The sequence below is a fragment of the Sparus aurata genome, chromosome 8 (genome assembly GCF_900880675.1).
Source record: "Sparus aurata chromosome 8, fSpaAur1.1, whole genome shotgun sequence".
NCBI lineage: Eukaryota > Metazoa > Chordata > Actinopteri > Spariformes > Sparidae > Sparus > Sparus aurata.
The window spans coordinates 36,334,939-36,479,117 of NC_044194.1; the positions used below are offsets into that span (position 1 = coordinate 36,334,939).

General features: G+C 41.2%; 1 protein-coding gene and 1 non-coding gene across 2 annotated transcripts; one reads left to right on the forward strand and one right to left on the reverse strand.

Moving 5' to 3' along the window:
* The first annotated feature begins 16,675 nt into the window (after nucleotides 1-16,675).
* Nucleotides 16,676-120,859, forward strand: lrp5 (low density lipoprotein receptor-related protein 5). The gene is made up of 29 exons (XM_030425773.1): nucleotides 16,676-16,985; nucleotides 43,196-43,396; nucleotides 43,518-43,734; nucleotides 47,088-47,156; nucleotides 47,327-47,455; nucleotides 53,475-53,671; nucleotides 54,005-54,136; nucleotides 59,259-59,347; nucleotides 59,429-59,647; nucleotides 60,440-60,528; nucleotides 61,029-61,200; nucleotides 95,822-96,038; nucleotides 96,149-96,302; nucleotides 97,814-97,949; nucleotides 98,191-98,435; nucleotides 99,346-99,530; nucleotides 101,953-102,101; nucleotides 102,282-102,459; nucleotides 103,644-103,840; nucleotides 105,676-105,881; nucleotides 106,090-106,280; nucleotides 109,638-109,847; nucleotides 109,946-110,071; nucleotides 111,317-111,553; nucleotides 114,946-115,056; nucleotides 115,158-115,397; nucleotides 115,489-115,631; nucleotides 115,722-115,819; nucleotides 117,269-120,859. The coding sequence occupies exons 1-29, from the start codon at nucleotides 16,901-16,903 to the stop codon at nucleotides 117,591-117,593; spliced, it is 4,947 nt and encodes a 1,648-aa protein (XP_030281633.1). The 5' UTR covers nucleotides 16,676-16,900; the 3' UTR covers nucleotides 117,594-120,859.
* Nucleotides 120,860-123,409: 2,550 nt separating this feature from the next.
* Nucleotides 123,410-123,481, reverse strand: trnap-ugg (transfer RNA proline (anticodon UGG)). Its single transcript has one exon. It is a non-coding gene; the product is annotated as a tRNA-Pro (tRNA).
* Between the last annotated feature and the right edge of the window lie 20,698 nt (nucleotides 123,482-144,179).

Consider the following 144,179-nt stretch of genomic DNA (forward strand, 5'->3'; position numbering starts at 1 on the left):
TTTAAGATTTTGATGTTATGTTGGTGGACCTGAGTGGCTGCATTGTACATCACATCCCACAAAGAGATAGAAGTGAACAACATTCTGAGGATTGAGATATTATCTTCTCTTGGAGCAGACAACAGGGTCATTAAAAGCTTTGGGTAAAGTTTAGGTAAACCCGAAGACTTGTTCTGAGTAACATGCACTTTTTATGGTGACCTCATGCCCCACAGGTTGACATTAAAAACAGCTCTAACAAATAACACAATACTTTTCAGCCCTTTTATATCAAATTACTCTCTTAACTGATTTATTATGCTATACTGAGGATCTGTTTTAACAGGAAGTTAATTTTGTATGCATATGACACAATACTATACATTTTCCTTGAACACCTGACTCCCTTCTGGGATGGCCCACCATTTGACTACTGTGATGATTTTTCTTTTTCGCTTACATTCACTTTACTGACTTCAGACTGCTTTATATGTAGAGAAAACCTGTCAGTGTTCATTGTGAAAATGACCAGGTTGATTTAAACAAGTAATTCTATCCATATATTAAAGACACTGTATGGAATTTCTGTGCTGTGGTGGATGCCAGTCATTAGTTTATGTTAGCAGATTCCATTTGTAAACTAACTTAAACTACTGTTGTTCTCTTTTGCTTAGCAGAGAGATGAGCACTGAAGAGAGTGCATAAAGTCACATCCTTTGGACTGTCTAACCCAAGTCCTTCACATTGAGATCCACAGTCCAGCAGCATTAAACAACTATAACAAAATGTCCACAGGCGTACAGACAACTGAGCAAGATGGGGACAGTCTCATTTTTCATGTCATGTTATGAAAAAGGGACAAATATGTGTAAATTTCTACAAATTGTTACTATACATAAAGCCCCTTTAATATACCTATCCATAAATTCATTTGTTACAAAGTACTTGAAGGTTCCCCATTATGTTAACACCCCGTGTCAGGTTAGGAATCCTGACTGGTAAAAGGTTAGGTCTTTTATTTGATGGGTTTACCTGAATAATTGCTTGACTTTCAGCTAACTTTAGAGAAAACACAAGTGTTGTTTATGAATTGATAGAATGGATTGCTCTGTTAAGTCCAAATGTATGGCTCATATTTATGAGCAGGCAATGATTCACATCTGTTTGTTGCTGTGTTTGTTTTTGTCCGCACTATGGCTTAACTCCATCATAAGAACCCTTTTTCTTAAAACTAAGAGGGATACGAGGATATGATATTTCATGCTTTCTATGGTTGCTGCCAAAAGCAGCAACTATTGTTGTAACTATATTTTAACCTGCCTCAACAGGAAATCCCTGGTTCATTCTCAAGTGGTACAGTGCTGCTCTGCAAATTATACAGCTGGACCTGATCAATATTTTTCACGTTCTTTATGGATCAAATGAAGGTGTGTAATGTGAAAGGTGTCTTTCGTAGTGTCCCACAGAGAATGATCATCAGCTCTGCAGTACCCCTCAGCTTTAAGCCTTTTTCTGCTCATTGTTCTGGGTCTCCGGCTTGCAAACTCAGCTCTCATGAATCTCATTTCCAGCAAAAGCTGGCAGCTGATTAAAAACATTGTACACTGCCTGTCCAGCACCAAATACATTTAGCATAGCTGCTGAACATAGTCAAGAGATTTCTTTCAGGAGTTGGTGGAGACCAAAACAGAGTCAAAAAGAGAGTTAACACTGGACTAACATTCATCTGGTGGACAAAATTCAAAATGAGGCTTCTGCTGCTGTTTGACGTGTGACTATGCAAATATTTGCGAACATGTTCATCATATTTCAGTATAAAGTGTTATCACAACTCAAAAAAGACGAGGTACTGAGAAAAATGTTTAAAAACAGAATACAATAATTTTTGAACTATCTGTGTTTTTATTGACAGCAGTTTCACAAAGTCTTTCTGAGCCATGTAGTAATCTCCTTTATACAGTTATGTGTTCCACAAAGTGTTGAACCTAGCTCCATCTTTGCTTCCATCCAGGATGCTCCTTTCATACCCAATTATGATACTACCACCTGTTACCAATGAACCTGTTTACCTGTGGAAAGTCCCAAACAGGTGTTTTTGGAGCGTTCCAAACTTTCCCTGTGTTTTGCTGTTCCTGTCCCAATAAAGTTGATGAGGTAGAATGGGCAATGTTTCGTCCTTGTACTGTTTTCAATTGAGTATATGTCAAAAAAGGATTAGCAAATGACCACATTCTTTTTTATTTATAACTTACACATCATCCCAACATTTTTTAAATCAGGATTGGCAATGTTGTGTGTTGAGCTTTTCCCACTGCCTAACCATTGCACCTTCAAGCTCACAGGCATGGTGAATTAACTTGTCTGACTTAAAATAATAATAATAATAATAATGATAATGATAATAATAATACTAATACTACTACAACTACTACTACTACTACTAATAATAATAATAATAATAATGATAACAATGATAATAATAATAATAATAATACTACTAATAATGATAATAATAATAATAATAATAATAAAAACAACAACACTTTATTCATTATTTTATAGTTTTTTATTTTATTATTATATATATCCTTTTTTGTTATATTCTATTCTGTTTTGACAGCTTTAGCTTTGTCATCCTGTCTTATGCATGAGTCGGGGTGTGTGTGTGGATCTGTGGACAGTTTTTTGTCAGCGCAGTCAACTTCACAACATTGCAAGATACAGTGTGTTGCTGCAATCAAAATCAAGTCCAAGTCTGAAGATGGGTGTCGTCTCCTTAATCGCAGCGTGTGATCCCATCGCAAGATGGTCTCTGGTTTTAATTTGCAAAATATCTGATTAATGGTTAAAGAACTTGAGAACCTTAGCTCACACCATGAAAAACACTCAGTCTGCCAGGCTACACGTTATGCATGCCAGCCTACGGCATGCATAACGTGTAGCCTACGTTATATACAACAGGCCATGGCAATGATGGCACCTACTGTACTGCACTCTGAGTTGTGCTTACAGATGATAAGAAAAGTTGTAGTCTTTTATTTAACAGTTCTTAAAAAGATGACAACTGGACTGAAATCTACATACCCAAATATCATATTCAGTGCCAAGCATGTCTGATTAAAACCTCCCACATGAAACAGTGGCCTCACTTTGGCCTCAGACACTTGGGAGCCTCACCTGTTCCTTGTTACGCATGGAGAAAGAGAGAGGTATTTGTTACACACAGCTTTATTATTCCAAATCCTCAGTCTTTATCGAGCGAAGAATGCAAGACCAATGCAGAGACCATTTTGATATTTGTCGAGAGCAGTGTGTGGATCAAAGCTAGGCTGTGGGTTGCAGGTGACTAAGGAGAGAAAAAATGTTTCATTACAGCATTCCAGAGCCAGGCTGGGAGCATAGAAGCAGAATGAATAGAAGGGATATGGTATGGCCTGTTAAGGTAGATCAAAAAAGTAATCCAACTGAAACATGAATTTAATGATAAAAATCAAATGGGTATGTAGCAGCAGGCAGCAGCAGAGCATATCATAAAGAAATGACTGAAAATTATGAACTAAATAGGAAGAACATTACAATATTGATTCAAATGCAAACATAAAGATAGACATAAACAATAAACTTAAACATACAGTCATGTGCAAAGGTTTAAAGACACTTATAAAGAACATGTACTATGTGTTTCAATTACACAATATGTAGTGAAAACTTAAATAAGAAAATTGATATTAATTTACAGAAAAATACATCCTGTCCTTTAACTGTGTTGACTATATGATTTTTCAAGCTGAAGTCAGTGAAACTTTGATCAAAACAGTGATTTACTTAACAAACATCTGTGAACTGAAGAAACTGAGCCCAAACTACATTGGTTTATTGCAGACATGGTTACTCTTTCTAAGAAAATGGAAATACATTAACATTCAATATCGATAGGAAAATAGTCTCAAAGAATGTGATACCAAATCTGTGCTTTAAATATATACACTTCGTTGCTTTGAGAAAATACTTGTATTATATCATTCTTTTGTACAAAAAAAAAATCTGTTAAATGTGCCATCATTTGTATCCAAAAACCAACATGGATCTTTTTTTTTGTTACTACAAATATCCTATTTTATTGTTGTATTTTCATACAGTTTGTTACCTTTCGCCCAGAAGGTCATGTTTTCACAGTCCGTTTGTCTGTTAGTTGGTTGGTTGGTTTGTCAGCAGGTTAACACAAAAGCTTCTGAACATGTTTTCATTAAGCTTGGATGGAGAAAGGGTCTCGGCTGAGAATAGACCCAATAAACTTTTGGTCTGGATCAAGACAAAGGGTCTGACCCAGGTATTTTTGGCTTTCTTTTTATATCGCAAGATAGAGACTTTTTCAACATTTATGTTTATTTCTTGGTAATAATGCACGGATCTTCATGAAAACAATTAGAAAAATTTGATCCTCATAAATATCTAGATCCAGCAGATTTTATTTGATATTTGATCAAGCTTGTGTGAATTTAAAGGTACTGTTGGGCTTTGACCAAGGTTTGTGTTCCACTGAATGCTATTTTAATTACTGCTGTGTTACACACAGTCTGTCAGCCGACCTCTGTCAGATCGCTGATGCAAGATTTTAAAAGCAAGAGAACAATATGTGTGTAGAACATTGACTGTGGATTTTGACGCCTATCTCTTACGAAGGGTCTCTTAATGACCAGTATGAACAGGAGAAACGATATCTGCAAGCATCTGCTTCAGTGTACATATGTAGAAGAATATTCAGTATCACAACCTGACTATTTTTAGTAAGGGAGACTTGAACATTTTTGATCCATCTGTGACGGTGTAAATGTCATAAATGTCAGGAGGCATCTCTTCATGATGTGTACTTATACTTTTGATATCTGCACAAGCTACTGATAACACCTCTAAATATTAGAGGCAGGACTTAATTCTAGGAGGACTTGCTTACATAGAAGTTTTTACACTGTGTTTTTTTTTACTTCCAACAATGAAAAGTGCTGCTACTACTACCACTGTTCTGTTGCCAAACTGTGACCTGTAATACCAGCTCTGTGCTACATATTCTATGGTTTGGAATTGTTGTACTGCATTTCTCACATGTAGATGGAGAGGCAGAGGAGGTGAACATGTGCTTTGAGTTTACAGAGCCTTTAGAGTGGAAGCCAGTTGGAGCAGAGAAAGAAGGCATCCAGAAAGGAGAGGAGTAATGCCAGGATTGGCTTGCATTTAGGTGTGTGTGAAGGCAGAGATCTGGGACGTTTCATCTCTGTTTCCATCCGTGTGCTGGCAGTGGTGTGTGAGTCCATCTTTTGTCTTCAAGACATAAAGTCCTTCCAATCATCTAACCACTGCAGAGTCCAGTGTAAAACATAGACCAATTAATTAATCCTCATTATTCAAGACATTCTGCTGTGGCATTGTCAATTCATGGAAGATGTATACTTGTTGTTGCTATTGTTATGTACTGCTGGAAAGAACATTGCAGCCCACATGTGCAGTCAAGCAATCAAGATGTTTTTATGGCCAATGTGAACAAATGACAAAACAATACATGAAGCTCAGGCTCTTTCTGTTACAAAACATAAATCAAAACTGTTTCCTTCACAAACGGGGCACACACAAACAGTTGGGATGTTGTGTTAATGTAAATGAAATAGAATGCAACAAGAGACAATCTCGCAATGGGATCACATCATTTGCAACACCCATCAACATTTTAATGTTCTGACCTGTACCCATTTTCAAACCTGGCCTTGATTTTCTTTATCTTAGCTACACACCTGTAAAGTTTAAACATCTGGCAAAGTACTATCAACTGCTTTGTGATTGTATCTACTACAACATATATGTCCAGGACCACAAATTCTCTGCCCCTACTTTGGACCCCCTTGCTAGGACCAAACCCTTCAAACTCCACCTTCATTTTGATCTCAACTACACTGAACAAAAATATAAACACAACACTTTTGTCTTTGCTCCCATTTTTCATGAGCTGAACATTTTCTATATACCCAAAAGAACCATTTCTCTCAAATATTGTTCACAAATCTGTCTAAATCTGTGTTAGGGAGCACTTCTCCTTTGCTGAGATAATCCATCCCACCTCACAGGTGTGGCATATCAAGGTGATTAGACAGCATGATTATTGCACAGGTGTACCTTAGGCTGGCCACAATAAAAGGCCACCTGAAATGTGCAGTTTTGCTTTATTGGGGGGGGGGGGGGGGGGGTCAGAAAACCAGTCAGTATCTGGTGTGACCACCATTTGCCTCACATCTCCTTCTCATAGAGTTGATCAGGTTGTTGATTGTGGCCTGTGGAATGTTGGTCTACTACTCTTCAATGGCTGTGCCAAGTTGCTGGATATTGGCAGGATATGTCACTCATTGAGCATGTTTGAGATGCTCTGGATACGACACGTATATGATATGAAATTCACATTAAACACATATTTACAAAAATCTATGAAGGTGATGAGGTCAGACATTAAATATATTGTCTTTGTGCTGTTTTGAGTAAATGTCAAAAAGTTATATATGTCTGTTGTATCTGTTTACAGATAACCCAAAATTTTGGGGAATCAGGGTTATTTTAAATTTACACTACATGACCAAAAGTATGAGGACACCTTAACAGTATCTCAATTCTTAGCCATTATTGTGCTGATGTAACTGCCTCCACTCTGCTGGTTTTAGGATTTCCACCAGATGTTGGACACTGCATGGGGGATTGTTATCCCCAACCCAAACTGGAACAACATAAAGTTGGAAGAACACTATCTCTAAAATATCACTCAGTACTAAGAATCATCAAGTGGAAGGGAATGACATGCAACAAAGGTTGAGCACCTTAACTCTGCTGAACTATTCCTTTAATGGAACTTGGGGCCTAAACCAGAGGCCTGAAACACAGTCCCATTCATATATTAATGAATTTGCAAATGCATTTTAAAGGGACATAGTGTTTACTTGTTTTTTATGAATTTTAATGCTTTTAATTAAGTGTTCACTTTTTCCAGAAAATATCCTCTCTTACAACAACTCAATTGCCAGGATAAATGTTGGTTATATTCAGTTTTTTTGCAAACCACAGATTTGTCAAAACTTTAATTTTCTTTATGTGTAAGTTTACGTTTCTTTAGGTTAATTTTTAAATTTTATGTTGTGACAATGTGCTAATACTCTATATAGATTTAGGTACAAAAACATTTGGTTGGGATTTGGAAAAGATTGTGTTTGGCTTAAAATACTTGTTTTGGTAACCACAAACATGGCTGGAGTTGTCCAAACTTTCCATCAAAAAGATGTTTTTTTTCTCTTCCCAAGAATGACCTGAAATTATACCAAGGTCTTATTGAAAATATTAGGTGGTGTCACGTTTACAAATGTGGCTGTGACAGACTTGGCAGCCTTCTTGCTTAACTAATATTTTATGTTATTATTAGTAGTATTTAATAACATAGTAGTAGTATTTAGTAGTGCCTCCATCACTGGATAAACATTGATACTGAATGTAATACTGGGACAAGGAAGTTTCTTGCAAAAACATCTACATTATATTGAATGTTACAGCAATTTCTAGAAGATGATGTTGCCACATAACAACACCAAAAGACACCATAGCACTCTTTTATCTGGTAATTTATAAAGAGGACAAAATATTAACACATTTGCAAACCTGGTTTGAGGATTTTCACCAACTTTACCCAAAAAGAAAAGCAACCAAATAATTTGAGCTGGTTGATAGGTCGTGCCAGTAAATACTAAATGCATACAAAACAATACAAAGTTCCAATACCTACAGGTGGTTCAAATAAAGACAAGATGGAGAATCAAAGCCTTGATCTTTTCTCTGGAATCGTCTGACAGACTGACACTGATAATGTTTGGCAGTGTGTGTTATAACATCTGAACTCTCTAAAATAAATATGTCCAAAAATTTGAAATATAATGCATCACATGTAGGAAGGGCGGCTGTTTCCACTGAGGAGCAACAATAGTTTTGGCAGCAGTTATGCGAGCTGAAGTTGCAGTATGATGGTACATTGTGAGAATGTCTGTATGTCATTTGGAGACTGTCTATCCTTGTTTTGATAGTTGTGGTCCAATAGTGTCATACGTCTCAGTAAGGAGCATTTATTCTGCTTCATTTCACTGATAAAAAAACAACACACTTGAGATGACAGCCCACAATTTACATTGAAGTAGTTACAGTGTAATCTTTTGTACTAAAGGTGTACCTGTACAGTACATACCAATACATGTATGTAGGTACTAGGGAACAAGATGTGAAAATAAGGGTTTCATACAGAATTTAGACTGTTGTTGTTTTTTAACTACTGGGTACCTGTCTACTGAGCACTAATCTGGACATTTAGGAATGATTTACAGAAAATGAACTGGGTACCTGTTCCATTATCTGGATGTTTCAGGGAAGATGAAGTGAGGACTTCTGCATCATTTAATAACCCAAATCGTATGTGGTTTTATGTCAAATGAGCAAAGTAGATTTAAAAAATTAGGGTGCTTAAATGAACATACGGATCTGTGTATTTACTTTTCAATAAATGTCCAGGGAGCACTGTATTGTCATGGATACTGTCAGCATCTTAAGACTGTCTCACCTCAGCAGACTTTAGACCTGGATACCCCTTTATGGAGATGATGATGACAGAGGCCGCCATATAGGAGGTGAATATCCACCTGCTCATCAGGAGCAATTTAGGGTTCAGTATCTTGCTCAAGAATGCTTCGGCATGGAACCAGGGAATCAAACCAGTGACCTTCGATTACTAGGTGAACCACCCTCTCTCTTGAGCCACAATCGACCCATGTTGACAGTTTTGAAGTCATGTGAAAGTCTTCTACCTGGCAGTCGTGTTCGTCCATGGAATAGCTCCTCAAAGTAAAAGCTTACCTTGTTTCAGTTCTGTGCACAACCTCTGTTTATCCCAGGAAGTGAATAGATATGTAGCACAAAACAAAACACTAGATACGAACACAACTCTTATGTGGTTAATATACTCTCCTGACAGTAAACTGTGCAGTTATTAATTAAGTTTCTTCTCCATGTGTTGAGGCAAGTCAAATCAAAACAAGCTGTTCTCATATTATTCTCTGTCGAGTACGAGCAGGCAAGTCCCACCAATTACTATTAGTTACATGGTAAATTCAGGATATGCATGCCTTAATATAAAGTACAGTTTGGTCATTTGTGTTATGAACATTCTGTACACTGCAATATTATTGTAGGAACGGTTCATAACACTTGACAATACACCGTGTGCAGTGTTGGGGAGTAACGAATTACATGTAACGACGTTACGTAATTTAATTACAAAATGTACGTAATTGTAATCCGTTACATTACTGGGAGAAAATATGTAATTAAATTACAGTTGCTTTTGGAAATTTCAATGATTACGACTTAAGTTACATTTGAAAAATCGCCGCAAAAGCTCGGATTTATGAAATAGTTTTTCGCCCCCCTGGATTCATGTTTGTTTTTAGTTATTTTCATATCAACATCCTCCTTCCAAAACTGACGCTTGTGATTGGCTCTCTCTGGTCATGTGCCATTCGACTCAACCGACAAACCGTACGGCGGCAGTCAGACTCAGCAGCAACCGTGTCGGCGGCACACAAGATGTTCCTGGGCTGGAAATACAAAAAACACTTAATACAGACAGAAGCCAGGCTTCCCTGTATACAAAGGTGGCTCGCTTTTAACCCGGCTAGATCACCATGGTAACTTATGGTTACCTCATAACCTGGCCCCGACCAGGTTCTGTTCTGTTCAGAGTTTAATAATAAAATCGGCTATAAAAACGCCGCTGTTTCACTATTTAACTCATTTACAGCTAGCGTCACCTTTACTTTGAAAGTCCAGTGGAGCTGGATCAGAACAGAACATTTGTACGGAGGGAGAGATCGCGCTGATCCGCTGCTGTTTACTTTCTCTCTGAGCGTCTCCGCCTACAGATGTTCAGCTGAGGGGATACGCTGCTCAGCTGTTGATCCGACTCGCGTCAGAAGGTCATTTATTAGGCTATAGCCTATTTACTTATACAGCCACTCACCACTGAAAGAAGTTGTGCGCTCGCAGCAGAACAGATAATTTAACTTAATGTGGCCATGAATAAATTAATTGTTTCGCCTGTTATGTGTTGCCCAAACGCAAATCTTGTGTTTTCTCACATTTAAAAAGGTCTTTGTACAGAGACAACATGAGATTTGCTTGTAGCTACAGCACCTAAAAAACCCACTGTAACCTATTTTCATACGCACACCCAGCCTCGCTTTCAATAAAACACACACTGGCATTTTATAATTGCGATCAGTGAAATATATGAAAACAATATTTAACACAGTTTAAAACAACAGTTGTTGTTGCTCTAAAGCTTCATATTTAAAAGCAGCTCAATGTAGAGCTGTCAGAAATTAAAATCAGCCTCCTCTTGTCATATTTGGAGCAACACTGTTGCTTCAGGCTGTGATCAGGCTTTTTTGTATCGCTCATACTCTCTCCATTAAAACAACCTGCACCTCTTGGCTGAAATCAGCCCGTTGTCGCTCCACTTAGTGAGGAAGTGAGCCTCCTTCAGTGCAGGCCGAAGGTCAGACTCATAATATATGGTTAAACCTTTGAACTGAAAGGTTTATCACACTATAGGTCTTAAAATGTGAAAATGGTTAGCAGTTGAGAGATTTCATTCAAAATTAAGAAAAGTAATCAAAATGTAATCAAATGTAATTAGTTACATTACTTTGAGAAAGTAATTGAAATAGTTACACTACTATTACATTTTCAACAGGGTAACTTGTAATTGTAACCAACTACATTTCCAAAGTAATCTTCCCAACACTGACCGTGTGTGATGTGAGGGGACAGGTGCGGCCAACAAACGGGTTTGTTTGGTCTAACATGCTGGTGCTGAAGTGCCACAGCAGTGATATGGGTTAGAGTTATGGGGCGGTTAATACAATTATCAACAAAATGTGAAGAAACATTAAAGACATATGTGTTCTGTGTTGCAGATATGTCTACTGAAGTTAGCATTCTAACCAGATACCCCTGACTTGTCCTGTCTAGTAATACCATTTTGTACCTCAATAGTTGATAGCCTCTGTAGTTTCAGCTGGGAGATGTATGCTCTACATGCCATTTTCACCCACTGCTGATGTCTGACAGAGGCTGTGTTCAGTCCCAGTCTGGTGTCTAGCTGTGCTCACTAGGAGATGACTAAGCCGTTTTGACCTAAGCCCAGTTTGCCATCATCTGAGGTCGTAGTCCAGACAGACTGTAGTCTGGGCCACTTAGCTCCATGGCTAAATGAGTTACTTGCAAACAGCAGCTAAAGAAAGCTATAGCAAAGAGTATAGTGAGCTGAGTTATTTTTTTATTTGGGTTATATTTGTAACATAGAAGAATATTTACAAACTATTATTAGCTTAGGTCTTAGTATGTCACATTCTAGCACGGATGTAAACATACTACCTCTTTAAAATTACACAACTGTATGTTGTTCTTGAACTCTTTTATGTTTTGACAACTCGAGCTAAAGTACAGCTGAAGTGATTAATGCAATTGCAATTTCCCTTGGTAACACATAACTCTTCACACAGTTCTCTTTGCCAACACTTCAACAAACTGTTGTACTTTCTACATTAACACTACAGCAACTTCTTATGCCTTAATTTTACAAAGTTTGGCTGTATATCGCAATGCATCATGGGTACAAAATAATTACAGTAGCTGACAGCATTTTTCTACAGTAACATATTAATAAATAACTGGCAAGCTGTGTTCTGAGTGTAGATAATGTGAACTACGGTTATATACTTTAATTTGCCATCGGATCACCTGACACATGGCAGTTGGAAAAAGGTGCTTGAAGCAGAGGAGGAACATCTGTGTCCTTCCACTTCATAATAGGTAAGTTGAACATAATGGCTTACAAATGTGCTGACCTAATTTGACCTTACTGTATCAATATGTATCCCCCAGAATAATGGTGATAATTTTAATAATTTTGGCCGTATTTGAGTGAGTAACTTACTATACTTAATTATTTTAGCCATGTTTTGAATAAGATATATTTGAATCTCTGCACAACCTCAGTTTGCACAATTATTTAGAAAGCATTAGCTAACTTAAGACAGCTAATTGCTTAATGCATTAGCCGCATGGCCTGGAGAGAAGGGGGCTGTGCATTGTCCAGAAGCCCATTATTAAGACCTATTGGAACAAAGGTACACATTGGATGGCACATTATTTCAAAAACAAAAGCCCACTGCTCTTTGGGTCTTCGTTCCAATAATACAAACTCAAGAGTCAGAGTTTAGTGACCTACAACCCAACTGCTTTTCCAAATTTTAACAGATGATGTTACAGAAACATAATGTAAATCTCAACATATGTATTTTGATGACTCAAAAAGAAAAACAAATTCACTTTGGCTGATACTTAACAATAAGCTAAAGTAAGTATAATTGTCTTAGGTATTGTATCCATCACATGTCTCGGTTTTGCTTTACATCAGATTTTAAATATTATACACATGTAGACTATTAGGTTAGTTTAACATATGGATTAGGTCTGTGTGGAAGGGTCATGTGGTAATTGCAGCATTACTTTCAACCGATTACAACTTTAATTTAGCCTACCAGGAGCAAGCATTTTGCATGCTGGAATTCATTCAAATGTAATTCTGTAATTCTGGTGAGTCATTTATCTTTTAATTTGTTTTAACTTAAAGTCCCATTCCAGCCGGTGTTTCTTGCTGTAAATGTTCTCTCTCAAACAAAGAATCGGGGTGTGGTTAATAGTCATATGTAATCCATTACCATTGCAACCAGACTGCAGTTTTAACAAGGTCAAACATTTTTTTTTCTTGTGTATTATTGAGGAACAGCAGTGTTTATTCATGGTCAAAATGTAACCTGCACTGTACATTTACTACACTAGACAACTTCACAGCTAACCTTTCCCTCTGATCTGTTAGCTAACACTCATCTGCTCTGAGCCCACTGTTGCTCCCTCGCTCTCTCAACTACACAGACACGCTAGTACACACTGCTGTATTCCTTAAAGGAGCTACACAACTGTTTTAACCCACAGAACAGCTTAGAGGATTACTTGTGACCCTGAGATTCTACATTATCATTGTTCTATTTTGGCAACAGTTTTTGACTTTGAGCACCAAATTCTGTTACTTAGCAAACAATATTCAGTAAACATTGTTGTTCGTTAACATTGTCAAGAAAACGACCCCCTGAAAACGCTTTACTTTAAAGAACTAGCAAATGATTTGGCTTGACCTTTAACCATCATTAATTTTAGGACACTAATTAGACTTGGACAATCCTCAATGAGTGGCTGACATCAGGGAATATATGACGCAGTTTGACTATTGTGAAATATTCAGGGTAAAGTCATCTTTCCTTTTAGTAAGTTCCTCAAAAGGTTTTAATACATTTTATTTTGCTGCCACTCTGACAGTTTTATTTTATTTTATTGTATATATATATTATATGTGATATATATTATATATTATATTATATTTTTGTGAACAGGTGAATGCATTCTAATGGGATGATGATTCATTTATTATTAATAGCAAACATATTCTCATTCAAGACACTCAACAATTATTAACAAAGTGTAAAAAACTAAAATTTACTGTTAAAAACATTTTGCAACAACTTGTTGTATTTTGAAGTATTAACAGCTATTTATTGGCAATCCTATTTGCAAAGAATACAAGATAATGTTGTAAACTAGATTACAATTATTTTTTTGTTTTTCTATAAACAAGAACAACAACAATAAATAACTGTAAATCATATATAACAAAAACCTGTAAAAGTTATCCTGTAATATATTGTAATTGTATTTATAGTAATTACCTATAATTTGACAACACTTTATTGGCAACTTTTTTTTGCATCTACTGTAAATTCTACAGTAATTTCTTTACAGTGAACGTGCAGCTCCGCACAACAGTTAATCTCACATCTAAAATAAAAGATTGGAACCAAAACACCATATACATATCAGGATCAATGCTGACAACATTTACTTTTCTAACACTTTGTCATGAAATGAGCAGAAAAATCACAAGCAACGGTTAGTACTGCACTTAGTATTCCTGTTTCTTTGTGGTATCTTTTATTTTATTTATTTAGCATAAACCAAGATTCCTTCACGACAAAATAAGGTAATCTCTTCATTGCATGGATCTTGCCGTCTTACAATATATACCACATAAATTTATCAGAAGTTGAAACATACTTCAGTGTGCTTCTTTTTGTCCCATATTTTCACAGAGAAAGTATACAAGATTAAATATCGTAATTTCAGTAATGCAACAGAAAACTATACACATTCACAATACACACTTGAATAGGATAGCGAACGATAATGAAATCGTTAAAACACCTTTAATGGGAATGTGTGCAGTATGATATACAATATAGTTGATTTAAATAGACGTGGAACAAATTATGAACCTAATCAGGCAATAAGCCATACCTTCAGTGATTCTTCTCCTTTAAATATGCTAGTTTGATTAAAGCTATTGTTATGTGTTCTTTGGTGGGATATTGCTGCTGACAGATAGATCTAACTCCCTGGTCAAACACCCCATGTAAGCAAAAATATAACCTGAGGTGATTAAACTCGTTCTTCTAGTCAGGACCCCTCTACAAGAAAGAGCTTAGTTTCTTATTACCCAATAATACCTGCATTATTAGGTAACATTGCAGGTATTGCTTTAAATGAAGGTCCCTCTCATTTCTGTTTATCTTTGGTGGTGAATATTTCATTAGCAAACAAGTGTGCTATGAATTCAATTACCACAGACTAATTGCCAAACAAAGAACAACTGCACTGGGGCTTTGCCCTTTTTGTCCTTTGTCTTAAACAGGAACTAACTGGTCTATATAAAGTAGTTATAGCTGAGAAATATAAAATATGGTGTTTTTTGTATCTGTAATATTCAAGACATTTATTTTTATTTTCTCTTATTTCTTTTGTTTTCTTTTTTTTTTTTAAATAACAGTCCAGAGAGAAAGCAAATTCGATAGACAGCATCAGAAACTTTCACATATGCAAATGATAAACTTGGAAAATGTAAACCAACTGAAAATTGAAATGCTCATAATGTTACGGTGGGGGTGTATTTCCAGGACCCAAATGCAGAGACCGGAGACAGGAAGTAGTGAGCAAATGATTTATTGTTCCAACAGTGATCTCAGGAGGGTACAGTGGAGGAGAAGACCTGGTTAGCAGGTAACCAGGCAGGCAGGTGATGGGTTGACTCAGGTGTGCTCTGCTGCTGCTGCCACACCCATAGATACACACACACACACACACACACACACACACACACACACACACACACACAGAGGGAAGGAGCAGGTAAGGGAGAAAGGAGGAGGGAAAGGCAAAACACAGATGTGACACATAATCCATTAAGGATTAAATCAGGGATTTCAATCCATCACTTCAGTTTAATTTTAAATTTCAGTTGCAATGAAGTGCTTGTAAGCTTTTGGCAGTTAGATCAACCTACTTATTATGTATCCTGTATTAAATCATTGCATATTGTGTTACTAAAGTTTATAAACATCATAGATACATTTAAATACATCACTAAGTGGAGAAGACATCAGACAAATAATTGTTTCTCTTTCAGCAACTCTGGTTGTCAACTGATGCTTATATAGACATATAGACTTATACACAAGTCATCATTGATTTCTTCAGGCTACGTCAGCTATAAAGGCACCTTCACTATGCAGACAGGATTTTAGAGATAGCCTACTGCATGCAGTCACTGCACCATGATGTCTCTGCTCATGGAACTGCTCCAACAGCTCCTTTAACAAAGTCTATTTTCTGGGCCTACATGTTAAGAACATGTCCATACCAGCACAAGTAAGTAAGTGAGTAAGTCAAATGCTACTGCTGTTTTCTCTGTGCAAATATACATGTCTGATTTTGTCATCTATGCAGGAAATGTGTCTCTGGTGTAACTCTGGTGATGGATTACATAGAAAGATAATTTTACTTACAGTGTAAGTGTTCTTATTGTTTATTCTGTCTGGCAGGGGCTTTGTATAGCCAACTGTAGCCTTTAGTTGTGAACAGTTCAGACTGAATTGATGTGTAAGTTGTTTTAGGTTTAGTGCATTCATAAAAAGCAGCAAGTTATTGGAAACAGGATTTCTAATTCTTTTTGTGAAGTGTACTTATAATAGAGGCACAATTATCCGTTTCTTCGTGAACTGTTTGCTAGTGATTTAAAATGTAAGCTAGTTTTCCAGTATTTATTTCGGGTTTCTAAACAATCTGACTCCATTATTGTGTCTCTTCATTTCTGAGACCGAATCTACGCGCTAAACAAACAATAACTCAAGTATGTTAATTGCGATTCACTTTCCTGAATTGCCTGCAGGTTCATTTAAATAGGAGGTAGCCTTTTGAAAGCTTGCCTCAGAATTACGCTGTAAACGACAGAAAACAAGAGCCCATCGTTTAGCCTGCTCTCTGAGACTACATCAGAACATTAACGCAAACGACTCATATAAAAAATGCTGCCTCGTGTCGGATGTCGTCACTCCACGTCCGCCTACCCTTTCTTTCCGTGCGCGAGCTCGACAGTCCAAAGTATAAAGTAGCGCGAGCGCCTTATCTGGGGGGGAAGTATAGTCCAAAGAGAGGGACACGCACACACACACACACACACACTCACTCACTCACTCACACACACACACAGGCGCACACACACTCGTGCATATACATTTTGGGCAGCAGAACGGAACACAGGCCCAGTTGTGTACATGTATACGCGGAGAGGTGGACATCTTTATAACTAATTAAGGAGTAAATACCCGAAAATGGAGTTGGAGTTATGGATTTAAAGCGTAGAAGACTTGAAATGGGCTGTCTGCTGCTGCTTTTTCTGCTGCGGAGTTCCCTGCTGTCGGCGGTTGACGGTACGTTGACTTTTTGTTCACAACCTGGATTCTTAGGGAAGAAGGAGTTAGGAACGTCTGGAACGCAAATTGATAAGAAGGTGGTAGTTAATATTCTGTGGTCCAGTGGTGTCTGAGCACTTCTCTCACCCACATTCAGACGAACTAGAAGGCTAGCTGTGATTCCTTGTCTTAAAGTTTGGGTTTTCATGTCTCAAGGGCACAACAACACTACTGTTGGAATGAAAGTGTCGAAACTTTGCATTGGTACGTGCGACACACTGGAAGGTAAAGCCAGAGGAACTAAGCTCCCTATGTTTTCCTCAGCCGGTGTAGTTTAGGAGTTTGTGTCGGAGCTGGAATGAAGTTTGATGGCAGCCTGGGCTATTTTCTCGGGCCTCGGTAGCTCCAGCCATTCCTGCTCGGTGTCGGGTGTCAAGCAGACTTTATGCTTTCTTAGTGAAAAAGAAGCCGGGATGTGTATGTGGGAAAGGGAACGCTGCTGGTCACGTTTAAGATTTTGCTCTGAGTCAGGATCAATGCCTTTGTAAGCCTTACTTTCTCCGCTGGCTGATTTGCGGTCTTACTATTTCATGTGAAGCTGCCCAGTCAGAGGCGGAGCTTAGCGTTCTCTCATATGGATGTAAGGCATTAACTTACACCAGGTCTTATGGCCAGCCTGTTTTTGTCTCCTCGCATGTTGAAATTAAAGCTTCATATTTTAGAGTCCAATACCCCATGCAGCTATAACCCACTGCACACGACATCTACAACTCTCTCTCTCAGTGCTCCATTAATGTCCATTTCAGATCTGCAGTTGAGAAGCCTAACATTTTCATAAAAGACAATGTTTGCTTTGCTTTGCCCCTTCAAAGCTATTTCGTAACGTTACTTTCAATATCAGTCAGACACTAGTTATCTAAGTGGTGCACTCATCCTAGGAAAACGATGGGGAACATTATGAGGCATTTACCCTCCACAGACCTGCCCTGTCCACTCTTGATATATTTTATAGAAAAGATTTTGCTGATTCTGCATCCTAATTATGTCTTTACCAAACCTGTTAAAAATGACTGTATGTAGAGTCCTATGGGACTCAGCACTCAAATCATTAGTAACTAAATTGTTGTAATGTGTACTTGTGACATTCATCAAGTTATCTGATGACTGGAGTGATTAAAAGTGAGAAATGATAATAAATGACAAAAAAAGCTGGACTATGGGGTCGAGTTTCTATCTATCTATCTATCTATCTATCTATCTATCTAAACTTTACTTGGATTTTCACTGGATTTTCATTGAGACAAAGCTGGTAGACAAAGTGTTCATAGGGATTAGAATATTATACCAAGATGGGACAAAAGATAAGGTAGGATAGATAGGTAGGTAGCAAGACTAAGTTTAGGGGTGATGTGGGAAAAATTAATTATCTATGTAATCCATGATCTAAATGTCGTCTTTTCCTAATTTTGAAATGCCCAGTAGACTAGAAACAGCTAAAACTATACATTTCTCCATTTGCATTATTAAAACAAAAAAAAAAGTGTCATAGATAAAAATGTATTATTAAAACATAATATTTTATAAAAGATAAGCACAGTTTTGATTTTGCTTGGCCATACTCTGATCTCATATTTTGAGTATTGAACAACTAAGGCAGTGTTTCCTCTAGGATTTTTTTCAGCAGTGGGGGCAGGCTCTCCGGGGAGCCGTGGTGGCGTCAACAAATGACACTTGACTGCAGATTTGACTTTTATGCCCAGCATAATCCCCCTTTTTACTGAATGGCTGGCATGGAAAATGGCTTTTTAAAGGCTGAATGTAAAAAAAAAATAAATAATAACAAAAATACAACCATAAAAATGAATAAATAAATAAAACAATAAATAATAATTTCTTGATGGGGCTGTAGAATCAGTGGAACCGGCTATTTTTTTCAACCCATTTAGGGTCCCAGCCTGATAGCCTGTGCTTCCCTTTAGGTTTTTCTCCTCTACTCTCATCTCTCTCTCCTGCACCATCACTTTGCTCTCCTGCTCCTTCACTCGGCTCTCCCCCTGCTGTACTCTGCTCTCCTTCACTTTGTTCCACTGCTCCTCCCTGTCTAATGTTACTTGTCTTATACGATTACATAAAACATTAACGTTAGATAATTTACACTCACATCACATCTGATTACAAGTGTGAAGACAATTTGTTACCTACCCATCATCATTTGAGTCAGTAAAAGGCTACTGATACCTGACTAGCATCATCTTCATCAGGTGTCTTTCTCTTCTTTGAGAAATATTTGAACAAGCTCATCTGAAAATGCAGTCAGCAGTGACATCATGGCGTGTATATATTCGCTTAATGCTATCAGTTAGTTTACTCACGTTAGCGACACTGAGTTGAGTTGGCACCGGGCCCAATTAATTAAGCTACCGATATGTTACGTAACCTTAGCTGGCCATCAATATTTTGCGAATGTCTATTGAACTTATAAAATCTATTATAAGTTTTCTTAAGCTAATAAGTCCACCTTTTCTCCGGTGAGACGTTGCCCTATTTTCAAGATGACACTCCTCTGACTCTCTGACCTGGTGCCTGGGTGCTTGACGTGATGTCGCGAGTAATTAACGTCGATGGCACCAGTAAGTAATGTAATATATTATATTATATTATAGTATAATATACTATATTACCTAATAATATGGTATAGTATTGTGTAATACATAATAAGTATAATATATAACAACATATATAAATGTAAATACATCAGCCAACAGTCCAACAGTCAATGGAGAGGGGAAGGAGTATGTGAGTCACTGTGGAAATTTTGTGCCTTTGTGTCAGAGTAATGCCAGTCTACGGTTTCAATTGTTGTTGTACAGTCTGATAGCAGTGGGTACAGATTAGCACCTAGATGGGATGATCTAGTTGGCTACCACAGATCATCATGGAGAGGGTTAGACAGGTGTGACCGGCTCTTTTTGGTCCTGAGACAAGATTAATGATATCCTAAGTTTGGCACTAAGGTGACCACATGTACACACACTTCACACCTGCTAGCCAAAATAACCAAAGTAGTGTCAGCACACTGCCTGGCAAACATCACAGTTTTCTGTGTTTGTGTCTCTGTGTTATAGACTCTAAGATCACTCAATAAATGGAAGTGTTTTTCATTTTATACAAAATTACAGATAAATACAGGTTGATAATAACAGCTGCGCTGTGTCATTGGCTGTATTGACATTTAAAATGAGTGATGATTAGAAAAAAAGTAGAACAGCCTATCACCATGATCACAATCATTCAATCATAATTTTTTCTGACCATATTTCGTCCTCAAAGATGATGGTTCAGCACTATCCTTCTGGTTTTAATGATGCGTTGGACAGTTCTAAACTCGATTTTAGTAGTTTCAGCAAACTCCTTAGATGTTTTCTTTGCTTGATGCAGGCCAAGAATTTCACTCTTCTGAAATACAGTAACATATCCACACGATATATATTCCTGCATGGTTGTTGAGAAATGAGAAGTTACCAACTGCATCAGTTAGAGTTAAATAACTTGTTGCCAGCTGAAACAGATTAATCACTGCAGTAATTATCCAATGGTAGGCTCTGACCTATTTTCTTAGTTAAACCAAGATGACTTTTTTTTTGGCCAGGCAGTTCCGAAGCTAAATTACAAATTAATCCAACTGATGACTGTGAACTGTTCAGGAAGTGATCTCATAATGGATCTGTAGCCTATAAGCTGTGTATGTAAAATCATTTCATGTTATACATGCCCTTCAGTGTGCAAATTTCGATGATTAATGGGTGAAAATCTGTTAAAACTGTTCCAATTTCATGTACTTTGTCATTAATTAGGTCCCATAATTAAAAGCACAGAATTTTCCCTCTTATTTTCCTGTGAAGGGACGTAACCCAGGAGGAACCTTTAAATCCAACCTGAATTATCAACAAACATTTTAAAACTTGTCACTTATATTTCAACAATTTGGAATTGTTTTGCATTGGAATCGTTGACATCTGAATTGTTATCGAATTGTGAGGCCAGTGAAGAGTCACACCTCATTTACACAAATCGACGTATTAACATAATCGATTATGTCGACGCATCGCACCAGCCCTATAACAATAGTTATCTATTTAATATCTTTAGCTTTCAAACTCTGGAATAAACTGAACAATTTTGAAACAGTGCTTGAGTGCTCCGATATTTATTCTATTATTCTTTTTGGCTCGGTCCAATTCTTTGTTTTCACACTGCTTTTCTTCGTCAGTTTTCTTATTTCTTCTCATTGACGTGGGCAATGGTGGGGCATTTTTCTGCTCTGTTGCCTCTCCGCCATTGTTCGCAGTTTGTGCTTGAGCTTGAACCTATCTGACCAGGTGAGAGCAGATGCTGCGCAGGGGGGCACTGCCAAGTACGAACTGTGTGAGGAAGGGGGGCTGTCAGCAGCGTATGCACGAGCATGATTGACGCTTCTCAGACACTCCCCTCGCTCTGAATGGTTGTGTTGATTCGGAAGTGATGGATTCTTGCAAACCAAATTACGGCCACTGAGTGTAGCCACAGACAGTGGATTTATACACAATTTATCTGTATCTTGTTCTACTCTAAGATTTATAATGACAATTTTAGCAAATATAACAAAAAAAATGTTACAGACTACAATTTTAACTTCAACTCACATCATAGCATTGTGTCTTAAAAAGGAGAATAATATTAGTGTGTTCTCCCAGATTTTACATCAAAGTCGCGGCAGAGGTGATAAATACCTGTGACTACTGCAGAGTTAATTGACCAGGGAGTAAATCCAGATAATTTACATTCAGATTGCACACAAAAGCCAGAGTAAGTGGTAGCGCTATCACTTTTTATTTTGGAAATTTGAATATTCATTTGAAAGTAAGAGGAAAATGACTGGTAATGTGGTAATGTTCAAAATCAAAAACTACGATCTATAAGCGCAACGGACCATTTTTAGTAGTTTGCGATCCAGCAGAGGGTGCTCTAAAACTTCACTATCAGCTTGACCTACTGCGTTCCTATTGACCCTTGACCTAGGGCTGGGCGATATGGCTGAAAAATGTATCACGATACAAGTGTTTCATATCAATCGATATTGATAATTATTTGAAACAAGAATGTAAGGGGGGTCAAGCATGTGAATAAGATTGTTGTATCCAGACTTCTCAACTGTTCTGAGTGGTAGCAAGTCCTTCGCTAAGTGATACGCCACTGCATCCGTTATTTCTTTATAATGTTTTGATGTTTTGTCGTATGGCACTGCTGCCAAGTACCTCTCCATGGTTGTCTGTTGCCGCTTGTGTGGTGTTCCACCTGTACCAGCAGATGTCGATGTCTGTGGCTGTTCGACGCTGCTGTACTCCAACAGATGAGAGCGGCTCAGGTGGTAAAATAAATGTGTCGTATTGCCAGACTTGGTAGGGATGGGGACCTTGCATAGTTTGCAGACAATATCGGTCTGACTCTTGTCGGACTCAAAATATCCGAAATACTGCCAAACTGGTGACATGACCTTTCCTCTTTTATCCACAATTTCCTCTCGCGGTCGCACTCATTTTCTCCTTTCACTCCACGCTGTTCTTTTTGTTGAAGCAGTTATGAAGGACAATGGCGAAACATGAAAGTGCTCCAGGGCATGTCACTCAACAGGTTGCTGCTAGGTTGCCAAAGAGTGAGTGAATTTGTTCATGCCACCAACCTTGCTTAGCTTGGCCGGGAGAGGTCAAGAGGCTAAAGCCCTTCCTCTGCCTACATCCCCCAGAATGCCCTGCTGTTCTCGATCGGCGTTTTCTTCCTGTTTTTTTATTCTAACGGAGTTCAGTGAAATATCGACGTTCTATCGAACATATTTAGTATTGATATTGATCACATGTCTGTCGCGATAGATATCGTTATCGTTTTATCGCCCAGCCCTACCCTTGACCAACTGATTCAACTCTTGTAGTATTATGTTGTTTGCTACGAAAATGGAAGACACTAGTGAGCAAAATTGAGTGGATAAGCACAACACCAAAGCATCTGAGAAGTAGTTTGTGGAATTATTTTGGGTTCTGCACCATAGATTGCAAGTAGCTAACAAGCAAAAACGACAACAGATCTACAGACTCACCTGCAATCTTGTCACCCACGTGAAGCAGCGGAGGCCAAGGCACCAAACACCAGTGGAGTATTGTCAAGTGTACAACCTCGTCTGACGGCCTACTTTTTGGCACACTCAGCTTCAACAGGCCCCTAGCCAGCAGCCAAGCAAACAAACACTGTTTATTAAACTCTGTTAAGCAGAGTAGATATCCAGTGTCAGTGGTAGCTGACACAGCAACATAAAGTCACCTAAATGCCTTTATTTTGTAGGGCTGGTGATCATTTTAATAGTGTCAAAACTAGAGCTTGAGTTTTGCTAATTATACCTTAAAGCGAAACTCTTGCCAAAAAGCAACCAAGGCTTTATTTGGGATTGAATATGAGTCAAACCTTTGTGTAAAAGCATAATTACGACGAAAGAGGCACTTTTAAGATTTACCGTAGTTTCGGTTTTGGGCACGTTAATTTTGAACGGGAGTGCATGGGGCAAGACATGCTAGCATCAAAATCGCTATTTTTAGAACAGTAAGAAGGCTCGACACAACATGAAACTTTGCTCGTAGCATCACCAGGGTCTCTACTCATGAACAAGAGCATTGAGAACATTGTTTGTGTACACAGAGTTTATGAAAAAGAAGGTTTTCAGGCAGGAGAGTAATGGTGAACCGCTCCTCAAGCGTGCCTGTCAGGTCGCACTCGGGGATCAACACTTTTTGTCTGCCATGACGGCGATGCGCAGGAGCTGCAGCAGCTAACGTGAGTAGTTCAAAAACCTAGTCGAAACTACGGTAAATCTTAAAAGTGCCTCTTTCGTCGTAATTATGCTTTCACACGAAGGTCTGACTCATATTCAATCCCAAATAAAGCCTTGGTTGCTTTTTGGCGAGAGTTTCGCTTTAACAATACTTTAATTGATATACGACTTTGAAAATGAAAGCTTGTCTTTCTATGATTCTTTTTTTGGTTGGAGGCACAATCGACACTTGACAAAATAGGGCAAGAGCCAAGGCTGACAGAGAACATGACAACAGCTCCTTATACTTTTCTCCTGATAGTTTAACATTTTGGAAATTGTGACTGAATTTGGAAATATCAGATTGTTTGGTATCAAAAAATTATCTTAAGGTCTGATGAAAGCCATTGAATTAGTTGGCTGGCCCCTGGTTGCAGGGAAAGTAAAATAGTTGGCCAGAAGGGAAATGTGAGGGGCTTCAGGTCAGGAGAAGAGATTTGGTGACAGTCAGTGCGTTTACATGCACAGCTTAGTCAGATTACAGCCATAGTTCGACTATGCTGCTCAATCAGACAACTGCAATTATCCGAGTATACATGCCGGTGAGAAAATCGAATTACTGCCGAAAGCATGTCATACCCCGGTACGCTTGGTGGCGCTGTGCCCATTTCAACTAGTGTTAACGGGGCCACCTCCGGCTGACCTCTTTACGTCACCAGCTGCCTCGGCATTCAAGAAAGATGGCGTACGAAGAGAGAGACGAAGCTGCATCTTTGTACACTTCGTATATGGTGTACATGATAATTACACAAACTAGATGCACAATGGCGCACTTTCTTGCGGTGATTTCGGAGGAAAGACGCCGCCGCCGTCCGTCTACTTCCGGCTCACGGCCCCGGGGCAAAATGTCCGATCCGATGCGCTGGAAACGTATACATGCAGGAGTTAATGTGACTTTCAATCGAATAATCTACGTGGTGTAATTCGACTATGAGAAATCCGATCCGGTCCTATTTTAGTCAGACTAAGGTGTATACATGCATCTTAAAAATCCGATCATAGTCAGACTAACACAGTAATTCAGTTTTCTTGAGTGTCATGTAAACACACTGAGTGCTGAGGAGGAATGGGAGGAAGAGATTGATATCTTTTCCTGTTTGTGTTGATCTGGTGTGAAACGCAAGGAGGTTCTGTGGTCTTTGGATTGCATATGTGCCTGATGATGGGTAGATAGGAAGAAGAGGAAAAATGTAGGAAAGAGAGCAAAAAGACAGTGATGAGAGAAAAATCGCTGAGAGAAGAAAAAGAAAGGAGAAAGGAGGTCAAGGGGAAAAGTGGGAAGGACACAGAATGAAAGGGAGTGAGAAAAAGGAGAGAAGCAAAGTTGGGAGAAACAAAGGAAGTCTGTGGCGGTCTACCTTGATTTCTCTGGGGTCTCCTCACACACACACACACACACACACACACACACAGTGCATATAAATATGCTCCCTGAACTCATCATGCACATTTTTCTTGTCCCAACTGGGGAGGTGTGAAGAAAATCTTTTCCTTCCTTGCAACCCCTCACACAAGGACCCACCCACCCACACAGACACACACACACACACACACACACACACAGAGGGTCCTCCTAAGATGGGGTCTGATAAGATGTAGGCTAAAGGGGGGTGGCTGTTAGTTTTCTCCAAGCAGAACAAAACAGGGGGACTTAGAAGTAGTGTGTGTGTGTGAGTGTGTGTGTGCGCACTGATGTGTGTGTGTGCGCACTGATGTGTGTGTGTGTGTGTGTGTGTGTGTGTGTGTTTGTGTGCAGAAAGGGGTGCAGCAGTGCATTGCCTATGCTTTAGAAACTTCTTTTGGGACCCTTCTTTCTTTTCAAGCTGCCACCTCAGTATGACACGCCCCCCCCCCCCCCCCGCGCCACACACACACACACACAGACAAATGCACACACAGACTCAAGTCACATCTCCCGCTCGTACTTTGATTGTTAAACCCATTGACAAACTGAAATGAAGTTTTTGGTCTGTTCTTTTGTGTCAAGTTGCATGTGTGTGTTCACCACACACACACACACACACACACACATTGTCATTTTTCTACAGATTGCACATTACTACACATGTTTTGTCATCTTAAATTTAGAGCTGTTAGTTAGTTAAATTGAAATATGTGGATGACAAACTGTCATCTGTGTTTCACTGTGGGATAGAATAACAATGCGTTAAAATAATGACGACAGTTTTTTAAATGACTCATTACTGTTCATAACTGTTTTTTCCTCAATTAGAACTCAAAGATCACCTAATCTCTACGTATTTACTAAACATTTGACACATGTTTATATTTAACTGTAAAAATAGTGAAATTCACATTCCCCACCAAACATAACTGTAAACTACTGTTAATTAGACTGAAGTTTGCTACATTCTACTAAATCTACATACATAAATACTTAAAACATTTTATTTTTTTATTCACTCCCATATGGGACGCATCGACTCCGTAGTGACCTATAGCTTTTCCTTATCTAGGTGTAATTTCATGATCATCAGTCACATAATCAGATGTCCCTCTTGGACACTATAGCCCCTTTTGGACAGAGATTCTGCAATAGGCTTCAACAAACGCTTGCTTCTACACTGCCTTTGTTTTCTTACACTGAACAAGTGTGCAGAACCGGAAGAGCTGTGACAGTACACATTACATGTGTGTTTTCTTTAGCATTTAGGCTATCAATCTGGGTTCCCCCTGTAAATCTGAAAATGTCTCAGAAAACTGATATGGATGCTGTTATAAAGTGTTTTAAAGTGATTTAGATCCCGATCCAGCATGCATCGTGGAAAGAGTTTTTGCTCTAAATGACATCACACAATCACCCTCACTGAAAAGCGGACCCTGTCTGGCTCTCATTCCAGGAGAGGGATCGTGTTTTCCGGAGGAAGTCCACCAAAGACTCGGGAGGGCTGATTGTCTCAGTGACTTTCCCAAATTAAATTTGGTGATTTTTTTTCTACATAAATTGCCAAATTTGGTAACTATGTCTTCACAATTGTGGGAGGCAACAAAGTCAGTTTTTTGCTTGAAATCAGGTCACATAATCACCAAGAGTGAATAACGGGAGCCGCCTGACTTTCACTGCCTGGGACAGATGCTGTTTATTAGCTCGAAGTGTGAGGGACAAAACATTAAAAGTGTCTGTGTTTAAGGTAATTGTCTTGAGGGCAAAGTATCACTGATTGGGAGACAAATCATTGTTCCGGTACAAGAGTTGATTCTAAGATGTGTATGATGTGTTTGATTTCATTTGTGCATTTTAAATGTCAGATTAACAGTAGTGAGCTGAAGTGGGAGTGTCAGCCAGTTGTCTTTTTCAGACAAAATACACATTATGCTGGTTTATCTGCCTGCTGCAGGAATGCTTTTTCGCTGTTACCGGGGCAGTATTGGCAACATAGCATCCAAAGACAAATATAATCGAAACACAGAACTTTCCATCCATCCATCCATCCATTATCGTCCGCTTATCCAGGGCCGGGTCGCGGGGGCAGCTGCCTGAGCAGGGACACCCAGACTTCCCTCTTCCCGGACACTGCCTCCAGCTCTTCCGGGAGGATCCCAAGGTGTTCCCAGGCCAGCTGAGTGACATAGTCACACCAGCGTGTCCTGGGTCTTCCTCGGGGTCTCCTCCCGGCAGGACATGCCGAGGGAGGCATCCGAAACAGATGCCCGAGCCACCTCAGCTGGCTCCTCTCGATGTGGAGGAGCAGCGGCTCTACTCCGAGCTCCTCCCGGGTGACAGAGCTCTTCACCCTATCTCTAAGGGAGCGCCCTGCCACCCTGCGGAGGAAACTCATTTCGGCCGCTTGTATCCGGGATCTTATTCTTTCGGTCATGACCCAAAGTTCATGGCCATATGTGAGGGTAGGAATGTAGTTTGTGCGGTAAATCGAGAGCTTCGCCTTTCGACTCAGCTCTCTCTTCACCACGACAGACCGATACAACGACCGCATTACTGCGGCCACTGCACCGATCCGTCTGTCAATCTCACGTTCCATCCTTCCCTCACTCGTGAACAAGACCCCAAGATACTTAAACTCCTCCACTTGAGGCAGGAACTCTCCCCCAACCCGGAGGGAGCAAGCCACCTTTTTCCGGTCGAGAACCATGGCCTCGGATTTGGAGGTGCTGATTCTCATCCCAGCCGCTTCAAACTCGGCTGCAAACCGCCCGAGGACATGCTGAAGGTCCTGGCTCGAAGGAGCCAACAAGACCACATCATCCGCGAAAAGCAGAGATGAAATCTAGTGGCTCCCGAAGCAGACCCCTCAGGCCCGTGGCTGCGCCTAGAAATTCTGTCCATAAAGATAATGAACAGAACTGATGACAAAGGGCAGCCCTGCCGGAGTCCAACATGCACTGGGAACAGGTCTGACTTACTGCCGGCAATGCGAACCAAGCTCCTTGGTATAAAGCTGGTCCAGTGTTCCACGGCCAGGATGAAAACCGCAATGTTCTGATCTGTGAACTTTGTTATATTAAATATTATACAATAATAATTCACTCCTTGACAAACTCACCCTGTCCAAAATCAGAACTGTGCAATGCCTAACGTTCTCTTCCTGACCCTGTCTTTCTGCTTGAGCAGCACTGGTTGAAGCCTGAAAATATTCGAAAAACAAATTAATAATAATAAAACAAATGACACTGGTTGGACTGTTCAGCTCTGTTTCATACTGATACCTCCGGTTCAGGCTGGTCCGCATCCTCAACATGTGCCTTTTTCAGTCGTAGAAAATACTTTTTAATACTCATCTGGAATGAAGCAGCAAACATTCAGTGTAAGAGTACATAGAATATTTTTTTATTGTCACTTTTTAATGTGTGATTGTGTACAGGTGTTCATGAGATACCAACCTTCCACTTCCAACCAAGCTTCCACTTTTTCTTCCAGGGATGATATCGTTTTCATGGAGACAGATCCCATGTGTACGAAGGGAAGGGGCTGTGTGTGTGTGTGTGTGTGTGTTTGTGTGTGGGAGAGAGACACGCATGAGTGACAGAGAGACGGAGGGAGAGCAAACGAATACGCTACAAATACGCAGCCGAACGAATACGCTGCGTAACAAAAAAACCTCAACGCAATATATGGTGATATTTGTTGATTCTGTGGCACACCGCCACAAATTTGTCAATATGTGGGAAACACTGTCAGTATATGTCAACAAAAAAAAACTACTAGGACTTCTGGTGATGTAATGAAAGGAATGGCAGCATAAGAACAGAGCTCCGTCACACGAATCACAAAAACAATGACAACTACAGTTACCAGACTTTTTTAATGCAATAAAGAGTACTACAAAATTAGTTTGTCTATGAGACAAAGGACTCAATCAGGCAAGACACTTTGAAATACGATAAACAGTGGGAAACATATAGCCAAGACAACACTATCTTAAGTACTGCTAGCAACAAGTGTCAGTCAGATCAATTAACAGCGTTGCTGGAAGAGTTGAGGATACTCTACATAGAAAATCAAGTCGGACAAAAATGTCCCTCGAACAACTGCAGCAAGTCGTTGCAGACATAAAAGACCAATTGGATGAACATGATATGAACTTCTTCAATTCAAAGAGGGAATAGACATGGCTGAATACAAAGTGGTACAACAGAAGAGATTGCTAAGATACCTGCTTCACCGAGTTATTGACCTCTCAGCAACCTGTGATGACCTACAAAATAGACTGAGATGAAACAACATGAGAATCTTCCCAGAAGGAAGTGAAGGAGGTGATATGGCTGGATTTGTGAAAGGTCTACTACACAAGCTACTTAAACTGCCACCAAGATCAAAAGGGCACACCGCTCACTTTTGTCTAAACCTGAGGATTCAACAGCCCCTACTCAATTAAACATAGTGAGGTTCCTGAAGGAAAAGGTCTTCTTCCAATACAAGTAAATCTTCTTTGACCAGGACTATTCTCCTGAGTTACAAAAGAAGCAACCAAAGTCCACAAAGTCAACAAGCAGCTTAAAAAGAAAGATATACAGGCCAAATGCCTGTATCCTGCACAGGTTAAACTGAACAGAAGACCTTCAAAACACTAGCAAGTGCCCCAATGCTACTGAAGGTGCTGAGAGTCAAGGTGCGCTGTGGTCCTCGGGAGTGCATTGAAGAAGAGCTAAAGGATGGAGGAGCACCATGCAAAAGAAGAGAGACATGGTGTTACCAGCATTGGATCTCAAGGCTCTTCTGCAAAGGGAAAACGTAAACATCTCTACCAAGGTCGCTGAAAAGCCCACTTTGACTGAAGTAGCTGTAAGAGCTGAAATCTGTTTTATATACAGTAACAGTAACACATGATACTAATGCTTTACATAGGTTATTAGTTTTATATTGTCACAGGTCATTCCGAAATACATACTATGATGCCCTGATAGATGCTGGTGTTAAGGCTCTGTATGAGTGGATTACACTCACCTAGACCTTCTTTGTAATATTGGTCATACTTGCACTATGTGCGCTTTCTCCCCCTGAGAGGGAAGGTTACACCTCTTTGCGTCAATACAAGCAGGGATTGTAAATCTGTATAAAAAGTAACTATTTTAAATGTATATGCACCAAATGACTGCCCACCTTTCTTTGAAAAGATTGCAGCTCTGGGGTCAGATAATAAAAAAGAGCACTATACTCATAGACGGGGACTTAAACTGTTCATTAAACAACAAATCAGACGGACTACCCATAACAATGAGACCTTAATCTAAGATGTCCAAAAATGGCATGATGACAGAGTTGGGTTTAGTAATGATCTGGCACCATCCAAGGGATAGAGTAGGGCTGGGTATTGTTAAGAACCTCACGATTCGATTTGATTTCGATTCGATTCAATATTGACTTAAATGCATCGATATCGATTCAGTAATAAGTAGTAATAAATAAATAATTCATAAGGGTACCTGTTGATAATTTTTCAATAAAAAAAAATTATAAATCTTTCCCCTAGGAAGTTCTAGTTCGAAATTAAATGTAAACAAAGGTACTCGATGTGTTTAGTTATAAAATAGTGCAACCATAGTTAAGCTGAGAAAGTGCCATTGTTTCTGGGACTGCATGGTACATTTTTGTCTGACATAAACATAGACATAACCGCGGTCCCTCCGCCCTCCGGCTAGACACGAGGGGGTAAACGTTGACACTGTACCCCCCTCTCTCCCCGGACGCATGGTGCAGCGGCCAGGGTGAGACCGGCTGCGCTGGGAGTTTACAGTCTCTGAAAGAGCGGTGCGTCAGACATCGGCTACCCGCCTCCGCAGCTCCAACGGTGTTTCCGGGCAAGACGCTTCCAGCTGCTGGAGGCGGGGACCGCTTGCCCGAATCAATTCAGAGGATTTTATGAATCGATATTGAATTTGGAAAAAATATATTGCAATGCATTGATGAATCAATATTTTTACCCACCCCTAGGATAGAGACTTTACATTCATGTCCCAAGTACATGGAAGCTATTCGAGGATAGATTATTTTTCTATATAAAAAAACACGTATCAAATAAAGGATAGCACAATTCAACCAATAACAATTTCAGACCACAGTCCTGTCATTGTGAAAATTAATCTAGGGTCAGATAATTATCTTAAGTCCTGGAGGTTCAATGTCTCACTGCTAACAGACACCCATATGAAACAGGAAATACAAACAGCTCTATCCAAATACTTGGCTTTGACGTTCATTAATAGAAAATATTATGAAATGGGAAATAAGGTTACTAGGCTTCAGAAAGCCCTGTCTAACTGCATAGTCCCTCAAATGAAACACCTAAAAGCTAAACAGACTGAGACCCACCCTAAGAAAATATCAGATTCTTTTGCAAAATATTATGAATGAAAATATTAGAGATCAAGATCAAGAACATAAGAAAGAACAAATTGATGAGTTTTTGAGACCTTTCAAAATGACTAAAATGACAAATGATGAAGCAACTAAAGTGGTTGAGCACATTTGAGAAGACGCATTTAAAAAAATATTACTAAACTGAAAAACGACCAATCACTGGGAATATATGGGTTCGCAGGATGATATTACAAAGTTCTTGTGAATGATCATTATGCTTCTGTGCCCAGGGGGACAGTAGTTCATAATCTGTCACTGTATTAATACAATTTATAATGTAACATTATAGTGTGACATTTGTGTCAATGAATGTCAAGCACAGATGACTCCGGGGTGGTGGGAGGGGGGCCCCAAATCAAATTCTGCTTAGGGCCCCCAAAAGGCTTGGGCCGGCACTGGGCGAGGGACAACCAACCTTTAATGCTTCTCAGCCTAGACACCCAGAAAGCATTCGATAGAAGTGATTTGTCATTTCTTGAACAAAGAAAGAAATGAAAGAAATGGGTTTTGGAGAAAATATTTACCAAAGTAAGATTTAAGCGTCATTGTTCTGAAGTTTGTGTGATTCAGGGCGACTCCATGCTTTTTGCGTTTAAATTGAACCTTTAGCAGAGCTATACGCCAAAATATACAGATCCAAGGAATAGCAGATGAAGGAGGGTCAATCCATCAGACAGTTCTGTTCTTGGATGATATTTTGCTTTTTTTTTATTAAGTAACACCCAATTACTTCTATTCCAGCACTAATGCAATGTTGACATAAAAACGGAGAGGCCTATGGATAGAAAATTAATCAAAACAAATCAGAGGCAATGATGATATCAGGGAATTGGCCTAAGCAGTAAAATCAAGATGTTTCTTTCCATTTGTCCAGACAGGGATTAAGATACCTCTGAGTTATTCACATATCTCTTTTGCTGCCCTTCCAGAAAACTGTAAAGAAGAAATTGAAACATTTTCAAAAGTAAAAAGGTACCTACTGTGGATGCTGTTATTGATTGCCAAGAAAATTATAACTTTAACCGTAACTGGAAGAATATAAAAACACCAACAATACCAATGGATGCAGAGACTTAAACAGGTATACACAATGGAATGAATGACTGCAATGATGGACACTGAGGATGGACATTTCTGCTCGAAGGTGGAACTGTGTTTGATTGAATTAGGTGTTAAAGCAATATAGGTTGCTGTAATGGGACTGAGTTATAATTGAATATCATAGAAAATGTCTCCATAAAACTGTCAACTTGTAGAATGTTATTTGTTATTTTTATAATATATTATATGTCAAGGAATGTTTTATTTATTTTTAAATAAAAGGAACAACAAAAAAATGTTGATATAAATTTGTTAAAAAAAGAAATTTCTTTTTAAAAACAATTATCAAAATATATTAAAGACAGTGTTTCCCATAGAATCAGACTTTAATTGTGGCAGTGGCTATCCAGCTGGGGTGCCACTGAGTATGCCCACCCAAAACTTCCGCTGACCAAGTTGACTAACTACCGGTCTAGCGCAAAGCTAACTTGAATTGGGATAAAATCAGGTTTTTTCCCCCGATCCGAGTCATTTAATATTTTGTATTTGCTGATACACCAAAGTACACCAAGTAAACAAAGTCAGTAACAAAAAAATGTCTTTGGCTCTTATCAGTTCCACTTAGTGCATCTTTGTAGTAAAACTATAACACTCAAATGAAAAACATCACAAATTCACTTAAGTGGTGTAATAGCTAATTGTTACATTTTCATTTACAGTTACAAAAATATACATCAAAATTACACTTGGTGCAGTATTATAGTAATACAAAAGTACTTGAACAGAAATCTCAATTCCACTTAAAAGTGGTGTAAATAGCTCAAACTGAATATTCAATGAAAAATGTATACAGTAAAACTAATTAGATAAATGAAAAAGCAGCTCAACCTGAACATGAACATGTTATTTTAGCAGCATTGTTATAAAATCTGAATATCAAAAAAAATGTGGCGTTCTTGTTATCACAGAAGGCATTTTCTTCAAATGCTATTGGAGCTGCACATGAGATCTTTCTCAGTCTCATTCATTTATCTATCATCTTTCCCTCACTTCAAAATTAAGTGCAGGTTCTTGTTAAGGAAAACCAGCATCTCTACCCTGTTAGCAGACAGGTGTTTCCTCTCATCAATGATGTTTGAAACTGCACTAAAGAGTCTCTCACTGTCACACACTTGTGCAGGGTGCACAGAGAAACTTGGTAGCAACAGCAGTCAGTGAGAATCATGAAATCATGTGACATTTGCACTCCAGTAATGTGGTGGACTGTCTGACCTTGGGATAGTTTGCTCCGTGAGGTAAGTCTGCACCTGAACAACAGCTGATTAGGGTCTCACAGACCCTGTCTCCGTCTCCCTCTCTTCCAAGCCTCGTCGACAGGCTGCTGCTTGCTGTGTTTTGACATGGGGCCTTTTTCACAGGCTCTACCTCATCTGACACTTCACTGGGGGACCTCCTTACCTCCATCTTCTCTACCTCTTGAATAGGGCTGCACAAAAAATCGTTAAAAAATCGCGATCTCGATTCACACATACACGTGATCTTATTTCTACACATAGCGATTCTGAAGCATTTTATATCTCGAGCTGAATCACAAACAAATGCTCCTATTTTCCTCCCGGATTTTTCGAAGCGCCCCCAAACGCAGCACTGCCGCTGCCTCAACCTCAACCTGTGGTAAAGACATCTTTACAACATGGGATTCAGCGGAGGAAGCCCGCCTGCAGTTGAGTGTTTGGAAGGAGTGAGTGAGAAGCCGTTTTTAGACGGGGCAGCAAGCCGCCAATCTGCCCGTCTTTTGGGCAGCTAGGTCCGCGGTTTTAGACAGAGGGCGGCAAATTGAGGGTCTGTTTAGGTCCGCCGATTTCCCGCCTCGGAGGGTCCACTTATTTCCACCTCGCCTGCTAGATGAGCAACTGGACAGCCACTGAGATCTGGGAGATGCTAGCTTCTCCTGGATCTCTAGCTGTATGGTTGTGTTAGCTTTGTTGTTGTAGCGCAAGCTAGAAACGGTCGCTACTTTCAAATTAAAAGTCCCCCGCTAAGGACCCAGTTCTAAACTCCAATGGGGTGCAATGTAAAGCTCTTATTTTGAAGACAAATTTGTTGTCAACTGTTCCCAGCCCAACTTCGGGCTTCATGTCACGTCACATGTTTACTCGATGAATATTACGCCTCCGTTTTAGAAAGCCGATCAAAGCAGCTATCACATATCAGCTAGCCAAAGATACGGCCCCAATAAACACTGTACAACATGAGGGATTAAAGGATTCCCTCTCATCTTGGAGACAAATTATTATTATTTTTTCTATTGTAAAAATCATTTGTCATAGAACTTGAACAAAAAAAAAAAAAAAAAAAAAACATTGCTTTATGCCTCTGCCATACTACAATGTTTTTTTACTCATCAGTGCAATAAACATTTTGTGAAAAAATCGTGCCAGAGAATCGTGATCTTAATTCTAAGCAAAAAAATCGTGATTCACATTTTCTCCAGAATCGTGCAGCCCTACTCTTGAAAGAGATCATCCTTAGCAGGCTCCAGGTTGTCTGACTTGGTGAAATACCTGAAAATAGAGAAATGATGTTAAGTATCCAACCATTAACAGAGCTCTGGAGCTTGTAACAACATGTAACATTATTAAAGTATTTCTGATTCTGATTGATAAATCTACATGAAAATAAAAATAAAAAGGATTTGGCTTAAATACCATGCTGACTTACATTTGATTAATTATAAAGGAAAATAGGCCTATCATGCCATTCTAAATGTACATTATTTACTTGACTTGCCTGTCTTTGTATTTGGGATCCGCCAAAGTTGCAATGAGTGGGTCAGTCTCAACCTAGCTGAAGCATCTATCCACTGCCTCTAGAAGAGTGCTGTTCATCGTCTTGACTCCCTGGTCAGTGGTCTGCTCTCGAGAAAGGACACGTTTCAGGACTGAATGGCAGGGATCACATCAGCAGTAATTGCAGTTTCTGCACTCACAACCCTCGTTAGCTCTTCAAAGGGAGCTAAAACCTCCACTGTCATCTCCAGTAGAGCCCATTGGTTCGCTGTCAGTGTAGCTGGGAGGTTGTGGTCAGCAGCATAGACAATCCGGGGCCGCTTTTGCTCCAGTAGGCTCTGGATCATGCAGACAGTGCTGTTCCATCTAACTTGCACATCTTGCTGTAGGTGCTTGGTAGGCATCTTCATTTCATTCTGGATATCTTCCAGGTGTGAGTGGGTCCGTGGTGAGTGTTTGAAATGGCCTAACATCTTACTTGCGCTAGCGAGTGCATCTGTGATGCTGTGCTGTGACAGCAGACCCGAAGCAGCCCACACTTGGTATTTCCATGTCATCCATTAGGCTACCTGATCCTCAAACAGCGGAGAGGGGCTGATAATCTAAAGCGCTAAATTCAAGTATCTTGGCCATGTCGCTGTCTCGAGGACATTTCGCTTTCTGTTCAAAACATCCTCAAGTGTTTTCTGCTTCGCGGCCTTTGCCCGTGTTGTTTGAGTGAACTCGGGGGCGTAGGGCTGGGCGATATATCGATATAAAACTTAGATCGATATATTTTTTAAATGTGATATGGAATTAGACCATATTGCATACATCGATACAGTTCAAATTTGCGCTGTGATCCTTGCTCCGGGCAAGCCGCTGACCCGGAGCTCTCTGCACTGCTCCCCCCGCCCCTCCTCCTTCATGCATAGAGAGGGGAGGGGCTGGAACAGACACTCTGGCACTCTTCAACAAACACTTTGGTGGCTGCCGTTGCCCCACACTTTGGCCTTGATACCCCGTGAAAAAAAATCATTGCACGGCCACCGGTCAGCGTAGCGGGCTTTCCCTGAATTACAGCCACCTGAGTGCACAGTAGTCACTCACAGTAACTTCAGTGAGTCCGCGGTTCCTGCAGGTGGAGTCTCATCATCACGATGATCTCACGTGAAAGCCTCTCACACAGCAGCAGCGTCTCAAAACAGAAGAATGAAACTTGCAGCACAACGAGGGAGCTCAGCCGGTTTGATATGATACGTAACTGACGTATGTGGTAGGATTTAGTTTGGTAAAGTTGGAAATATATTTACAGATTCGAACTTCCCGGATCAATAACTCATAAGTGAAACCTTGTTAAAACACCACTGACGGCTCTTTCCTACCGTAGTAAGGTAGACAACGAGCTACAACCGTATGTTAATCAAAACGAGCGTCTGGACATTAACTCTGGTCTGAATGGTCAGCCAGCTGTGAGACGAGGGCGCAGGGACCGTCTACAAAGTGCAACACTGAAAAGAGAAACACCAAAAAATATTCAATAACTTCACTGTTATTCAGAGTGTATTGTCACCAAAATCACTCCACACATCAGTGGTCTCCTGCTGGTTATTCTACAATTTTTTTGTTTGGAAAAAATGTGCTTTGCCATAATTTTGGGGAATTTCTATTTGGGAGAAATATTCAATAACACTAATATTCAGTGAGGTGTCACAAAACTCACCTCACCCTAACCCTACTTAAAAAAAAGTGTTTTGTAATGTAACATTAACTTGATATTGGTATTTCAAAAATGTGTTAATACATAATCCATGTCTTATTATAAATTAGGATGTTATGGTATCAGTCTGAAAGGTAAATCAACACATTTTACTCAGTGGTCTTTGTGCCCTGTCATGTGGCCTTGGTGCCCCTGAAAAAAAAAAGTGAAGGCCAAATGGACTTGCCCCTAAAATGACGAAATTCCCACCCACATGTCATGTTTGGCTTTGATTTTGACTGAACATTTGCTCTCACTTTGCATAAAAATATCGGGATATATATCGTATATCGATATTCAGCCTAAATATATCGGGATATGACTATTAGTCCATATGGCCCAGCCCTAATTGGGCGGCTCTTCTAGACTCTCCAAATTCCGACAGTAAAACTATTAAACTAGTCAGTTCGCAGAGATTGTAAGCCTATTATTACCGTTTTACAGATGCATCTTTCACAGTGTTAGCCTGTGGGAAAAAGTCCCCAGTGCATCGCATGAAGATGTAATTACATGGCTTGGCCACAACAAAAACTGTCTTCAAGGCATGCCACTCTTTGTGGGGGCTTGATTTCAACGGTGGGGCCAGCCGTCTTCTTTGCAGAAGAAATTATGCCAACTGCATTAAACAGTCCTCCTCCTCTTCTTCGTTGGTTTTACTGTAGGACTAATAATCACACTGCCATCCACTCTGTATCAGAGTATAGAGCATCATGCTATTCAGTAGCCCCATTCAAACTGCTGTTTGGATGCCGGGATCCTGCCAATTCTGCGCCTCCACCTCTGTGTTAATGTCTCTGAGGTGGCAAGGGGTGAAATTTTGCTCCAGTGCTGATACACCTCTGGAGGTAGTATCAGAGGTGCAGTATTGGCGAACCGAATCAGTGTGAATGGATAAGCTAACTGTGGCCCCGTCCAGACGACAACGCTGTTTTGCGAAAACGCACATGTATTGCATCGTTTTGGCCGACCGTCCATACGGATCCTGAAAAGGCAGCGCCTGAAAATTGAAAACGTGGAGGGTGGAGGAATCTGAAATGCAGCCCTCCCATTTTCATGTGGACGGCGAATCCACATACTTTCCAAAACGATGACGCCATCGCCCCACCCCACGATGTCCCATAACAACAACAACAACAATGGTGGCCTACTTGCTCGTGTTCATGCTGCAGAAGACATTGAGCCTTTCTTGCAACTTACATGCCTTGTAGTTGAGTGTGAGTCGTAGCAGCAGTTCGACCTCATTACCGGTCCACACAAACGATGCTGGTTTCCTTGCACTAGCCATTTTCATCTTCTTCTTGCTGTGTTCGGTTTCTCCGTCTACTGTCTGTTTGTTTACAGCGTGCAAGCTTAATGCGCATGCTCCGTGTCTTCTTCTCCGTTTTTGGTGAATGTGAAGCGCCACCTATTGGCCTGGAATATGAACTACAGCGTTTTCGGTCGTTTTCAGTGAAGACATGTGGACGCAAATATTCTTAAAACGATGACGAGGAAGACGGAGAAAAAAAAGATCGTTTTCACCCGTGTGGACAGCCCCTGTATCACGTATCGAGGGTGTGTCAGTCTGACAGTCTGATAACTACACTGGCTAGGCCACTCCATGACCTATGTGCTTCTTTTTGAGCCACTCGTTTGTTGCCTTGGCTGTGTGTTTTGGGTCATTGTTGTGCTGGAAGACCCATCCACGACCCATTTTAAGTGTCCTGGCTGAGAGAAGGAGGTTGTCACCCAGGATTTCATGGTACAAGGCCCCATCCATATTTCTCTTGATGCGGTGGAGTTGACCTGTCCCCTTAACAGAGAAACACCCCCAAAGCATGATGTTTCCACCTCCATGCTTGATGGTGGGGATGGTGTTCTTGGGGTCACAGTCACAATTCCTCTTCCAAACACGGCAAGTCGAATTGATACCAAAGAGCTTGATTTTGGTTTCATCTGACCACATCACCTTCTCCCAATCATTCTCTGAATCATTCAGGGGTTTATTGGCAAACTTCAGATTGGCCTGCACATGTGCCTTCTTGAGCAGGGGGACATTACGGGCGCTGCAGGATTTTAAACCATTGTGGGGTAGTATGTTACCAGTGGTTTTCTTGATGACTGTGGTCCCAGCTGCCTTGAGATCATTAACAAGCTCCTCCCATGTAGTTCTGGGCTGATCCCTCACCTTTTTCATGATCATTGTTACCCCACGAGTTGAGATCGTGCGTTGAGCCCCACACCAAGAGAGGTTGACGGCCATTTTGTATTTCTTCCATTTTCGAATTATCGCACCAACAGTTGTCTCCTTCTCACCCAGCTTCTTGCCAATGGTCTTGTAGCCCATTCCGGCCTTGTGCAGGTCTACAATCTTTTCCACGATGTCCTTAGACAGCTCTTTGGTCTTGCCCATGATGGAGAGCTTGGTGTCTGATTGACTGATTCTGTGGACAGGTGTGTTTTATACAGCTAACGAGTTCAGATTAGGAGTACTTTCTTAAAGCAAAAGGACTAATCTGTGGGAGCCAGAATTCTTTATGGTTGGTAGGGGATCAAATAGTTATTTCACTCAATGAAATGCAAACCAATTTTGATCTTTTTTTCATGTGATTTTTTTGGATTTTCTTTTTGATATTCTGTCTCTCACTGTTAAAATAAACATACCATTAAAAGTATAGACCGTTTCTTTGTCAGTTGGCAAACTTACAAAATCAGTGAGGAATCAAATAATTATTTCCTCCACTGTATATGAGGATAAAAATACCGCAGACATACGCGGAGAAGCGTCTGTACTCCTGCCTGTCCTCCTGCCTGTCCTACTGACTCTTCTGCCGTCACATTCCTGCCCGAAGAACAGTGACCAAGACTTTAGTGAACTTTCCCCTAGAAAACAGCTTCCCTCCTCACAATTGACAGAGTCAGGCAACGTACAGTTTACTGATGATGATTATGTTATTATGTAATTTAGAGCAAAAAAAAATGTAACTTTGTCACTTTCCAGGATGTTTGGTGGTTCTGAATCTCAATCACTACACATCATAACAGCATCCGTATGATGATCAAATTAACAATACCCAGCCCTGTGTTTGAGTTTTTTCTGTTAGGTACTAGTATATAACTAGCAACATTTTATAAAAACAAACTACAAGAACTACCAAACGCTCCAACTTGTCACCAGACGGTCCTGGTACTGAGTGAAAAGCAAGAAACAGCAAGTTGTGATCATATAAGTATGCTAGTGTAGACTGTTAATAGGACTGTAAGCATGTCCAATATTATAAAATGAAGGATTTAATAATTGTTATATTGTGTCTTTCATGGACTGTGTGTTGTGTTGAGACAGCAGACACTGACAGAGACAGTGTTTCTTAATACTATGGGATTACAGTAGGCATGGTTGTGCCAAACCACAGCGTAGCAGCTCTGCCACCCTGCCAGGCCAAAACCACAAGCTGTCACAGCACTGTGGCTGCTGCTGTGACAGTTACTGCCTCGAACAGTGGGAGGAAAAGATCTCTGCGTTCCAGATTCCACAACTTACACAGACAGTTTGGGTTCTGGAGTCTGGGCCCTGATGTATCCCAAAAATCTCTTTAGCTGCCCTTTTGATAAATAAATATAAAGATTTCCTATCTATGATGTCCAACTTGTTTTTGTCTTTTCATTTCAGTGTATGAAGCATTCAAGTACAGAGATGTCAATGTAAAACATCGGAAGATCTTCCACTGTCCCATGCTTGTCTTCTTTCTTTTTGATTGCCTCTGCGAATGGCTGCCAAATGGCAACAATATCAGAGGTTTTATGATTTGACAATGCATGGTTTGGCTTTTTGCCAGTGAGTTGCAATCATGCTTTCAGTTATTTTAAACATTTCCATGAATGAAGTATTGTCACTGTAACAAATATCTTCTCCGTAAGCTAGCTGCAGTACTGGCTGGCTGTGGCTCAGGGGTAGAGCGTATTGGTATAGGAAGGTCGCTGGTTCGATTACCTTGGTCTGCATGTTGAAGTTTCCTTGGGCAAGATACTGAACCCCAAACTGCTCCTGATGTGCTGGCCGGCCCCTTGCATGGCAGCCACTACCATCAGTGTATGAATGTATGAATTACCGTATTGACCCAAATATAATTATAAGACGACCCCTCTTTTCAAGAGTAATCTTCAGAAAAAGACTCTGATAACCAAAATTCGTTTAGAGGCCGCTTAGAGGACCACGATAAGCTTTTCTCTTACTGTTAGCGTTTTCAGACGGTCTTTTTGGACCCGCCATCTTCGGACGTTACACTCCGTAACTCCATAGTTCTTGGCTGGCTGACAGTTGTTTGGCGCCTCCGCTGCATTGATCACCATTATCTTGAAATTAGTATCATAGCTCCGCCTCAGATGTCTGTTAACTTGCCTCACTTTTGATCCACTTTGCTCCGTAAAATCACCGCGTCTCTCCATTTTTCATCTCCTGTCACTTCTTCTCCGCTGTGATTGACAGATAACCGCAGCCACAGTGTCAGTGACGTCTCTACAATAAGCTGGCGCCCTCTGCCGTTACGGCCGTGTAGCGACCCAGACAACTATCAGCATGTGTCAACGGTTAGACCCCGATTATAAGACGACCCCACTTTTTCACATTATTTTCACAGAAAAAACCTCATTCTATTTTCGGGTCAATACGGTACTTTAAGTTGCTTTGCACAAAAGCGTCTGCTAAATGTAAATCCTGTCTGGTGCAAGCTGCTTTTGATATTGCCAAATCATGTTTGGTATTTTGTTGACTTGCTGTGAACTTGACTGTGGCATGGTTAGGGTGTAGAAGCAATGATTTGACAGGATATACTAGGCCTTTAAACAATCAGCTTAATGATCAGCATAACAAATAAAAATAAGTGACACTAAACTTCTCTTAGATGGGGTTGGAAGACTGGACAATAGTATTTCCGAAGGTCAAAATCACCTTGATGAATTAACAAATTCATATTTCAGTCTGACTTCATACACATTTTTGATATGAACATGATCAAATTAAATGGTTTGCAAATGGGGATTTTGTCCAAGAAAGAACATTTTCTGTTTATTCTATTCTTATGCAAGAATTATGATGCAAATGGAAATGCAGTCAAACAATAGTCTTCTTATAGTCCTTCAGTGTAGTTTTGCAAGTCTGCAGATTGTATTGTCTGCGATGTTTGTAATGTTAGTCTCAGTCAAAGAAGGCAACAGCAATGATGAACTTTTGAGCCGTTTTAGACATATTAAGTCTATTTTCTGTAAAACAAAACAAAACAACACAAAAACAGAGTTTGTAACTTTCCGAAACTTGCTGAGGTGAATCAGGTCTTTGCTTTAAAAACACGGAAAGATGTGATTCAGCTTTCTGCCTCTGGGAAATTGACCATTTCCCATCTAAAAGACAAATATTAAGTAATTCATCTTGAGACTATAAACCCCTGGGATAAGTAATCAGAATCTATATTTTGATGGTAAGAAGAACCTGTTTCATAGGACTTTGAGGCAGTTAGAACATCTTCACTAAAATAGTTGCAGTTAGTAAAAAAAAAAAACAGATTGTCATGTCAAATGTTAGGGAAGCCAGACCAGTCATTTCTGTTAGCAGATCAGTTTAGTACAATTTCTTCAATTCATGTTACTATCAGAATCATTGCAACCCTGAACCAATTTGTCAGTGCCAGAAATGCAGCACTCAGCTATAATTCCATAATCAATTCATTGTCATATTGATGGGATGGGCAAGTGGTTGCCTGGCTGCAGATGGGTTTAACTTTTCACGCGTTCAGCCAATGACACCATTCAAAAAGAGTGATGTGAGTGAGATACACAATTGGAGTATTTTGGAAATGTATTGCAGGTATTCTCATTGTGGTAAGAAACTGTACAACTTGGTTTGTATTGAATGTCATGTTACAAATCTAACTGAGAAAAACTTTTCTTTGTCAGGCACACCTCTCCTCCTCTTTGCTAACCGTCGTGATGTACGATTGGTGGATACAGAGGGCGTTCGGGGTGAGTCAGCCATCGTTGTGAGTGACCTGGAGGATGCAGCAGCGGTGGACTTCCTGTATGCTGAGGGCCTGATATTTTGGACAGATGTCAGTGAGGAGGCCATTAAACAGACGCAATGGAATCAGTCATCCAACTGTAAGACTCCATTCTGTTGCCTGTGTTTTTCTTTATCTACTTAGTGAAGGATTTATTCAGAAAGACCTAGCTGTAGCTGTGACTTTGTAAGTTTCACACTGTGTGTGTTTTCTGGTTGCAGCTCTTAAAGAGGCACTTGGAACTGGTCAGACTGTGGTAGTATCAGGGCTGGACAGTCCTGATGGGCTGGCCTGTGACTGGTTGGGAAGAAAACTCTACTGGACAGACTCAGAGACCAATCGGATTGAAGTGGCCAACCTGGATGGCACCTCTAGGAAAGTCCTGTTTTGGATGGACTTAGACCAACCCAGGGCTATCGCTCTCAACCCTGCACAATGGTAAAAAACACACACTCAGTGTTTCCCACACATAGACCTTACTTTGGCTGTCCCCACATTTAGTACATCAACTGCTCATGTTGGGTAGTATGTTTGGTGACCCATTTTAGCATTTTATACTAATATACTTAGTATATACCTTCTTATTTGTCTAAAATAACCACGCTGTCTGCGATTTATCGACTAGTGGACAATCAACCCTCTCTCTTCCTCTTTAATTTACTGTCAATCACACATTCTCTGCAGACAGAGAGAGATGCTAACTGCTTTTACATCCCTCCTGTAAATGCAATGATTGTGATTCGACCTCTCTTATTTAATGTAGGCCTACTTATGCTGCTGTTTTGTACAAACTTGTAAGTACAAGTGAGTTGTTGCCATGTCTTTTAATGCAAGTTGATTTTGATCTGCTACATAAGTAACAGCAAGCTCCATACACGTCCCACCTGCTGTTTTGAGAAAAGAATCCGTGGTTGAAAAAAGTATTAAGGGTAAGTATGTTTTTAGTCAACTTTATAAAACCTTCTGCTGACAATGAAAGCGGATGGGGTTGCAAACCGAAAGGAGAGAGAAAGAGAGAGGAGAGAGAAACAGAAAGGCGAAGCAAGCCAGTGTACTAATGTATTAATGTAGGCAAAGCAACTCTATGCAAGCTAGGCAAACTCTTAAAGAGATACTAAAGAAAGAAAATAAATTTTTTTTTAAGTTTTTTGAGTCTTGTTTTTATTTAATCATTCTGTGATTGTACTCTCCACTGAAGCTATGTATGCTCACAGTGAAACTGTAGAGCTGATAGTATAACATTCAGTCAATGTAAATCTAGTTTATGAAAGTACAAAATAAAAACAGCATCTTCATGAGTGTCCATCAAGTTACTGTGGATGTTTGATATTTCCCTACTATTGCATTGTTACATTTGTTAAAAGGAAAGCGCAAATAGTCAAAAAGTGTCAGCATTTTTCAAAGCGATGGTTTCATCACTGATACCGCAAAACCTAGATAAATATTGTACATCCAAAACTGCACCCTATCCACCTAAGTCTTTTAAATAAGTATGGAATCAAAAAAAGTGTATGATAGTGTAAACGATGCATGGTTAGCTCAGTATTATTGATCTGATGGTGTACTGTGCAATGATGACAATGATGATGGTGGAAGAGAGAGCCTGTAGCCGTTTTTAGACAGAGCACCAAGCCGCCAATTTCACTGTTTTTTTGGCGGCTCGGTCCGCGGTTTTAGACAGAGGCCCGCAAATCAGGGGTCTGTTTTGGTCCGCCGATGTTCTGTCGCGGAGGGTACGCTTATTTCCGCCTCGCCTGCTATCTAAATCCGAGGCTGCAATGTGCCGGCCTATGCGTGAGGTGGGCGGAGATGTCGATAAGATGCACTGTTGTGCGACCCGCAGCCGGGGAGTTTTAAAACCAGGAAACAGCTGATCACAGCAGTCAATCCATCACTTCATCCACGGACATTAAGATGAACTGGACAGCTGCTGAGATCCAGGAGATGCAGCGTCTCCTCGGTCTCTGTAGCTGTTTGGTTGTGTTAGGTTGTTGTTGTGTCAGCTGGCTAAGGACGGTCGCTACTTTCAAATTAAAAGCCCCCTGCTAAGAACCCATTTCTAAACTCCAATGGGGTGCAATGTAAAGCTCTTATTTTGAAGACAAATTCGTTGTCACTGTTCACAGCAAAACTTTGAGCTTCACGTCACGTCACATGTTTACGCCTACCTCAGAGGCGGCTTTTGGAAAATGAGGAATATTACGCCTCCGTTTTAGAAAGACAGGCCGACACATTGCCGTCCTTACCTTGGAGCAAATGTGCCGCCTTTTCTATCTAAAAAGGGCTTGTTATGCACAATTTCCTCTCTCTGAGGTCTGACCTCACATTGACCTCCCTTCCCTCTGACAGACAGCCTGTTGGATCAGCAAAGCCTGAACTTCTCAGATGATACACACATATATCATAATACATAGTTACCACACTCCTGAAAACAAACACACGATATCTTTGTTTGAAATCAAACATTTTTTCTCTGTACAATGCTAATACATAAGCACATATTTAGTTACTCTTTAATTTATGAATTTACTCAATCAACATTTTCTACTGGCATTCATCATTCCACGATCGTTCTATTGTGTGTAAGGAAAAGGCAACCAAACCCCTTTTTTATGGGAGAGCACAGACCCTCATGAGAAAAGCTGGGGTTTACAAATCAAATTGATAATCACTGTCTTAATTGCCATATCTCTGACTGGGGTTTAGGTTTTCTTGAGCCAGCTCACGTAAATAAGCCTAGCAATGTCAAACTTGCTTTGTAGTAAAAACTGAAATTTTGCTCCGGCCCTGATGCGGCTCCAGAGGTAGTATCAGAGACGCAGCATTGGCGAACCAAACCTATGTGAATGAATAAGCCGGTGGCGTGGAGCGGGGGAGTGTCGATCTTTTGGCGTTCACAGTAAACAGATAATTAACTCAAAAAAATAAAGACAAATGTCCTTCAAAGCAACGTTGCAGGACCAAACAACAGTAATGTAGTAACTTGTAGTGTCTTTGGCAACTTACATGAGGAAAAAAATACTGCAGTTATACGTGGAGAAGTGTCTGTCATCCTGTCTTTCCTACAGACTCCTCGTCACATTTCTCCCCGAAAAACAGTGTCTGTCCCCGGCAAAAAACTCCTTCCACTATTGTGTTGTGTTAGTTACTGTCTTGATAAAAGTCACTGCGATGGTCAACCCCCCCCCCGACCGAGACTTTCTCCCAGAAAATGGCTGGGTGAGCTCCCCTGCCCGCGAGAGAGTCAGAGAGTGTCCTGTTTACTGATGACAATTATGTAATTACGTAATTTAAAGCTATAAAAATCTTTTACTTTGTCACTTTCCAGAATGCAAGGTGGATCAGTATCTCATGCACAACACATTAAAACTGCATCAATTTCATTATAAACAGTCAGTGGTATGTGTTTAGATTAACAGGAGGACACTGGGGGAAACACCTTGAAAAAAAAACAACACAGATGTCATCATCATGACGTGTACCGTCACCCATCTTTAGGATCCGCGGTGCTGGCTTTCTGTGTGAATTACACACTGGTTCGTCTTTACGCCACAGCTGCTTGGCTCTGTGTGAACAAACAACGGCAGAGAATTGGTGAACCGTTGCTGCAGTGAAAATGTAGGGACTCTGTGTAAAAAAAAGGGCTACTGACTCATTTGAATGGATCGACAACCTTATTCTCACTGAACAGGTGCTCTGTTTCAGATTCAGTAAACTCACACTCACCTCTAAATTGCAAAGTGTCCTTGTGTTAGAATTATTGACATATTCCTTCTCTGTTCTTCCTACAGCTACATGTACTGGACAGACTGGGGAGAGGAGCCCAGGATAGAGCGTGCTGGTATGGATGGCAGCAACAGGTACTACAACTATGTTACACTTAAGTAAACCCAACTTCTGCTTTTAGTAATATTTTTAAAGTACAGTGTCCCCAGTTCATGTAAATGTAGAGAAGAATAAACAATTTTACCAGAATAATTCAACAAAACCACCAGTTGCAGTGATCATTTGGTGTGCCTCTCTCTAACAGGAAAGTTATAGTGGATGTGGACATATACTGGCCCAACGGTCTGACCATTGACCTGATGGAACAGAAGTTGTACTGGGCAGATGCCAAACTCAGCTTCATTCACAGAGCTAACCTTGATGGATCAACACGGTATGTAACTTATGTGTGTGTATGGAAGTCAATTTAGTATCACTGTAAACAGTAGTAAGTGTGCAAACTTATACATATTATAAACAAAAAGCTGCATCTTAAATACCTTTAATCTCAAATGTATTTACATGGATAGAGTGGTGACTAATATTGAAGATACAGTTCAATAAGCCAACTCTCCTTGGAAAGTTGATTGCATTGATTGCAGCCTCGGATTTTAGTTAATCTCTGTCTGTTTGGCTCAGATCATCACTCCCTGCTGCAAAAACTTGAGCAGGTAAAGGAGATGGTGATGATATAAATTATTTTCCCCCAGATGACAAGAATCTGAGTGCAAGTGGGTACTGAAATAACTGGGGAAAGCTAAGAAAGCAGCAAAATGATGGTAGCAAATATACTTTCAGAGATGAAAATGACTCTTAACCTGCCTATGTTGGCAGCACACTGTTAACTGCTTCAAGTGATCTAACCATTGAACTACAATATCACCAGACTCACTCAGCACCCATACTGTAAATGCTATTGAACAAAACTCTATTTCAGGGTCCCATATTCAAACTTTCAAGATCAGCATTTCTTTTTCCAACAGAGAAGGGGAGGAGAAAAGAAAAAAAATCTGTTCAGACAGAATGAAAGAAAAATAGAGAGCGAGGGCGAGAGTATGAAAGAGTTGTCCAACACAAACAGAGTTGTGGTATGGAGGCCCTAGTCAGAACACACATAGCTCCAAACACACTCCCAGTGCATTTCTCTCACAGCTAAATCTTTCCCTCTCTCCTTTAGTCTATCCATCAACCTTTTTTCACATCTTACATTCTTTCTCTGTATCCTTACAGCCTTTGTCCAGCCTGTCTTCATAATTCTCTTGGCACTTACTTACAGTGGTTTAACTTACAATGTTTCCAGAGTGATGTCTACTGAAGTTAGATAAACTTTTCAATTTCTGCATCAGTTTAATGCAACAACTAGCCAACAGCATCAGAAATATTCAGTCGACCTATCAGACCTTTAAAGATTTAAAATGTAAGGGATAAGGGGCCATCCATGACCTGGACCCCAGTTCACATCCACCCATTTTGCTATCTCTCCTCATTTCCTGCCATCTCTCTATAGTTTGGTGGTCAAAAAAGGCAGTAAATGCCCCAAAAAATCTTATCTAAAAGATGGATGACCATAGACCATTTTAGCCCATAACACCAGTTTGCAACACAGAGAGTCAGAATTAATTGCAAAGGCACCTATTCTCTTGGAAACAATTGCTAATGAATTGCAATCTGTTACCTGCAGCTATTTTTTTTGTTGTTTCACTGAGTCGAAGTAGGAACATGTACATGTCCATGTACATGTACAGCTCAGTTAGAAGAGGAAGCTTTAATCTGAATCTAACTGACAGCTTGAGTAATGAAATAATTTGCCTGTTTGCTGATTAATTTTTCACACACATAAACATATCCACACAGAGCGGCTGAACAGAGCTATGAAATCTGGAGTTGGTTAAATTTGTTCTTTCTTTTTTCCTTCATCACTACTGGCAGGCACCTCTGCTTTTACAACACACACACACACACACACACACACACACACACACACACACACACACACACACACACAGGACTAGAAATGATGATTGATGAAAGCCAGTTTCTTGTGTGTTGATTTTCTAAATACAAGACTCCTTTGATCTTGTGCCTAAGTACAGTTTCATGTAAGTGATTCTTAAATGTGTTTTAGAAAAGAACCACTCTTCCTGGATCAAATCTAACACTTCATGCACACTTCACAAGCCTTCATGCTTTTTGTAATTGTTTAGACTGTTTAGATTGAAAGATAGAGTGAGACAATACTGTCGCCAAGGCTGCACAAGCTTCTAAATATCTTGTTAGTATAGTATATATAGTAATAAAGTGTAAAGAAAATTGTAATCTGTGTTGAGGCACAATGATTGATCACATTGCTGTGAAATGTGCTGTAGGTATTCATGGTCCTGAGAGGAAGATTCCTAATGGTTCTCTCATCTGACCTCCATTAGGTCAAAATATAACTTGTACACATGAAATTTACAACCTGATGAACAGATTGTAATGAAATGTAATGAGCACATGCATGCATCTCATAGACCAACTTGTTTACATTTTTAATTATTTTGTTTTCAGCACTTGCCTAAGTGCCTCTTTTGATTTTAATTACCTTTAAGGGGCAATATGGCAATCATTTTGGTTTAAAACATAAAAAAAGCTAACACTATGAACAGAGTGTGAAGAAACACTATTACCCCATTTCTACTGGTTAAAAATCCCACTCAAACACGCTAAGATTAGGCTTTTGTCTTCAATGAGAATGTGTTAACTAGGCATTTACACCCGGGTCACACCCGGGTCAATTGACTCTGCAGTAGACCTGGGTTTTTATTACCTTGGCCTGGTTCAGCTTTGATCCAAACGGAAGATCTGGGTGTGTGTAAATTCTGACGGATTTTGTACGCGCAAAGAGATGATGCATTATCAACTACTGGTGTCATGATCAAACTAACATCCCAGTGCTGTTATTTGTGTTCTGAGGAGTGATTTTGACCAGCTCGGACATGCAAAAGCTGCCTTCACGGAAGACTTTTTAGAATCCGACACGCCCCCTTAGTTATTTATTGGATGCTGCAGTGGCTCAGACTAATTTGATAGATCACAGCACAAACTGCAAAACTAGACAGCAAAGCAGATGCAGATCCAGCAGTTTCTAGAGATCAGCCTTTGGAAGAAATAAAGTTATCATCTAGCCAAACTGTTTGCTACGGAGCCCCATAAGGGACATGGGGGGAAAGAAATTGATGGGTGAAAAAGAAAAAAAAGATGTCCTGTTTGCAAAGATTTTTGCGAGATCCCGCAAAAGCTGTAACACTTTGCTGGTTGCTTGCGGTCACTTGGCCATTTGGGAATCAGCAAAAAGTACGAGTCATGGAGGAGGATTTGGAGCATTTCCTGCGGTCAAGAGAGGTCCAAAAAGAGGACATTATGCGTATGCAAAGAGACAAGGACGTAACAACACAGAGCCTGGGATAGTGACTAATATAGGGGGAAATGGAGTTAGCGTTAATGTTACGCTAGCTTAAACTAATGTCAGCGCTCATCGCTTCCCTGCTCAAACGTTAAGTTATGCCAGTCCAACAATCATAACGTTACATTTGGTGTACATCCAACGGTACCCATGAAGCTGTCCAGAGTATTGCAGTTGGTTGCTAATGAATTCATCAGGACCGGAATTTGCACTCCAGCTAACTTTTCATTTCTTTCTCTCCTTTACCTCTTAATTCGATAACCGTTGTGTTATACAGTGCAATCACCTTATCCCATAAGTACTTTTATCGTAAAATGGCATCAAAGAGTGGTAAATGATGACTCGGCGGCTAGCATAACAATGGCAGTTATCTCCGTGCTACCTGACTAGCACCTTGAGGCACTAGCGGCTGACTTGAGATACCTCGTTTAGCCTACTGGAAACCAAATTTGACCAAGTCCGGTCCACTGTAGAGGATTGCGGCCAACGCCTGGCCTCTCTAGAGCTTGCTTAGGACGACCTGGGCCAATGAGCCAGTGAACATCTGCTCCAGCCTCAGCGAAGACAACCCCGAGCTAACGTTTAAAGTCATGGACATGGAAGGTCGGAGCGGGCGGCAAAACTGAGTCTTGCAGAATCAGTCTAAGGCGGGCGCCCTACAGACTTCTTCTCTGCTCTGCTGTGCGAGGTTTTTGGAGAGGGGAACTCGTCAAGGGTGCCCTTTAAGCCTACTTATTGTAAGCCCAACCTCTCTACCACCTATGCTGTCATTGCTCTCCTAGTTTGGCCAGTTTTTCATATACAAATTGAATTTACACAAAAGTGCGCTTTTCCCTGTATATGCAATGGCTTCTGTGTCTTAAAAAAAAACTTCCTTGCTCTTTTAATGCATGTTAAACAGTGCCTAACACAATGGTCACCTCTGTCAACATCCCTGGTGGGCTGAATTAATTCATCAAAATGAACATCCTCCCTAAATGTTTATATATTTTTCAATTCATACCAATCTTCATCCCCAAATCCTTTTTTGACTCACTTGACACTGTCATACGTATCTTCCTACATATGGAAGGGCAAGCGACCTCAGCTAAGTAAAGTTCACGGAGGCCTGGCATTGCCTAATTTTCGCTTTTACTTCTGGGCGGCTAATATACGTTGCATTACGCTGCAGTTTCACTTTCAAAACCAAGTTGACTGCCCATGATGGGTGGCTATGGAGTTGGGCTCCAGCCGGGACCTCTCAATTCCAGCACTGCTTGGCTCTCCACTCCCACTTCCCTGACTTAAACCAGTCGATAACCCGGTTACCAGGCACAGATTGAGAGTGTGGGCTCAGTTCAGAAAACACTTTGGTTTTCACTTTTTTTGTCTTTCAAGCCCTATACTCTCAAACCATCTCTTCCTGCTGTCTTTACTTGACTCCAAGAATGAGACAAAAAAGGTAGCAAGTGCTTCAAGGATCTTTTGATTGATAACAGCCTTGCATCCTTTGAACAACTTACTTTAAAGTTTAACCTACCAAACACCCATTTTTCAGGTACCTGCAAACAAGACACTTTCTCCATTCTCAGCTACCAAACTTTCCTGAGGCGCCTGATGCGTGATTGATATGCTCCTTAGTCTACACCTGTCATACAAGGGTTTAATCTCTACCATTTGTGACAAGGTGGCAGGTAAAAAGCATGCCCCTCTTGACAAAATGAAAGCTGCTTGAGAGCAGGACTTTAACCTTTCTCTGTTGGATAGTGTGTGGGACTCAATCTTCAAGTTGGTCAGTTCAAAATCTATCTGCGTTCGTCACTGACTGTTACAGTTTAAAGTCGTACACATTGCCCATGTGTCCAAAGTCAACAGACACACGTTTGCCCTTCACACGATTGGGTGGTGCCGGTCATAAAACTGAACACTGTGATTAATATCGCAATATTGTGTGTGTCCATACATACATACATATGTATATATAATATATATATATATATATATATATATATATATATATATATATATATATATATATATATATGTATATATGTATATATATATACACACAAAGAGAGAGAGATAGATAGGCTAAAGTATTTTCAAAAGATGCTTCTGGGCAGAGGGGATTTCCTCCCTCCTCAAACATAGTGCCTCTCCAATTTTCTCTGTCTTTCTCCAGTGGGTAAACAATTCATTAAAGTTTCTATTAATTTAATGTCATGGTGAAGTACTTCTATGCTTCTTTCTCATCAAGTTTTAGGATGAATGAGTCAGGTTTGAGATTCCAGTCCCCCTTTACCCCTGCAACTGGAATGTAGCTAAATATCAGTGTTGTTTCTCTTCTAATCTCTTTTTCGACACCTTTGAAAATGTTATTAGCTGCTTTTAGTCTGAAGCACAAAGTAGCTGCTGATTCTGTTGAGCTCCACTCAGTTGTCTGGATGGATCCGTAAAACTGCCTCAAGACTTTATTCAGCTCTGTCCTGTTAACAGACTGAAGGTTGATGTTTATATTTTTGAGACTAAACTAAGTCTGAAAGCAGTTTAAAGTCCATCTAGTTTGCCTGCAGTGTTAGCTTCACAGTTGCTCTTCTGTAATTTGTCGAGGTCAGCTGTTGGAGCTTTGTGCTGAGGTATACAAACTTCCTTCCCTTCTCTCTTTTCTGACAACTATTCATAATTTAAATCAAATGTCATTTGGGGAAATATACTCAACTTTACAGTGCAATATTTGTTATAATCGAAGACACTGACACAATGGAACAAGTGTGTGTATTTACACGTTCAGTTGCTCAATCTCCTGAACAGTTCAAAATGGCTGGCTCCAAAGAATAGTGTACATTTTATAAAATAGTCAATAACAACACTATCATTAAGATATAATTAAATACATACTGTATTTAATGTCCCAAATTTCAGAAATAGAATTTTCCAGCAGAAAACACAAACCTTCCTCTCATCCTAAAGTAACTTTTATTTTGTCCTGCAGTGAAACAGTGGTGGAGGGAACCCTGACCCATCCTTTCGCACTAACATTGTCTGAGGAGACCTTATACTGGACTGACTGGCAGACCCGCTCCATCCATGCCTGTAACAAACACAACGGCGACAAAGCCAGGGAGATCCTTAGTGGTATTTACTCTCCTATGGACATCCAGGTCCTCGAGCCCTATCGACAGCCTTACAGTGAGTGAGGACTTTTTTTACTAATGTGGATGGTACAGTAAATATGAGAACAGAAGTAAAGCTGGTGACAAACAAACTCGTGTAGTGTGATTGATAAATCACTATTATTATTATTCTTTAATCTTTGTAGTAGCATAAACTAGAGCATTTGAAAAGGTAAATATGTGACACATTCTTCAATAATGTTAATATCTTATATATCATTTTCTACTTGGTAAGCTTGGTACAATAACAAAGACTAAAGGAGTTTGAGAAGCTAATCATATTTTCGCCTTCACCTGTCTATTCTTCGTTCTCTCTTTTTCTCTCATCTTCATGATGTTGTCACTGCAGTCCGGACGCCATGTAGTGACAATAATGGAGGCTGCAGTCACCTCTGCCTACTTTCTCCAGTCCCACCTTCCTACAGCTGTGCCTGCCCCACTGGAGTCCAGCTGAAACCAGATGGAAAGACATGCAAGCCAGGTATGGATTTTATTTACACTATTTTGACCACAAACCAAATAGCCACTGGTAATTGATTGCTTTTCAGAACCAATATAAATAATGCTTTAGTAAGTCATATACTGTAAGTTGGGTGTTGCTTTAAAATGAGTTGCTAAAGGCTAACTACACCCTCATCTTGTGATAGAACATTTCCTCTTAGCATATTTAAAATAACAACAAGAGAGTGACAAAAGCAACTTGTGGCTACACAGTGTGTGATGCGGTGGGTTAGGGGACACTGACTGACTATTACTCATTATAGCATGGACAGTGACATAAAGCTTGTAGCCAGCCATGAGGAATTACTTTAAGATCGTCTGTTTCAGCACCAGGAAGGCTGGGAGGCTAGTGGTGCTTTGACAATCATGAGAGCCATTTTCATTTATAGTTTGGTCTTAGCTCAGGAGGTAGAGCTGGTCGTCTAGTAACCAGACAGTTGCTGGTTCGAATCCCCGTAGCTGCATGTCGAAGGGTCCTTGGGCAAGATACTAAACCCCACACTGCTCCTAATGTGCTGGTTGGCACCTTGCATGGCAGCCACTGTCATCAGTGTATGAATTACTGTAATTTGCTTTGGACAAAAGCGTCCCCTAATTTGCCTAAATGTAAATAGTCCTAATGTGAAAAGGTGTGTGGACAGTGTTACAAGTGTTGTATCTGTCACTGTGGAGGATCTTCAGCACATAGCTGTAGCTATTTTTTGTGGTTACTGTTTGTGTCAGGCACATTTATATAATTAAGCTATGAATATAGCACAGTTGAGGCGGTCCAATAGGCATAGCCACACTTTTTACTGACTTCTGACTGTCAGTGACAAAACCAACACTTTGTTGTAACGTCAAATGTTCTGTGTCATTTATCAGTATTTTTCTTAGTCCCTTGTATATTCAAGCACAATCTCAAAGTTGATTAGTTAATAACTTTAACTTATGTAGACGTTGGACTGGAAACATTCAGACACACTCCACTTAAAACGCAGAAAGAAGCAATGACTGAGCTGTAAAAACATAAAAACCAAGACAAAATACATGTGAAATAAATCGAATGAAAAATGTTGGGATGTCCCTATTTGTAGGGAACCATGAGATGTTGTTGAAAGTAGATGTTTTTTTCAGGGCTGATACCAATTACTAGTAATCCAGGAGACCAATAAGTGATCATTTACAATTTACTCAAGCACTAAATTTATGTACAATTTGGAGGTACTATAGTTATTACTCGTGAGATCAGATTAGGGCTGGGCAATATGGCCAAAAGTGTTACCACGATATGTTTTTTTAATATTGATCGATGTCGATAATTATCACGATATATATTTTACAATAATAATGTTGAATTTACAGTTTTAAAAGTATACTCCTTAGGAAAGAACCCCTGTTCTGTAAGACCTGATGTGGTTTGGGCGTGCGACCAGACCACATATCAGCGGTGGTCACGAAGTGCTTGACATCTCTCAGCTGATGCTTTTTCAACTGTGCTTAAAGGCATCGTGTCTTTAGCAAAATAGTACGTAATTGCAGTGGTTATGTGTTTGTATCGCTTTGGTTTCTTCTCATATGGGGTAATGGCTGAAAAAGCAGCGACAATTGTTGGTTGCGAAGTGAAGTCTGACTAGTAGAAGCAGTGGTGCTGGTCTGTTGGCTACTTGCGGGGAGGCTGACGCTAGCCTTATAGTGCAAACTTGTGCTTTCGGAGTTCTCTTTGGGACGGTACCTGTTGAGATGACAGAAGAGGTTGGTGGTAGCTGACACATTTTCCACCTAATGCTGGTCTGTCCTTTGTCAAACTTCAGATAGCCGAACTAGTTTCAAATAACCAAAGTGGTGTGACCTTTCTTCAGTTCAATTTCTTCGTCTTGTCAGTTTTCTCGCACTTTGTTACGCGTGTAGGACTGCTCATTTTCTTGTGACGGCTCGACACACAGGTGTTATTGTGAGTGGGAGGGGCCAGAAACATGCATCAACCACATGCATTTGTGTCTCTGCTGTGCAATTGGCTGTTGGTGTAGTGTTTTCTGGGTAGAGGAAAATGGACTCAAAAAAAATAAATAAATAAAAAAATACTATTGAAAATAAATGTATAAATACATTTACCATGATCAAGATCGTTTTATCGCCCAGCCCTACATAAGATAGTATTTTGGACACTGAGACCACAGAGTATGGACCAGTAACAGAGAAATATTGCTGCATCAGAGCCTCGGGAGTGGACTGTAAGTTGGGATTTGTATTTTAGGTCAAAATAGTAATGACTTATACATGTTGGAAACTACATCTTAAATGGATAAATGATTTGAATAAGCACCTGAGATACTGGAGACATATTTGAAACGTTCTATTGAAACCCATCCCTTGTACTGGATACACTGAGTTATTAGTACTGCTGTTGCCGAAAACTATAGCCATCGTGTTTGGTGTAATGAAGTGATGCAGCATGGAGTGTATCAGCTTGAAAAACAAGTCAAACTGACCTGTCTGCTAGCGGGGTGGGACATTAACTGACCAGCTGCCATGTTGATTCCCACGATGCTAAAACAATAGAACCTTATTCTTGCAAAAACTCAGCACTGTGCTAGAGTGCGTCTGTGTCTGGTAGGCTGTGTTATGTGATTATATTACATTTGAATGAGGCATGCCAACCAATCACTTAGCCACTGTTGACAATAAACACAACAATGCTCTATTGTGTCAGCCAGCAGTTAGTGTGTGTGTGTGTGTGTGTATGTGTGTGCGTGTGCATTTGTCTTTGTGTCCATGCTTCTAATTTGTTTTGCTTGGTTGGTTAAATTGAAGGCGTTTGTTATTGCACTGGCAGCAGAGTGTGTGTGTGTGTGTGTGTGTGTGTGTGTGTGTGTGTGTGTGTGTGTGTGTGTTAGAATCTGTTTGTCAGGGATCTTTAAGTGTCTCAGAATGAAGTCAAGCGAAGACAAGAGTGGAATCACAGATGCTTTCCCTCCTTTCTTGTCATTCTTTCCCTCCATTAATTCCTCCTCGCCCCAGTCATTTAGGTAAAGTTGCAACAACTTTCAAGTCAAATCTGATTTGTGCCAATGCTGAGAGATGGCAGTTGTGAAAGTGTTGAATAAAAGAGGGAGTAGCATTTAAATGTTGTTTTGCCATGTGTGTTTTGATATCTAAGCTACATGACATGTTTTAGATATGGGAGATTTTGTTCTTGTTTTGCATAATGTTCCATTGCAGAGTACAGCATTTGATTACAAATAACGTACTGTCCTTTTGGGTTTTATAGAAATGTAGATTTTTTTTATTGAAAATTTCAGTATCATGCATGCTATACAGTCATTGCTTTGTCGCAAGATTCAAGTGATTTGATGTGTGAAGTGTGAGACTAAAAGACAAGAAAGAAAGATAAAGCAGGTAGGGGAATAGAAAGAGAGAGACACTTTGAACTGCCTTAAATGTGAGTCAGAGGTATGAGAGACAAAGAAAAACAGTTAATTGTCTCCCATGAGGTGAGTTTGGATCCTGTTAAAACTGAACCAACAGCCAGCCAGCGGAGGATCCCTCAGGATAGCAGAGCCCTTTGTTTACAGACTAGATGGAACAAGGAGGAGAAAGAAAAGCGATAACAGCAGAGCCTGGCTCAGGCTTTAAATCTTTTTTAACGTAGATAGATAAATGTTTTTGGAATACGTTTCCATGATTGCTTTCATTTATTTTAATTTGTTATTAAGGTTGACTTGCTGCTGCTTGTTAAATTAATAATCATCATGGTGTTTGTGTTGTTGGTCCATTAGACAAGGGTGGAAATAACAAAGTACAGTTACTCAAGTACTGCACTTAATTGAAACTTAAGGTGTCTTGAGATATTTTGAGTATTTTCAATTTCTGCTAGTCCCCATTTGAGTATAGACCCTGGTCTTGATGACTCGATGATGGGAATGGCTGAGATCTAGATGGATGTGTCGAGGAGCAGTCTTCTGCTGAGCTCAGACCTGGGGTGCTGTAGGTGACTGGGGTGAAGGGTTGCAGGGATTCACACTGAAATGACAACAGCAGCAGAGAGAACACATCTAAAGTTTGTCAGCAATGATATGATTGTTGTAAGTAGATGAAAGAATAATCTTATTGCTTAAACTGAAGAGTAAACTCCTATAGTCAACTGATTATGACCGAAATAGGAGAGAGAGAAAGGGGGCAAGGTTCAGGAGTGTTTTGCCTGCAATGTGTTGACAGCTCGATCAGACTGCATTGATTTGGTAGTTTTTCCTTGATTTTGAGTTGATCTTTGAGTTCTATTTCATGAGCAAGTAGGCTGTGTAGTTGTATGGAATAAATAAAACATTTCTCTGCAGTACATTTAAATTGTTTTATGACTATTTTATTTAACTGAATGATGAGTACTCCTCCCACCACTGCCGTTAAAGTATTTTCTAGGGTCTGGCCGTTGCCAATTATTGGATCCAATAATCAGCATATTTACTGAGTATTGGTATCAATGATTTTTCTGTCAGATTGCTGATACAATAAGCTTATTTTAAAAAGCGGTACTTTGGATCTCATGCAACAGCCTGTCACTCAGTGTCCCCAAAACACTATCTGTGTTACTAACACATCACAATAAATAGTGTATAAAAAATAAAATAACATGAATCTACAAAGAAATTAGAAACTAAATTTATCAAACAAATGTAGAGGAGTGGAAGTATAACAGTGGAAAATGGAAATACTCAAAATTGTACTTAAGAACAGTACTAGAGGTTATTTCCATTACTGGTTGTTCTTAAATTTGAGACTAAGTTTTTATTGCAAATGAATGCCGGTTCCAAATATTGGTTGCCAGTCTCTGATTTCTTATAATTGGTATCTGTATCAGCCCTGAAAAACCATTTTGGTCGACCCCTAGGCTGTTCAGATTATATGCATTTTGGATATTGTATAGAAAAGTAAAAAGCACCTCTACAGTGGTGTTCATACGCAGTAAATCCATGAGACCAGAGTAGGACCAGCTGTCCCAGAGCCAAATCAGCTCTGTCACAAATCCGCCAGTGAGCACTTTTGACTGCAAAGTGCTAAAAATCAGCGCAGACTAATGCTATTAACAATATTAACAATAAGTGAAACTCGTCTGGTGTGTTTAGGAGCTGAGCAGGTTCTGCTGTTGGCTCGACGAACTGACCTGAGGAGAATCTCACTCGACCTGCCAGATTTCACTGACATAGTGCTACAGGTAAACACATACACACACATGCGTGCGCACACACACTTGTTGCACTATCATGTATTGATCATTGTCCTACTACTCATGCAGGTTGATGACATTCGCCATGCTATAGCTATAGACTATGACCCGGTTGAGGGTTACGTTTATTGGACGGACGATGAGGTTCGGGCCATCCGCCGATCCCACATTGATGGCAGCAATGCCATGATGTTGGTCACCACAGAGATCAACCACCCAGATGGCATTGCTGTGGACTGGGTGGCCAGAAATCTGTACTGGACTGACACTGGCACCGACCGAATTGAGGTACATCTGAGACTTTACATTCAGGTCTTTTATTGTGTAAGAGGCTATCTATGGGTAAATACAGATTGAATGCTTGTCCCATTGAACCATCACCTGCTTCATGGAATTTGAAAAACGCTGGTCAAATCCCTTGTTGCAAATATGTGCTGTACTGACTGCTGCCTGTCCAATCATGGCATCCCTACCCATTATTTGTTATCGCCTGATTATTGTGAATGTGGTCCCATTTCAATGGATTCTCAAGAAGTCTCAATGTAATACTGTTTTCTTTATAAACATACATGAGCAAACAAGACCATCAGTGAGAAGAGTTCTACATGCATACTTATTATGGTAATTCCTAATGTCTGTCACCAGGTCAGTTTCAAACTTACCCGGGTTGAATAAGTCCAAAAATGGTGGACTGCTGAGGATAAGTTGAGAAAAGAAGCTGCTCTGTGATCATCAAATTACAGTTATTATTATTATAATTATATTATTATATTATTATAATTTAAAAAAAGAAAAACTGTATTAAAAATGGTTTGCCTTTTTCTTCAGTCTTTTCCAAAACAAATGCAAACAAATGGGTCGATCAAGATCCAACTGCTTTTGTCCACAGAGGGCATCAGAATCAACAAAATGAAAATTCTTTGTAGCTGCTTTGATAAGAAAAACATTTTGACGAACATTTTGGATAGATATAAACAGTGTAATACTTTAATTATTTGTATTGCAATATTGAATTGTGTAATGTAGTATTCTATAAATAATATGAAGTTACAAAGGAATATAAAACATTCCACCACACAGGTTACCAGGCTCAATGGAACCTCTCGGAAAATTTTGATATCGGAGAACCTGGATGAACCCAGAGCCATCGTCCTGGACCCCGTTAATGGGTAGGTTTTACTGTATGTGTGTGTGTCCTTGTGTGTGTGTGTGTGTGCAAACCGGAGTTAACTCTCCGAGCAGGGCTGCGGATGCCGTTACAACGATCTTGGGGTTTTACCTGCAGTTACAGGTGAATGCTTATGGCTATCTTTTAGGCTGAATCCAGAATTATTTTAGACTCAATACATTTAATTTTAATTAAATATATCAACTAAAATACCAACAAATCCACTTACAAATTCTGAATACCTTCAGGCCAGCTTCAGTGCCATTGTAGATACAACTTTTTTGGAGCATTTAAAGGTACATGTTGTTAAATGACAAATAAATACATATTTTACATATAAAAATTCCAAGATTTTATGATTTTGTGCAGGAAAAAAGGCAACATCAGAGAGGGAAAACGCCTGGCCTTATCAAGCAGCAACAATATCCAATGTGCGTAATGTATGATTTCTGTGTGACTGTAAACAATCTACATCTTTTTGGTTGCCTCTGTCTCTCTCAGCTACATGTACTGGACTGACTGGGGTGAGCATCCCAAAATCGAGAGGGCTAACCTTGATGGAATGGACCGGGTGGTTCTACTCAACAGCTCTCTTGGCTGGCCCAATGGATTGGCTCTAGATTACACAGCAGGAAAACTATACTGGGGAGACGCTAAAACTGACAAGATAGAGGTATGTCTAATAGCATTCTATACAAGTTCAATGTATGGTTTCACTAGCTCCAGCTAGGACACAACTGAAGCACAGGACAGAAAGGAAGTGGAATGAGGAGAAATGATATATATGTGCATGCATGTGTGTTTTAATCTTGATGCAGGGGAATGTAGAGTCATGCAATAGCTGGACAGATTAACACACCGTTGTTAGATTGTTGCCAACTGGTCTGGTCTCTGCTGGTCCAAAGTGGCCTGTCTTGTTGTCTGGCCTGGTTTGGTAATGGTCTGTGTTGTCTGTGGTCTGGTATGTTTATAGTTTATATTCTTCAAAGTAGCCACCTTTTGCTTTGTTGACAGCGCTGCGTTCTTCAATCAGCTTCATGAGGTAGTCGGCTGGAACGGTTTGCAACAGTCTTAAAGGAGCTCCCAGAGGTGCTGAGCACTTGTTGGCTGTTTTGCCTTCACTCTGTGGTCTAGCTCATCCCAAACCATCTCAATTGGATTTAGGTCAGGTGACTGTGGAGGCCAGGTCATCTGACACAGCACTCCATCACTCTCCTTCTTGGTTAAATAGCCCTTACATTGCCTGGAGGTGTATTTGGGGTCATTGTCCTGTTGAAAAACAAATGATGGTCCCACTAAGCGCAAACCAGATGGGATGCCATGATGCTGCAGAATGCTGTGGTAGCCATGCTGGTTAAGTGTGCCTTGAATAAATCACCAACAGTAGCCCCATTCACACGGCCCTCCGAATGCAGAGATCCTGCGCCAATTCCCCGCATTCTCCTCTGTGTGAAAGTTTCAGATCCACGAGGAGTGAACCATACCTGTTTGAATGGATAAGCCGACAGCCCAGAGCAGGTCCGGCTTATCCATTCACCAATCTGATGGTGTTCACAGTGTGATAACTAAACAGGTCCTTCACTCAATAAAATAAAGAGAAATGTCCCACAAAGCAACGTTACATAACCAAACAAATATATATTTCTTTTTACACTGTTGGCATTCTGTGGACAGCAAAGGATGACTTTCACTGTACAGAGAAACATGTTTCCTTATTGTGCATATGACAATAAACCCTTTGAATCTTGAATCTTGAAATAACAGTAACGTAGTAACTGGTAGTGTCTTTGGCAACTTATATGAGGAAAAAAATACTGAAGTTGTATGTGGAGAAGTTTCTGTCATCCCACCTGTCACTGACAAAAACTCACCAAGTGTTTGTCTTCTTCCACTATTGTGTTGTTGTAGTTACTGTCTTGAAAAAAATCACCATGACGGTCAGCCCTCCCGACCGAGATTCCAAGCGAGTAAGAGAGTCAGACAGCGTTCTGTTTACTGATGGCGGTTATGTAATTATGGAATTTAATGTGAAAAATATAACTTTGTCACTTTCCAGGATGCATGGAGAAAAAAATCACACAGACGTCATTGTCATGACTTGTAATGTCACCCCACTTTTGGATCAGCAGGGCTAGCTGGCTGTGTGAATTTCAGTCCCGGTGAAGACATGTGAAAAAGTGTTCTTACTGAGCTCCTCACCTGAATTATAAAATGAATAACCTAAATATGTCTCCCTGCCAAGTTCATACATGGGGAAAAATCTGCCGTGAGCTCCATATATCAGGCATGTTTATGATTATCTTTAAGCAACAAGTGAGGAGAAATGGTCAAGAAAAAAGAATCAAGAAGCTGATGCTGGGTACACAGGTAGCCCCACTGGAGGCGGCAACCAACCACTTGGATTACATTACTGGCTTTGATAAAGACATTTCAGTGATGAAGAAACAAATATACACCCTAGAAACATGAAATGATGACCTTGAGGCCTCTTCACGACGGTGTAACCTCTGTGTCACTGGCGTCAAAGACAGTAATAGCCCAGTGGAGTTTATGGCTTACCCGCCGAAAACAGCTCTCGGTTTGGACAAGTCTTACCGGTCTCTGTGAAAAAGACAGGAGGGGGGCCTCCCCCCTTGGGCTTGGATAATACATTATTTTCAGGAATTTTGGGAAAAAAATGTGGGAAAAGCCAGAGCTCTGAAACAAGTGACAACAGCCAAAGGGGGTAAGATCTGTATATTGCCGGACTACATGCGGACGGTGATGGAGCAGTGCGCAGGGCGTGCAGACTGACGTGTGGTACCCAGCAGACCTTTGGATAACTGCGAATGGCACTCATAAGTGCTTCGAAGTCCCGCAGGCAGCAAAGGAATATGTGATGACCAACACATTGAAGTGTGGAGACTAGGACAGTGGATGTAAAGCCGGGCAGTTTTTATCTTCTTGGACCCTCACTCTCCAGTTTCCATGTAACCAGCTGAATTTTGGAACGGTAACTGTTTTTTCTTTGGTCTAACGCACTCCCTCCTCATTGGCCTAAAAAAACGATGCTTATAGTTACGGTGGAGTTCAGGGGACAATTAAACAAACCACTGACAAATTATAGCTCTTGGACACAGTGGTAAGCTCTTTGGCCATTATGTTTTGGGTTGGGGTTTTTTTTGGAGGGGAGGTCCTTTCTGTTCGTTCAGTATATCAAATGTACTGCTATGGCACCCTTTCTTTAAGGCAGTGGTTCCCAACCTTTTTTCCTTGAAGTCCCCCTTGCTTGTGTGCAAGACAAGCCAGGCCCCCCCCCAACCTGCATACACTAAAAGAATAACGTGATTAATTACAAACTTTTATTTGCAGAAATAAACAGTTGTAGGTTTTCTTCCTTTTTGTGTCATCAGGTGTATCACGCACAAACACTCACACACAACTACACACACACACACACACACACACAGTTTAATTTTTGACCAGAATAGGCCTACCAGAGAACAGAATTGGCCTACCTATGTAGGCCCACATAAATTTAATGTGCACAAATATAATTTTGGCAACCTCACAACCTCAGAGCAGACAACGTTGTGCGTACCCCCTGCGATCGGGAACCACTGCTTTAAGGTATCCATCATTTTTATTTATACTATCATTGATTTGGTGCCAATTTCTTTTACAGTTATTAAGGGTGCACTGTACAATACACAGTTGCTCATGGATAAACTCCTTAACAAATGTCCATTCAGCCTAGGTTTATATTCTTATTTCAGACAATTCCTATATTTTCGTCTAAGGCTTTTTTTGAGGAGTTAGATAAACATATAGATGCTTTCCTGTGGAATAAAAGTACCCCAAGAGTAAAGCGTATTTTTCTTCAACGTGGCAAGGAGAGAGGAGGTTTTGGCCTTCCAAATTGTATCCTCTATTACTGGGCAGCAAACATATTTATAATGTCTTATTGGTTGTCAGAGCCTGAGGTTCAGTGTGGCCCAGAGTGGGTAGAAATGGAAAGGAGCTTCAGCGGCTGTGCAAATTTAGGATGTTTAGCTTGTGCTCCTCTACCTATAAATCTGAAGGTTGCAGGAAATCGGGTTATCAAAGACTCCTTGATCACAGTGTAGGAAGCACTTCAGCCTAGAACAAGCGGTTTCTTCTATGCCAGCGGTTCCCAAACTTTTTTTGCGGCACCAGAGCATGTCAGCGGAGCTGAGCGGCGAGAATTTCCGCTCGCCGCTTACGTGGGTGTTCGCTCCTTTGCTCCATCGCTCAAAGTTAGACCAGACAGCTCCGCTCAAAGACCGCTCTCCGCTCACCTAAAATTTCATTCAGCTCCGGTGAAATCGCTCCACGCTCGCTCAAATTTAAAAGAGGGAGCAATTCCTGACGTTGCACCTATATGACCTGTCTGCTTGCTTTTCGAAATATTTTACAAACTCCATCTCTCAATGAATGACCTCTGATGTAGGCTAACCCTTGAAGGCACATGTGAGTCTGGACTTGTGCATGCCCTAGACTCGTGGAGAGTGATATCAGAACGGAACTGGAGCGAAACGGAACCATCGCTCTGGCCTTTTGATTAAAACCAGCTCTGCGTTCCGACTATATTTCGCACGCTCTGCTCCCCGCTCGCTCTGCGCTCCGCTCACATGCCCTGTGCGGCACACCCCCTTCTACGTCCCAACCGGGTTGACGCACCCCCAAGAAAAACGCAAAAAAAAAACGCAACAAAAAAAAACGCAAAAAGCTTTGTTTTATCGCCATATAAAGACGTATGTTTAATCATGCGCAAATAACCAGAACACGCATGACGATAACAACATCAACAGAGTTTCAATATAATGCAACAAAGTTACGCACAAGCTTCCACTTTTAAGAGGATGAGTGACAGACACAGGCTCAGTAACAGAAAGCACGATTTTGACATAAAAGAAAAAAGAAAAATTGCAGCAATATTAAATAACCGTGGAGCTAACATCAACATCATCATAACACAACGGTTATGGAACTTAGAACGACAGAACATTGAATTAAATTGCAATGAAGTTATAAATGATCCACAACATTAAAGAGCATGGGCTCAGAAACAGATAAAATAAATAAAAACAAGGATCAATCTGAAACTTTTCAAGTGCAACAATAAAATTACACACAATCCACAACATAAGTAACAAAGAGCATAGGCTCAGAAACATAAAATAGGCCTAAATTAAAAGAGGATAAAAGAGGATCCATCTGGAACTTTTCAAGCGCAGCGCAAAAATCGCTCAGCCTGCAGCGAGCGAGAGAGAGAGAGAGGAGGGGAGAGAGGGAGGAGGGAGGAGGATGTGTGAGTATTCCCAGTAGGCCTATATTTGTAGCAATAATATCAAGCAGAGAAACCAGCCTCGCAGAGATAAGTTGTGGCGAAGGGCATCAAAACTCTCAAGGCTTTGCCAGGACTGTGTATGATGTCAGTGACTCGGTCCAAAAATCCACAAGTGGCTTTCGTTTGAACTGCAACTGCAGGGCTCCATCAGATGACAGCTCGATCAGCTGCTCCTGCTCGTGAAATGACAGCTGTGGGACAGGCAGGGAAACTTCAAATGAATTGCGAATCCAAGCGTGAGATGTGTCCATAGGTAGGAAGTGTTTCCGTAGCTGCTCGGCGAGTTGGTTGAGGTGTTCAATTATGAGACTTTTCACATGCTCACCCAGGTCCACGTCATTTTTCCCCCCAAGAACTCGTGAAGCGTAGGGAAACACAGGTGTGTGTTCCCACTCACACAACTCGCCCAGAACCGTAGCTTCTTTATCATTGCCTCAATCCTGTCTTGTGTGTTGAACACAGTTACACTGACTCCCTGCAGACTTAGATTGAGTTCATTCAGAGCTGAGAAGATGTCTGCTAGATAGGCGAGCATCTTCAGAAAATCTTCGTCATGCAGACTGGAGGCCAAATGGAATGTATTCTCCTCAAAAAACTGCTGCAGTTTGTGCTGGAGTTCAAAGAGCCTTGTCAGCACTTTGCCGCGGGACAGCCAACGCACCTCTGTGTGCAGCAGCAGTGATTTGTGTTTGCTGCCCATCTCATTACATAACAGTGTGAATATTCTTGAATTTAGCGGTCGAGCTTTGATGAAGTTCACCAGTTTGACTGCATAGTTCAGCACTGCAAGTAGATCAGCTGGCATGTTTTTGGCTGCGAGGGCCTCTCTGTCAACACTGCAGTGTGACCAGCTGACGGATTGACAGACTCTCCTAATATGAGCTATAAGCCCTGTGTGTTTCCCCGTCATTGATTTTGCCCCGTCTGCAAATTCCCACACAGCGCTCCCAGTCGATCCCATTGGTCCTCATAAAAACGTCAATTAAATTGAAGATTTCCTCTCCTGTTGTTCTGGTAGCAAGGGGCCGACAGAACAAAAAATCTTTTTGTACTGTTCCTTCAAAAAGGTAACGGACATACACAAGAAGATTGGCCAGATTTGCAACATCTGTAGACTCGTCTACTTGCAGAGAGTAATACTCACTTTTCTTAATACGGCTGACTAGTGTAGCCAGGATGTCTTCAGACATGGCATCAATGCGGCGCGACACAGTGTTATTGGACACAGGAATCATGTCCAACTTTTTTGCCTCTTTCTCTCCAATCATACACTCCACCATTTCTTTAGCCGCTGGCAAACACTTCGTCTTCAGCAATTGTGTGCGGCAGCCCCTTTCTCCCTACTCTGTAACTGAGCAGATATGAAGCCCGTAATGCGTGAATGAAACTGCATTTGTTTTTGGCTTTTCTGCAACTCCTCCAACTTTGTTTTAAAAAATGTAAGGGGCTTTTGACTTATATTGCCATGTTTCGTGTGCAGGTGACGACGGAGATAAGAAGGCTTTAGACAGCTGTTTGCTAGAACCTCACTGCACACCACGTACTGAGGCTTTGGGCAATCTGTATCGCCGATCCAAGTGAAGCCCAGACCCAGATAATTTTCATCATATTTCCTTATTTTTTTCCCCGTCTGGTGTTCACCCTCATCACCTCTTTTTTGCCGTCTCCTTCCCTTCTCTTTGGTTTCCTCCGGCGCATCATTTCCTGACTCCCTGAATCCCTGCTCTATGCCATTAACTATTGACCCACTATTTCTTCCCTCAATGTTAGATGTCGCATTCCAGCAGTGGCCTGATCAAAGTAGCAAACTTGTACAAGAATGAGATCTTTATGGATTTTACCTAGTTGGTTGAAGAATTTGGCCTTCCACAATGTCATTTTTTCAGATATCTCCAAAAAAAATTTTTTTCACCACTTTTCTTTCAAAAACTCCTGCCAATAGACTAGAGGACTGCATTCATAAAGCCCCTAATGACAACTCGATATCTCAGATATATGACCTCTTATTATCAGTTGCTTCACTTTCCTTAGGCCATCTTAAAGGGATAGTTGGTGTTTTTTGAAGTGGGGTCATATAAAGTACATATCTATAGTCGTTCTGTTCCCTACCGTAATCATCGATCAGTGCAGCCTCAGTTTGGAGCCGCTCCAGCCCAGACACTCAGCTTTGTACTGCAGTGAACGGAGAAAAAACTAAATTTAACCACCTAAAACAAGGCTCACTTAAAAAAATCTATAACAGTTCAAGTGTACGTTGTATAGAGAAAATTCACACCGCTTTACATCACTGTCAGACCACCCTTTCTTTTGGCACTACATTCTCTCAACCGTAGAACCTCCGTATCCCTACGCATTAGTGCAACTGGGCAACAGATGATCTGCGAGTGGCGAAATACAGTGTGAGGCCCAGTTGCTGAATGAGAGGATTACTTTAGATAAAAACAAAACTTAACAGACCGTAGAACCTCCGTATCCCTAAGCATTAGCACAACTACTTAGGGATATGGAGGTTCTACAGCCCTTTTTAGATAGAAAAGGCGGCACATTTGCTCCAAGGTAAGGACGGCAATGTGCCGGCCTCTTTCTAAAACGGAGGTGTAATATTCCTCCTTTTCCAAAAGCCGCCTCTGAGGTAGGCACTGTGACGTGACGTGAAGCTCGAAGTTTGGCTGTGAACAGTGACAATGAATTTGACTTCAAAATAAGAGCTTTACATTGCACCCCATTGGAGTTTAGAAATGGGTTCTTAGCTGGGGGCTTTTAATTTGAAAGTAGCGACCGCTCTTATTTTGCCGACACAACAACAACCTAACACAACCAAACAGCTACAGAGGCCGAGGAGACGCTAGCATCTCCTGGATCTCAGCGGCTGTCCAGTTGTTCATCTTAATGTCCGCGGATGAAGTGATGAACTGACTGCTGTGATCAGCTGTTTCCTGGTTTTAAAATCGACATCTCCGCCCACCTCACACAGAGGCCGGCACATTGCCGCCTCGGATTTAGATAGCAGGCGAGGCGAGGCGAAAATAAGTGTACCCTCCGAGGTGGAAAATTGGCGGACCAAAACAGACCCCCAATTTGCCGGCCTCTGTCTAAAGGCAGGAACACAACGGGTCAGACAAGAGGCAACGGAGTGGTCGGAGAGTGGTCGGATAAGGCAGTTGGACGTCTGGGCGGTGTGTGGGGGCCTTAAAACCGCGGACCGAGCCACCAAAAGGATGGGCAACTTGGCAGCTTGGTGCCCTGTCTAAAAACGGCTAAAGTCTGATCCAATTTAAGATACTTCACAGGATGCATCTGACCATGAGTAGACCTGCCCAATTCAATGGCAACTCCATGGCAACGCGGATGCGAGAGGACGCTGGCGTGAATATCGCTGCTTCTTGACCATGACAAAACGGCTTTTTTTCTGTTAAAAGAAGAAAGCCAAGTTGTCTTTACAAGCTCTGAGGCTGTGCTACTATCTTTTGAGCCTGCTCACCTGAGGAATTGGCTCCATGGACTCACCTTTCTCCGCTGATCAGCTGTAAGCCTCACTGATCATTTTATTCATTCATTTATTTTTATTTATATTAATGCAATGTTTTTTGTCTTTATTTTTAGACAATGATTGGTATTTGCACTACTGATGTCTTATTTCATTACTAATATTACTATTCTAATGTATTATTATTATCATTTCTATTTTCTACATGTGTTGACCAGTCTCTCAGGGGTGGGTGGTGGGTGGCGACATAGTTGTTGTTGTTACAATGCATTGTATATTATGGATAAAAAACACATAAATACATCTGATGTTGAGATTTGTCTGCTACTTGAACTTTGTTAAGCATTTATGTGGGCTCTAATATGAGGTGCAGTTAATTTGCAGTTTCTAAGGCTGGTAACGCTAATGAACTTATCCTCTGCAGCAGAGGTAACTCTTGGTCCTCCTCTGCTGGGGTGGTACTCATGAGAGCCTGTTTCATCAAAGGGTTCCATGGATTTTGCGACTGCACTTGAGAATACATTCAAAGTTCAATTAATCAAAGTTGAAATTTTCCGGATTGATTCACCTTCATGTCTTAAAGTAATGATGGACTGTCGTTTCTCTTCACTTAGCTGAGTGGTTCTTGCCATTATATGGATTGGAACAGCAAGAAAGACAAAAAGAAAATAATAGTATACACATTAGAGGGCATCAGACACGGCTAGCCTGAACAGGTGTTTTTTTAGTAGCACCTTGAAGGAAGCAACACAAGTCAGGATGTAATAAAAGCATGGATATGGGTCTCAGCAATAGAGTGGGAAAGTGAAGGGCTAAGTGAGGAGATGTTCTTAAGGTTGGAAAAAAGCTGTAATGTGTTTGATGTATGCATGAAAGCAGAGGCTGGAAAAAAATAACACCGAGATTTTTAACCTCAGCAACAGGTGATACGATGAAACCAGGGATGAACAGTGTAGAGTGAGAGATTTTGTGAAGGGTATTTTGTTGCAGTAACCAGAGTAACCAGCAGCTGAAAACAGGTCATTGATAATCTCGGTAATGGCAGTACCTGTGGTGGAGTAATTGAGTACTTTGAGTCTCAAACATAAACATTAGGTGTGATCCTAGATGCCAATGCTCACACCATTCAGATGGATGTTGTAACAAGAGTACAAATACTCTACATAGTGGGCATTGTCAGGAGGAAACCTCCATTCAGGCTGTTGAGGCAGGACAGTAACAGATGGAATGTGTCTGATCACATTGCTGTCATCCATGAAAAAAACACCAGTGTAAGATTGATGATGAATGTTGCCAGCCCATGTTGTCTTGACAAGTCTCCTTATCTTTTCTTTCTTTTTTATTTTGTGATGTGATCATCAGTGCTACGGCTGTTTAAGCACATGCGTTTTGGGATCTGTATGTTTAAAGCTAGTGTAGACTACAAGAATGGACACTGCAACAAATTATTTTTCCTGACTGTTGTAACATGAATGTGTATGCACAAATAACACAGATGATTTTCTCTCTAAATTGATAATTTATTTATTCAGCTTCAAGATATTAAATCTTGCAATGTCTTGCTCTTCAGTATTTGTTGGGTAATGTTGCCATCTCTGTGATTTGGTGGTTGTTGGGCCATAATTTGAAAAGTTTACCAGTGTGAACATATTTTGATAGAAGCAGAGAAAAGAAGACAGGAGACTAGAACAAATATGTGAATGCCTGAGCTTTCTGGCTGAATGCTTACCAAATGAAAATAGGTGGCTGTTCTTTGCCATCCCCCACCCCACCCTCTGTCAGGGTGAAAGGACCCAGCTCAAAAGGCTTTTTTCATATTTCAGCCTTTTTTTTATGCTGGTGAAAGGAAATTGCAGCTGGGTGTGAAGACATTTCAATTGTACGTCATCTTCATGTGTGTGTTTGTTTGAGTGTGGTCTCATTTTGTTAGTGTCTTTTATTACACACATGCATCAGGCTAAGCCTGACAGCCACTGTAGAATTTAAGCAATTACAATATAGAGCAGTAGATACACTAGCAGTTGAGTTAAAGGAGGATTCTTATTTTTGCCATCATGCTGTCCTTGTATCTTTCGCCCCTACTTCTAGCCCCGCTTTATTGGACCATTGCCATCTTTAATCTTGGATTTAATTTTGATCTCAACTATATACCCATAAAATGTTCTGACTACATCTTGCACGGTTGTAACGCTGTCATGCTGACAAAAGTCTGCCCTCAGACAGACAGACAGACAGGCAGGCAGGCAGGCAGGCAGGCAGACAGACAGACAGCGATACATACCTGACAAAGTATTCCAAATTGCTTCTGTGTTAGTTCCTGTTACAAAATGTGTTTCCAGGAACACATATTTGCCAAGATGACAGACACACGGACTCATAAACTCATAAAATGATTAAAAAATGTTCACTTTATGAAGATAAAAGATTATGTTTAATGTGCATAAATGAAAACCTAAAGATTCACAACAATGTATGTTTATGTAACGCATCAAAATGAATGTGTAAACTCTGCGTTAATATGACGTGTAGTGTCCATTGGCCAGGATAGTCTTCATCAAATACTCACAAAACTGAACTCAACATCATTTAACAGGATTTTCCTACAGTTAGTGGTGTGTCTAAAGATTGTTTTAATTATTGATGCATCTATTTATCAATCACTACATTAATTGTTCTCTTTAATATATATACAGACATTTGTTTACTGTAATACCAATACATGACTGATAGTATTATACATGTATGGATTGCACAAATACTTCAGACAATGCAATGTGTGTGTGTGTGTGTGTGTGTGCGTGCATGTGTGTGTGTGTTTGTGCAAACCTGCCAAACAGCTGAAACTGAACAGCGCCCAGCATTTTACCTTTTAAGAGAGAGAAGAGAGAGAATGAAAAATGACTGAGGACTTTATCCAAGAGCACTGAGAAATGCTCTTTCTCGCTGTCTCTCTCCTTCTCTCTTTGTGTTTTCAAGTCTTTTTAAAGAAATCTGAACCCTCCTCTGCAACCTCCCACCCCTCCCCCTTGCCTGTGAAAAAAACCTCTGAAGTTACAGCATAGTCACCCTCCTTTTGAAATGGAGTGTGTGTGTGTGTGTGTGTGTGTGTCAGAGACAGAGAGAGAGAGAGAGAGAGAGAGAGTGTAAGCTGCTTTGACTGATGTGTTTCTTTGCTTTGCACACACACAAAACGGCTGCTTTGTTGTGATTATGCAGATTGACTATACATAGCACCATTCAATCACACCGCAGAGCCATATGGTAACAGCTTGTGAGTGTCTGTTTTTGTATTGTGTATATGGTGGAATTTCCCCTGCTTAAGGCCATGCACCTTTTTCAATGGTAAGTCTCCCTGGCCTGTGTCTGTTCAGCAAAATGTGCAAAGTCTCTTTAACACCAACCGAAACAGTAGTGTGTGCAACAAGCGGTTCAGTTTAATTCTGTAGAAAATGTAGAGTTTCAGGTGACTAAAGCTGTGGAAGATACTCCACTCCATTCAATGCCGTTTTTTTGGTTCCTTCTTTATTAAGGTTCCACTTGAGCTGAACTGATACTAAAAGGTGGAGATAAAACACCACTGATCAGGTCAGAGCAAATCACAGCAACTTAAATAGTCCTAAGTTAGTGATATAGACTCATCTAGGCCATGCTGTGTTTTGCATAGCCTGCATGTATTCTATATGATTATTAAGCACACAAGGGAAAGTCAGGTTCTTCAAAACACGGGGGAAAAAGTCTTTCAAATTACACTGTGACAGTTACAAGTAAGCTATATTCCTCCTCTTGCCTTAACTGAAAACAAGGAGAAAATGCCTTCCGATTAATGAGTCACTAGAGAAAGTAAAAAAAGACATTTCTACAAGTCATAAGTCAGGATATCAAATCATGGTTGAACAAAAAATGTACACCTCATCTAGTAATGTCATCTTTAAGGCTACATTAATCAAACTATTGGTCTGATTGTATGGTGAACTAAAACACTATATACTTGTCCACCAAAATTATGATAATTTGAACAGAGGCTTACTTGTCTCTCCCTCAGTGGTCCTGCATGGGAATACCTGCCATACCCAATACCCGCCCTAGCTAGGATATATGCCTTGTGTGTAGAATTGAATGTTAACTGAATTAAACTTTTATCGCTTTATTGTTAAGATTGCTCTGCAGCATTTTTCTGTATTGGCTGGTGTTGTCATTTCAAGACATCGTCTTTAGCTTATCTTTAAATGGGCTATTGTGAGAAACAGTTGGAAAATGTAGCCATCAAAATCAGAACACCAGTAAACAGGTGGTTGGTAGTTAACATAACACTTTCAAGACGATGTAGCTAGAATGTGTTAGCTATGTAAATATATATGTTTTGGCATATGAGGACATCAGGATTCAGGACATCTGGTGTGCAGAACATTCTTTCAACATACGAATAGGAGAAAGGCATGAAGGAAAAACTCTCACTTTATCTTCAAATGTAACATAGATGTTGACACAACAATCCAGACTTTATTTCTTTCATTGCTTTTCCTAAAACACCAGTGAAGATAAGTAGTTTGGCTCAAATATGCATCCCCTTTGATTGCTGCCTGGCAAATGGTGCATAGTTAAATGAATCAATTAGATAAAAGATTGAAATTAAGTTTTGTGTGGACAGAGGCCTCTGAGAGGCTCTGCGCTGCACTGATGCTTTATTCCCGGTGAAGGCCGTGAAAGACGATTTGAGATGGCTTTGTGAAATGGGGGAGCCTCTCTTTAAAACACTGGCAGAAGTGATAAAAGAGCAGGCGGCCAAGGACAGGCAAAAACACATATAAACTCCAGCTTCCTGACAGGCAGTAGTCAAACTGTTTTCTGTCACTCGTTTATCCAACGAACTACAGATACTTGATTATTATGTGTAACTGAGATTAGTCCTGCTATTACTACAACCAAGCACAGATTTAATTCACTACTTTGTTATATACTATGTGGATTATATATATAATAGCGAGAATGACAATCAGTAGAGCACAAAACTACACCAAGAACCAACAGTCCCCTTTAATTCAATCAAGTTTAATCTAGCATCAGACTCCATAGCCCTGTATCACTCTACATTTTAAACCACCTGTGGCTGCTAAGCCGTAATTTAAGATTACCAAAACTAGGATCTGCGTTAAACTGTTAATCATAGATACAAGCAACCTTAATATGCCTGATTTTTTCATTGAGACCATGCATTATTCCCTGAGAAATTAACATAAATGTTGAAAAATGCCCACAACGTCCCATTATCTGGAACCGCACCATAAGTTAATGGGGGCTGTTCTGTGCTGAGACTCATCCTTCATCCAAGTTTAGTGGAGATCTGTTTAGAAGTTTTTGTGTAATCCTGCTGACAAACCAACAGACACAGGTGAAAAGATAACTTCTTAAGTGGAGATAATAATAATTTATTCATATTAAAAAACTGTTTACAGAGCACTTTGACAGACAAACCCGTTCTGAGAAGTCAAAATTGACTGTGTGAATGTTAATCTAAATTCCCAACAGAATTTACTTGCACACTATATCTTAATTAGTGTAATGTTTTTGATATTTGACTGCTGAAATGCTCTAAAGTCATCAAGTCATTCAAGTCTCCTTGGGTTTCTATGATATTTTGTGCAGGGTTTTTTGTAACACACATTGACATAGCATTGTTATTGTGGAGTTTTTCTGTTACAGGTAGTTTACAGTGTACAGGACAGCAGCAATAGAAATAGCTTGGAAAGCTTTTGCATGCATTCCTGAACAAAAATGAAAACTTGATTGTAGTTTTCAGCCTACAGCAGCACTTAAGGGGTGTGGCCCACGAGAGAACCAAAATAACCATTTTCTCTGGATCATCATATTATCTTAGGTAAAACTTCCCTTTAAAGATAAAATATGTAAGATTCCGGCACTTCTTAAAACAACTAGACATATTATTACTCATTGGTTGTAGTCAGGGTTCGAATTACACAGTGGCTTTCGGGGGAGCCCTATTTTCCAGTGTGCACCACTACTAAACATGTCACACGCACATACGTAATGCGCAGCAACGCGATCAATTGCAGGGTAACTGCGAAAAACATTCTACTTTTACTACAGACAGTTAATACTGTTAATAGCATTTCAGAGAGGCTAAATAACAACATTATAAGGCTACTGCTTCAAAATCAAAGAATACACTTAATAATCAGAGCAAAAAAATAAATAAATAAATACAAAATCACAAAATCAGCAGGGACAGTCAAAGTTGTTCTGCTTCTCATACACACTCCTTGAAGAATCACATGTGGTAAAACAATAAAGCTGAACATTTGTCAAACATCATATAGCAAACTTAAGAAACTTTAGAAATAAAGAGACTTCTTGTGCGTGTATTATTATTATTTCCATTGCTGATATCAGAAAGGGATGAGTGCAGCTTTAACAATTGTATTTGGAAAACACGAACAGGACACATGCAGAAGCACAATTTCTCACTCAGAACTGAGATCAGAACTGTCGTTTCCTTTCTCTCTGTGGATTGGTACAATGCAGTGGCGTGCGCAAACTTTTTGAAGGGCAGGGGCGAAAAGAAAACTGTTTGGCTCCCAAGAGAGCAGTTTATCATGTTCTAACCAGCCAAGGGGGCAGTTTAATGTGTTTTGCCAACCAAGAGGGCACTTTGGCACGCTTTTTTGGCTCTCAGGAGGGCACTTTAGCGCGCGTTTTGGCTCTCAGGAGGGCACTTTAGCGCGCGTTTTTCAACAATTGGGCCACGAGGGGGGGCAACCCCCCTGCCCCCACCCTTGTGCACATCACTGGTACAATGGGTGGGTAAATTGAATTAGGGCTGAAAGTTCTGTTTACAACCACGCAAAGAGAGCAGGCTCAAACGCACTGAAAGCGATAATAGATGCGAGTCAATTATCGCTTTCAGTGCAGGCAAGTCTGATGCCTGCAGTGATCAGATCTGACATGCCAACACCACAGAACAAGCAGTATTTTAGAAAAAGATCGCTATTTATGCAAAATCTTTGGATATTACAGATACCCTCATTAATTTGCTTGGCCTATACATTTATTTTGTTGGGTGCTGTTACTTTCCTCAGTAGAACACCGGTAAAGCCCCAGCGGACCAGCCATCTCATTTCATCTTTTATTTTTTCTTCCAGCTGGGTTAAAGTCACATAAAGCACAGCTAATCATAAATCTACACTATGTTAAATAATCGCTGTTGTTAGGTTTATATAGCAGGCAGCTCCCGGTCGGTCAGAGCGCAGCAGAGCCCGGCCGTGACGGTGGTGACGGCAGCAGCAGTCACACCGAGGATCAACAGTTGAGGAGCGGCGGAGGCTCCGATCCTCCCGCCGGACTTTAACGGCTTTTATCTTCGCGTCATAACGCTTTCGGTGCGTGTTCGGCCATTTAAAACAATAGGTTTACCTTATGTACAGAAAAACAAAATCTATGTGACACAAAAATGAACAGTGTATTAGAGCTCCCCCTAAATGTCTCAAAGTAGGCTTTCAGGGGAGCTCAGGTCCTTTTCAGGGGAGCCGAGCTCCCCTTAGCTCCCCCATAATTCGAACCATGGTTGTAGTCATTGTAGAAAATTGTCTGCATGCACTGATTTTATTAGTAGCATCACGTGAGATGATTTACAATGCATGTAATTGTTCTGTGGGTTCTATTCAGAGGCCACTAAACCAGTACCGTATAGGCTGGAAAAGCTGCACCAGATAATATAAAATGTCATAATTCTCAATAATTTATTGGTTATAAGCAGTAGGTGATTTGTTAATTTTTAACAGGGGGGATGACCCAATGGGAGCACCACCCTGCCCCAACACACCTATGTACACCTCCCAAAGGACGCTGTTGCAGGACGCCTTGACCATAACTGTGACATTTCTAATTCTTTAATTCCATTGTATCCAGTTATCTTCCTTCTCTCCCCACTGCAATTGTCTTTTTATAACTGTATTAAATTAATGAGTAAATACACCTTTAAATTGTATGCAGTGGACTGAGTTTATTCAGGCAAGTTTTCTCATGTTTCTCACAATACACTACAAGCAGCATTCTTTTAAGTTACATGACTGACATGACCCCTTTGAATTTTTTACCATCTAAATTCCTTGAAGGACACACAATGAACATTGTGCAAAATAGCAGAGGCCGACTGATTTATTGGTATTTGGCATTATCAGTTTACCGGCTGATTTATAAGGTTTTAAAACCTTATATATAAAAAGTATAATGCAAAAAAAACATGCTTGGGGTAATAAAAAATTGGTGTAATGACATAGATTGTCCAGAATAGTGCGTTTCAATGGGGGATAAAACAGCTGGTGTCAGGAGATGTAGAGGACCCCCCACACCACCCAAACTCAAACCAACAGCCAACTGCCTTTATCAGACTTCTTGTCTGACCCGTTCGGCAGCAAACTTGCATTTAACACACCGCTTGGACGTGCTGCCAGCTCCACAGTAGCGTGTATGTTCTGCGATAGTGCGAGATGCAATAGGTGGGTGGCGCTACATCAAAACAGGAAATGACGGAACAGAGTGTATAGAAAAACAAAGCGCACACAGTGTTCCGCTGATACGCTGATTCACTAGTACACCACCAATCAGAATGGTCATACAGCTAGCACACAACCAATCAAAGAATCCAATGGCTCAGACGGCTGACAGCCAACCTTCTCAGACTTCGTATGCTGAATCGGAGCAGACAACGTCCGCGCGTCTCTGAAAGCTTCCAACGCAGCCGAGTCTCCCCAAGCGCTTCAGACATCCAACGGTTTGGCCAGTGTGTTCCTGCCTTAACAGCTACCTCACTAATGGCTAAACTATAAAACCAGCACAAAAATGACAATTGGCAACATAACATAAGCCACCACTGGACACACTTAAAATGCTAACAAAAAGTAACATGTTTTAGAACATCAAAAGCAAACTTTTGTTGATCTGGTCATTTTTTCGTTTTTATACAGTCGGGAGTCTGCACAGGGTGTTTTATTTTGAAAATTGACCAGATGCTATGACCTATGCCTTTCCTGTGTCTCTGACTTCCTGCTGGCACGATCTGTTCTGTGCAGCTTGTTGCAGCTTCCTTCAAAAATAAACCAGGCAGCCGGATTGCAAAGCAGCCGTGCACGGCTTGACTCCACTGTGCGTCGGAGCTGATCGTGACCGCTTGTGATTTGTAACACTCTTACCTGCTACTTGATGATGGAGGGTGATGGCAGGTTAACGAGGGGGATGCTATTTAGTAATTTTGCTAACAAGGGGGACGGCATCCCCCCTCATCCCCCCTCATATCGCCTACTGGTTATAGGTCCGGGACAGATTGCTGCTGTGGTTAGTATGATAAATGGAATTGAAGATAAATCCACTATTTATCAGTGCAGAACCTGATGCGACTCCTGGTGGTATTCTTCCCATAGTTCTGGCTCTGCACCCGGCTCTCTCCCCCAGAGCTAAGCAGCAGCTCTGCCCCTTTGCTCTGCCCAACTCTCCCCACTCAACACAAACATCTTTATAGTCGTTTTGATGGAGAGACCCCCGGTGGCAGGAATTGCATAGTATGTGTTTAAATTAATAGAAAAAGGAAAACAATCTCTCCTTATGTGTGAAATCTACATGACATGTGTTTGACACACTACAGCACTAAACATAAAACATGTCACAAAAACACTTGATAGATTGGATGTTAAAGGCAACATAAACTGGCAGGATGAAATTCAAATGCATGTCAGATCAAGTCCAGTCAAGATAGTTTTTACTATACACACTCTTTATTAGATTTGTATTAGTGGGGGGGCCTGCATTTTACAAAGTTACCTCAGAACTGAGTCAACACCTCTCACCTTACATTTTGTGTAACATTAAATAAAAATCTTCCCAGATGAATTATTAATAATAGGGCCTGTATTTTTCACTATACACTTTTTACAGATAGTTTCCAACATCTGAATATGACAGACTTCCTACTTAGAACCTATCCTACATGGACTAATATAGCATCAGACACCATACTCTATATTATCCCATGTCATATGCTGTACTACCCTATATCAATTGCCACAGTCATCAACCTTCAGGTTCAGAGTTTGGGCGGTTTTTCTGGCCATGACATGACTGATTGTGCCTCTGACACTGCTTTGACCTGTTTCCATATATCTTGATTGAGCTCACAGTGTGACTAGATCTCAGGTTGGATAAATAACAGAAACACTTGTTGCTCAGACTTTCCACGGTGTCCTGCCAGCTCTGCCTCCTCTGTGTTTCTTCCATCCTCTTTCACTTGTTCTTTCTCTGCTGTGTATGTGCCTCAATTCCTGCTACAACAGAGTGACAGTAGATGCATGTCTCATTTCCTCTGGGAGCTCAGCTGCCCACATCTGTGCGTGTGTGTTGTGGCAGATCTTATGTATCCCATTAGAATGATAATTCTGTGGTCTGATGTGAGCTGTGTTGTGGTGAGCAAGCAATGGCAGCTACTGGGCCAAAGCTGTGTGGGTCTGTTTTCTATTGTTTTCAATGTACATGAGACACACAATAGATGGTCAAGTCAACTTCTTTTCTATACAAGCTACACTGAACAAAAGTATAAACGCTACACTTTTGTTTTTGCTTGCATTTTTCATGAGGTGAAGACTTCTTCTGTGCACACAAAACAATTATATATTATTGCATTTTGAGCAATTTAATAATATTTGATATCAATATGCTGATTAAAAAGAATCCTTGTGTGAAGATGTGCCTTGGACTGGTCACATCTAAAGGTCACTCTAAAATGTGCTGTTTTATCACACAATACAATGTCACAGATGTTGCAAGTTTTGAGGGAGTGTGCAGTTGGCATGCTGACTAAGGAATGTCCACCAGAGCCGATGTCCATTTACGTTAATTTCTCCACCATAAGCTGTCTCCAATGTCCTGTCTGAGAATTTCTATGTCCAACCGTCCTCACATCCCTAAACCACTTGTAGGCCCACCAGCCCAGGACCTCCACACTGGGCCACTTCACCTGCATGAACAAATAGAGACCAGCCACCTGGAGAGTTGATGCAATCAGTTGATTGCAGTTAGTTCGCAAAACCAAACATTTCTGCACAAACTACTAGAAAATATCGCAAGCAGGAGGCTACTTTGACTCTTTTGACTTTGACAAGTCCTACTTGTACAACGCTTTTTACTGCCATCTTTTTTCTTGAAAAATGAAAATGTTCCAGATGGTGAAAACAGACACATATTTCAGTGTCAACAAGGTGTATTGCTTACTAAATATGGCTACAGTTAGCAGCAATTTGGTACTCTCCAAGAAATTGTGCGACATTTATTTACTGTGTTGATTTTGTTTATCTAGAGCATTGGATTTTTGATGATAAACTTTACACTTGTCTGCTTGTTGCTTCCAGATATTGCATGCTTGTTATTGTGTAGCAGTTCTAATGATTACAACAAAGAGGAATAGCTCATGATTACAGTGTTACCACACCCAAGACTCCAAATGTCATTGTTTCTGTCACCTTTGTGTAGCACAGCACCTTGCTGCCTTCACAGGAAATGGACTGAATTATTCAGCCCAACATTTCAGCAACATGGCATTTATTGTGTCAACTCAGGAGAATGGAGGTTCTTATTTTTGGAACTCCCCTTGGAGGAAATTAAAAGTTTCTTCCCCAGGGAAGCATTAATTTCTCCTGAGGGTGGGGGGCCTAAGCTGTGTTATCGCTGTGGATACAAATTTGTAAGAGGGATATTTCGCTGTCAGACTTCTAGTGAGTACCTAATCAGGCAACAATGACGAGTTCTGTTTGAAGGAGTATTCACATGCTTCCTCTTCTTCTTACCTTTAAATAGTGCTGGACATTTTTTGAATGGAAAAGACCTTAGAAATTATAGCTATTAGCATTTAATGGTGACTGGTTTGGACAAAGATACATTTACAACCACAGCCAAAAGCATCTTAAAGTCAATTAGTTTTCTTCTTGGGTTAGTGGATGACTTAAGTGTCTCATCTGTCGAACATTGGTGGTCTCAGATTGCTCATTCCTGAGAAAGGCTCCCATCATGAAACCTTTACACGAGTCCTCACTTCCAGAGTATATTTGCATTATTTATATCTGTAGAAAACTTGTAGCAATGTGTGTTTGTGGGTGTGTGGGTTCTGACCACACACCAGCACAGTTTAGGATTAGGGTCAGGTTATTAATGTGTTACCAGTTGCTAAATATGTTTGATTTTGATCTTATTAATCAAGGCGTTAGTGAGCATATGGAATAAAAGAAACTGTGTAATTTTCATATGCCATTTTTGGTAAAATACCAATTAGGGTAGGAACGTGTAAAGTTGGACCAACCTCCTTGAACTCCACTCACCCTCTCTGTCCTGCTGTGTTCCTCAAAATTGTCAAACATTTTGATATGAACGATTGTCACAACTGTGACAGTTGCTATCAAAGGTCACTGTTGGAGAAAACACTGTGAGCATTTAAGCCAGGCCAAGCATACACCTGTTGGCCATGCAGGATTGTGGGTGTGTTTGATTTGAGTCATATAGCATGCTTGCTGGTTGGTGCATTAAATTGGTGATTGATTAAAGGCGGGTACACACTACAGGATAATCGGATAATTTTTGTCACGATTTCCCCCTTACGATCAAAGCCAGCAAAGGCCCGATTATCTGATGTTTGCAAAGGACATCGTGTCTGATTTTCCTATGGCGTGGGGTGTGTTAAGAGTGATTTTGTCCGGTCAGTTCTGCTCAGAAGGCGTCGGAAGGAGAGAACGTAAATAATGAACATGTTTAATATTTGCGACTAGAAATCCTGTAATGTGTGGGGTGTACCGAGTGGAGCCGAGCACGCACAGCGTGTGATGTCATGTGTACCGGACAAACAGCCAGTCAAGACGCGAGCTGAGTCAGCTGTGTTTCTCTGTCAGCCTTTTATTTACCTGTTGCCATGGTTACCCGCAGTACCTGCTGAAGAATCGGTTAGTGTGTGGTGTGCACTACGGAGAACACCACACACTGTAAGATCAGCAGAGAGAGATCTTGTGCGATCTGTCTTTTGTTATCATCAAGTGTGTGGTCTCCTAATCTGTGAAGGTTTGAAAAATCCTGTAGTGTGTACCCCGCCTTAAGGTAGATACAACCGTTTATTTTTACCTAAGCCAAAGTCCAATAATGCTAACCTTAAACTAGTCACATTTTATAGATTACACAACTATTCAAGAATTCAGAAGTTTCCTGTAAGTCTTCCAAATCTACAAATGACATAGCATATCCACGGTTGGTTCGAAGTTTTAGGGTCAGTGGTGAAACACTGTGCGACCCTCCTGTTTTCCCCATGATTCCATTCATCCTGTGTGTTTCATTATGTTTTATAAAACTGTGAGCGTATGTGAGCTGTCCTGAGATGGTCCGACTTCTCCCTGCGTGTCGGATGAGACCTTTGTTACTTTTCTGTTTGCTCTCTTTCTGTCTTTTTGTCTTTTTTCTCCACATGTCCATCAAGAAATGAGACGTTCTCACACCCAAAATGAGAAAAGACGAGGGAAAAAAAAACCCTAGTGCATAATTCTTCCTGAAAAAGCCAGTGGAGAGAAAGAACAAGCAAAAGAGGAGGAGAGAGCAGAGAAAGAGCGTCTTTCTGCCATCTTTTCACTGGGATGGCCATGTCTAATTGTGTCACAGTGATAAATGAATGGGTTTTTTGTGGAGGGGTCAGGAACCTCCCTTGGATCAGAGGCCCATCAAAGTGAATGGTTTATTTTTTCTGTTTGAGAACTCCCCCCTTTCTGAATGGATATTTGAATGAGTATTCTCTTAACAGATATCTGGATACATTTTGGTTCATCACAGCAACAACACCAATTCTTCTTATTTAGCACATTTTGCTCTAGGTTTTATCTTCTGCTCATCGCAACACAAAAATGTGAGTTGCAGAGCTAAAACTTGATAACAAAGGGAAATCAAAATGTGTGGAAAGAAAGAAAGAAAGAGAAGTTGTTTAATGAAGTAAGTTTAAAATCCATTGTCCCTGGCCAAACTCTGTCCCCCTTACAGTCATTTCTTTTATTTCTCTGAGTGCACTGGAATGTATTTGGTGTTGTATGGATTATTTCCTGTGTGTGGTGTGTGTGTGTGTGTGTGTGTGTGTGTGTGCGTGTGTGTGTGTGTTTGTGTGTTTCGCTTTTAAGATTAAATTTCTCCTTTTTTGCCTTTTTTGAGTTTCTTTACTGTCCAGCCTGGCCTGAGGTTAAGCTCAATATCTTTCCATCTAGCTTGGTATTTAACAAAGTAAAAAAACATATTGCGTTTGGGCAGTATGATAATATTCTCTTAGGTTAAGCAGCAGGGTTTCCCCTACATGTTATTGACTGTGGCGCACCGCCACGGCAAAATAAAAGCCGCCATGCCTTAAAAATTCAGTGTTTCCCATACATTGATTAATATTTCTGGCTTTCCAGCGCATACCGACGTTTCAGTCAGTCTCTTTTTTTTGCATTACTTTTAATGACTTCAGAACTACTAATTCAGGGCTGAATTAGTGAAAAAAATAATAATAATATAAAGCTGTTTTCGAACCTGGAGCAGTGCGCTTCACGCCCTCGGAGGCTCCTCCACTCGCACACACACGCAAACACACACACGCAGTGACAGATGGTGGGTCTGTGTGTCGCTCCGAAGCAGCCATGAATTAGTTACAAAATGACAAAAATGTTGTCTATGACAGACTGTTACGGTGAGTTGAAGAGTATCAGAAACATCTAGTATGTTATTGTATATTCACAAAAAATCTGGTCATCATTATAAATCCAGTGTTAGAGAAAGGAAATATTTTACCGTCGTCTTCCACCACAGTCTTTGACGTTAACTAGCATGTTGGATATTTAGCTTGATAATTAGGTACAGGATTAAAAGAGTCCTGCACGGGTCTTATTTTGCAAACCCGCACCCGCCCGAACCTGCCATCTCTCTATAAAAGCAAGGAATCTCTGGTGCACCACGTGGCCACGTGCGCACCAGAGCCAATCACTGCAAAGCCCACCTTAAGAAACAAGCAGATTTATAGCTGCAGGGCGCGAGCTGGACTGGGATTTTGCCGGCGGTTCGGTCCCGTTCTGTGCATCTAAACTGACTGTTGTGGATTAATGACACTGAACAAATCTGGGTCTGAGGAGATCCAGACACGCAAGGACAACAAACTGTGGATGTTCGTGTGCAGCTAGCTGCTAGCCACCCCCCCTCCTCCTCCTCCTCCTCCTGAGTCGATGGATGTGCCAGTGCATCACGTGACCAATTTAAGATGACGTAGCAGCAAGGCGCAGCCTCCGTGAGTCTCGGTTCCGACGTATATGTTGGCATAGGCGCCGATTTATGTTTTTGCCCATGGGTGCTCAATTTTTTATTTATTTATTTATTTTTGGTGCTCAAATTAAATGAATACCCCTAAGGTAATGATTGTCACAAACTGACTTTTATTTAGAGCTGTCCCAAATGATTATTTTTCAAACGATTAATCTAGCGATTATTTTTTCAATTAGTCGACTAATCTAACGATTAATTTAACGTTACATGACCAAACAAAAGTAACGTAGTAACTGTAACTGTCGTTGGTAACTTATATGAGGAAAAAAATACCGCAGCTGTAGGCGGAGCAGCGTCTGTCCTCCCGCCTGTCCTACCAACTCTTCGTCACATTTCTGCCCGAAAAACAGCGTCTGTCACCGGCAAAAACCTTTAACTCACTCAAGTGGTTGTGTTGATAGAAATCACCACGATGGTCAGCCCTCCCGACCGAGACTAGTGAACTTTCCCCCAGAAAACAAGTGACAGAGTCACGCAGCGACCTGTTTACTGATGGCGATTATGTAATAATGTCATTTAGCGTGAACAACGTAACTCTTTCATTTTCCAGGATGTTTAGGGGGCCGGGTTCTCAATCACTACACATTATAAACGGTAGATTGACAGGGGAGACACCTGGGAAACACCCCGACGTCATCATCATGACGTGTACCGTCACGTCTCTTTAGGAGCGGCATCGCAGCTTTCTGTGTGAATTACGTGGAGGTTTGTTTTTATTCCAGCGGTGCTTCGCTCTGTGTGAATGACCAACGGCGGAGAATTGGCGAACTGCCACTGCGGCGATAATGCAGCATCTCTGTGTGAGAGGGGCACCCACGGGATCGGCGCCTATGTATGTTGGGGCTGCCTTCAAACTATATACCAGTTTTTAAGTCGTGTTGATAGTGAGGTGTCTGGATGGCAACACATTCTGATTTTTGAATTTACTTAGTGTAGGTTAAATGATGACTAATTGTTTCTCCTCATATGAGTTAAAGAGTGCAGACAGAGTGAGGCTCACAGCTCCAGGGGTCCTAAAGTAGTTTTTCAACTGGTGAAGGCTAAAGGTTAGCAGACGGCAGGCCATCATAAAGCACTAAAACCTGAAGTTGGCCCCCACCAAATGGTGGGAGATGCCCAAACGTTTATGTTCCCATAGAGGGATGGGGAACCCATTTGGGTCATTTTGGGGACAAGACCTACAGTTGACAGCAGCCAGGTCAGATGAGTTAGGGGAGAAGAGTAGAGAAACAGGTCAACTCCTCTTTTAGGCTATTGGATAATATGCCAAAATGACCAATTAGAAGAAGTGGGTGTTTACTGGGAAAGGGGCTCTAAAGGCCGGTGCAGGGAAAGAAACAGGGGGTGGCACTTGGAAAACCTCCTAAGAGAAGAAGCTGAGGTTTTGAGGGAGCAGAGGGCAGAGCATTTTGACATTGTTTTGTCCACAGATTTGATATTATCAGAAAGCGGCCGCTTCTGATCAGGACTCAAGGTGCTAGATTTTGTTTCAATAAAGATTGCTTCTTCATTCCACCCGCCTTGACTCCGCAGACTCCTTTTATGATCAAACTACACGCCGACACCTTAAGGACGAGAAGCCCAGAAACCACAATAGGCCAAGTAAAACCGGACTTATGATAAATACTGTCCGCCACGCTTTTTCGCGGACATTGCGGTCACGTTTGCTGCGCGTTTGGTGCAGGAAGAAATGGTCAAAACGGGCTTCTCTCACGAAGCAAGGAAGTGTTTGCTTTGTGCTACTCCTTTTCCTATTGGTGGAAAAAGGCACCCCACCAACCAATCACAAAATTAAATGGCAAACTACGTGATTTGGTTGCTTAGGAACGGGGGGAAGTTGTCGGAGGGACAGTGACCGTGACAGCAACAGAGATAGCGAGTTTTGAGAGTTGAGAGATTTGTGACATTAAGCGTGTTTGGAGTGTATTGTTAGTGTGTTATGTAGTGTTTAGTTTAGTGTGAATGTTCAGCAGGCAGGAAGGAGCTGAGGGAAACATATCACTACGTATAACTTTGTAAATTTAATTTTTTTTTTTAGCAAACAGCAATTTATATATTTGCATTATAAGTAATAAAAATAGTTTGTTAAACATATTTGTGGTTTTCACAGTAAGAAAATGTAATTTTATCTACTCGGATTTTATGTTTTTTGTGATTTAAGGTCCATTGTATTATAACAGTTTGTCAAAATGAAAAAATAACTGTACAGTCACACATGTGAGGTTGTGCTGAAAATAATGACACCAAGCAAGGCGAGGTAAATAGTTTTTAAGGTGATATATAATGGCAAAATCAAAAATAGTCAAAAACGGCCAATTATACCCTGGAATATCGGATTTCACAACAAACCTAAATATCCCTGACGTCCCACCTTCAAACACAGCCTCATTTGGCCATCCATGAAAAAGCTCCTTAACCTCCCACTTATTTATAGGAATACATATTTCCTACGGGCACTGCACTAGTACTTAAAACCGCATCCGACCCGTTTTCCGACAGTAGCACAAATTACATTCCGTACCCGAGCCGACCCGCTATAAATTGTGCAGGACTCTGACTTAGATAACTCCTCTCTTGAAACAAATGATAAAAATCGTATTTCTTTACAATAGTAGACGAATCTTCATTCCAAGCCCATGCAGGGGAGTTCATGATGGCTGTGTGAGGGCATTATAACCAGAGAAAAAAAATGAAATTCCCTAAGTAGCCTATGACATAAGTATAAATATTACAGTATGATAACCCAAACTAACTCTTAATTAACTCTACTGTTACCATGCATCTGCCAATTTAACTTATTAACACACTTTTTTGTTAACAAGTATCTTTGGTGTTCTAAAGGGTTAGGTTGGATCACACTATAACACAAACATATTAACACTCCTGTGTTTGAGCTAAATTTACTGATTTTGTCAATGGAGTCTGTTGGCTGTAAAGAAAGTGATATGATGGCAGCAGTGTTGGGAAGATTACTTTGGAAATGTAGTTGGTTACAATTACAAGTTACCCTGTTGAAAATGTAATAGTAGTGTAACTATTTCAATTACTTTCTCAAAGTAATGTAACTAATTACATTTGATTACATTTTGATTACTTTTCTTAATTTTGAATGAAATCTCTCAACTGCTAACCATTTTCACATTTTAAGACCTATAGTGTGATAAGCCTTTCAGTTCAAAGGTTTAACCATATATAATGAGTCTGACCTTCGGCCTGTACTGCGAAGAGGCTCACTTCCTCACTAAGTGGAGCGACAACGGGCTGATTTCAGCCAAGAGGAGCAGGTTGTTTTAATGGAGAGAGTATGAGCGATACAAAAAAGCCTGATCACAGCCTGAAGCAACAGTGTTGCTCCAAATATGACAAGAGGAGGCTGATTTTAATTTCTGACAGCTCTACATTGAGCTGCTTTTAAATATGAAGCTTTAGAGCAACAACAACTGTTGTTTTGAACTGTGTTTTATATTGTTTTCATATATTTCACTGATCGCAATTATAAAATGCCAGTGTGTGTTTTATTGAAAGCGAGGCTGGTGTGCGTATGAAAATAGGTTACAGTGGGTTTTTTAGGTGCTGTAGCTACAAGCAAATCTCATGTTGTCTCTGTACAAAGACCTTTTTAAATGTGAGAAAACACAAGATTTGCGTTTGGGCAACACATAACAGGCGAAACAATTAATTCATTCATCGCCACGACATTAAGTTAAAGTATCTGTCCTGCTGCGAGCGCACAACTTCTTTCAGTGGTGACTGACTGTATATAAAAGTAAATAAATGACCTTCTGACGCGAGTCGGATCATCAGCTGAGCAGCGTATCCCCTCAGCTGAACATCTGTAGAGACGCTCAGAGAGAAAGTCAACAGCAGCGGATCAGCGCGATCTCTCCCTCCGTACAAATGCTCCGTTCTGATCCAGCTCCACTGGACTTTCAAAGTAAAGGTGACGTCAGCTGTAAATGAGTTGAATAGTTGCGGCGCTTTTATAACCGATTTTATGATTAAACTCTGAACAGAACAGAACCTGGTCGGGGCCAGGTTATGAGCTAAGCATAAGTTACCATGGTGATCTAGCCGGGTAAAAAGAGAGCCACCTTTGTAATACAGGGAAGCCTGGCTTCTGTCTGTATTAAGTGTTTTTTGTATTTCCAGCCCAGGAACATCTTGTGCGCCGCCGACACTGTTGCTGCTGAGTCTGACTGCCGCCGTGCGGTTTGTCGGTTGAGTCGAATGGCACATGACCAGAGAGAGCCAATCATAAGCGTCAGTTTTGGAAGGAGGATGTTGATATGAAAATAACTAAAAACAAACATGAATCCAGGGAGGCGAAAAACTATTTCATAAATCCGAGCTTTGGCAGCGATTTTTCAAATGTAACTTAAGTCGTAATCATTGAAATTTCCAAAAGCAACTGTAATTTAATTACATATTTTCTCCCAGTAATGTAACGGATTACAATTACGTACATTTTGTAATTAAATTACGTAACGTCGTTACATGTAATTCGTTACTCCCCAACACTGGATGGCAGTTTCTGGTTCAATAAACAATCTTAGTTTTTCACAAAATTTCCATCTCAGTATGGATCCTTTTGATTATGGGAAAAAAAACACAAGCAAGCACTTTCAGTGGATGTAACATTATGTTAAATCAAGCATTACACCTCTGGCTAGTGGATCAGGAGCTATTTGTGTGTGGATTGCAGAAAGTCAACAAAATGTCTCAAAATGACAACTAAGGAATGTGTGTATCGCTTAATCCACAAATGCAGATTCAACATTTCACACACAGAATTGCAAATGGACAAATTATATTTCGTGAAAAATGCACCCACAAAAAAAGTATTTTTTACAAATTACAAACGATATTTACACAAAGTCATATTTTTACAAATCATAGCACATTCTATGAAATGCCTTCAAATTGACTTAGAAGTCAAGAGTAAATAATTTGTGTTTGAGGTGATCAAAACTAATTTGTAAATCATTAAAAATATTTGTGGATCATGGTTCATGCATTTACAGATAGTTTTGAGACATTTCTCTCTCCATATCAGCGGTGCTATGTGTCAGTTCCTTTGAGGAGTTCCCAATAAATTGTGATACCATGGTTTTTAGTAACTTCTGTGCAGTTGCTAACTTGATCTGCTCTGACCTTGCTGGCTTCGCCATTGATTAACTCTTTTCTTGAGCATTTTGCATCCTTTCTTATCTTTTATGGCCTTTCGGTGTTTCTTCTTACACGCATCTGTCCCTTACACTGATAAATGTGTAAAGTTTTTGTAGTTTTAAGTGGGTAATTGCAACAAGCCTTTGAGCACAGTTCCACGACATGTTTAACTATTCTAGCTGCAAACTTCAAGGGCTGCATATCCTGGTTCCTGGTTTTGAAAAATTCTGTTAAAATGTAGTTAACTAAATAAGTTATTACAAATTTTTTGTATAACTAATGAAGAAACATTAAATACAACATTAAATAAAGAAAATTGTTTCATTGTATGAAACAATTATAAGAAGGTAATGTTTTCACACATGTCTGTTTGTTTGTTGATTGGTCTATTAGTTTGTGTTGGTTTGATGACATTAAAGCCCACTGTAGATGGCTGCCATTTTTTTGTCTATGTTTTTTAGGCAAGCTAGCTCGATGGCATCTCCTTCCCCACCAACAAATGTGAACAATGGAGCCGCTCCAATGAGCATAACACTAGACCTAAATGAATTACTGAATAATTATGAGATTTGGGTAGTCATTCAGTAGTACAAAACCATGCTAGCTTCATAGATAGGATCAAGTTGCATTGTGAGAGCCTTCTGTGCAGTGTCAGTCTGAGTGGTAATGGTGTTGGGCTGTTTTTATAAAGCACCTTTCTAGTCTTAGTGACCACTCAAAGTGCTATACAACACAAGTCAGCATTCACCCATTCACACACACATTGATACACTGGTGGCTGAGGCAAAGCACTGCCAGAGGCCTGTACTGTGAAGGGGGCTCAACATATCCAGGCTTTGTGCTCATGATGCAGCTCAACAAAGCCCCAAGTCCCCAAACAGAGTTAAACGGTACTGCGACGGTGGTTATCAGCTTAATTTGTTAAGTCCGGTTCTCTGCTTTGTGCTCTGCGAGCGTTCACATAAAAGGGGGCGTTTGACGTCATATTATTCTACTTCCGTGCGAAAATGGATCGATCCCGGGCCACATATTTTACTCAAGATGAGCAGATTCTTATTATGCAGGACTATGAAGAATTCAAGGACACAATCACGGTAAAAAGTAACACTGTCGCTGCCAACAGAGCGAGGGAGGGCTGCTGGCAGAAAACTGCTGACCGTGTAAATGCGTAAGTTAACAATGATTAATATTATGATCATTATTATATTAAGCTCTTAGTGTTTTAATTTCTGAAAGCTCAACATTGTGCAACTTTTACATATTAACCCTCATCCATTTAAAAAATAAATACACTGAAGCAACAACTATCTTTTTTCATTTTTGAATGATGTCTATATTGTTTTCACATTTTACTGATCTCAGTTATAGAATGCGCGTGTGTGTTTAATTGAAAGCGAGGCTGAGTGCGTAGGCTGTAAATGTTCAGTGTTTTTTTTGTTTTTTTTTATCACTGTGTCGGGATGAACAAGCAAATGTAGCTACTGTCCCTGTACAATGACAATAAAGACCTTTTTGACAGTGAAAATAGCTCCAGCCTGTCAGATTTGTGTTTGGGCGTACACTGCCCTACAACGGGTGAAACATTGATCAGTTCATCAGTTTATTCATGGACACATCAAAGAAATGATTAACTTTACTCATTATCTGTGACAAATAAATACTAGGTTGGCCTAATTAATATTTCATATTGCATTTTATTAAGATGTGGAAGCAGCAGTCGGACATGGCAGCAAGTTAGAGCCAAATACAAACACATCATTCAGAGTGGTATGTAGCCAAGCTGCCCCATCATTTTGTCAGTGTGTGTTCTTGCTCAGATTTTCTGCATCACCAACTGAATGTAAGTAGGCAACAAAACGAAGGTGAGTGCACAGCTTCACGCAGGCACGCGGGAAGATGTTTTAAGTGGGGGGGGGGCTGCCAACTGAATGAATGAGTGACGTTATCGTATTTTTTTCTGCTACTGTACCCTAGCGCATCGCACACTATTGCTGTTTTCATCTTCTTTGTTGTCCTCCTCCTCAGTGATATTCGTTTTTTTTTTTTTTATTAAATAGGCACAGTAACGTTACTTGAGAAAAAATCCAATATTCCTTTCTGTTTTACTCCACGTCCACGGTTGTTACTCGCCATTGTTGTTCGACTATTCGTTTGAATATGCTGACGCGGCTTCCTGGTGAGGGAGTCTCCTCCACAAATCTTTTTTTTTAAATGTATTTTCCCACACATTCCCACAACTCTACTTACACCCCATATCATTTATAGATATTATATATATCTCCAGGTGGGAGGAGAGTTCCGGCCTCAAGTGGAGGAGTTTAAGTATCTTGGGGTCTTGTTCACGAGTGAGGGAAGGATGGAGCGTGAGATTGACAGGCAGATCGGTGCAGCGGCCGCAGTAATGCGGTCGTTGTATCGGTCTGTCGTGGTGAAGAGAGAGCTGAGTCGAAAGGCGAAGCTCTCGATTTACCAGTCAATCTACGTTCCTACCCTCACCTATGGCCATGAACTTTGGGTCATGACCGAAAGAATAAGATCCCGGATACAAGCGGCCGAAATGAGTTTCCTCCGCAGGGTGGCAGGGCGCTCCCTAGAGATAGGGTGAAGAGCTCTGTCACCCGGGAGGAGCTCGGAGTAGAGCCGCTGCTCCTCCACATCGAGAGGAGCCAGCTGAGGTGGCTCGGGCATCTGTTTCGGATGCCCCCGGGACGCTTCCCTCGGGAGGTGTTCCTGGCATGTCCCGCCGGGAGGAGACCCCGAGGAAGACGCCTTGGGATCCTCCCGGAAGAGCTGGAGGAAGTGTCCGGGGAGAGAGAAGTCTGGGTGTCCCTGCTCTGGCAGCTGCCCCCGCGACCCGGCCCCGGATAAGCGGACGAAAATGGATGGATGGATGGATATATATATATATATATATATACTTTTTATATATATATATATATATATATATATATATATATACCGGTATATTTATTTCAAACATTTAGGTTTACAGTGATGTTACACCCTGCAGCCACCACCAGGGTGGCAGCACCCCCCTTCCCGCGCTACTGCGCTCACGTCGTAGTGCTGATGAATTATTCTTGCTCCCAGGTCCACCGGGTTCTCAATGAATGGTGACGCCATCTCCGAATGAGTTACACAGTGAAACAGCAGCGCTTTTATAGCCGATTTTAAGCTGAAACTCTGAACAAAACCTGGTCGGGACCAGGTTATGAGCTAAGCATAAGTTACCATGGTGATCTAGCCGGGTTAAAAGAGAGCCACCTTTGTAGTTCAGGGAAGCCTGGCTTTAGACTCAACATACCTCGCTAACCCACTAAACTGGCTTCGCAGTACACCCCTCTGGTCATGAGGAGCGATAACCACTCATACACACTCTTACACCAATGGAAGAGGGAGCAATTTGGGGTTCAGGTTGTCCCAAGGACACTCTCATATGTAAGCTGCAGGGGTTGGAATCGAACTACTGACCTCTCTCGACGGCCGCTCTACCTCATGTGTAATATCACCATGTATTGGAATGTCTCTTTCTCTATGCTTTAACATGGACAAAACAGCCTTTTCGCTTCTTAATGATGGCTCACCTAAAAAGATGGTTCCCACCAGCTGAAGGCTTGTCTTACACGGCACTGCACTGCAACTGCTTCCAAGCATTCATCCTTTATTTATTGTACACATATAGTGTCACAAAATTGTCCAGCAGAATTTTTCCCATTTCTGAAATCTCTGGCATGGCAGCGTGTGACCGACATTCACACAAACATCCACCCTCACGGAGGCTGCAGATGACTGTAGTGTGTCTAAAATAAAAGCATGTGTCTATTTCAGTCAACGGCAGTCCAGTAATAGCACAGGCGGTGAGGAGGAGGGTTGGACACAAGTTCTAATTGCAGCCTTGTAAACTGCAGCTCTCACTTTCCACTCATAGAAACACACTCACACAACCACACGCACAGCATGGATTTGTTGGCAGCGGTGCTTGTATCAGTTTTCAGCAGCCTAGTAATAAATGCCTTGGAACATATGCACACACATACACACACACACACACACACACAGAACAGAGACAGATTATGGCAAATTGTGTTGTGCATTTACATATGTTTGTTCATGTTGCAAGTTTTACAGTTCTGCAACATTACTGATAATGTTAGGGGCAATGTAAAGATCCAGTGTGTAGGCTAAGTTACATCTAGCAGTGAGGTTGCAGATGGCAAACAACAAAATATACACCGCCTTATCCTACCCTACATAGGCCACTAAAGACTTAAAAGCCCTCTGCACAGTGTTTGGTTTGTCCCTTCTGGGCTACTGTAGAAACATGGGAATGCAACATGGCAGACTCTGTGGCGGAGGACTTGCTATACTCAATATAAAAAACTCCTACCCAGGTTACGAAAATACAACAGGTTTCAGGTGATTATAAAGTAATGAAAACAGACTTGTGAAAATTATATTTTATTTCTGCCAACAGACTTACCAAAATCCTTCACACTTGGTGGTCAAATGTCACTGTGACCTCAGAAAACTGAGCTTGTGACACTAATATTGGGTATCCACCTTGAAGCTGTGCTGATTGTATAGCTCTTCTGTGCTGCTGGGTTGAACATGTGTGTGAAGTACCAACGTCTTACAATTTGTCTTTTAGCTTCCTTGCAGCTAATCCATTCTTGAGGCATTGTAGTCTATTAGTTTTTCTGACACTGACCTTCAGGCGATTGTCATTCCCCTTTATCAGTACTCTGTACTCCTCTGTAAAAATAGTGTGAAGTGAAGACGGCATGTTTCTCACTGGAGATTATGCACTGGAATTATAGTGAGAATGTCAATTTCTACACAAAACATTTTTTCATAGCTTGTATGAAAGTCCTTCGATCGTCTTGACTACATACAGTATATTATTTGACAAGTACACAGAGGCATGCAACTCTGAGGCGATAATTCTAGCGATGGAACTTCAAAAGATAGCTGTACTGTATGTAAGAGAAATTCCAAAGACTTGATACAATTTTTTCCTTTCTTTCTTTATGTTTTATAAACAAAGCTTTTCAGATATACATCATTAAAAACAACTACCGTATACATTTTTTTTCTAATACATTGTATTGCTGTCAATGTGCTGAAGTTGTTTTCTTGTGTTTTGTCTTTTCTGTGTCACCTTAAGTTGCAGTGTTTTGAGCTCTCTTACCAAAGAGAAGGGCTCACTGTTAGTGCTCTTCCTGACTTTCGTGGAAACATTAAAAGAAACTACATTTGTATACAGGTCTTAGCTCCCAATTTTCATTCACATTTTTTTCATTTCACACCTCCTTCATGTATGCTTCTTGTGATATTAGTTGAACTTTAGCTGCTCATTAAGGAAGGCAGAGAAATAGTTGTGAAAATAATTGGTGTAATATCCCTTTAAAATGCGTTAAAAAACTTTTTCCATTATTTAGTCCTACCTTGTAGCTGTCAGTTAGTGGACATATTTGGACACGTAGCTTCCTGTGGACATCCCCGTTTTCTGCCTTTTGTCTCATCAGTCACTATTTTTCCCTCTATCCTGTTTCCTCCAGCTCCTCTCATTCCTTTCCATCCCTTTCACAACCTCCCTGATATATTTGCTCTTATTTTATTCTCCCCTGGGAGGTCAAAGGTCAGGGTCAGCAACAGAATAGCAGCTATGAAAGCTGGTGAATTTCGTACAATGCATAAACACACCACATTCTTTTGAACATTAGACAGAGAAGTGTTTTAGCTTTGCTGCTTAATTTAGTTTTAGAAGGAAATGTAACTATTAAAAATGATATTCTACCATAGCTGGCTGTTTTTCTTCGACCATGAAGAATGTAAGGCCATAAGAATGAGTCATTAACATGTACACTAGCTGAGTAAGGCCTCTAAAGGTTTCCCTGTCTCTTCTCTCTGTTCCTATCTCAGGTTATTAATGTGGATGGCAGTAACAGACAGACTCTGCTAGAGGACAAGCTGCCTCATATCTTTGGTTTTACTTTGCTGGGTGATTACATCTACTGGACTGACTGGCAGAGGCGCAGCATTGAAAGGGTTCATAAAGCCACGGCTGTTCGAGAGATCATCATCGATCAGCTGCCGGATTTAATGGGGCTGAAGGCCACTAAAGTGACAGAGACTTACGGTAAGGAGGATGAGTGATTTTTTAAAAGCTCAGAAGTAGAACAGCCTGTATGAAAATAAGAATGAAATGTAAAATGCGGTATGAAGTAAATGACGAAACTCTGTGTCTAGGTACAAATGGCTGTGCGCAGAATAATGGCAGATGCAGCCATCTGTGTTTCTGGAGTCGGCGGGCTGTCAGCTGTGCCTGTCCCATAGGAATGGAGCTCCTTTCAGACCTGCAGACGTGTGTCGTGCCAGAAGCCTTCCTGCTCTTCACCAACAGGTGTGTCTAACTGTCAACCTGCCTTTGACCTAAAGACATGCTCACTATTCCTCTCTTCCTGGGACTTACTACTACAGTATATTTAAAATAAATCTTTATATATTTTTAATCAATAAAGCTGTCTACACAGACCATGTAACAGCTTGAATGTTACATGTGCTGGAATGTGACTCATAGTATAATTTACACTTTAAATCTATTTTCTTATGTTTTACCTGCCTAACTACAGTGAATGTGTGGTGGGCTCAGTGCTGCCTAAACAAAGATGACCTACACATGAGGGAATTTTATCTAACTGAGTTTGAGTTTTAACCTTTTCCCCCTGCATAACTACATTCTCTCAGTTCCGTCTTGGATCCATCATTTTGTAAATCACCTACTGCCTACACACAGTACTGGGCCTGAACATATCCTCTGTAGACACAGGCAGAGGGCTGAATTTGCTGCTGCTGCTCTGTTAATTTGCTGCTCATACTGTGCAGCCAGTGCAGACATTGTGTTACAGCATTGTGCCTTTCCTGCACAGGGTCATTATACTGCTCTGATAGCAGTCAGCTGCTGTCAGCTGTCAGTTCAATTGTTTGTCATGTAACAACAGAACATCTTCTTTTTCATCAATTTTCATTTTCTTTCTCAACAATCATTCAGACTATTTTCATCACAACCTTGGCAAATAATACTACATTTATGGAAGCTGATTTCATAGTGATTATAAAACACAGGGTTGAACATGTGTACAGTTATTAACTTGTATACTTTTTTTTTACAAAAGTATGCAAAGTATACAAGTGTACTTTTGATTATGTGTCGGGGTAACTGTATACAGCGTCATAATGACGGTGATGACAATTTGTCAGCAACGCTGTCCATCCACTTTATGTTTATAACAGTGATGCTCGGTGCGGAAATTCAGACAGTCCACCTCTGCTTGTCCAACTGTAGTCCTGTGCTCTGTCGGCTCCAAACATGGTCCACCCGCCCAGCTTAAACCAAGCTGGATTAGCTTGGTTTAAGGCTTATTCCAACTCTCTTCCTCCCTGGGGCAGTCCAAATGGTCGGGATGTTTGAAAGATTTTGTTGATGAGTCCAACACCTGCACTCCTTTACAATGCTGATGACGTTATTTCTGCCATAGGCAATGCATACTGCAGAACAAGATGAAGAGCACAACAACAAAATGTAGAATATACTGTATACCATAATACTGAATGCACCCTGTGTCATTTTTTATTTAATTCTTTCATTGACTTCCTCTTGACTTGGTTTGATGGCCTTTTTTTTTCTGAAACTCCTTTAGCCTGGGCTTTGGCTTGGAGTTGAAGTAATGTTGATTACTGCCCTGCATTTGTGTGACTGAGGAGAATTAAATGGATGTGAAAGATGAATGAATGAGTGTTGGTGTGGTCCTAATGTGCCTCAGATCTTTTCTTATATGGTCCAAACTTGCATTGAATTTGCCAAAATGAAGCTGCTAAGTTTAAAAACGTTGTCTCATGCACTCTTTTTCTTAGGGACAACATCAGGAGCATTTCTTTGGGTACCAACAGCAATGACGTGGCCATTCCTCTGACCGGAGTCAAAGAGGCCTCTGCTCTGGACTTTGATGTCTCTGAAAGGAGAATATACTGGACAGACATACAGGCCAAGGTGGGCTAACACTATTTAAAAATAAACTACGGGATGTAATTCAGTCAGAATACATGTTGTGGGCTGTTTATTTTAGCTGTATATTTATTCCTTATTTGGGATTCTGGTAATTTCATGACTTTGACTAAACTATTAAACTACTACTACAAAAGAACCAATTCACACTTCCCTTGATTTAAATGGGAATTGTTTCTCTCTGCTTTTCCCTCACTCTCTTTTATTTTATTTGTCTTTGTCTCAGACAATCAGCAGAGCATATATGAATGGCAGCTCTGTAGAACATGTCATAGAGTTTGGACTGGACTACCCAGAAGGCATGGCAGTTGACTGGATGGGTCGTAACATCTACTGGGCTGATACAGGCACTAACCGCATCGAGGTGGCCCGGCTGGATGGCCAGTACCGGCAGGTTCTAGTCTGCAAGGACCTCGACAACCCACGCTCACTGGACAACCCACGATCGCTGGCCCTGGACCCTGCCAATGGGTAGGAATGGGACCTACACCATTTTAAAAAGGCCACATTTTACTGCCTTGTTGATTGACTTCCCTCATAACTTTTTTTAAATACTGTGTGTACGTTACACGTCCAGCATGGAGAAGTGTGTGAGAGAGACTGTTTGGCATAACAAATCTGTGACTGCAAGCAGCTCAACAGTTAATAAGTGCAGTGTGTGGAGCAGCCCCATGGTAGTGATTCACTGTCAGACACCTGTTTTATGCTGGAGGTCCATGTCCCTCGAGGGTATGAGTTGATGCCAATGACCTCATGTAGCATGTCTCTTAACTCTGTCTGAGGTAGTGAGAGCTTAGTAATGTCATTGTGTTGGTATGTAGGTACAACAGCCAGCATCCCGCCCCTTTGCCCCATAAACTCCATCTGAGAGCGGGATGATTCTATTAAACCTGTTTGTTAACATGGCTGACATAATTACTGTTCGTCCATAGCCAAACCACCCGAGACACTCTGATCTGCCTCTGTGTGAGTCTGTGTGTGTTTACGCAAGTTCTTGATTAGGTACATATGCCAGTGTGTCAAATTCCAAAACACATATCATTCACCTGGTTATGTCTCTATGATGTCATGGCCCAGGGCTGGCAACACATTTGCCTGAAGGCATCTTATGTCATTTTATGATCACATACTATGCTCACATAGGTGCTCCAAAAAAGACAATAAAAACAGAGTAGTCCTCCTTTGTAAAACTTGATAAAACAAAAGTTGCAAAGTAGAAACAGGTCCCCCCTTCTGGAAAAGATGATTCAATTAAACAACTCTTCTATCAGAAAATAACAGATTACTAAAACCACTGTAACTCTGTAATAACTCTGTTAAATACAGAGATGGAAAGATTGCACATGTGTGTCCCAGTCTGAAAAAGTGTGTTTTCCTGCAGCTACATGTATTGGACAGAGTGGGGTGGTCGACCTCGCATAGCCAGAGCATACATGGATGGCAGCACCATCACCACCCTGGTGGATAAAGTGGGCCGGGCCAACGGACTAACCATTGACTATGTAGACCATCGACTCTACTGGACTGATCTGGACACATGCATGATCGAAAGCACCAACATGCAAGGTACTGACACAAACACACCAGCACTCTGTCAAGCAGGCAGTTACCATGCATTAGCAATACAGGGACATCACACTTCTTTGTAAAAATCGCTGAAATGATACATTTAAAACATTCTTTTAGAATTCATTAAGAAGGCAAGACATTCCACAAATGAACCCTGACAAGGCACACCTGTGAAGTGAAAACCATTTCAGGTGACTACATCATGAAGCTCATTATGAGCAGGCCAAGGGTTTGCAGTGCTGTCAACAAAGCAAAGAGTGGCTACTTTAAGGAATCTAAAATATGAAACATATTTAGAGATATTTTACACTTTTTTGTTTACTACACAATTCCATGTGTTCATTCATAGTTTTGATACCTTCATTGAGAATCTACAATGTAATTAGTCATGAAAATGAAGAAAAAACATTAAATGAGAAGGTGTGTCAAAACTTTTGACTGGTAGTGTATTTCTTCTAGTTCTAGCTTAATACTTGTTAAAAACATGTCAGAGATATTTACTGGATCATACGGAGCCCCAGACATGACATGGTCAAAAAAAATGTATATTGTGGCCACAATATAGCTTAACACGCGCACAAAATACTAATTTGTGGCCATAAAGTAGGTATAATGTGCGCACGAAAAAATACTGATTAACAACATTAGTATCATTCCTGGACAGCTGGGTAAGCAAATCAAGTGCACCTTCTCTAGAAACTGCAGTAGCCTACGTGATGTCCTTAAGGTGAGTGTCTTATCTTATTCTGTTCTAGTCAATATCTTGTTATCCAGCATTTCGTGTGCACATTATACCTACTTCGTGGCCACAAATTAGTATTTCGTGCGCACGTTATAGCTATATTGTTGCCACAATTAAATTTTTTTTGACCATGTCATGTCTGGGGCTCCGTAGGAAAGAAACACAAATGTACTAAACAAAAAGATCTTCTGAAAGTCTCCTCCAATCTCATGAGACTCACCGTCAGGAGGTGCTGTGGTTCCACCCAACATCAAACACATTAAACACAGAAATGTTATCTTAGCTCAACTTTGTCATAGAGAAATGTGGGGAACATCAATTTTATGAACTTCCTTTACTGTTTCCTAATTAGTTAAAAGTAAGAAGATGGGATTGTGGTTTATTAGTTATTTAAAATTTGTTGGAAATGTAGAGAGTGCAGAAACCGTCATAGATTGGAATGTCACAGACACAGAACAGGGTCGTAAACCATGCAGAGACAGGAGGACTAGATAAACAAAGAGGAGGCCCAGAGCACTTTTACTCTTGGAGGGTGTATCTGTTGATTCGATCAAAAGAGACACAGAACGTCAGCCGTTCTTACCTTATTTACAATCGCAAATACATTCAGTTATAACACATCTTTGTCACAAAACAGTTCTCTGCTCCTTTTGATGTGTAGAGAGTAGATTCCTTCGAGCTTGACCTTGATTGACCTGAGAAAAAGGAGTGTATCTCCTTTTGGGCGGCGGGGGTGTTACGAAGTTGTTAATAACTAAAGAGGGTTCTCCTGTGAAGCGTCCATCTGAAAGTTTTTATTGCAAGGCAAACATCGTCCTCCTTAGCAGGTCCACTGTGTATTTACATACGTAGACAGCACATCAGCCTGGCTATTAATTAGTTTGCTGCATTGAGAGTGAAAGAATATTTGTAACGTAGTTGAATAAAAAAAGTCCAATTAGAAACTTTTTCTGGACATAAGTGGACCTTGTGTTAAGGACAGATGATGTTTTAGTTGCAATTGTGATACAAAGTTGGAATCCCTCAATCGAATCAGTGATGTAGTTTGCAATATCGGTATTATCAAACCCATTGAATGACTTGTTATTCAACTACTGAATGCTGGCTGTTTACTTTGTGCAATATTGTCAAGAAAATATCTACCCAAATGTATATAAATAGGAAGTCTCACTTTATCTTCAGGGACAGCTATCTTAAGAACACCAAAACTAGTCACCTCCCTAGACTTTCTCTTTGACTCCCCTCGATCAATAGGTGCAAGTTATAGCCTCAGTCTCTTTATTTGTTTGTTGGTCTTTGCCAGACCAACAAACAAATAAAGACGAAACACTAATGAATAATATTTGCCCCCACTGGGGACAAATAAAGGTATTGATTGATTGATTATCTATTAAACTAAATGTATTGATTTTGGAGACTTTATGGCCTTTCCTCTTGTCCAGTTGTCATTTGACTAACTCTTCTAACTCCAAAGATGTAATCTGTCTCTGCACTACATATAATACCATTAATATTCAAACTGTACCAGATATTCCTATTTATCCAACTTTGACACACAGTTAATCTATACTGACTTGAATACAAATCTAAAATGATGGTGGAAGCTCTGCTTGATGCTTGGATGATGTCATTGCTGTAGGTGATGCAGGTGTATTGATGTTGTTATATCTTCTGCAGGTCTTCAGAGGGAGATCATAGTGGACGACCTTCCTCATCCTTTCGGTCTGACTCAGTACCGGGATTTTATCTACTGGACAGATTTTAACCTGCGTAGCATTGAACGGGCAGACAAACGCAGCGGACTAAACCGCACTGTGGTGCTGCAGGTACGGAACCATTTTTTTTTAATGCTCAAATATCATCTAATTTAGTAACCAAAATGTTCCATTTTACTGGTCATGCTCTTCATTTTTTCATAAAAATTTGTTGGGGAGTTTTAAAGTTATTACCATCAATATATTCGCTATTCACTAAACTCTACCACTGATACATCACTGTGTCCTCAGGGCCAGCTGGAGCTGATGTTGGACATCTTGGTGTTCCATTCCTCCCGTCAGGAGGGTACCAACGATTGCTCACATAACAACGGCAACTGTGCCCACCTCTGCCTCGCCACACCTGCTGGTGCCCAATGTCGCTGTGCCTCCCACTACACTTTGAACAGTGATGGACAAAACTGTAGCTGTAAGTAAAGGGGTACTGGGATTTTTAGACAAACACCAGTATATAAAGTCTTCTGACCACTTAAAACACACTACAGCATTTGTCACACTCACATGCACATTCATACACTGATGGCAGAGGCTGACATGCCGTGCTGACCTGCTCATCAGGTGCGATACAGTGCCTCCTGGCCACAGCGGCCCACAATATTTCTTTGCCCATTCACATATCCACTGACACACTGACAGGAGGGCCATCAGTACCTTGCCCAAGGACAAGTCGACATGCAGCTAAAGTTGGGAATTGTACCTCCTTCCTAAATCAGAAACCAGGGTGACATCCAACTAAAATATTATGAAATACAAGACTCATATGAACGAGGTCAAATGTATAAATAGGATCAATAAACAGAGGAAATCATGAATACGCAATTGTCCTTAAAGAAACTTGCTTAAAATAAAGGCCACTATTTCAGAAATCATGGTACAGCTGCTTCAGTGAAGCCTCCTCCTGTGGTTGAAAACTGTGAAAGCATATTGATACAGATAGCTTTAGTACCATTATTTTAAACATAAGTGGAAATGTATTGATTTGGAAATGTCTCATGTCTCCTTTTGATAAACACTGGGAACTGAGCTGGTTTATATATGGAAATGGGTAAAGTAGTTGAACTTCTTTGGAATATTTTTTTCATTTTCTTTACTGATTGAAGTACTGAAAACAGCCGACAGTTGAGTTGCAAAACATCAACAGGGAGATGGATGGAAATCTGTCTGTGTGCTTGAGTGATTGTGTATTTGCACAGTGATAGGCTCAGCCCCACGTTAAGGGGGTTTTCCTGTCTTTCTGCTTCCATGCAGCTTTTATTTGGGACTCAAAAACTAATGGAACAGAGAAGAAATAATCTCAGTGTGTGTGTGTGTGTGTGTGTGTGTGTGTGTGTGTGTGTGTGTGTGTGCGTGTGTGTGTGTGTGTGTGGGTGTGTGTGTGTGTGTGTGTGTGTGTGTGTGTGTGCGTGTGTGTGTGTGTGTGTGGGTGTGTGTGTGTGTTTAGGTTTGATGTTCTGGCTTTTGGCCCTGTGTGTTTATCTTTATATTTCACAACAAGAATTGAGCAAACCCTCTGGCAAAAGGAAGGCTAACACTGTGTACACTCATTCCATTCCCTCATCCATTATCCCCTCCTCTTTGCCTCTCTATTTGCAGCCCCCTCTAGTTTTCTGCTCTTCAGTCAGAAGGCCAGTATCAGCAGGATGGTTTTGGGAGAGCAGAGTCCTGACATCATTCTGCCCATCCACGTTCTGAGGAATGTCCGGGCTGTCAATTACGACCCGCTGGACCGGCTGGTTTACTGGCTGGATGGACGACAGAACATACGCAGGGCCAGAGACGATGGAGCCATGGTAAAACTTGTGCTGACATTACTGTGTATGAGGACTATATGTATATTAATGGCTGGTAGTGGACACCGACTTGTAATATCTTCAACATATTTCTTCTTGAACTCAGTTTTCACTATCAAGGACACGGCCCACAAATGACTGTCCTTCAGAGGACTAATGGGCGATAGGTTGATCCTGTTTCTCCTCTCCAAACACAGTCTTTTTTAGAGATTCACCTCACAGAGACCAAAGCTAATGTCATCATGTGGATCGCCTGGATATTATTTAAAAATGGATGAACAAATCCCTTTCTTAATGAAAAACACAAACAGCGCTGCACTCAGAGAGGAGACAAATTACAAGACAAGACAAATTATTCATCTGCACGGATTATTCAGCACAAGTCTTCAAATTTAGACAAAAGGGGAAAAAAAGAATGGGACAGCCTTGGAAACTTGTAATGATGTGTTTGTTGTAAAATACTTTGATGGAGGAAACCCCAAATTAGGACACAACTTTAGGTCAACACTTTGAAGGCTCTATCTTATGCTTGGCGCAAAGTGACGCACAGCGCAAGTGTCATTGCTAGTTTCAGACCAGCGCAGTTGTCATTTCACGCCCAGAGCCCATGTTGTAGAAATAGCAAATGTACTTGCGCCTGTGTGCCCCTGGGCATATTATTCTTAAAGTGAGGTGTAGTCAGGCCACACTCTACTTTAAGGTGGATGGCAGATTGCTATCTTGAGGCAGCAGAAAGCAACAGCACCATAGACCAACAAAAAGCTGGTCTAAAGTCAAAAGCTCAATTTGTTTCCTGCAGTCTCCCTGAAGCATTAGATGTGCCTACACTGGCGGGTTCACACCGTTCATACAATCCACTTTTATGATCTGAGAGGCTGCTTTCAGTTATTTTAAACATTTCCATGAACACAGTAATGAACTGTAACAAATATCGTGGCACATTAAGCAAACTCTCCTAAGGGAACGAGTCAGAGGTGAAGTTTATCAGCTGTTCTTCGTGCACACATGTGCATGTTAATGGAGGGATAACCATTTTGTTTCTGCTGCTGGAGGATCGATGCAGGTAATGTCATTAATATTTTCCTCATTAAGGATGTACTTCACTCTCTCATCTCACCAGTTGTTGATCAGGATTATACTTTTTATGACCTGTCCCGCCTGATCCATGGACTGAGATCAGCACACACAGAGACAAGGACAAGCAGCACGGCTCCTCCTCCTCAGTTAAATTTCAGTGTATTTCTTCATATGCAGTCAGACAGAGTTGTTGATGGGACAGATGATTGTGATACAGCGGGCAGAGGGTTCAGCAGCCAAGGATCAGAATCCCTTAGCGAGTCATAGTCTTTCGCTTTCACATGAACAGAAATTGGAGGTAATCTTTTTTCTGTGCATTTAAGCAACCATGGTTCTGTGTATGTTTAGCATCCCAGTGTTGTCTACAGTAAGCCGAGAGTACTCAAATACAATGTCAAAGAAACCCTGGAGTGCTTTGTGTCCACAGTGTAGAGGTTAATGAACCGCAGAGTTGACTTGAACTTAACAGTATTCAGACATCCTTAGGAAGTGGTGTCAGAGTTCTTTTGGAGTGATCACACTTGCACAAAAATGCTGACTAATTGCTCTGCGCTTGTTTGAGGGCTTAAAGGGACCAAGTGTGTAACACCCTATTAATAACCACAACGATTATCCTAACTCCGCGCAGCTTCATACTGAGATGATCACTGTAACTTGATGCAGATTGATACATCTACTGTTGTAGTGAGACAAAGAGCAGTTTGTTAGCTGTACATGACTTTGAATAACACTGATGACCTTGCTATGTTTGCCTCCAGCCCTCAATGATAGTCAGCAGCAGTGTCCAGCCAGTGGACAACCAGCTTCATGACCTGAGCCTGGACCCCTACAGTCGCCACATTTACTGGACCTGTGAGACTACCAACACCATCAACGTCCAGAGGATGGATGGACACACTATGGGCGTGGTCTTGAAGGATGACACCGACAAGCCACGGGCCATTGTGGTCAATGCTGAGAAAGGGTGAGATCCTTTTTTTGAATTAGTGTGTTGATGTTACAAAATAAATGCGTGGTTGCATCGAGATACTGTATGTTATACTTTATGTATGGAAGGAATAGAATGATAGCCGATAACTGATTAGAACTGTATAACTGTGAACTTACTATGGTAACCCAATGACACATTGAGCAATCACAATGTCCCAAATGTGTTTTTGCCCACTCTGTAGGTACATGTATTTCACCACAGTGCAGGAGCGCTCAGCCAAGATCGAAGGAGCCAGTCTGGATGGGACAGAGCGAGAGTCTCTGTTCACTACCGGTCTCATCAGGCCAGTAGCCCTGGCTCTGGACAATAAACTGGGGAAACTGTTCTGGGTCGACGCCGACCTCAAACGCATTGAGAGCAGTGATCTGACAGGTGAGTTACCATAAACAGAGATAACTCAAATGAAGAATTGACTTAGATATCATATTTATGCACGTGTTGATTAAATGAATCCAGAAAAGCATCAGTGTGTTGCATCTTACTTTACTACTGTCTGATGGCAATTTAAATACCTATGTCACCACCGTTATCCAACAAGGACCGACTGTAGTTATAATTCTTTAACACTTTAAACAAGGGCAGGGCAATATTGCCTTAAAACATTGCAGTATTTTAAGGCCATATTGTAATACACAATATTTATATCAACATCTTAATAAGTGCTAGTGCTAGGACTATCATTGAAATATCTTGGTCGCCATCTCTCATATTTACCTGGTTGTGCACTGAGACGCTGTTAAGCAGAAACAGAATTCACCCTCTACAACATTGAAACTGATGCAAATGTATTGGATTCAATTTGAGAAACTGGGGAGAGTCCCTCCTCCTCAACACATGGACATTTATTAATGGTGAATTCAAGTGTTTTAGACCGGGGCCCTATTGTTACATGTTTGGCATGTACCAAAACAGTACCAAAGGTTCAACAGATCCCCACAGCTGGCAGCCAGGACATACCTGCAGTGGCTGCTACACAGTCATTAGAAGCAAATCTGATGGTCATAGTTACGTCCACCGATACAACTCGTTTTTGCGACTGATAGGCTGAGGGCGTAATTGCAGAAACATTACAGAAACAATTTCTACAGAGAAAGACATTTTGGTTATAATAAGATTGATCTTGGAAATAGAAACCTGAAAAGGTACTTAGTCTTGCTCTGAAATACTAGTCTTAAAGCAAGCTGAATGTACATTCTCATTCCTTTTCTGCCCTTGTAGTTAGACCCCTTATGTTTATTATATCCACATTCAGATACATTGAAAACATGACTACAAACAGACATTTGACATAGAAGTCATTCCACACACAGATAATACTATTTGTTGAATTGAGACAGTTACTTTCTTGGCAAGGTTGTTTGAATCAAACAGCTATTTTTTATATCCGCAAGCAGATCAGCTACAGCTTCTAAGTGTGATAAGTGTAAATGGATGCCTGTTGCTTTTTTAACTGCTGACAGTGTATGGGTTAAAAATGATATTTCAGACACAGTTCATGTTAACACAAAGCTATTTGCTGTCTTGCTCGCCCTGCTTTAATTTACGTTGGCTCATCGAACCACAGCCACAACATAACAATCCAAACAGATTACTGCTCCAACAAATAATCATCTTGTCAGAAAAGAAGCATAAGAAGAACACTGGCTGCATTTAGTCAAATGGCACGACCACTGCGTATCAGTTGTTTCTTTTTGACAAATTATTGACCCACGCTGCAGATAAATGAAGTCATACAGGTCCAGTGTGTGTGAATGACGGGGAACTATTGGCAGAAATGTAATATAATATTCATAATCGTGTTTTCATATATCAGCTGAAAGAGCCACTGTGTTTGTTTGTTTGGGTTTTTTTTACCTTAGAATGAGTCTTTTATATGTACAGAGGGAGTGAGTCCTCCACATAGATCTGTTAAGGGAAATCTGGAGGCTGTCAGAGGCAGAGGCCCATTTTCATATGACAGCTGCTCATCTTATGCTGAGCCACATGCAGGTGTGTGAAAGACTCAGCAGCTCTAAGCCAATCAGGAAACCCCTGCAAACACGCAAGCACAGGGAAGCCACAGAAAAGGCCACCACAAAATCCAAAGTATTAGGTACAGGTTGTTCTGCAGTGGTTGTGGTGCTCAAAAAAGTGTGACCAGCTTTTTAAAGCCACTTCTTGCTAAGCTTCAAAGCTTGTGTTTTTGGGCCCCAGTGCATCATGTGATGATGTAATTACCTGGTTTGGCCACTATATCGCATTGGCTTCAAAGGCTGGTGAGATTACTGGGGGCTTGGTCCTTTTCCATGGAGTCCATAATGTTGCGCTGCCCATTTTCTACAGTATCCCAGAATAGACAAACCAAACACTGGAACAAGAGAGAGCCTTTTGCCTTTTTGGCAATAACTGTTGTAGAGGGTGGGGCTAGGTGTACAGAGCTGGTTGCAATCTGCAACCTCGCCACTAGATGCCACTAAATCCAACATGGTGGACCTATAAGGTGTACTTTACACCAGTGAGCTTCAAGCCCTGCTGTTGAAAATCAGTCCACACATTTGGCAGTGGTATTATAGGACCCGGAACAATTCAAGAATATTAGAGTTCAGCTGTTAATGATGTGTCATCAGAGCAGCACTGTGACAGGAATAAGTAGTGAATGTTTGACATGAATCTAAATGCTAAAAAACATCTTTTTAAAGCTATACATTCCATGAAACGACAGGTAGTCAGGAAACTGTGACAGTCACCGAGATATTAGACAAGAGAAACTTCTATGTATCACTGGTACAGTACATGCCACAGAAGAAGTTATCTGTTTATGTGTGGTTTTAAAATTAGGCTTTTTGTCTCTATTATAAGTTTATTTTCAAAATGTAAAATGTTCTGATTAGTTGTTTTTATCTTGATCATTGACATTCGTTAAAAAAAAGGAAATGTATGGGATATTTATCCACAATATGACACATTATTATTCTTGAATATAACATATTACTCATTTCCCTTTTTTCAAACTTTTAACAATGTTATTGGTCTCAGTTTGTAAAATCCATAATTGGTCAGGATATCGATAGAATTGTATGTTATTAACAACAGTGAGAGCAGCCTCTCTGCTGCACTGTTAGCTCCGGGGGTTCCATCATTGTACAAGACTCTAAGCAGAAGCAGAGTGAAGAAATTCAGTCTTCAGAGTTTCTTTAATGTGTTTGTGTGTTTGTTACCTTGTGAGTGTTTATCTTGTTTCTTACTGCTGTCTCTCTTAACGTTAGTCTCTGTGTGAAGGCATTTTGACATTCGTGATTAGATTGCAAATCAAATTCTGGTTGTCGCGTAGTGAAGAGATTTGTGAAATCTGCAAACCTCCTTATGTCTGATCTTTAAATGTATCATCTAAAGATATATGTTCAAACAAGGTTGTCTGAACTGTCTGACATTTCCGCTGTGCTTATGTCATGTACTGTGTTGCTATGCTAGGGTCTAGCAACAAAAACCTGCCAGTCAAGTTACTAATTTTGGGTTATCTCAAGGTGTCATTTTCTTGAGTCTGTGGCATTTGGTAAATTGGGTTTCCAACCTAACGTTAATTAAATGGTTGGTATAATGTTAAAGAAATAAGAAAGAATAAGAATAAGATATGCCAACTTTGAAATGCCTTCATGATAAAACAGCTTGTATACAGGCTATATGACATGGGGGTTTCCTACTTGAACACATTTAAAAACATTGTTTATGACACCACTAAATCTCCCTCAGGAGCCAATCGCATCGTCCTCCAGGATTCCAACATTCTTCAGCCAATGGGGCTGACAGTTCTTGGAGATTATCTGTACTGGATTGACCGGCAGCAACAGATGATAGAGAGGGTAGACAAACTGACCGGAGATGGACGAACGCGTATACAGGGACGGATATCATACCTGACCTCCATCCATGCTGTGGAAGAGATGGAACCACAGGAGTTTGGTATGGACCTCTGTTACTGACATTTACATATGTAGTTTAGCAGCAGGAGGTAGCTGTTTGTGTGTGCCTTTTTAGTAAAGCCTGTTTCCTTTCTCCAGCATCCCACCCTTGTTCCCGTGACAACGGGGGCTGTTCACACATCTGCATTGCTAAGGGTGACGGCACACCCCGATGCTCCTGCCCCATGCACCTGGTGTTACTGCAGGACCTGCTGCACTGTGGAGGTGAACAACAAACTAAATCAATAGGACAGTCAGACAGAAAGTCACACTACATACAAATGTATGTAGTGGGGTGAGACACATTCATTTTCAGATATGAACTGACCCCCACCTTTGCTGCGACTAGTGTTGTCAAGCTCAGAATCAGAATCAGGATTCCTTCATTGTCCCACAAACAAGGACATTTCTTTGCCACAGCAACCAACGGACAGTTATATTACAAAAAACAATACCAGTAAAAAATAAACAATATAATAAAGAGGTAAGAAATAGAATAGACTCGTGTATACATATGCAACATAATATTGTACAATATGAACATGTAATTATGAACAGTGTGGCAGTGTATTGTTATTTACTAATAACAGTCTGACAGCAGCAGGAAGGAAGGACCTGTGATACCTCTCCTTCACACACTTGGTGTATCAGTCTGCCACTGAAGGAGCTGCCCAGTGCTGAGATAGTGACCTGCAGCAGGTGGGACTCCTTCACCAGCAGAGATGACAGCTTATCCATCATCCTGCTCTCTCCCACCACCTGCACTGAGTCAAGCTGGCCTTCTTGATAAATGTATCAAGTCTCCTCCTTCCTACTGCTGAGATGCTGCTGCTCCAGCAGACTACTCCATAGAAAATGGCTAATGCCACCAAAGAGTCATAGAAAGTCCTCAGCATTGCACCCTGCACTCCAAAGGACCTGAGCCTCCTCAGCAAATGGAGTCTGCTCTGACCTTTCTTGTTTGTAAAGATATTGGAATTCATAACTGAAATACCTTAAAAAATAACCAATATGCGATTCCATTGTGCATTACCGCAGGGAAAAATGTAAACAACATTGAATGCATAACATTTTATTAGCTTGTACTTTCTGTTCTGATGGGTCACCACAATAGTATTTAAGTGAATTTATCAGTGGCTATATGTCAAGTGTATTGATAATGCTAAAATTACTATTGAAACTGTTTAAACTTTCAGAAGCGATGTGTTGATATATTCTTGTTTTATAACTACATGTTGAAATAATACAAGCGGCAGAGAAGAAATATGCTGCCTTTGGTAACACCGCAGGAGGAAACTTTTTCGCGGTGGATTTCAGTCTGCTCACGACGGCTATGATCTCTGTTCATGTCTTTAATCAGCAGTGAATGTTATATTTTTCACTGCTCATCCCTCTCCCTCCCTTTTCTTCTCTTCCTCTCCTCCTCCACACTGTGAACATACTGTATGTTGCATCTTCTTTCTCTCTCAGAGCCTCCCACGTGCTCCACAGAACAGTTCACCTGCTCCACAGGAGAGATAGACTGTATTCCTATGGCCTGGCGCTGTGATGGCTTCCCTGAGTGTGATGACAGCAGTGATGAGGAGAACTGCCCTGTCTGCTCAGCCTTCCAGTTCCAGTGTGATAAAGGAGGCTGCATTGATGCCCAAAGGCGCTGCAATGGCGAACCCGACTGTGCTGATCACTCTGATGAGCAGGACTGTGAGAGTAGGTTTAAACTAGCTTACGTACTACAGCCTTGAACACAGTGAAGCAGTAAATATTAGTTTGTCCTATGTGGAGCATCTAGCAGCTACACTATCCGCTTAGTAACTTGTAGGTCTAACAGATAGAAATAAGGTTTAAAAGCAGTCAAGTGTTCCTTGAAATACTGTAATACAATAGACTGTCTCGACCAAAGCTTTCACCGCTGATCTAATATTACATGTGGTAATAGTCTGTTTTCTGTACATAGTTTTATCTGTGACGCACCACCACACTTTCTTACCACAGAATTAAATTAGATGATGTGAATGTATAAAGACATATTTAATCAATTGGGCAAATTGAGAAAAATGCTCCACCAGCAAAAAGGCTCCAGAAATATTATGATCAAATATCTCAGCGATTCTCTGAAGAATATAACGTGATACATTATTTTTAGTTCTGTTGACATGCACCATATCAGGTCAAACATTTACTCAATATATTTCATGATAACATAATATATGCTACCATACCGAGAGTAGGATATCCTCCGAACATGAACTGTCAGCACCACATTCTCCAGCCTGTAAGCCCACACATCAAATAAAAAATCTAAAGGAGTCTACAGAATGCTCACCTGCAGTTTACATTACAACAGTATGTAGCCACTGCCTCTCCTGACAGCCTCTCGGTGTTTTCTTACAGGCTAGACACACTGGATGTGTGTGCGGTGCTGCTGCGGGGTGTTACCTTTTGCTTTTCATTTCAGCGCCCATGTAAACAGGTGAAACCGTTTACACTGGATGCCTGAGACGTGTCTCTCACATGTTTGTCAAGCTTGGCTGCTGTGTTGTGAGATCCAGAGATTCGGAGTCTCGCCTATTTACACCACAACACACGCACGGTTGTCAGCAAAAAGCGACCTGAAAACAACCTGTAGACAGTCATATGGACATCATGCCAGCATTTTTCTCCTGTTTTAACATAAGTATGTGTAGAATAATTCACTGTGTAAGGGTTCTTATCCATCAGGTTCCTCAAATGATTTATTTTTCATTATACAACGCAGGGTTGCGGGACAAAACTAAGGTTTGTTCACCTCAATCTGCACAAATAGAACAGATTATTTATAGATACAGTTATTTATATAGATGTACACATGAACATGTAGAGCATATTTAGATTTTGTGTCAGGGTAAATGTAAACAGCAGCAACTAGAGGTGGATGATAGTATGGACCGCATCCTCACATTAAAGGTTTGACATTGGGTAAACACTGTCCGTCAATTTTGACTGTGTGTGAGCACCAAGCATCAATGACTTTAACACAGAGTCGGCCTCTCCTCATCCCACTGTAGTCCTGCCCTCTGTCAGGTCCACACATAGAGTGCAACAGCTTGATCTGAGATGTTGTAGAGACTGGTCTCTGTAAAGAGTTGGTCTAGCAGAGCCATGAACAGCCTTAAATCCAAGATGGATTAGCACAACTCTTTTCTGGATTTCTCCCTTCCTCCTTTTTGGGGCCTTGGGCTAATCAGGCTGGATGGTTCAAAGAAGCTATGGGCAGTGATCATCTCAAACTATGGTGCGTTTAAACTAAAATCTTTGCTGTCTTCTCCAATGCTGATGATTACATTTCTGTCAGAGCAGTTGAGAAACTAAAAAGTAGTGAAATGTGAAGGAGCTACCAATTGCAGTATCTATTCCCTCATAATTTCCTATGTTTTTATAAGCATAATAAACATGTGGCTCCCTTGTTGGCTTAATTTTTATACATTTTTGGAAACTATTATTTTAATAATTTAATTCATACTCTGTGGCACAGTGTGTAGCACTATTACTGTACAGCAAAAAGGGTCTTGGGTTCTAATCCCCTTTGGGATGGGGTCTTTCTGTTTGGACTTTGCATGTTTTCCCCATGTATGCATGGGTTTCCTCTAGGTTCTACAGTTTCTGCCACCAACTCTTCCATTAATTCTCCCGTCAGTGCCTTTGACTGGAGTTGGTCCTTAGGGGCCGTACAGAGAGCCAGTTTCACTACTATGATTGTATGTGATGAATACATTGATTGTTTAAAATAGTGGACAGAGCCATTGTATAGTCACCCACCGATTTTCTAAAGAGCCAGAATGAAGCTCAAAGTGGGTGGTAGTGCCCATTGTCATGTTAGCAGTGCCTGAATCTGCCAAACTCCCAGGTAATCCAAAATGAGCAAAAAAGAGGTGGAGCTGAAGCAAGCCTAGTTAGTTGAACAAGCCCACCTGTCTGCAAGACAGTGAGCAACAACTGACACACTCATCAGCAGTGTTGGACACGTTACTTTAAAAAAGTAATTAGTTATAGTTACTAGTTACTTCTTCCAAAAAGTAACTGAGTTAGTAACAGAATTACTCCACTATAAAAGTAACTAGTTACCAGGAAAAGTAACTATTGCGTTACTTTTGATTATAATTATATAATTATAACCCCATTAACTTTAGCATACTCAGCATCCATGTATTTAGAAAATGTCTTTCTGCATGGCGGACCGGCTCCTGTTCTCAATGAGCTTCAATGATCAGCTTCAGTTTGTAACGCGCCACATTTAATAGTCTGCAACGGTAACGGCGTTGTAACGATGGAAATAGTAATTAGTTGGATTACCCGTTGCTGAAAAAAAGTAACGCCGTTAGTAACGGCGTTTATTGTAACGCTGTTATTCCCAACACTGCTCATCAGATACTCTGTTCTTTCTTTTATCCTACAGTGTCTTCTCCTCTCCACATCTCTTTGCTGTAAATCATTAGATAAGTAGCTAAAGTAACGTTAGGTACATTTCCCCTCCATTGAGCAGTCCATTTAGAGCATTACTGTACAATCCAGTGTATTTTGTCACCTCCGTGGCTCATTACATTAAGTGAGGGTGAAGATAAATGAATTTTTTTATCCTAAAAGTTTAAAAAACAAGCTCTGTGCTCTCCTCAACTCCCGGTGTTCTCTGGAGTCCTGAAGGTCTGTGCTTTTTCTGCCACTGTCTCCTCTTGAGCTCACCGGCTGTCTGCCTTTTAATGCTAACAGAGTCGCTCATTAATCCAAAACATGGCCGCCTGTCTCTCCACACTGTATGTCCCTTTTAGTCTAATCAACCAACACCACAAACATGGCCAAGCAATCAAGTTCAGTGACTGAAATTAGCTGAGGTGCTTCTGTAAAGCTGAGCATTTTAACATGGGCTCTTATGTGGATTGACTCTTCTTCAGAGCTGGCCCCATTGACTTCAATTCTCAGAGAACCAGTTTCACTACTATGAAAAATGTTGGCAAAAATGTACAAAGCAATTTTTAATACAAAAATGGATGTTTCTCTAACATGTTGCCATCAAAACCCTTATCATAATTTCAAAACTGACAGGGATGTTTCTTGCACTCCTCCAGCCATCTGTCCTCCTAACCAGTTCCGCTGTGGTGACAACCAGTGTATCACCAAGAAGCAACAGTGTGACAGTTACTCTGACTGTCCAGATGGATCAGATGAGCTTGCCTGCGGTAAAAACATTGAAATACTCTTGTGCACATGTATGGTCTCTAGTTAATTTCTTGTTTTACTTGTCACTGACTGTGCCTTGTTCTTTTTTTTTCCTTTTTAGAGTATGTGTCTCCTCCCTCCAGTGGCATCCCTAATACTGGGCCTAACACCATTGGCCCAGTCATTGCCATCATCCTGCTTGTCTTTGTGATTGGGGGAGCTTATTTTGTCTGCCAGCGTGTGGTGTGTCGACGCTACAAGGGCCCAAGTGGGACTTTTCCTCATGAGTATATCAGTGGTACACCCCATGTGCCCCTCAATTTTATAGCCCCAAGCAGCTCGCAGCATGGTACCTTCCAAGGTGAGACCAAACACACAGCAGCATTGGTGTATACTTAAATGAAATGACTGATATGTAACAGGAATTGTAAAATGTGAATTTCTGTTCACAGGTATTTCCTGTGGAAAGTCCATGATGAGCTCAGTCAGCCTGATGGGCAGCAGCAGCAGTGGGGCTCCTCTATATGACAGGAACCATGTGACTGGAGCCTCATCCAGCAGCTCATCATCTACCAAGGGAGCCTTCTACCCTCAGGTCCACACACACACACACACACACACACACACACACAGTCCTGCTGTACCCTCTCCGCAGTCAGATAACAAAGATCTTTTCTGTTTGTAGATCCTGAACCCTCCTCCGTCCCCGGCTACTGATCGCTCTCTCTACAACACAGAGGTCTTCTACTCATCCAACAGTCCATCCACCACCAGATCATACAGGTAGTACACACTCAAATAGTCTAGAAACACGGACTCACAAAGATGCACCATGTTCATCTCACAACCAAGCAGCTGCACCAAGGCTTGGATCCATTGTTAGTGTACCATTGGGCTTTGTTGCTTTTATTACTCCATCAGGTGGCTGTCCAGCTGGGGTACCATTGAGCATGCACACTCGAGACTCCCGTCGACTGAGTCAGCTAACTTCCAATTTAGCGCTGAGCTAACATGAATTGGGGTAAAATGTAATCGCACGGGGTCTTCTAGACTCTCAGAATTGCCCAAATTCTGACAGTAAAACAAGTCATTTCGTGGGGGTTGTGAGCCTTTTATTACCGTTTTACAGATGCGTCTTTCATAATGTCAGCCTGTGGGAAAAAGTCCCGAGCGCATCACATGATAATGTAATTACTCGAGTTGGCCACAACAAAAACTGCAGCTCTTTGTGAGGGCTTGACCTCGACAATGAGGCCAGCTGTATTCTTTGTAGAGGAAGTTACGGTCAAGCCAACTGCTTTAAATAGTCCTCCTCCTCTTCTTTGTTGGTTTTAGCGGCAGACTAAAAACCACACCACCGTCCACTGTATTGGAGTATATAACATCATGCTATTCACTGACAGGTGTGCTGTCTAGAGTGAGAACGAGACGCCCAGCTCCAAAAATAGAAATATTTCAATATCAATATGTGGCTGCCAAGGTTGATATTGTGGCGTACCGTGTGGAAAACACTGAGAATATATGAAGCTGTGTGATGTTGTGGATTAAGATTATTTATTTAAAGGGGGTAGGTTTGTGGACACTAATACATGTGACTTATTTATTTAGACAATGCATTGGGTACTTTTCAAGATCAGAAGTATTATTTAGTTGGTATTGTTTAGGGAAAGCAAAATGAGAAAAAAGCATGTTAAGCAGTTATCTTCTGCTGTCATGAAAACTAGGAATTCACCTGGAAACTATATGTGATGCAAACAAGCATGGGCAGAAATAGTGTAAATGGACTGTAAAGGTGACATGAGACACTCAGACACTCAGATTCAGTATGGAATAGCTTCTATTTAACATAGCTATATTTGAAGTATTAGATTCAATAAAACAAAAAAGTGAAATTCCACCTCTTCTCCCTAGTTATCTTCTTGGTCATTGGTAAAAGTGCAGCCAAAACAACAGGACTAAGCTAATGATAAGAAATAAGATTGAAGTACAAAGATACAGAAAAGACACATTACTGAACAACAACGGAGTATATATAGTAATATATAGTAGTATGTAAAGTAATACCCAGTTTTTTCTTTTTAGTGTGTGGTTTACAGAGGACTCACTGCTGTTGAGGAGGATCTCAGTTTGATTCTACAGCTTGTCATTAGTGATGATAGGACAGAGTTCAAAACTAAATGTATTGAAATACCTGAACCCTGATCTGAACTAACTCCGTCTCCTCCACATCAGACCATACCATCCAGTCCGAGGTGCCGCACCACCCACTACTCCCTGCAGCACTGATGTCTGTGACAGTGACTACACCCCTCACCATCCGCCGGCTGGCCTGGCATCATCAACGGGCCGCTGGAAGGCCGCGGGCCATGGCAGCCATGGCAAACACAACAAGTACTACATGGACCTTAACTCAGACTCGGATCCCTATCCTCCACCCCCTACCCCCCGCTCCCAGTACCTGTCAGCTGAGGAGAGCTGCCCTCCGTCCCCTTCAACTGAGCGCTCCTACTTCCACCTGTGCCCCCCTCCTCCCTCGCCCTGCACCGACTCTTCGTGACCCTCCAACAGCCCAGGAGCCCTGTGAGGAAGGAGTGGATGAAGTCCACTTGCTACATGAACTGGCCATGTCTGGCCAACGTTAACAGGGAAAGAACTCATGTGCCAACTTCCAGCCCTGACCAGTTTACACATGCTGCTTTAAATCAGCTGGTCAGCCTCAAGTGCATTACTTATGTCCCTACATCCCACAATGAACATTTTATCATTCCAGTCATCCTGGAGCTCTCAGGGTGAGCATCACCTGATCAGTTCTATGTCTGTCTTCCAAATGTCCTGCTCTAACATTTACTCACTTGTGCCGGGTTGAAGTTTAGAGGCCCTGCCTGCCTTGTTGCTGGGCACGAAAGGGAGACGAATACAGCCAGCAGCTCCCTCTTGAATTGTCATTCCATTAAATGAAGACAACTTCCTTTACTGGGCAACTTCTTAATCACAACATTTTGAGAATTCCATTTTTCCAAATATAAGCCTGTTATCTCCCTCGCATGCTGCACCTGCCCTGTCCTAAATCCTTCAGCATGTGCTCGCTGAGAGAGTTACCAGTTGGCATTGGTGTTTTGTGAAAACCAATATCCAGTGCCACAAATCCTTTATTAAGATGAAAGACATGGAACGCCACTTGGCTGAGACCATTCGTCTTCTCCTTCCTCACAGCATCCAGACCAGTGGCAGGACTGTACATAGTGTTAAAATAATATGAACAAAAATAAATCAGAGAAGAAATTATTTTACTATTTTATTCACGTTGGCTGATCCACCGCTCCACACAAAGCAAAGTCGAGTGAGTGGATGTATGAATGAGTGAATATATGGAGGGATGAATGATTACACAGCTATGTTCATGAGAATATGTGAATGTTTCGCTTGATGTTAGAAATTAGAAAATGTATGGACGATGACTGAATGAATTTGTAGAATTATGGATGAATGAATGAGCTGATGGATGGATACAATAGGGCCAAGATCAAAGTGTGAAATCTGTTGTACATTGTTCTGAGATTGTTTCCCTTACATTTCACACTGAGAATTCTTTGTAGCTGAACAAAGGGCCTTCAGAGTGGCCAAGCTTTCCCCAGTCAACACAGAGACAAAGACAAACCTGCCCTGTGTCCTTTCTTTATCCTATGGAATCTCTATGTCACATCAACATACCAAATGAATACCAACATGTAAAATTTGTGTACATATAGTATATCTAATGAAGTCAATTAATGAGTTGTGAGAAGTGAATTCTTTTCATTGTGAATCTGAACCTCTTCCATCACATATACCCTAATCGTCCCGTTTACCAAAAGTATGTTTGCTGCTATTGTGTACATATACTATAACATTTACTATGACACTACACAGAAAGCCCCAAATTACCACTTTCATACTGACAGTAGATCATGAAGCTATTATACAGTTAACAACAAATTATTCTTATAGCGACTTTTGTTATTCGTATTTCTGTTTGTGTGTAGATCATTATGTATGTTTTTATGTTGGCCGCCATGTTTGGTTTAAAGGAGTGTTGTTGTGGAGTAAAGTGAAATCAACGTGAAGGGTTGAAGAGTTCCTGCTGATACAGTTTATTCAGAGCTGCTCCAGAAATCAACTGAGGTTCATAGTATGCTTGAGATGAATCTTGCCTGATCTGTCTCCAAGAACTATGTCTTTCGTGTGGTTTTAAAGTGTTGACTCCAACAACAACCCTGATTCCAAAATAGCTGTGGAATTGTAAAAGTAGAAATAAACCACAATGTAATTATTTGCTCATCCTTGAAATGATATATAGCAAATGAAAACAGAACAAAGACATTTTATTTTACCTCATCAACTGGTCTGAAAGTTGCAGAATGCTCCAGAAACACCTGTTTGGGTCATTCCATAGGTAAACAGGTTAATTGTTAACAGGTGATAGTATCATGGTTGGGTATGAAAGGGGCATCCTCAAAAGGTTTAGTCAATCAAAAGCAAGGATGGGCTGAGTTTCAACACTTTGTCGAACAAACAAGTATTCCTGCCCAGCATTGGCTCAGGATCACTTTGTGAATGTGTTGTCAAAAAGCACAGTTTGTTTGAAAATTATCACATTCTGTTTTATTTACATTTTACAGAGCATCTCAACTTTTTGAACTCAGGGTTTTACTTCCACACCTTTACACAGCAATCACTCTGTAGGGTGAGCTTGACATTATGTTTAAGACACTGTTGGCCAGTGTGTCAAACACTTGCTTCAAAGTATCTTGAGACCTTAAGGTGTAGAGTTGCTCACCTCCATGGTGAACCTCACCTTTGTTCTTCAGATACAGGTCTCTCCTAACCTACTCGATGAGAGGCACCAAAATTTTAATGAGTGGATGACCTTTGCTTTTATCGAACAACACCTTGTTTTAGTTTGAAATGATCCCCCTTCAGCTATTTAGAATATTAAAACAATTAGAATGTTTGTTCAGTCCAAACCTTTTGGATCATAGGGTGCAGTAAACATTACAGCCTACAGGTTGTTTTTTAATATGTGAAGCAGTGCAGCATGTTTTCCTTGGTATTTTTACCACCTCAGAGGTCTGCTTGGATAAAACCCCACTAATTCTCTACTGTTGGTACTGTTGTACTTTGAGTTTTTGACCTTATAAAGAAAAAAAGATAAATATTTGATCACATGACATAGCAGCAAAAGGTGAAAGACATTTTATGCACTTGCTAAAAAAGAAAATCTTATTATTACCCTGTAAAATAAACATTGTCCTCAAACAAGGAGAATGTTCTGGTAAAACAGATAACAGGTAACATATTTCTTGTTGAAAGTGTGTTCAGTCCTCAAGAATAAATGAGCGTGTCTCTTTCAGAACAATCAGTAATGGCAATTGTGCCTAGAAGATGTTCATCAGCGGTGGAGAACATCACAGTCTCTTAATAGGGAAGTATACCAGCACTTTTGAAGTGGGGAACTTTTGTAACTTGCAGTGAGCTTGTTGCTGTTGCCTGATGAATCCATTTCCTGTCACATGATATTGCAGCTGATCTCTGGTTACTGGTTGGAATTTGATTTCCTGATAACACCTGAAGCAGCGTCTATATGTGTCAGTGGGAACTCTGAGTAACACAAGTCATTTTGGTGAGGGGCTGTGAGCCCTGCCTCAAACCACTGTTTCCATGCAGATCCTTTGAAACCCTGTATTTGTTGTCTCAGCTAAAAATGCTTTGTGTTATTTACACTTGTGACTTTTTTTTTTTTATATCAAAAGCATTTTTATATAATAAAGGTTCTATTTTAAGGAATTGTGCTGTGTCTGTGTTAGCTGAGTAGAAGGGTCTGTGAATTCTGAGGTTTTCTTGTTTCCTGGTCAGAGCAGTGTAATACTTAACTGAGATCTAGCAGAAGTAGTCATAAAATGATATGTAATCAGAGTAAAGTGAGATCTAGTGTAAGTAACTAGTATTTTGACTACCAATCCATGCTAAGTAACAGCTTTAACAAAAGTCCTGAAAAAGCCTGATCACAGTAGACATTTGACTAGTCTTTGCAAGAAAATAAAGGTGGAACTTATAACATTAATAATGGTAAACAAAGGCTGTATACCAACATGCACAATACCAGAAATGGCATGTCTAAACCTTAGTGGAGCTCATCTGTCCTTTTCCTGCTAAATGTTACAGAAGTAGAGAAGTCACCAATACTGTGGTTTTGTCTCACGACAAGCTGTCATAAGGAGTGAAGTGAAGAGACAAAAGTGACTTTCTATCTTTGATGTCTGTGATACATTGACTGACAATAATGTCTAGGACATTAGGAAGAACCTGTGCAGCCTCAGCTGCTCCAGCAGTCGTGGCAAACTGTAACTCAATGTGGGGCCAAACACCCTACATAGATTTACTGGGCATGCAGAGGACCAAGATGTTGACCAAAAATGAATCAAGAATATTATAATAGTTGTTATAAAATCGTATTGATTGTTATATCATAACTAGGATTAAATTGAATAAATGTATTACATTTTGACCCTCTATGAGTGACCTATTGTTGGTATTTTGCTTCACGTCCATTAAATAATCTGAAGTACCTAGAAAAAAACATTTTAATTTTTAATTTTTTACCCATGCAACTGGTCATTAGATCATTACCCAACTCCCAAGATATTGATTAACACAAGTTAATCACCCAATATCAATCACTCTGAAGAAGTACAGAGTGAGTCAAATACATGGAGACAAATTATGAGCCTTTTGACTTTCCACATCTAAAAACATCCTTGACACAACCCCAACTAATTTCCTCTGATAGGTGCTAACAGCATACGCTAAAACAACAAGGCCGTTTCTTTCCACATGCCATCAGATGGAACAGTTAACATCAGAAAAAGTCTGACACTATATGTTTTATTTTGTTGTTTAGATACTATTTTTTAAATAAACATGTGGTCTACATATCATCAAATATATGTTAAATCTAAGCCGCTGTACATATTGACGTTTATACATGCATACATTGCACATATCAATGAACTTGATCTGTAGGCTGTAAGGCAGTGTGTCATATTTCTGTCATATTTTCCAACACAATTTGGTATACTAAAGCCAATACTAATTACTCTTGGATTCTTGATTAGAATTTACCGATTTTCACAATTACAGAATTTATATAAATATAGGACTTTTTAATATATTCACATTTACTAGCTAGCTAGATGTTTTTGCTCCTGGTTCCAGCTGTTTTTCCATTTCGAGATTGATTGAGAGCAACAACAAGTCAGAGTCGCGTGTGGCGTGTGTGTACACATGGCTTAACTGTTTGCAATAGCCGTTTTTAAACAGCCTCTCTCTGCATTATCTCCGGAGCGGTGGTTCGCCAATTCTCCGCCGATGGTGATTCACACAGAGCGAAGCATCTCCGCCTTCACCTGTGTAATTCACACAGAAAGCCGGCGCTGCGGCTCCTAAAGAGGCGTGACGGTACACGTCATGTTGATGACGTTGGTGTTTGCCAGGTGTTCCCCTGTTAATCTAAACCCGCAGACAGTTTATAATCATATAGATGCTGTTATAATGTGTAGTGATTGAGATCCTGACCCACCAAACATCCTGGAAAGTGACGGAGTTACGTTTTTTGCGTTAAATTACATAATTATACATAATCACCATCAGTAAACAGGACGCTGTCTGACTCCCTCACTCGCGGGGACGGAGGCTGTTTTCTGGGGGAAAGTTCCCTGAAGTCTCGGTCAGGAGAGCTGACGGTCGCGGTGATTTATTTTCGTCACAGACACTCGGGGAGGTAAAGTTTTTTGCCGGTGACAGACGCTGTTGTTTGAGCAGAAATGAGAGGAAAAGTTGGTAGGACAGACAGGAGGACAGGCGCTTCTCTACGTACAGCTGTGGTATTTGTTTTCCTCATATAAGTTGCCAAAGACAGTTACAGTTACTACGTTACTTTTGTTCGGTCCTGTAACGTTGCTTTGTTGCTCTTTATTTAGTTGAGTGAAGGACCTGTGTAGTTATCAGACTGTCAGACCGACACACCCCCGCTCCGAGCCTCCGGATTATCTGTTCACACTGGGAGGGCTCACCAATAATACGGCCCTGATACTACCTCCAGAGGCGGATCAGCGCTGGAGCGAAATTTCCCCCCTCTGCGGATCTGAAACTTTCACGCAAGCCTCTTTCACACTGCCGTTTGCATGCGGGGATCCTGCGCCAATTCTCCGCATCCGCCTCTGTGTAAAAGTTTTAGATGCGGAGAGGCTGTTTAAAAACGGCTCTTTCACACTGCTGTTTGCATGTGATGATTCTAAGTGTGAAAACAAACAAGTTCAAACACCGCAAGAGATTGCAGGGCTCGTCCGGGATTTGAACCCGGGACCTCTCGCACCCAAAGCGAGAATCATACCCCTAGACCAACGAGCCACTGAACAAGATCACGAATTTGATCAATCAGTACAAAATCTTCACACAGCATAACTTGGTATAATTGTGAAGGACTGGTGACATCTACTGGCGGATACAGGTAATTACATTATATAGAGCTTCTCATAGTTTCTGTCCAGTTCAAATGTTTAGTAGGAGGGGCTACTTCACCTGTTTACAGATGCCATCACTTCAGTTAGCTGCAGCATCGTCTACACTGCTCACTAAAGGCTGATCGTACAACTGGAAAATATCAGGCATACACAAACAGTACTTTAAATTAGAAAAGGTATCTTCTGAAGCAAGTACTCCTGTTTGTCTTTTGTGGAGAGTTATGTGCCCAATGTGCTTTGACAGAACAAAGCAAGAATACAAATTACAATTACAAAGGACGATAAAATAGATTGCATGAAATAGTTGAAATAACAGAGGTAATGTACTTAAAAATAAGTAGAACAGAACTTAAGACAGATGGAGTAAAAATAAACATGAAAGGACCATCACATAAAGGCAAGTCTATAAAAATGGGTTTTAAGAAGTGATTTAAAAGAATCCACTGATCCTGCGAGCCTTATCTCCTCAGGCAGGGCATTCCAAAGTCGAGGGGCCCTGATGGCGAAGGCACGGTCCCCTCATAGGGAATTAAAATATCTGTAATGTAGCTCGGAGCCAGACCTGAGCGTGCTTTAAAAGTGACCAGTAAAATCTTAAAATCAATTCTAAAACAGACAAGGAGCCAGTGGAGGGAAGCTAAAATTGGAGTGAAGTGTTGACGTCTGTTAAAACCTGTTTCTGAACCAGTTGGAGGCGAGAGAGAGATTTTTGATTTATGCCGGAGAGAAGAGAGTTGCAGTAGTCTAGTCTGGAAAAGATGAATGCGAATCACTGAACCATATCCGGGAGAAAATGGCCATTGGCTGCACCTGAAGCTTCCATGGTATAGCCCTGCACTTGGCAGTGTATACAAATCATTTGCTTCTGCTTGGAAGTAGGCTCATAATTACCACTATGTAAGCAAGTAAAAATCAATGCCACGTGTGTTTCCTTGGTGCATGAAGTGTCATTCTCACATATTCACTACAGTCAATGTATAATTACCATACCATACATTTTTATATTAATCATTGCCTCATACATTGTGGTGCAGTTGACTCCTTGTGGATTCTGTGAGAGCAAGCTCAGCCACAGAGCCAGAGAGGGAGACAAAACCAGCCAATGTTTATGGGGCTCTTAACAGAGCTGCCATTGTTCTGGGTCAGGGTGGCCACTCTCTATTTTAGCATGGATGACCACAGATGCTAGTTTGATTAGGAAGAGGGAAAAGAAGCAATGAAGGGATGATGCCTGGAAGGTGTTTTTTTTTTTTTTATTCTATTAGGGACAAAAAGTACACAGCACATTTAACATATCAGGAACAATGAACATTGTCTTAAAAGAAAATAAAAGTAAATACAACTAAATAACATGTTAAATATTTTATAGATTAAGGATGAAGACTTTTAGTCCGGTGGCATAGTGAAAATACCGTTACAGAGGTGATAAAAGCACCACATTTTGCATGGTGTTTCCTCAGGGTTTATAGTGTAATTCTGGCCTAGGAGCCCTCAGAAAAAACACTTCATATTAGCAGTATATCATTATCTGTGAAATGTGCTTAAAACACAGTGATTTTCAAGTTCCTGCACAAGATAAAGTGTTCAAATGAGTCCCAAAGTTAACATTTTATAGTTTTATTTATGTGTATGAACTTTTACATTACTAAAGCTTCAATACATGACAAGTATTGAAAAAGTATAATCTTTATTGGCCCTGTAATTGATAATTATGAGTCGTTACAGGTGCATTTGCAAAGAGGTGAGCAGTCTAAAGTCTATTTGCCAGCCCATAGAGCCCAATTGTGAACCTGGAAATGTTGAGTACACCAAAGTTTTATGTTAGAAATGTACAGTGCGGGTCCCCAGTATTAAAAAACTGCCGGATGCTAACTTGCATATGTTGGGCAATTTGCATAATTAGCATTATTAGTATTAATTAGCATTGATCGCCTACATGGGCAATATTTCAGCAACTGCTTGGCCGATTTGGACAATATTGGAGTGGTTTTGGGGGTTATTAAGGGTGCTGAATCCATTTCTGACATTTTCAAAATTCAAAATGGCAGTTTAAACCAAAAGTGGCCATATTTCGACTTCCGGTGGGCCGATTTTTATTAATTTTGAGTCGATTTTGAGGTTATGTATATGCTTAATACATTGGACCTGCATTTCAGAATCAATAGAGCACAATGTCACTGGTGTGAATGTTGAGACCTAATATTTCTTCAAATTGCTTCAGTTCTGCTTGCGTTTTTTGGCTGCGCAACTTTGTGTCATTGCCACTGTGGTAACTGCATCGGGCAGAATACTGGCTGGATGGAAAGATGGACAAAACAGAGCTTTTTATATTTGGATCATATCATCTTAGTGCAAGTAAGTTGATCAAATAGAAGCAGATAACAGTGATTACAGTATGTATGTAGTGCATATTTAATTTTTCTTTTTTATATATATAGCCTAATATCTCTATAGCCTACTTCCAAACCGTCTCTAAAATATGGTAGGAGTTCTTTTGAGTAAAATCCAAAGACTTAATCCAGAGTAATTAAAGGAGAACTTCGGTCGATTTAAACATGCAGCTTCATTGCTCAAGCTACCCTTGACTTGCCAGTACATTTGGTCAAACCATTACAGAGCTCCGTGAACACAGATTTAGCATTGAACGCTAACAGCATGGGGTCAGAACTTTACACTGTGTTTTAAGCGTCTTAACATGCTCCACATCTCAAACCAAAAGTTATGCGACATCAGCAGACACCTTAGCACACAGCACTGTAGTGTTTATGACTCCAAATGAATTAAAAAGTAGTTCAAACTGTGTGTTTGTGCAAGGAGCTACTTACCTGTTTGTTGACATCGGCGTCTTCCGGTAGCTAAACCAAACTAGTCAATCCGTCGAGCGTGCACTTACTCCCTCACTGGCGGAGACGGAAACGTATTCCAGCATTTTCGTGTTTATGTTCATAATGTACATGTCCATGTTACAGCCTGTCATGAGCCATGAGCCTTACAATGAGCAATGAAGCTGCATGTTTAAATCGACCGAAGTTCTCCTTTAATACATCAACAGTAATTGTTACCACAGCTACCAAAAGAAGTTTATTCTGGCGAGCAGAAAGAGAAGGTGATTGGCTGCTGCAATAACAATGCTTTGAAGAGATGCTGCCCTATTTCTTTGCCGCTGGTCATCACAACTACTCAAGATGGATCACATGGCATCTGCGCGACATTCAGCACCTTCCTGCTACTGCCAAGGATGACCTCCTCGCCGGAAGCCATGTGTGCCGCCACTCAGATGGTGCAGCTGCAGTGAGTGGAGATATGTTTGGGGAGCAGATATGCATCAAGCAAGGGAAGGGAGTGAAAAGCACGAAGGGCATCTCCACCAACCCTGAACAGGTCACAGTGTGGATCCAATCTTTTGGCATCGGCTTCCATCTCTCCAAGTCATTGGATGAGATGTATGACGATGCTGAAGCTTTGGAAAAGACAATGAAGCCCAACAGAAACAAAGAAGATGGTAAAGGACGGTGGGAGTTGGACGCAGAGGACCGAGCTAAAATCCTGAGAGTGCTATGGGAAAACTCTCACCCACTCACCACAGAGACTACTACCCTCTACCATATCATGTGAATGTGCAAGATGCATTGAAGATCAGGCAAGACATGAGCACATTGTTCTCTTCATCGCTTACTGGGGGATTTCCTGCACCCATCTCAAATAAGATGGTGACAATGAAATTCAAGACAAAAGGAGTGAAAGTCAATGGGAAGATCATATGTGACCTTGAGGCGTTGTTTGCTCGGCTGCTGGTGGTGGGGAGCAAGAGAAGAATGGAGCTCTCTACCTTCTTTATCTACGAGCTCGGCCCAGTCCCTGCATCCATCATCGGTGAGTATGGATGCCTCAGAAACAGTAACAAGTCTGTGATTGTTCAGCATCTTGAAATCCTAGTTCCCAATCCCCACCCACCACACGTTGTACTTGTTGATGTATCACAGCTCATCTATCGCGTGGTGTGGCCATTGTAGGGCACTGTGGCCGACTTCGCAGCCAGAACGGGGCGCCGGCTGGATCACTACATCACTCAAACATTTGTTATCTTAGACTGGTATGAGCAAGTCTCTGCCAAAGACCACAAGAGGCAAAGAGCTGGGGGGAGCTCAATAGAGTACAACTCTTACTGAAAACCCCCCTACCTAGCCGCGATAAAGTGATGGAGGACAAAACAAACAAGTGGAGGCTAGGCGAGCTCCTTTGCACACACAACATAGGATATCACATCGAGATGGTCAGCAGAGCAGACAGTATTGTCACTCATGACGAAGCAGCCAGGCGTGGTGCTAAAACTGTCCACATTCTCAGCGACGACACTGATGTGTTTGTGCTCATGGTCTGTTGGTGCTGGAGGGTGGGTATCACATGTCACCTGCAGATGTAGAGGTGGCTATGCATGCTCCCTCGGGTGTGACACCACCTCCTGTCCCGTTGGCAAAGGGCAGGTGTCCGCGCTCAAGGCCATGAGAGTAGTACCTGGTGACCTGCTTCACTTCATTGGAAAGGAGGGAGCGACTGATTTGCAAATCACAGAGGCAGTGAGGGTTTTTTTTTCCCGGCTCTGTACAGCAGCAGGAAGTCTGCATCTCTGAATGTCGCCAGATATGACTTATACCGAAAGTGCAAAACCCCCCCAGCACTGAAGACACTGCCTCCTACAGAGCACAACGTGCACCTCCATGGACGGCGTGCCCATCTACAGATGCTGCTTTGGAAACCAGCAGACCGCCCTGATCCACCAGCTGTGGACATCACCAACTTTGGATGGAACAAGAAGGAAGGTGAGAAGGAAGGAGGGGAAATCATCATGCCTGTCCTGGATGCAAGCCCCGTTGCTCCTCCTGCCCTGTTGGACATTATCAGCTGTAGCTGGGTTAAAGCCATGTACAACAACAAAGTGTAGCTGCACAGCTGCAGGCCTGTACCAGCTACTGCTGCTGCAATGGCTATGACAGTACATGTTGCAACCCGCTCACACACTCACAGCAAGAAGAGCAAGACGACAAAAATGTAGTCGAAGAAGAAGATGAAGACAGAGCAGATGATAATGTTGATGATGAATACTGTATATTGTTATATAGTGCAGAGTAGCAGAAGTACAAGGGGCTATTGCAGTGATGTTGATAGGTTTTCAATGTAGTGAGTCCCCGGGACCCACAGGTGGTGAGTTGAGTTGGTCCCTGGGAAATTCAATGGGTCCCGACTCCCCAGTTAAAAACAATGTATTTCTTTCTTATATTATTCCATTTCTTAAATTGTATTGAGTGTTAAACTCCTTTGATGGTGGTATGATATGGTTATAATAAACAGATATATTCATGTATGTTCAAAATGTCTCTGAAATTAAACAAATAAAATTCCAAATCTGAAAAGTTTATTGCAAAACAACTGTCACAGTGGCATGACATATGACATTCAAATCAAACAGCATTTTTGTAGCAACATAAATAGCACCAAAATAAAAAATTACTAAAATTCAAATAGTCTGCTGACCTGCAATAGGTTTTATCTTTTTCTTTGGTTTCATTACAGCACGTCCCCTAAACGTTAAAACATAATTGACACGAATGAGCACAGCATCGAGCAGTGGAAACGTGGGTTTATTTACTATGAAGTTCGTATTTTTAATTGTTGAAATTCGAGGTGTAGCAAGCTTTTCAAAAGTGCGGGGGATGGATGTGGTGGTGGTGTTTTTACAACAATTTTGGGTCGGGGGTGATGATAAATGACACTTAAATATTAAATCTGTGTCTATAATAACCACACCCTGACATGTAAATGTGACATCTGTCTTGATTCGTTTAATTATAATATAATATAATATTTATAATAGAAGTCTACTGCAACTGTACTTTTTTTTTTTTTTTTACCATTAAATGTTATTTTATACATTATCATATTTTATAATGTTCTGTCATGGAGTACATCACTTCACTGCTAATAGAAAAGAGAGCTGCTCACTGCCAGTTGCAGCTTCTTATCTTGATCTGCAGTCTTTGTTCATTTTTTGTCACGATTGTTATTATTAGTACTTACATTATCAAAAATCACAGTTACATGTCAGGACGTGGTCATTATAGACAGAATAAATATGTAACTGTCATATGTCATCACAGTAACAGCGTTACATACATTAGCAGCTGTAAACACATTAAAACTTTATCAAACAAATCATGTGGTTTGGTGTCGACCTGTTTACTGAACGTATCAGGAGTAATCAACGTTTATAATCATCAGAGAACGTTACAGACATTGTTTTTGGTTGCTCTCTGTTTCCAGAGAATTCACAGAGAAGCTGGAGAAGTTTGTGACATTTTCAGCCCGGATTTTTGTGAGGAGGGAATTAAACGCCTGTCCCAAATAGACGCCTGGTCTGTTAACCACTTAATGAACGTTGTAGCTGTGGAAAAAGGGAACACTCCGAAGGTATGTAGGCATTCTTGCTTCTTGCGGTAGAGGGCTCTTTCTAATGTTGTGTCATGGTGAGTTTAGAAGGCTATTACATGGTCTGGAAATAACTTTTTTGGGCTTAAAATAATCACGACAGTCTCAGCTTTCCAACAATGAGTATATACTGTTAAGATCTGATGCTTAAAACTATTAGCAAAAAAACGTTTTCGTTTTTACGAAGGGTAAAGTGTTTAGTGAAGGGTGTTCCTATGTTGGAAAGGTGTTCCTTAAGTGGTTAAGTGATTGAAACAAATAAACGCCCCGGCTATTATTGGGTATTTTACGGTAGATCCCGCCTCATCAGCACGAGCTGAACAATAAATCTAATTTAGCAAGAGAGGCGGGACTTAAGGCAGAACAGCCAATCATCAGCCGGTCAGTCCCAAAGCCAGTGTCATGTTTGAAGCAGCAACAGGAGAGGGAGGGGAAGTAGTGATGGGAACGGCAGTTCTTTTTACTGTACTGAATCTCTAGAATCTGTTCATTAAAATGATTCATTCAAAAGATTTGTTCACCGAATCGTTCAGTGCTCTCCAACTCCCTGAACTGATAAGCAGCCAAAGGATCTGTCATTCAGTTCATGATTCAGCCCTGAGGTTCACGTTCACTTACTGAGGGACGGTGCGTTCACAGACTATAGTACACAATCATTCGCGGGAGACGCAGCGCTGCTTTGAGTGGTATACATGCACTAAAATTATTACACGGTGAAAGTGTCCTCTGTGCACAGTAACATCACTTAACATGATACTACACAAATGTTAGCAACACAGCGCTAATTTTAGCAGTACGGTTACTGAACGTGAATCAACTCCTCTGCCCTGAGTGAGTGACTGACTGACACAGCGCCACTTTTGGCACAGTACGTGAACGAGAATCACGTCCTCAGCGATGTGAATCATGAGTGAGTGACAGCGCGAACGTGATTCACGTCCTGGCGTCCCTCGTTCGCGAACGACCTGCTGAGGACGTGAATCACGTTCGCGCCGTCACTTGAATCAGCGTGAACGTGAATCACGCTCGCGAACGTAAGTGACTTTTACGGCGCAGTAAAATCACTTAACATGATGCTACATGGATGTTAACAACACAGTGCTAATTTTAGCAGTAGGGTTACTGGACGTGAATCAACTCCTCTGCCCTGAGTGAGTGAGTGACACAGTGCCACTTTCAGTACAGTACGTGAACGAGAATCACGTCCTCAGCGACAGTTCTCTGTATGTGGTAGGTTCGCGAATCATGAACGAATCACAGCGCGAACGTGAATTATGTCCTCACAGTTCTCTGTGTGAGTCGCGGCAGTTCCACTCCCAGCCGGCGTGCTCGCGGCTGAGCTCAACTGAACTGAGAAAGGAACGAATCAGTTCTTGAAGTGATTCCGTTCACTTCGTTCACTCAAAGATTTGTTCGTTTGAATGACACGTTCGCGACCGACACAACACTAAGGGGAAGAGGAGGCAGCTGCAGTGAGCGCAGACTTAGTCACTTTCTCCAGCCGCAGTGAGGCGTTTGTGCAAAACTACAGAAAAACTGCAGAAAAAGTGTGGGTGTTGAACCCTCTCACCGGGAAAAGTGTGGGTGTTAAAACACACACATCCCCCACGGGTGCGACGCCCCTGGTTGAAATGAAATCAGCGGTGATGGGCTAGTTGTTTTGGTAGCGGGTAAATTAGCATGTCGCGATACTTTGTACAGGCGATCACGTCTGCGCCGAGTAGATGCGCAGAGGGTTGAAACAGCGCTTGTCCGGTCTGCTAACAACAAGGTTTCTTTTGTCAGTTACTGTGATTAAACACGCGTTGTTTAATGTTCACAGTGTATCGTTTTTCATGGGAAAAATGAGGTGCGTCCCCGGGACGCATGGATAGTGAGTTTAGTGCGTCCTTTCAGATTTTAATGCGTCAGGGACGCAGGACGCGTACCTAGCAACATCACTGCTATTACTTGATGAAAGTTTTCTAGTTTTTTGCTCTGATAATTTTGGGTATACTTCTGTTTTAAAATCTGTTCCAGGACTCTTGTGTTCTACCTGTAACTTGTATTATACTCCTCTCTCTATATTATTTAGCCATAGTCATAGTTTGAGGTGACATTGGAGGTAACAAAGGCAAGTACCATATCAGAGTGTAATGTTATGTAAATCAAAATGTACATACTCCGCATCATTTGGATAATTGTGTTCATAAATATCCTGCAATTTATTTTTATAGATTCAGTGTCCTCTAAAACATCTAAATTGACTCAAAATTAATCAAAACCGGGTGTTGAAATATGGTTTAAACTGCCATTTTGAATTTTGAAAATGTTGGATATTCCTGTCGGCATCAAATGTTGATACTTCATGGAGAGCACTTTAATCTCTGCCACCCTCACAGAAGAAGCACTTGTGAATATCCAGTCGTTGCATTTCATAATTTCATCGGCTTTCCCCCTCCAGATTCAACAGCAGTACATCTAGCTATGTACTGTCACACACAAATAGGATTTAATGTGATGTGATGCAGCCTAACATAAAACTAATGGCCAAACTATGAACTCCAAGAAAACCAAGATCTCTTAACATTTAAGCAATTTTTGCTGCCTTTTTCAATAATTCCGCCTATATTATACAGGGCTTTTGAGGTTTTTTGGGGTCCAAGATGTCTTGGTACTCTATTTTACACTTATAATTTGGAAGATCTACTGGCCTGCGCACAAATTAACAAAAGGAAGCTTATTCAGTGGTCTTAAAAGGCCATTACCATGAAAGTTTTACTAGAGAGGAAAAAAACTAAAAAACGTTTTTCTTGGATATTGTTTTGTAAGTGATTTGACACTAAATTTCAATATTTCAGCTGGGCTCCTAGGCTGAAATCATTCAGGAGATCCTAAAGAAGCTTCATGTCAAATTTGGTGCTTTTATCACCTCGGTAATGGTATTATTTGATTTGTGCACTACCCCACTGGACTATTTACAGTTGCCAATAGAAGTTGGCTAAAATACTTTTTACATTAAGGAGAGTCACCTGTTGATGTATGGTGTTGTGCCCCTCTCTCTCTTTTCAGCCTTATTTCTACTGACAAAGGAGAACTTCCAGCAGAGGTTAAAAACTAAATAATTTCCCAGTCTGGGATCATTAAAGTAATTCTATCTATCTAAACAACCCTATCACGGTTAGCACACGTATTGGCCGCAAAGATATTTCATTCGGGCTTCAACTAAAGCTTTCCCTCCAGGCATAGGAGTATTTTTTGGTGACTGGTATTCAAAAGAACTAAGATTTGTTTCTGACTTATTCAAAGATGGTAATTTCATGTCCTTTGAAAATATTCAGAAGAAGTTAAAAATACCAAATAACCACTTTTTTTGTTTTTCTCCAAGCGAGACATTTTGTAAAATCATGCCTTATGTTCCCAAATGATCGACCAATAGGTAAGTCCTGTTGAGAGCTTCCTTCTTAATTTTAATTTAATGTAAAGAAATTCATTTCTCTTTTATACGGAAAATGTATCTCTTGTAAGTCCGTCAATGCTGACAGAGCCAGGGAGCTATGGGAAAAGGACTTAGAGGTTGAGTTAAAGGCAGAGGTGTGGTCAGATGCTTTTATAGCTGCAAAAAATATTTACATGTAATAGACTCCAAGAGAGTGAATATAGAATTTCACACAGAGTACAGCGCACTCCTCAATTTTTACATAAGGTTAACCCTCAGATTTCCCCCTTTTGTGTGAAGTGTAAAAAAGAAGCAGTGACCTACCACCACTGTATTTGGCAATGTTCATTAATTTCCAGATATTGGAAAAATGTAGCTAAGGAGCTTAGCTAAATTTTTCACAAATCAGTTCCATTAGATCCAGTATTGTTTCTTCTGAGTATACCTACAGAACAGCTCTCTTTATCCACTGGACAGCTGACTTTATTGTGTAAAATTTTGCCTCTAGCAAGGCGATGTATTCTGTTCCAGTGGATCCAGGAGAAGCCTGCCTCAGTGCTATTCTAAAAGGTAACAGCAGAAGATCCAGTGGTGTGCTTGGTCTGTTCCCTGGTCTGGGCCTGGGGAACAGAGCCCGATGGGCTCTATTGAACAGCAGTTCCTTCCCGAGCACAAAGGCCTCCATCAGCAGTCTAGACACATATTAGGGATGGACGCTGAGGTTGAGTCCTCCTCCGGGACACTGATGACACAGATATTCTGGTGGCGCGACCTTGACTGCAATCCTCACACTTATCTTCCAATTTGACCATTTCTTGAGTGACTTGCTCCACTTTGTTTTGAAGGGTTACAATATCATCGGTGCAGGTAGACAGAGACTGCTCCATTTTCGCTACGGTACCCTTCATCCTGCCAAAGTTAACTCTTTACATTTTACATTTCATTATGTTTCAACTTTTATGTTGGGACAACGGTGTGCTTATGGTTTAGTTAGGTATAGTCACATTTTTGGTTCCCAAAAGTAATGCGACACATTTCATTTGACTTTTATTGCATATGCACTCAGATGCATATATGCACCCATATCCCAGTATCCCTTACTAATTTGGAGTAGTGTAGATTTGCTAGACAAAGACATTATGAGCATGATAAATAATACAGAATAAACAGTAAATTTGAAGCAATTAGTACCAATAAGGTCTCATTTATACATTGGTGTAAAGACCCCAGGAGTACAAGATTTCAGGTTGCAGACACCCCCCACTGCCCCCCTGACATTCAACCACCTCCCCCACCTGACACTCAGCCCTCTTGCTCCAATCTGTCCCTCTCCACTATCCAAGTGAGAAACAAACTGAGGAAAATGAAGGCAAAGAAGGCTAGGGGTCCAGACGGGATCAGCTCCAGGCTCCTCAAGTCCTGTGCAGACCAGCTGTGCAGGATTGTGGAGTACCTCTTCAAAATGAGCCCAAAGCCAATGCTGTGGAAAACCACCTGCGTGGTACTGATACCAAAGATGCCTCACCCAAAGAACTTCAACAACTACAGATAAGGTGCTCTGACTTCACACCTGATGAAAACTCTCGAGCGGCTGGTCCTTTTCCATCTCCACCCTCTTGTGGGTCCAGTTTGCCTATCAACTTGGCATCGGCATAGAACACGGCATCATCTTCCTCCTAGACAGATCACTGTCTCACTTGGAGAAGCCTGGAAGCACTGTGAGGATCATGGTCTTTGATTTCTCCAGTCCACACCATACAGCCTGCACTTTTAGGGGACAAGCTGGAGCTCACAGGGGTGGACCAACACCTCACCTCCTGGATACTCGACTACCTCACCAACCTGCCACAGTATGTGAGGACTCAGGACTGTGTGTCGGACACACCCTGTACACTGCAGATTTCTCCCACCAATCACCCCACAGCCATCTACAAAAGTTTTCTGACGACTCTGCTATCGTCAGCCTCATCAGGGACGGGGACAACAGAACCTACAGAGAACTTATTAAGGAGATGTTGTAGACTGGTGCCAGCAAAACCATCTCTAGCTCAACACGGGGAAGACCAAAGAGCTGGTGGTGGATTTCCACAGTCACAAACAACCCTGCACACAGGTGAACATCCTGGGAATGGACATTGAGATGGTGACATCTTACACGTACTTGGGAGTTCACCTGAACAATAAACTGGACTGGACTTATCACACTGCATCTGCTGAGGAGGCTCAGGTCCTTTGGAGTGTAGGGAGCACTCCTGACCTCTTTCTATGACTCTTTGGTGGCATTAGCCATTTTCTATGGAGTAGTCTGCTGGAGCAGCAGCATCTCAGCAGTAGGAAGGAGGAGACTTGATACATTTATCAAGAAGGCCAGCTTGACTCAGTGCAGGTGGTGGGAGAGAGCAGGATGATGGATAAGCTGTCATCTCTGCTGGTGAAGGAGTCCCACCTGCTGCAGGTCACTATCTCAGCACTGGGCAGCTCCTTCAGTGGCAGACTGATGCACCCCAAGTGTGTGCCGCAAAATTAACAACCTAGAGAGCAGAAGCTGAGACAACAACTTATGGTTTGCTGGTTTCCCAGAGGGATGTGAGGGTCAGGACACCCTCACTTTCTTATGTAAAGACCCTGGGGAGATAAACGGTGCATTCAGTGATTTTTACATCAAGCTCGATTCATCTGAGTCCCACGTTGACAAGCAGGAACTCGACGCGTTTCTGACTACCCTTGGTCTTCCCACCCTGTCAGGGAATCAGGTGAATTCCCTTCATCAGCCAATAACTGTGGAGGAAATAGCTGAAGTCATTCGTAATCTCCCATCCAGTAAAGCCCTGCGTCCTGATGGCTTCACAGCTGAGTTTTATAAGGCCTATGTAGATAAGCTTTCCCCATTACTTCTAGATATGTACAGTGAGGCTGCGGACATGGGTGGCTACCTCCCTCTTTGTCTGATGCCGTCATTTCCTTGATGATCAAAAAAGACTAGGACCCCCTTGACTGCAAAACCTACAGGCTTATCAGCCTGATTGGATGTGAGAGTACAATGTGATCCTCTCAGGCTGACTCAGTAAAGTGATTACTACACAGATACATGCAGACCAAGTAGGCACCATATGTTCTCCTGGCTCGGCTGATAACTTTAGACATCTTATTAATATAATGTGTGTTACGGTGGGGGTGTATTTCTAGAAACTAATCGCAGACACACAGGAGGCAGGATTGGGGGGACAAAAAGTGAGCATTAATAATACACAGCTGAAATACAAAAACCAGGTGAACTAGACAAACCAAAAATGAGTCACAAGGACCAAAAATGAAGTAGCAAATAAAAAGTGTATCAAGCTGCAACAGAATAGCAAAGTTCAAATCAAACGAGAAACAAGAAACCAAAATAAGAAACATACCAAACGGGAGGCACGAGGAATCACTGGAGGAAACACTGGGGCAGAATGCACGGTGGCAACATAGGGGAAGGCAGACCAAGATGGAGTGACAGGGAACATCAGGGAACGAACTGACAGACACATGAGAGAGAACAAAGACTATATACACAGACACATTAACAAGGGGACCAGGAACCGGTGGAGTGAGTAGGGAAAAGAACAGGTGAGGTAATTAATGGAAAAACACTGAGAGGGAAAAACACACAGGAGAAACTGAAAAGCAAGTGACACATAAGGGGAATATTATCAAAATCAAAGAAACACAAGAACAAGACACTGACTCGTGACAATGTGGGCCTCAGGTAGTAAACACTCCCCTGCAGCTGCTCTCTCCTCTGTCTCTGAGACACCGCCTAGCCATAGATGTCCCCAAGTGTACAGATGCATTTCTCGGTTACTAAACTGAATTGACTGTAAAAGTGCATTGGAATCCACAATTGATGCAAATTTACTACTATAAAATATACATTTTCGATTTATTGTAGAAACTAAATTTGAAGTATACAGTGTAAGCGAGGTCAAAACCAAGGTCAGAGTAAAAATGATGGTAGCAACCTTTTCCAGAAGAAGAGGAAAAGTTTCCAGTGAATGTTGTCCAGCTGGCAGACAGGTGCTAAGGGGTGAACAGAGGCAGGGAAGAGGTGGAGACCAGCACTAAAACTTGTACAATCTCTTTTTGTTTTTTCTTTCGCCTTTCGCCTCTCTGTGTGCCTGCCGCTCTGTAATTACACCAGCTGCCTGCGACCTGTGGGTGTTTTTTCTCTCTCCCTATTTCTGCCTCCCCTCTCACCTTTGTTTTATATCCCTCTCTTCTACTGAAATTCTTTTAATGTTCCCTCTCCTCCCTCTCCTCCCTCACTGCTGTTCCTTCCCCTCAAAAAAGTGTTGCACCTGCCACACCTATGGGCCAACACAGACTGTAGCTTGACTTAAATGGGTTATCCTCAATGTGTGCAATCATTCAACTGACTGTGTGTCAGTATTAGCTTAAGTTGTAGGAAAGATATTACAATTCTGGTGCCTCAACATATTTACCTGATGTACTATTCATGAAATCAAAGTTGTTTGAAAATCACTGAATGACTGAACACCAATGCAGGTGGGTGGGTGGGTTGGAGTAAACTGCCCAGTACAGAGACAATAGAAAGAAGCTTGGGAGGCTATTGTGACTTGTGCTTTCATGTCCTGGCTGGTTAGCCATTATCTCACTAACTAGGGTTTTTAGTATCACAGTAAGTTGGTGAACTAAGAAACTATGTAAGTGGTCAATACGTCACTACGCCTCTAGAACCCAATATTTGGCCAGGACATACGGATTGATTCTGGTAATGAACTTTGTAGAGATTTAATTAAAAGCAGATTTAAGAAACTGCCTTTTTTTATTTGTTTTTCTATGTATAGTCAGAAAGAATGTCCTACCTTTTAGACAATGCCTCAGACATAGACATGAGCCCCTTTTGTCCATCTTGTTCAAGAGGAATTGATGCGGCATGAACTGCATAGCCATTCTGTATAAAACATACAAATATGAAATGGGGCTTCAGTGTTGTTCCACCTTTAAGTAAAATCAAGGTCTTTGTAAAAAGTGTGAGATGGCAGGACGGGACTCATGATCTTACATGTCTACATCTCTATCACTCTTGAATCACCTGAATGCTATCAAAAATAACACACTGGAGCAGCATAACGCAATGCTGGTGTAATGATGGGTCTTCTTCAAGATTTAAGATAAAGTGAATTGTCATTAGTGCAGGATCTCTGTTTAATAAGGGCTACTGGCTGAGACTGTGCTATAAGGTCTCAGGGAGGACATGTAAGGACAACAAGTTTCCAAACAAAAGGTGTCAATTGGCAGGACTGCCAAGGGCAAATACAACTTCAGTTAAAATTAGAATGGCAGCCGGGTGTACGATACTCTACAGACTGGACCAAAGATGTTTGCTGTGTTTTTGTTTCTGATTTTTGTGTTGTTCCTAGGGAACAAAAGCCAAGAGCCTCTGTTAATACTGGCTGGGCTATATTAAAGTTTGTGTTACTACTTCAGATGTTCAGAAGTATTCAGTTCAGAAGCATTCAGCTTTATCTTGCATTTATTTCTAAAAGGGTGAGGTACTAACTGAGGTTAATAGGGAGACAATTTCCGGTAATAATACATGTAAGCAAACAGGGACATTTTTGTGTCACAGCAGCCAAGAGAGGGAAGGTTCTGACATATCTTAAATATAACAAAGCAGATAATGCTTTCATTCAAGAGACTCACTTTAGGGGAGAAGAGGCAGCCAAACTGAAGTGGGGATGTGTGGATCATATCTTTCATAGCTCTTACTCAAGTAAGAGGAATGGAACGTGTACTGGTCAAGGAATTTAACGATGATGAAGGTAGAATAGTTTGTATAGAGGCAGTTATTAACAGGATAAAGATGGTGCTGTGTAACACGTATGAACCTAATAAGGAAGACACAAACTTTTTTACTGAGGTGAACAAGTTTTAGAGGAAATAAATGCCACAATTATTCTAGCTGGAGACTTTAATGAAGTAATGGATGTGTTTATGGATAAGAGCAAATTCAGTGAGCCGATAACTACGGGTTAGAGGGCTGTATTACACATGCTTTGTGAAGATTTAGGCTTGGTAGATATTTGTTGAATAGCAAATCCCAGAGAAAAGGATTCTTCTTCTTCTTCCACTGTCCACTGAAATCATATTCTAGGATACACTTCTTTTTTACTTCACACAATATTGTAGAATAAGTAATAGAGTGTAAAATGAATGCAATGGCCCTGTCGGATCATGCAGCTATAGAGCCAGGTGTTGATATTGAAACAGATAAAAAGAGAAAAGGTAGATGGAGACTAAACCTAAGCTAAGCCTTTGCTCTGACACTGAGGGAGGATCTTAAATACTCCTTTGATTTTAATTCAGGAAGCATGGCCACAAGGGCAATGGAAGTGGAAGCATCCAAAGATTTTATCCGAAGAAAAAATATAGGACAGGCATCAGAACAGAAAAAAGAATATGGGAATAAAATCAAGGATTTGGAATGTAAAATTAGAAAATTAGAAACTGAACTATAAAGAAACTTTTCAGATAAATTATACCAAACAAATTTAAATTTCGATTACAGGAAATGTATAATAAAAAGGTTGAATATGTATTATTTAGGCTCAGAACAACTTTTTATGAAGAGGGCAAGTAAACAAGCAAGTTACTTGCAGGAAACTTAAACAACAGAGCTCCCTCAATGTGATACCAGCAATTAAGAAGGGAAATAACTTGGTGTCATCCAGCAAAGAAATAAATGAGGTCCTAAAACAATTTTACAGGGAATTATACACATCGCAGGTCAGCCCAATCACAGACAAATGTGCCTCTCCCCCCATCATTTAATGAGGTTCTAATATCAATGATTCCTAAAAAAGACAAGGATACTACAGAACCCTTTAATTATAGACCTATAAGCTTATTAAATGTGGACTGCAAAATCCTTTCAAAGAATCCAGCCCTACGTGTATATTAATATAATATACACAGATCATGAGATTGAGATTGCCAGATTTTTAAAAAGTCTGAGGATCTGCCTTTACTCCTGTAATATATACTGTCCAGTGTGAGGTAGCTTGAAAGTTCATTCCACCAGTGCATTATTACTGGGGGTTCGGATTCTTTCCATTTTAAAGTTATACATTTCCTGGCTGCCAACATAGCAAGATCTACATACCTACTTAGAAGTTTATTCCACTTGTCAAACATACTAGTTATTCCCAAAAGACATAAACGAGGTGACAATGGAATGGATACATGTAAACATTGAGATATCAACTGGATAACAGAATTCCAAAAAAAAGGACAGTGAGTCACATGATCAAAACATGTGACAAAATGTTCCTTTTTGTTTCTTACAACGCCAGCAGAGAAATGACATCTCACTGTTCATTTTATGTAGTTTCGCTGGAGTGTAATAAATCCTTTGTATCATCTTAAATAAAGCTAGTTTATGCCTTAAATTGTAAGAGCATTTATGAACTTGCCTACTAACGTAATACCAATCCTCTTTCTGAATTTCCATATGAAGATCTTGTTCTCACTTTTTTCATACATTATCAGTATTTACTACAGAACAACCAATAAAGACATGATATAATTTAGAAATAACTTTCTGCTTGTCCTGCTTCTTAATGTTTAATATAGAATCAATTTCTGATGGTGTGGTTTCTTGAAGAGAACCATTTTTAATATCTAATGCATGTCTTATTTGAAAAAATCTAAATAAATGGGAAGGAGTTAATCCATATCTCTGTTGCAGCTGAGCAAATGAAAGTGTCATGTCTGTAGATCTGTTTGTTGTTCTTGTCTGGTGTTGTCTTGTGGGTTCTTGTATTTGATTTCCATGTCTTTGTATCTTGTCGTGTGTCTTTTGTTTTTCCATGCCCTCATGTGTCCTTTAAGTTCTCTGTGTATTTTCCTATGTTCCCTCTGGCTCCCTCTGTCTATTGCTTTGTTCCCTTCATGTTCCCATGTGCTCCTCCCCTTTGTTATCTCACCTGTTGGTCCACCTCACCTGTTCTCGTCTTGTCATCAGTGTCTGTGTATTTAGTCTCTGTGTTCCCTCCACTCCTGGTCTGGTCATTGTATGTACTCTGGATGTCATCTGTTTGTAATTGTCAGCCTCTGTCTCGTCCATGCTCCTGTCCATGTGCCTGCTCCTGTCAGTTCCTTGTTCCCCACGGTATGTGTTCTGGATTTGAGTTCTGCATTTTGCATTTTTGATTTGAACTTTGGTTTTGATTTGTACTTTGCCCAGTTTTTGTTGCTACTTTGCCTTGCTTTCTTTTGCTACTTTGCCTCTTGCCCCCGTTTTGCCTACTTCTGTTTTTGTGTTCAGCTTTAAAATAAAGCTCGCCTTTTGGTCCCCATATCCTTGCCTCTCGTGTGAAACTGCATTTGGGTCCACCTCCTCTATCCATAGTCTTCCCCTAACCCCCCACCTGACAGAATGACGAGACCTAAAATGGACCCAGCAGTTAATGGCCTGGAAATTATTCGCTGGTACCAGGACTTCATGACAAATCCAGCTAGCAGGGCTCGTCAAATTGCTGCTAGCAACCTTTTTTTTCAAGCCACAGCAAAGCTACCAACCGAAACCCACGCCACAGTCACAGCCACAGCCAAGCTACCAGCCCCAGCCCCCTGCTCCTCGGTTGGAGGACCAGCCGAGGCCCGTTCCTGCTCCTCGGTCGGAGGACCAGCCGAGGCCCGTTCCAGCTCCTCGGTCAGAGGCCCGGCCGAGTCCAGTCCCTGCACCTCAGTCGGAGGCCCGGCCGAGTCCAGTCCCTGCACCTCGGTCGGAGGCCCAGCCGAGTCCAGTCCCTGCTCCTCGGTCGGAGGACCGGCCGAGGCCCATGCCAAGTCCTGTCCCTGCTCCTCGGTCGGAGGACCGGCCGAGGCCCATGCCAAGTCCTGTCCCTGCTCCTCGGTCGGAGGACCGGCCGAGGCCCATGCCAAGTCCTGTCCCAGCTCCTCGGTCGGAGGACCGGCCGAGGCCCGTCCCTGCTCCCCGGTCGGAGGACCGGCCGAGGCCCATGCCAAGTCCTGTGCCTGCTCCTCGCTCGGAGGCCCGGCCGAGTCCCACGCCAAGTCCTGCATCTGCTCATCGGTTGGAGGACCAGCCAAGGCCAGTACCAAGTCCCGTGCCAAGTCCAGTGCCAGCTCCTCGCTCGGAGGACCGGCCGAGGCCAGTACCAAGTCCCGTGCCAAGTCCAGTGCCAGCTCCTCGGTCGGAGGACCGGCCGAGGCCAGTACCAAGTCCCGTGCCAAGTCCAGTGCCAGCCCCTCGGTCGGAGGCCCGGCCGAGGTCGTCTTCTGCCAGCGACCGTTCATCAGCTCCCAGGCCACCAGCTCCCTGCAAACCTCTGTTGGTGGTCCGGCCAAGACCCAGGAGGTTTTCCCAGCCTGCGGTACGGCCTCAAAAGCGTCTTCGCCTTCACTGCCAGCCCCCAGTGGGTCCCAGCCCAAGCCTTCGCCGCCGGCCTCCAGTGGGTCCCAGCCCACGCCTTCGCCGCCGGCCTCCAGTGGGTCCCAGCCCACGCCTTCGCCGCCGGCCTCCAGTGGGTCCCAGCCCACGCCTTCGCCGCCGGCCTCCAGTGGGTCCCAGCCCACGCCTTCTTCTTCGTCGCCGGCCTCCAGAGCGCCTTTGTCTTCGTCTTCGTCGCCGGCCTCCAGAACGCCTACGTCTTCGTCGCCGGCCTCCAGAACGCCTACGTCTTTGTCTTCGTCGCCGGCCTCCAGAACGCCTACGTCTTCGTCCCCGGCCTCTAGTGGGTCCCAGTCCACGTCCACGTCCCCTAGTGGGTCCCAGTCCACGTCCACGTCCCCGGCCTCTAGTGGGTCCCATTTCCCAGCCTGCGGTACGGCCTCAAAAGCGTCTTCGCCTTCACTGCTTGCCCCCAGTGGGTCCCAGCCCACGCCTTCGCTGCCGGCCTCCAGTGGGTCCCAGCCCACGCCTTCGCCGCCGGCCTCCAGTGGGTCCCAGCCCAAGCCTTCGCCGCCGGCCTCCAGTGGGTCCCAGCCCACGCCTTCTTCTTCGTCTCCGGCCTCCAGAGCGCCTTTGTCTTCGTCTTCGTCGCCGGCCTCCAGAACGCCTACTTCTTCGTCGCCGGCCTCCAGAACGCCTACGTCTTTGTCTTCGTCGCCGGCCTCCAGAACGCCTACGTCTTCGTCCCTGGCCTCTAGTGGGTCCCAGTCCACGTCCACGTCCCCTAGTGGGTCCCAGTCCATGTCCACGTCCCCGGCCTCTAGTGGGTCCCAGATCCAGTCCACGTCCACGTCCCCGGCCTCTAGTGGGTCCCAGTCCACGTCCACGTCTCCGGCCTCTAGTGGGTCCCAGTCCACGTCCCCGGCCTCTAGTGGGTCCCAGCCCACGTCCCTGGCCTCCAATGGATCCCAGTCCTCGCCTCCACCCTCCTGTTTGTTTGGACCTTGGCCCTCCTCCTAAACCCCCTCCACCCTCCCGACTTCACTTGGACTCATGTATTGAGGGACATCTGGGAGCTGTCCCTTGAGGGGGGGGTACTGTCATGTCTGTAGATCTGTTTGTTGTTCTTGTCTGGTGTTGTCTTGTGGGTTCTTGTATTTGATTTCCATGTCTTTGTATCTTGTCGTGTGTCTTTTGTTTTTCCATGCCCTCATGTGTCCTTTAAATTCTCCTGTGTATTTTCCTATGTTCCCTCTGGCTCCCTCTGTCTAT

Coding starts and splice junctions, on each gene's coding strand:
- lrp5 (XM_030425773.1), top strand. CDS start 16,901: ATGGATTTAAAGCGTAGAAGACTTGAAATGGGCTGTCTGCTGCTGCTT. Junction 47,157..47,326: donor GGTATGGATGGCAGCAACAG/GTACTACAACTA, acceptor TCTCTCTAACAG/GAAAGTTATAGTGGATGTGG. Junction 115,820..117,268: donor TCCACCACCAGATCATACAG/GTAGTACACACT, acceptor CCTCCACATCAG/ACCATACCATCCAGTCCGAG.